Raw genomic sequence first — 116,009 nt, 5'->3', positions numbered from 1 at the left:
ACCCTCTGCCACTGCAAGGCCCAGCCTCAGACAGCCTTTGGGAGGGTCCCACACCCCTCACAGCTTTCTCCCTGGGCTGTACCAGCACCCCAAATCTCCCTCTCTCCCACATACACACAGACCCCACACGTCGATACTATCACGGCTGATATTCAGGAGGTGTTCATCGTACATCTGACTGCATATTACATACTGAACTAGGTCTGTATTGGTTTTTTTTAAAGAACTTTTATGGAGATATAATTGACATACAATAAACTGCATATATTTAAAGTGTACAATTTGATATTTTTTCTTATTAGTAATGTATATATGGCAATCCCAATCTCCCAAGGTCTGTAATTGTTGACAACAGGTGCTGCCCCAAGCCCTTGAGTGCCCCCCTGCACCCTGGCCACCATAGCAGGATGACGTCCAGACCCTGCTCTGCTCTCTTGGTCAACGTCCATTCTGACTGGTTGTTGACACTGGACACACACAGCTCACACAATGGCCCACAGGGACACGCAGCATTTGGAAATCCCACCATAGACAGAGATCCCAGCCTATGGTATGTGTCAAATACCCGCTCTCCTGGCCAAAGCTTACAGGAGGAGCCTCTTGGTAGTGGAGGGGGTGGTGGAGGGGTAGAGTGTGAAGACGGGCCTGGCCAAGCGGGAGCAGTGTCACGCAGACTCAGATTCCTGCTCCAGGGTAGGCAGCTAGAGCAGGACATGCTCAGTACGGAACACACACACTGGGAGGAAAGTGGGGGCAGGAAAGACAGGAACCAACACTCCCTGGACCACCGAAACGGAAACCTGGGTAGGAATTGTTGCTGATAGGTCTGCACGTAGCACGGACTGAGAGGTTACCTGTAAGACCCTTCTACCGCTGTTGACCACAGAAACTTGTTTCCCACCTGCATAGGGGTGGTGTAGGATTAAGTCTGGCTGTGAGAGACTAAAAAGCCAAAAAAAAAACCAAAAAAACAAAACAAAACAAAAACAGTGGCTTAAGCAAATAGAAGTTAATTTCTCTCACACACAGACCTATGTAGTAGCTAACTTCCTGCTTCTTTTATATTGTACTCTGCCATCTTTATCAGTTTCTACCCCAAGGTGCAAATAGCTACTGCAATTCCAGCCATCATGTCTCTTCTCAGCCCACAGAGAGGGGAAAGGGTACTCTCCTGCGTCTGATGATGCTTCCCGTAAGATGTACACACTGTTTACAACCCGTTAGCTAAAGTGTAGTCTCCTGGCCATGCTCGTGCAGAAACACTTGGAAATATTACTTTATCTGGTTGGCCACGTGCTAAGCTGAAAATTAGTTCACTTAGTGTTGGAAGAGAGTGGATATGGGCGACATCTAAATCTCTGCCCTAAATGGGAAGCCCCTCTTACACTCAAGTGGCAGAGCTCAGCTAAGCTTCTCCTCAGTGACCCTCCCCTCCCAGGCTTCCACTCATATGATAAGGAATCACAAAGGTTAAGCCTGAGCAACGTGCCAGAACATCACACACAAAGAGAGACCTAATTCCCCACTTTACGGACGTGGAAACTGTGGCCCAGTCTCTGGGAACCACCCTGAAAAAGAAGGGTGGGCCCCTCAAGGCCTATCTATGGCATGTGACCTCGCTGCCCTGGCCACTGCTGATTGGCCAGAAGATTCTTCTCTGGATTTTTCAAATTGGAAACAAGGAACCAGAGGCAGTTCTTCTCTGGCAGTGAAGCTGTAAAATATGCCAAGTGGGGACTGCTAGCAGCCATGTTTCCTACCTTGTGGAAGAAGCAAGATTGAGTGATGTTGACATGCAAAGAGATACAGAGAGAAATTTCAGGCAGTATTTGTGTTCCTGAAGCCCAACTGCCCTTGAACTTCCCAAAGTTACATGAGATAACATCCTACCAACAAATTTTCTATTTCGACAATCTCTTTGGAATAGATTTCTGGCATTTTCAACTAAAAGAGTCCTGACTACCAGATGAACAGACAATGGGGGTGGGGGTGGGGTGGAATCCTTCGAACTCTGTGAGGCTGAAGGACGTTTATGGGATCACAGAGCCCCATTTGTTCCCCTGCAGCAGGACTGATTATGTTCTGGGGAAGTGAGCAACTGAGGAGTATGCTTTCCCTGTTCATAGGCAGAGATGCCCTGTAGATGCGCAGATCTGTGTGAGTGGGCTGTCACTACCCAGCACATCTGCTGGGCAGCCCACCCTTAAATAAGACAATGGCTATTGGATGCTGTAAATCCCAGCACTGACGGAGATTCAGAGGGTGAGTGCAGCAGTGGATATTTCACTATTAATGTGTGCGGTCAACATTCATTCATTCCCCAAATATTTATTGAGCATCTAATATAAACCAGACAATGTGCTTGAAATACACTGTTAACAAAACAAAGAAGTTCCTTCACCCAAGGAACTCACAGTCTAGCATAAAGGCAAATACTAATCAAATAATCCCACAAATAAATCATCACAGACCATGGTAAATGCTGTTAACGTAAAAAGTCATGACAAGCTGTGAGAGGATATCACTTGTGGCTTGATGTTCTCAGACAGTAGTAGGTGAGGTTTCTCCATGGAAGAGACATTTATATTCTGAAGGATGAACAGGAGTCACCTAGGACAGGGGAAGGAGTAAGGGAAGGATGGCATGGAGTTGTCCAAGCAGAGGAATAGCATATGCAAAGACCCCAGGGCGGGAAAGGGCACAGAGCACCTGAGGACCTGAAATAGACCAGAGTGGCTGACAGCACAGAGCAAACAGGAGAGTGGCCTGAGATGAGGAGGGAGCAGGGTAAGAACCTTGGCCTTTATCCCAAGAGAAATGGGGGCCACTGAGGTTCTCAAGCAGGGGACTGCGATGATGGGATGTGCACTTCATGGTCACTCAGCCGCTCTGTGCGGAATGAACTGGAGAGGACCAGAGGGGAAGGTCAGAGGCCAACACGGGAGATAAATAGAAGGGAAAGAGAGAAAACGAGAGGGTGAGCAACCCACGTCAGCTGGGAGGCAGATCGGTAGAGATTAAGAACATGGGCTCGGAATCAAGCTGCCTAGTTTGTGTCCTGGCTTTGTCACTTACTCTATGATCTTGAGCAAATTACCTAAGCTCACCTCTAAAACAGGGATAGTATCTGTCTACCTCCTAGACTGTGTGAGGATTAAATGACTAATACACCTCAAGAACTTAGAATGGTATTTGGCCGATAGGAATCTGCTGTGGCCCAAGGCCACATAGCTACTACACATAAACAGACAAATACTGAACTGCTCTGAATAAAGTTGGGGGTGGGCTGGCCGGACCCTGAGCCTCATCCACTTGTCTACCCCTACTACCACTCTGTCTTAGGTCCCACTTATGCAGCCCTAAATTTGTGGGATTTCACTGACTCCCTCTCTGCCAAATAAGGTTGGTTTCAGAGATGCCTGCTGGGAGCCTGTCTCCTGCGCACTGTGTGAAAAAATGGGGTGACAGCAGCTGACCTGTTTAAGAGTTCTAGCACGCAGGGCCACTCTTGACTTTATAACATAACTAGACTAGAACCTCAGAAGGCTTTTGCTTCCCATACTTCATCTACCAAAAAGAAAAAAAAAGTCTAAAGACTCTTCTGCTTGCTAACGTGTATATAAACTGTTTTATTTTTTAAATAACAATGAAGGGCAATAGGGCCACAAAACAGACAGAAAAAGCCTCTAAGGAAATACAGATCTCAGAAGGGTACAGTTAACAGAAATGCCTTTGAAGGAACTCCTGAGAAGTTTACGGCGGCCTCACTACCTGCCTGCTTTATTCACACTGTCTCCCCTCTCTGCCCCTCCTAAGCCATGGTTCTGACCCGGTTTTGAGCACAAACTTAGTCAACTCTGGGTTCTAACCTCCTAGAGATCTGCTTGGGGACAAGGAAGTCCATGTATCAACCACAGGCCCCACTCTAGGAATGACGCCAAGACTTCACGGCCTGTGGCTGCTGAGGGTCACTGGGGGGTGAAGACAGGGTGTACGAACCTACAACCCAGCCAGCTGTTCCAGAATTAGGTCACACGAGAGACACTTGGACCTCCTGTGTGCCTGTACCTGTTCTGAGCCATTCCCAACCTTCCTGACCAGACACAGCCTCCTGGTGATTCTGGTTTACAAAGATGGGACTATGAGATCACAAGGGCTAAAGGGCCTCACGTATCTGAAGACAGGATGGCCAACAAACTTGAACTACCCCAGGACAAATGACAGCTCTGACCATCCCAAAGTAAGCACCCAAAAGTCAACAAAGCTACGAAGAGATGGACATGGGAGGCCCTCTTCAGACAAGGTGGGCTGCTGGACAGCATAGATATACAGAGACAGAATGAGAAACTGACAGGAGCACTAAAGATTGTACAGACAATAGTTGTTGACGGAGAGCAGGTGTAAGAGAAGGAAAACGGGCAATCGGCCAGTTGTCCCCGGCAGCCCCGGAGAAAGTGTGTAACTTCAGTTCCAGAGAGGGCAGAGCTGGTGGAGCTGTTCTTCAGGGCAGCACAGCCTTCTGCGCCTCACCTCAGTCAGCCAGGGCCAAGTTTGTGGACTGCAGTCGCTCCGTCTCCTGGCAGATGTTCTGCTCCACTGTGTCACACTCAGCTAGGAACGCCTAAAAGATAAATGCAGAGCAGTGAGGGCCCACTCAGGGCCAGCCAACCCCTGCCAACCCTAGACACAAAAGGCTCTTTGCCCAGTCACTCTGGGGAAGCCCTGGGTGACTGACTCAGGTTGAAACAGGCATGCAGGGATGGAGATGGCCTGGGCTCCAGACTCAGGAGACGGAGGTACAGGAGGCAGAGGACCAGGTTTTCTGACAGTGCTCTAAGCCAACAACCCCCAAAGGGTGCTGAGGACAGGAAGCCAGGCCACTGCAACTGCATGATTTCAGGGGGCCCTGTCCATAGGAACGGTGCCTCCTGGAGCTGTGTAACATGTCAGCCCTATCTGCTCTCCAGCAATCTCCCTTCCCAATTAGTTTAAATCCAAACTTAATTACAGGGACATGAAAGGAGCTCTTCTCTTATGTCCTGGGTTCATGCTGAGAAATAACAACTGAAGAGAGCTCACGCCACACCTGTACTCTACCCTACTTTGAACAGATACAGGCACCAACACATTATACTTTGTGATGCCCTACCACACCAACTTACCTGAATCCTTTTCACCAAACCCTTCCTTTTCATTCTACTGTCTTTGAAATTTTCTGGCAGAATCTGGAAGAATAGGTTGACATACAAATAATCCTCAGTGAAAAATGACATAACAACATGTCGGAAATACCCACAGTACACCAAACAGGTCACAGGTCACCAATGTGAATGACTTGCATTTTCAGGAATCACTTCCCTGGATCTGTACCCTACACGGCCCTTCCCATGGCTCTCACCCCTGCAAAAGCTCCTTTGTTCTCGGTGTCTGGGTCATAAATCTATAACATGGCCTTTGTCCTTTCACTGTTTCCTGTGCCTAGATACTGTATCAGGCACAGGACCTGGACCATGAGCTCACTGTGGCAGGAAAAGCACAGTGCTTTTCTGCTTCTTCTTTACCACCCTCCTCACCACCCTCCCCCAAGAATCCCAAGCAGAGTAGTTCAGGCTAGAGATATCATTACTGTGTCATCTCTAAGAGGGAACGTGTCATCAGTGATTCCCAACAGCCTCACAAGAGCTGGGTCTGACTGAATTCTGTACAGGCGACAGGCTCAGTGGACTGTTAGGCATGTGAGAGTTAGGAAAGTGGAGCCCTATGTGTCTCTGACCACGAGACCACGGACCGTTTGGGTCCCAGCTTCGTGAGGATTAGATGTTACTAGCATACATAAATAAAAATGACAAAGATTTCCCTGCGGGTCCAGTGATTAAGACTGCATTCCCAACGCAGGGGTCATGGGTTCAATCTCTGGTCGGAGAACTAAGATCTCGCGTACCTTGGTATGCATGCATGCATGCATAAATAAATAAATAAAATAAGACAAAAGCCCTATGTTGGTGGAACAGGAGTCTTTCTGTGTATTCACCAAAGACCTAGCAGTGTCTGGTACACAGTAGGTGCTCAATACTCGCAGGCAGTGAGTGCAATACTGAAGGAGTGAAACTGACTGAAAAAACAGCCAAAGGATTCTTCTCAGATGAATATTTACTTACTAGTGTGTCAATCTCTTCCAAGATCTTCATAAACTGCTCAATTGTCGCTTTTACTCTCCTATTGAGTTTGCAGAGAGCTTCAGCTTGCAAATCCTTGGCCAGAAAACCCTGTGGAAGAATGATGCATTACTGCAAGGATTCCCTGAGGCTGACTGAAAACTCCAAGCCAAGGAGGCACTGATGAAGCAGCCATATTCCCCAACAGGCCGGGCCAGATCGCAGGCCCACAACTTCACCTCTTGGGAAAAACGGAAAAGCTGGCCCTGGGCCACCCCAAGCACTGTAATAGGCTGCAGGCCATTCTATCTCATGTGACCCACTGGGGTCACAAATGCCTGCAGAAGCCTGGCTCTGGCAAAGCCCCCAGTCACCAGTGTGTACCCGCACACAAGAGGCAGACCTTAAGAGCACAGGGTTTAGAGTCTGATAGGCCTGGGCATCAATGCTGACTGCTCTGTACTGGCCTGTGATCTTGAGCAAGTTCCTTAACCTACTTATGCCTCGGTGTCCTCATTTTTAAAATGGAGATCATGATACCCACACCCCAGACGGTTACCGTGAGGATAAAGGGAAATATGTGCAGACCTTTAATATAATTACTGACACAGATGTATATATGCTAACAAACAGCAGCATTTACATTACTTTTATCAAATTGTCTCTCTGTTTATTCACATTGCTTGGCCTAATGACCAGTTAACTGGTGACAACAGGTGGACAGTAGGGATGTCTGAGGATATTTTTATCAAAGCCAAAAGCGACAGATGCAGATTTAACAACATGTAGTAAACATTAGCTAGCAATTCCAATTCAAAGGACATTCAAAGTAGCATTACTCATAATAGTAAAATAATGTTAGGTGACGAATAATAGAGAATTGGTTAGGTAAACCATGATCCATTCATATGATGAAATATTATGCAAGTTTTGAAAAGTATGACCATTTTTTTTTCAGTCAAGACTTTTTTCTTTAAGTATAGTTGATTTACAATATTGTGTTAGCTTCCGGTAGACAGCAAAGTGATTTGGTTAAGTTTGATCATTTTTAATGACATGGGAAAATGCTCAATTTTTTAAACCAATACAAGAATAATTTACAAAGTGTACCTAACATTATATTAATTTTTTTAAGATGAAAAAACAGATTCTAGTTTTTAGTAATGGTTATCTTTGAGTTGGGGGGGGTCTTATAGGTGATTATTATTTTCCATATTAGTGCCCATGTGTTTTCTTTAAAGTTATATACAATTAGCATATATTACTTTTGTAATTAAAACACAAACATACATCCCTTAATGTTATAAAATGAAGGGATCAAAATAAACATGTGGTTTGGGGCTGTTCCTAATCCTTATTTGGTTCCAATATCCACCTCTAATACTATAAGGAATTGAACAGAATGACCCCTACCCCCCACCCCAAGGTCATGCTCAACTTGAACCTTCTATGAATCAACACAATGTTCTTTGCCTTGCCAAATACATTATAACTGTATTTATAGATTGTAGACTGAGAGAGGCTACTCATTCTATTTCAGACAATACATGATCCTAGCACGGCAGGTGTCCTCCTAGGAGCACAAATGGATGCTGGCTGGGGTTTAGAAATAACAATGATGATAACACCTACAAAGCACTTAGTATGTGTCAGGCTCAAACTATGTAATTTAATCCTCACAACAGCCCTAAGAGAGAGGCACCATCATCACTCCCATTTTACAGATGAGGAACTTGATACAAAGGCAAACTCGCCCACAGGAACAGAAAGGGTAGAGCGGGGGTCTGAACCCAGGGAGTCTGACAACGAAGTCTGCCCTCCTAGCCACACGTTTGTATCTCCAGGGAATTCTCATAGAAGGCAGAAAGTCAAAGTCCATGGAGAGAGTTACCTGCTGGATTCCAGTAAGCTCTTTATTCAACTCTTCCAGTTGGTCAGCTATCTTCTCCACAGACTTCTCCAAATCTTTCAGCTTCTTTAGTTCAGCCTCTTCCTCTGGACTGTTCTAAAATGTTTAAGAATAAAATGAAATCAATAATCACCAAGAATAGTAGCTTGTCAGGAAAAAAAAAATCTGACCACAAGTGGGTTAAGCCACTTACCTAGAAAAAAATCGCCTTAACTCTGCTGCTTCTTAGAAAGCAAGCTGGAAGGTTATACACTAAGGTTTTCTATCTACAAAGACTCTAGACTAGATAGAGAGAAGGTATTCAGGTACACATTCTGGTGCGAGAGCCCTGACGGCTTGGGTTCAGAGAACAAAGCCAATTCATGAGCCAGATTCAATCTCAGCCCGAGGCTGATCACCAACAGACTCCAACCTGAAGCCTGGAGTGTTAACAAATTACAGCCACCACCTGTGAGGAGTGCAGAATGGTGAGACAGGTGGAATTCTACCCTTCCTTTTTTTTAAATAAATTTATTTTTTGGCTGTGTTGGGTCTTCACTGCTGCGCACGGGCTTTCTGTGGTTGCGGAGAGTGGGGGCTACTCTTCGTTGTGGTACATGGACTTCTCATTGAGGTGGCTGCTCTTGCTGCAGAGCACGGGCTCCAGGCGCTTGGGCTTCGGTAGTTGTGGCACGTGGGCTCAGTTGTTGTGGCACACGAGCTTAGTTGCTCCGCGGCACGTGGGATCTTCCAGGCCCAGGGATCGAACCTGCGTCCCCTCCACTGGCAGGCAGATTCTTAACCACTGCACCAACAGGGAAGCCCTCTACCCTTCCTTTAAATGGAATTCCTGAGCTCTCTCATTCAATATGACGACCATGATGAATCTTTTACTGAGCATCCCCTCTATGCCAGGAATCATCCTAAGCACTTTACCTGTATTACTGTTTAAGCCTTACCACAATCCCGTGAAGGAGGTACTGTTTCAGATGATGAAACTGAGGTTACTATAAAGTAATCTAAGGTCACATAGCCCAGAAGTGGTAGAAGAGACTTGAACTGGACTTGGCTCCACACACCCCAGCACAGCTTCCACTGAGGGTCCTAAGGCTTTTTCAAACTCAACCCTTGGGTTTTGCTCATTGCCCAGCACCATCCTCCCTGACCCTTGAGCAAGAAATCTAGACTATTTCCCCCTCTCTCGCCTTAATTGGTAGCCAGCAGCTTCCTGCTTTTACACTATCCCAAATTATTCACATTCTTCATTGTGGCCAAATCCTGAGTGCCAGTCTCCTGGCAGTTCCAAGTCTGGACTAAACTTTCCTTGCCTCCACTTTGCTAATCTCTGCCCTCTCTGCACTCTGAATCAGCCTCCTCGCTTGAAGTAAGGAAACTTCACGTGACCAATAATTCCACTGTGTCAATGCAGGGCTGGCCATGGCCCTCTCTCATCACCCCAGGGTCTACTGTCGTCAATCCTTTTTCTCCCTGACTGGCTTTTTCTCCCTCAATTCTTTAGTCTGAATCTTTCTTTCTAGCCAAAGAGGGTTTACCCTTGTCGGAGATTCTTGTAAAAAGAATGGTTAAAGGAAGAGAGGCTCCTGAAGTTTGCAGAGTACTTATTTTTAAAATCTACAGGTTTATTTTAACAAAATGCTCTCTTGCAAATCCCCCTCCAAGTGAGCAGGGACTGCCTCAGGCACTATTTTAAACAGACCAAAGATTCCACCACCAACACAAAAGCCACATTATTGAGGTGGCATAACCATTCCTAAATCCTAGAGTGAAAGCCCTAACCAGTGGAGCTGGAGGGTATGGGAACAACAAGACTGGTAACCCCATGCAACGAACAGAGACTACATTTGTTTAGAGAGCGCTATCTCACCAATGCCAAACCTGGGTCCCCAATTTGGCCTGCTAAACAGAAACACACATAAAAGACCTTGGTCATTTGATTCTGAGGTATTCTGATGGAAAGCAATTTACCTTCTTCCCAATTAACATGACCCGGCAACCATTTTGTATTCCAAGTGCTGACAATGGTGTCTCCATTTCCTTTAGAGATTTTCCTGAAAAAAGAAAGTGATGTCAAGTTGCAACAATTGCACAACAGTGACAATAGATTTCAGCAAGAGTATAGGAAATAGTGTGTTCACTAATGAGAAGAGGATGAATTGGTATAACCTTTTTAGAAGGCTTCTTGAGCCAGTAACTTCACTTTAGATATTTACCCTAACAAATGACTGGACATGTGCCAGCACAATAACTGTTAGACAGTAATTATTATTCATAATAGTGAGAAACTGGAAAGAGCCAAAAATTCAGGAATAGGGGAATGATTAACCATACATCAGTACAACAGAAGACTTTGTAGGCATTAAAGCTCATTTTTTCAGGAAACTTCAATGCCACAATACATGTTGACGACCCAGTGTTATAAGATCACTAGAAATGATCCTAGTTTTGTCAACTAAAAAACAAAAAAGCCACAAATGAGAATCCACACTTTGGGATGCCAGGACAAACAAAGAGGCTAGACATAAATATACTGAACTGTTATGAGGGGTTTTATCCAGGAGAACATTTTCTTTTTTGTGCTTTCCTCTATTTTGAAACATGGATTTCTATTGCCTCTATAATGCTAAAATGAAATGTTTTTAAAAAGAAAAGACAAGGATATCCACTATGAAGTATAAATATAAATGCTTCCCATCACTAAATTCTTTACAACTGGCACTAAATGGGATAAGTTTAGCCTCATCAGATACCACAATAATAGGCTCCCATGGGAATGGGAAGACTAGAGAATGGGGGTGGGAGTGGGTGTGTCCTGGAAGAAATTAGCATCATCCACTGGGACGCGCCTCCAGGCCCTGGTAAATTTGCGTACCGCCTTCTCTGTGTCAGCACTGTGCTGAGCACTGGACACACGGCAGTATCTCTGCCCTCCCGGAGTTTGTTATTGTATCAGAGAAATCACATGTTTGGTGACTATGACACCAATTACTTAATAGTAATTTCAATACGAGTTATGCAGAAGTGGTAGGGAGTGCCATATGAAACCACAATGGGAAGAGGATCTAACTTGGTCAGGGAGGACCAACCATGTGCTTTAACAAAAATGGTAAGATTTCTGCCACCCTCATGTGACTTCAACCCGAATACCGGTCCAAATGTTCACAAGTGTCCAACAGATAGTAGGTCCTCAATATATATATATTTGTTGAAGGAATGAATGAATTAGCAAGCAAATGAGAATTGTCCTGATTTGAAAACTGAGAGTTACTATTAGGTAAGGTTAAGCAGTTTTAAATAGGCTTTTTAGCCATGAGGGCTCTAAGCTGGAATAGAAATGCCTACCCTTAAATATGAGTTTCTGAAAAGGCAGCGGGACCCCTGTGGCCTCTTCAACAACCTGGGCCAGGTCTTGGACAATTGGTTCACTACAGCCCTCTTGTGGGATAACTTGAAGGTCATGCTTCTCATTGCCTGGGGAGAGAGAAAAGTATTGATGAAAACTCTTTCACACAAAACAGAATAGGCTGACACTTTATTTACACAGCCTTCAAGGCCTCCTCAAGGATTTTTGTTTCCTTTATTACAGTAACTAACAACACCAGTGATATCAGCTAACATTTTAAGCACTTCACATGCTTAAGGGGCTAGGCTCATTTCATGCATAATCATTTAATGAATTCTCAGAACCCACTGAAGTAGGTATTACCTATTATTCCCCATTTCACAGATGAGCAATTGTGAGTTCAGTCCAATTAAGACCTGCCTAATGAGACCCAACTCTAGAATCAGAACTTGATTCTGATTCCAAAGTCTGTGCTTTTTTTCACAAGCCATCTACATCCTTTGGCCTGACGGTCCTCTACTCTGTGTTGTAGTAGGCAAGGAACTATTTTTGTCTCCTTTGCTGTAATGGGCAAGGTACTGTTTTTCCTCCAGGTCTCTCCCACTGGGCACAACTGGGCACATACATGGTTGGTGCCCAGTAAACACATGAATGAATAAACTCAAACAGCAGAAATTTCTTTTTGGAGCAGAGGTGCCAATTCTTTTCTGGGTATGTGGACAGTACGGAGGTAGCCTGTGTCCCCTGTATCATGCCAAGCCTTAATTAAGCCTACTCAACAACCACATGAAATCAGCGGGACAGCTGTTACCAACTCTACTTCACATAGAAGAAACCAGCTGGTAGAAAGGAGATATCCCAAGGTCACTCAAATCTGCAGAATCTAGAATCCTGGTCTCCAGATTCTGAGGCCCTGGGGTCTCCCCTACTTGGTCCTGAGGAAACCTCATGGATTCAGCTCTCTGGAGAACTCCAGAGAGCTAGACGCAGAACTTTGTCTAGCTCTGCGACAGCTCCAACAGTAAGCAGACCCAAAGGGTGCCCAGAGTGTACGCTTGAACCCACGGCTCACTCAAACATCAGACATGAGTTCAGACTCTCACACACACGTAGAGGCCCGACTCTCACACACACGTAGGGGCCCAGACACACAGCAGTTGTATACACATGGCTAAAAAGATCCAGGCACAAAGATCCACAATAACTACGCAGGGACACACTAACATATGACCAGGACCACGATGTGAAGCACCGACATCGAGGACCTAACAGATGGCCTGAGACAAAACACACCAGCCACATGGAAACGTGTGCTGACAAAAGATCCGCACAAAAGCCGCCCCACGTAAACAAACAAGATCCCACGCTTCCGGACGCCAGACCAACACAAGCACACACGCTTCGAGAGGGCACGTGGCCAAACCCGCAGACCCCGCCGGACTTCCGCAGCCCCGCACGGAGCCCACCCGGCAGCCCGCGCTCACTGTGGGTGACGGTCACGCTGAGCCCGGCTGCCGCCATTTCCTCGCTCGGGGCCACCTCTTCCCTCAGGGCCACCTCTTCGCTTCCGACCACCTCTTCGCTCCGAGACCCCTCTTCGCCCCGGGTCACCTCTTCGCTCCCGGTCACTTCTTCGCTCCGGGCCGAGCGAGGCCGTGCTTTCTTCTTCACCCGCGGCCTGCGAGCGCAGGCGGCGGCGCCCCTGGTGGATCCGGCATGCCCTCTGGTCACACTCCGGACGGCCGATCGCTGGGAGGAAGGCGGACCGCGCTCGGCTGGGGGCACCGATTGGCGCGGCTCCCGGCCCGGCCGAGGGGCGCGCCGCCGGGGGCCCAGCCGCTCCCGGTCGCCTCGCGATCTCCGCTCGGCACCGCGCTCCGCCAGACCCGCGCTTGTTGCCGGCTCAGCGGTGGGAGCTGAGCGCGGAGCCCTACAACCCCGCGCAGCTACTTCCCCGCCCTTCTCGGGCCTGCCCAGGGCCCCGCCCCTCGGAGCAGCGCCGCTCCCGCGGGGCTCTATTCCGCTAAAGCAGCTCCCGGGCCCCACCCACTCAGCTGAGACCCCGCCTGGCTTTTCTGTGGCCACGCCCACGCCCGCCACCGAGGTCACGCCCCCTGCTGACTCGCGCTCCCTCGCCTCCAACCTCCTGGAGCTCTCCTTCCCCGGAAGACCGAGCTGAAAATCCGGAAAAAGGATCGGGAAACGCCAATAGGCACATTGCGCTTGCGCTTGGAGGGCCGGAAGTCAAGTCGGAGGCGGAGGTGGCTCTGCTTCCGTTTCTGGTTTTGCTCCAGTGTTTGGGTGTTCTTCGCGGCCGCCCAAGATGAACCGATTCTTCGGGAAAGCGAAACCCAAGGCTCCGCCGCCCAGCTTGACTGACTGCATTGGCACGGTGGGCACTCATAACTAGGCTCAGGGACCCCGACACCCCCGACCCCGCCCACCCCCGGTTTCGGCGCCTACTCCTTGGTCCCGGGCCCATTACATCTCAGCTCTCTCCACCCCACTTTCGTTCCTGTTACCCAAGTCATTGCTGATTACACAATCCAGGGACCTCTGACCCGTCACTGTCTCACCCTACCTGCGCCGCGTCCACTCGCTGTTTCCTTATCCCCTCACCAGCCATAGGCCCACACACCCTTCCCACCTCGTCCAGCCTGACCCCTAACTTCTCTTCCGTCCCTCATCCCTCTCCCACGTCAGTTCTCTCGGCTTGATATCCTAGCTCAACATATCTGTACCCCAATCCTGGATCTCAGTACCACAAAATTCAGAACTCTGGTCGCTGACATTAAGCCACCACCTTCTATCCAAGCGAATAGCGTCAGATCTAACAGCCCTAGCCGGGGTCCACTGGGCACTACTAACCCATTTCACACACCTGGTTGCGCCCGCAGCCTGACAAGTCTCTGATTCTATGGAAATCTCAATTCAGCCCAGTGAGTCTCAAATTCTTTTTCTGCTCAAACATCCTTGAGGGCAATCCTGAATATTTAGGGAGTGGAGTATAGTTTATAAAAGCTGTCCCGTGTTTCCGAGACCCTTCCCCCCCCAGTTAGGTTCACTGTTTTCCACCTTTCACCATATGCTCTTCTTTATTTTTCCTTTCTTCCTCTATCTTAATTCCTCTCCTGCCACTTTTTCTGTAAATGTATTGCAATAACTACTACTGCATTTGATGTTTTTCCCCTCAAGGTGGACAGCCGGGCAGAATCCATCGACAAGAAGATTTCTCGGCTGGATGCTGAACTAGTGAAATATAAGGATCAGATCAAGAAGATGAGAGAGGGTCCTGCAAAGGTAAGGTTGGCAGCACCTGAAGAAGGTGCTGTGACAGCCTAACTTGAGCACCTGTGGAAGTAGGGCCTGGTAGTAGGGGCTGGTGAGAAATACAGAAGAGATGCTCACGGTCTAGTAAAGAGAAAACATATGTGGGGGTGTATCCTTCAGGGAGAAGTGTTTGCAGCCAGTTATGAAAGGAAAGCTGAGAGAAAAGATGCTGGGCACATGTCCAGATGCATATATGTGGGAATTAGCATATTTTATTGAGAAGGTGGCACTCTGGAGAGGCTGGGCCTGCTCCGGAGTAATGAGTTGCCAGGCTAGTCAGGTTAGGTAAGTATAATAGACCGGTTAAGGAGTGGCATGTTGGGAAAAAGTACCAGTGTTCTATTAATAATATCATCACTTCCTACTAGCTGTGACCTTTGTAAAGTCACTTAATGTCTTATTTTCCTCTTCTGTTAGGTAGAAGCATAGAGTTGTGTATTTAAGCACATGGACTTGAATGTAGAACTGCCATCTTTTTTCCCATCCCTGTAACTTATTAGGCATTTGAGCTACTTAGCATCAGTGAGCCTCAGTTTTCCCATCTGTAAAATAGAGATGATATCTGCTTTATAGTGTGAGATTAAATGAGGTAATTCATGTGACCTACATAGCACTGTGTCTAGTACATAGAAACATTGAGTAAATGGTAGGTATTATTATCATCTGTGAGGTAATAATACCTGCTTTTCCTTCTTCATTGGAGGAGACACAATGATTTGTGAAACAGTATAGAAAGGGAAGTGACAAGAGGATTTTCTCTGCCATCTTAGTTGGATGGCATAGAATGAAGAGCAACTAGAGGCAGGAAAGCCCACCTAGACTTGAGGAGATGAAAGCCTAAACCATGATGGTAGTCGTGAGAATGACATGAGAAGAATTAATTTGAAAGTGAGTTCTGAAAATCTAACAAGATGACAGGGCATGAAGAGACAGTAGAGAGAGGAAAGGTAAGGTTTGTGTAATGATTCTCAACCTAGAGAACTGAGAGACTGGTGGGGCCATTGTTAGTCATTTCCAAGGTGAGAGCAGGTTGAGGAGTTTGGGTGTGTTGAGTTTGAGTGGATAGCAGACTGTGCAAATTGGGAATCTCCCTAAGGCACCTGGATATACAAAATTGGCCCTCTTGGAGCTGGGAGTAGAGATAATGTGCACTAGGAGAAGGAAATGTACTTCAGTACACTGAGATGTGGGATGCAAAGACTGAGACAAGCTGGGGCTTAAAGCCTGCATGGGAGGGGAACAGTCCAGGAGCCACTGTGTCTACTGCTTTGAAGATGGGAGGAAATAGGTATGTGAGGACATGGGAGATTGTTTTTACCAGGTGTATATTTTCTACTTCCTTTCATTAAAATCTGTTTTTCTCTCTAGAATATGGTCAAGCAGAAAGCCTTGCGGGTTTTAAAGCAAAAGCGGATGTAAGTTATAAGCATAATCTCCTTTCCTCTATCAGGTTTAACCAAAAAGGAAATGGTCTTCCGATCCTTTAGATTTTCATACCACTTTATAAGCATTCTTGAGTTAATTGCAAATTTCATTTACACATGCAGTTAGCTGGGTTTTTCTCTCCCTGCATGTTCAGCAATATCTGTTACAGCACTGTCCACTTGAATAGAACTTTTTGTTGTGATGGGAGATGTTTTGTATCTATGCTGTTCAGCATAGTAGCTATTAGCCATGTGTGGCTGTTGAGCACTTGAAATGTGGCTAGTGTTGCTAAGGAACTCAAGTTTTAATTTTATTTAATTTTAACAATTTAAGTAGCCATACGTGGCTAGTGGCTTCTGTATTGGAGTGCCCAGATCTATAGAGTTTGATTCTCCCATTTATTTAATTAGAGTGTGCCTTTTTAATTTTTATTTGTTTGTCTCTAAAATTGTTCACTCCCATCAGAAAATTTAACGGTCCTTAATTTGTTTTAGGTGACTATGTCCCAATGTTTGAGCAGAAGCCCAAGAGTATCTTTGGTGCTTACCCTTGTGGGCTGTCCAGCTGATGAGACCCTCTGCAGGGTTATAGAGGTCAGATGTAATCAGCTAATAAAGAACCAGAAAGATTGTTGATATCTCTATTCCTATTTATAAACTAACTTTTTATAAAACATCAGACACCGTCTTTCTCCTTTTAGATTAGACAGAATTGGAAAAAGAAATTCTAATGTCTAGAGTGGTGAGAGAGTATGGTAAAACTGTTACCTCTTTAATTGGTAGCACTGCAATTTTTAGGTAACTTTTTTTTAATGAAAGGATACCTGTTCATTGTAGAAATTTGGAAAGTACATAAACATGAGTAAAAAAAGAGAAAATCTACCTAGATTACTACTACCAGAAATAACCACCTTTAAAATGCTAATTTCTTAGTTTCTCTCTCTACTTGTGCACACATGGTATGTGTGCATGTAATTTTTTAGAAGATAACAAATGACATATGTATAGGTTATCTTTTTCCACTTAACGTTCTATCATGAGTATTTTTGTCCTTCTAAATATTCTTTGCAAACATTATACTTTTTAATGGGGTAATAATATTTGCCTGCATCATGGGCTGTTTTTCTTCTGGTTGGATGGTTAGATGGTTTCCAAATATTGTATAAAGACTATAGTGATGTAAGTCCTTGAGGCAGTATTATAAGTTGATATAAAACTTTATTTTTTTTTAAAAAAACATGGTGGGAGTGCCAGGCATTATATTAGGTTGGATAGAGTGCCTATTTATAGATATGAGATTAATAAAATATAATAGCTGGCCTCAAGGAGTTCAATCTACTGGAAAAACAGTTTTACTATATGTATGAAGAGCCTTAAAAATAGTCTTGCCCTTTCGCCCAAGAATTCGATTTCTGGGAATTTAGCATAGGAAATAATCTAAAACATTATAAAGACATATATTAAGACTTAGCAACGTAGAAAACAGCAGTAATAATAATAACGTTAAGTGGAAAATAGTGTTGTAACTAAAATACATACAAAGGAAAAAGACTGGAGGGGCATCAAATGACGTTTGTGTTTGATTAAATTTTTTCCCAATTTTTCTGTGTATTTAATTTTTTAAGGTTTATTGTCATTTTTAAGAAAATTCTCTTATTTAATGTTAGAGATACTTTCTTCCTGAGGATTTCTATCTGGCTCACATTTATTGTTCTCAATTGACCCTAAAAAGGTATGAGCAGCAGCGGGACAATCTCGCCCAACAGTCATTTAACATGGAACAAGCCAATTACACCATCCAGTCATTGAAGGACACCAAGACCACGGTACTCCCAAAGCACCTTTCACCATGGTTTTATTTTATTTTTGTACTCTTGTGCTGTTTTCCCGTGGTTTTTATTTTTATTTTTTAATATATTTATTTATTGGCTGCATTGGGTCTTTGTTGCTGCATGGGCTTTCTCTAGCTGCAGAGAGTGAGGGCTACTCTTCGCTGCAGTGTGCCGGCTTCTCTTTGTGGTGGCTTCTCTTGTTGCTGAGCATGGGCTCTAGGGGTGTGGGCTTCAGCAGTTCTGGCACACGGGCTCGGTAGTTGTGGCTCATAGGCTTTAGAGCACAGGCTCAGTAGTTGTGGCGCACGGGCTTAGTTGCTCTGCGGCATGTGGGATCTTCCTGGACCAGGGATCGAACCCATGTCACCTGCATTGGAAGGCAGATTCTCAGTCACTGCGCCATCAGGGAAGTCCCTTCCCATGGTTTTTAAAAGACAGTTTAACCAACATGGCTTCTTAAGACATGCTGTTTTCTCTTTCCTTTTTTTAGGTTGATGCTATGAAACTGGGTGTAAAGGAAATGAAGAAAGCATACAAGCAAGTGAAAATCGACCAGATTGAGGTGAGATGTGTACTGATTTCTCCAAGAACATACACTGGTTTCTGAAAGAATCATAATGAATGTGTATGTGGTGGGAAGAGCACAGGAGAGGGATTGAATCTTGAGTTTTGCCATTTACTAATAGAGTAACTTTGGGAAAGGGTACCAAAGGTCTCACTTTCCTCATTAACCTAAGGATCCTAATACCACATACAGTTATGAGGATGAAATAAATAAGCTGGTGTATCTAAACGCACAATGCCTGGCACATACTAAGCACCCAATAAATAAGCACCCAGTTTCCTTTTACTTCTAACACAATGATTTTTAGTCAGTTGCCTCAATGTAAAGTAGTGATGTTGCTTCTCATCTCCCAAGATTGTCCCGTAAAATGAGGACGTATCCATAAAGTGCTTAGCACGGTTCCTGGTGTAGAAATGGTTCCCTTTTCTAGTAATTCTCTTTAGATTTTTTCCCCCTAGTTTTATTGAGATACACTTGACATATAACATTGTGTAAGTTGAAGGTGTACAACATTATGATTTTGTATGTGTGTGTGTGTGTGTGTGTGTATTTTTTTTATATATAGTGAAATGGTTACCACAGTGAAGTTAGTTAACACCTCCATCACCTTACATAATTACCATTTTTTTGTGGTAAGAATATTTAAGGTTTACTTTCCTAGCAACTTTCAAGTATTGTTAAATATAGCCACCATGCTGTACTTTAGATCGCCAGAACTTAGTCATCTTTTTTTAAAGGTTGTATTCCGTTTACAGTTATTATAAAATATTGACTGTATTTCCTATTGTACAATATATCCTTATAACTTATGTATTCTATACATTGTAGTTTGTGCTTCTTGATCCCCTATCTCCATCTATTTAGGTTGTTTTAAAAATATTTATTTATTTACTTTGGCTGCACTGGGTCTTAGTTGGGGGCACATGGGATCTTCGTTGCAGCATGCAGCTTCTTAGTTACTGCATGCGGGCTTCTTAGTTGTGGCATGTGGACTCTTAGTTGCAGCATTCAAGCTCTTAGCTGCGGCATGCAGACTCTTAGTTGTGGCAGGTGGGATCTAGTTCCCCAACCAGGGATTGAACCCTGGCCCCCTTCATTGGGAGCGCAGAGTCTTACCCACTAGACCACCAGGGAAGGCCCTAGATTTTTAATAATAATGTCATTAGGTCCTTAAAATTAGCATTTCTTTTTGAGATAATGTTTTGGCTGGGGCAGTGAACCCTAAGAGTTTGGCTTCTCTCACCTCTCTCAGTTGAATAGCCCAGATGGCAAGCAGGGTTAGTGGAGGGAATGGTGACTAGCCTGAGGAAAAAGCTTCCTTTCTGCATATATGATAGTGCTCTTTCCCTCTACTCTCTGAGCAGAATGTCTCTTTCTAAGAGGGCATGGACTCAGTTTTGTTCACTGTTGTATCCCCAGTGGCCCCAAACAATGCCTGGCCATAGCTGGTGCTCAGATAGTGTTTTACGGTTGATGAACAGATGAACGAGAGGCCATTCATGGAGATAAAGCAGTTCTGCCCAGTTGAGGCATTATTTGTTGGTTGAATATTTACTATGTCCCCAGCATTTTACTGCTTCTGCAGACCTTTTCTCTGGTAGTTCTGGTCTTTAGTACGTGAAGGCGTTCCTCCCATCTTGCTCTTTTCCAGCGCCCCTCCTTACACTGCCCGGGACTCTCTCTCTAGTCCTCCACAAGAATTTAGGCTTAGTGATATCTTCCAGGAGATTCACTAAGAAAAATGTTCTGAGTATGCTTGTCTTATTTGTATAATATTATTTTGTTAATAAAATACAATGAAACTGAATTTTATTTTCTGCTTTTAGGGTTCCTTGTGTTTTAATTAGTGCTATGCAATGAACAAAATAGAAATTTTGATCTTTCTGGGGTTTTGTATGTTTTTTCATCTTTCACCTGTGGTTGTCTGGCTGTCTCCCCATGTAATTATCCTTCTCTTGTCACCTCATAGATTTGCCTGCGTGACAGGTGGAAAGCCCCTTTTGTTCTAACTTTTTGATGTGTATGGGTGTGTGTCTTTGGCTGGGCTAAGTATTTTGAATTCCATTTGTTTTCCTAAAATACTTTGCTTGTAAAACATTGTCACTGTTTTTTAGTGCTCATTTAAAAAATTTGCCTTTATGTATGTATGTTCCCATTTCTGTCTTTTTTATTTGCCAGTTTCCACACATCAAGTCTAGTGCTTATATTTGTTTTATATTGCTTTTGTTTGTTTTTCCAGGGCTGAACCTGCTAATTCTTTGTGATGATTTTTTCTTTTCTGTGTCTATGCCAGAGTCTATTGCTAGGAATCCTATCCATAGGTGATTTTGGCAGACTTGTCTTGATATGTAAAAGCATAATATAAGTTCAACTTGACTGATGTATGTTATTTTCACTCTCTTTTAATTATCGCTTCAGCCAGTGCTTCTCTGTTACATATGTATGGTAGTTTGGCACTTGGAAATGCAGAAAAGCAAAGCATTTTCTTTTGAAAAAAAATGTTTTTCTCCACTTTATTTTCTACCCTTTATGTGGAAGAACAAACCTAATCTGGGGGCCAGGAAGGAATTTTTAAGTGTTTTGTGTTGCTCTAGAAACTCCGAAGGAGAAGTGGTGCTTCTTTGGACCCTCTGCATTATCAACACTAGTCCATTCCCCTCTATGTGGAATTTTCAATATGTGAAAAACATATTGTTCTGCACAGCCTTAACACAATAGAAGATATATAGTATTAAGTGCTTAGTGTTTGACATGTATTGTGACATATATTATTGCAATAAATCCTTATAATAATCCTATGAAGAATGACTATTAATAATCCTATTTTACAGGTGAGTAATGGCCAAATTTTAGCTTGGATATGTTTGACTCCAGAGTCTGCTTTTCTAACCATTACACTGAGTCCCCTTTATTGTGCTATACCACTTCTCAGATTGGTTTTACATTCTTTCTGGCCTTGTAGTAGTCTCCCAGTTAAGTACAGAGAGATCATTCCCAGATGAATTATGCCCTCGGTCAATTTTTTTCACCAGGCTGGTCTCACGTATCAAGCCTATTCTGATTCCATTTCTGTTTTCCCAGCCAGAGTGGGCCCAGTACAACTTTTTGTACTACCCAATAGTTTCCACTACTGCTTCCTTTCTCTGTACGGTGTAGTCAGTTTATGGCTGACTCAAGAAGAGTAACTTGCTTGTCTCAATTACCTCCTTTTCTCTTTTAACTAGTTAATTTTTGAGAGTGTAAATGTTGCTTAATTTCATGTTTCAAGCTAACTTTCTGTAATGAGATAGCTGATTGGGCATCTGTTCTTGCAGTAGCAGTTTGGATTTCCATGAAGCACCTTAAATTCAAATGCAAGATTACCACTTGTATTTTTTGTTTTTAAGTTTACACTTTTACAACCAAAAATGGGAGGAAGATTATGTGGGCCATTGCTCATTTCTAAGATTCAGGGGAGAGAGTAGGGATGGGGTAGTTAGAGAAGAATGGTAAGAAATGAATAAAAATCCTGTCATATATTTTTGTAGGATCTACAAGACCAGCTAGAGGATATGATGGAAGATGCAAATGAAATCCAAGAAGCATTGAGTCGTAGTTATGGCACCCCAGAATTAGATGAAGATGATCTAGAAGCAGGTAAGTTATAGGAAAAGCAATGTATCAATGTATGTAGCTTTAGTGTCTGAAAGGAGTGACTGCCTGGGACCTTTTCTCCCAAATGTTAGAGAAAATTTCTGCAACGGTTCCTTGAGAGTTTATGGTACAGTCTCTGGGCAAGGAGCTTGAGAGGCAGCCATATCAGACTTGCATACCCCACCAACTCTGGGACGGACAAGCTCTGAAGGAAGGTCTGGGCAAGGCCCCTGCTGACCTGGTGCATGGTGTCCAAACACTGCATTCTCTGCCATTTTCCTTTTGATTTTTTCCTCTTTATTTTCCTGCTTGATTCCTCTCCCTCAGAACAGCAAAGCAGATCAAGAAGCAGTAGTTGGCAAATACTTACTGTGCACCTACTATATGCCAGGCACTGTATTAGATGCTGGGGGTTCAGCATTGAAGAAAATAAACACAATCCCTGCATTTGTGAAGCTTCTCCTCTAGCAGGGGTAAGAAACTGCTTGTTTCAAGTAATTCATTAATTATAAGAACACAATCTGTTGGGAAGGAGAAGTATGGGGTACCATAGGAGCACATAGTCAGGGAATATCTAACCTAGTTGGGAGTTGCTGACAAGCATAGCTCATCTGAAGGATGAGCAGAGGTTAGCAAGACAGAATGGAAGGGGTTGTTAAGTGGCCTCACAGAGAGTTGTTTAGAAACTGTTGCTGTAGTCCATTTAAGAAATTGGGGTGGCTGAGACTAAGGTGGTGGTAGCAAGAATAGAGCTAAGTGGACAAATTGTAGAAATTTTAGGAGGTTGAATGGACAAGACCTAATGATTGATTGGATGTGGAGAGAGAGGGAGGTGTCAAAGATGTTTGTCAGTTTCTAGCATGAGTAACTGGGTAGGTGGCAGGACCACTCCACACTGGGTTTTCTGTTGGATGATTCCCCTGTCACATTACTACTTTTTCTTTCTCTCCATGTTCTGTTTTGCCTGAAACCTTTTTGCCCCTGTTTATTTCTTTATTTTCTTATTTCTCATCTTGAGTTTCCTCTGGAGTCTCAACGTGCTCTTGCCATTTCCCCTGGTCACTTCCAACTCACTTTGCCATAGACTTATTTTTAAAGCCTGATCTCATGTAATGGTCACTCACTTTACAACAGTCTCATGCCTCCTTTCACTGCCTGCTTTCAAGTTCTTCAGTAAATGGGAGAGGGTTTTTTACATTTGTTATTGTCAGGATTTTCTAATTAGAATTGGCCAACCAATAAATATAGAGTCTTCTCATGAAGACTAGGGCCTCATAAACCTGTGGGAATTGGTTTTGTTTGTTTTAATTTTTGTTTTTCATGCATTTTTTACCAAATCAGTTCCCTTGAAAATTTCTTATACTGGCCGTCTTTTATTTTGAAGGTAGAAATTAATAATCGCTTCTCTTTGTTTTTAAGTTTTCATCTTATTGCAAATAATTTGGCTAACTTTCTTAACATTAGCTGCCAGTTTTCTTGCTTACATTTTTTTGAAATGTTGACTATTTCAATCTCAGAGTTGGATGCACTGGGCGACGAGCTTCTGGCTGATGAAGACAGTTCATATTTGGATGAAGCAGCAGCTGCACCTGCAATTCCAGAAGGTGTTCCCACTGACACAAAGAATAAGGTGAAAGCTTTTTCTGTTTTTATTTCCTATGCAAAAATGGGAAGGGTTTTATGCTTGATCATGAATCTGGGAACCTAAAAGGTATTCTTAAGTAAGAACTAGGAAAGACACTGTCATTATTTTGGGAACCCTTGAAAGCCCAGTTTTCCCAAATTGGATTGTGGATAGGCTACATAAATAGTGTCATTGAGGCCCAGGGATGGTTTTGTACAGTGACAATTTGTATAATATACATAACCACTCTTGTTGTGAGCTTGGACAGGGTGCCATTTACAGGTTTTAGATAGTTCCTGGGAAAGCAGTAGCAACATATGCATGAACCATGCTGGGTGGCAGTGTAAAATAAAGGTCCACTCCAGACACAATGGTTAATAATAGGGTGGATTTTTTTTTAAATTAGGGATTCATAATTTAAGTATAAAACTTAATGTAGAAAGATTCTAATTCACAAGGAAAAAGAATCCAGACACCTGGGTTTAATAAGCCTGAGACTGAAACCACTAACTGTGAGACCTTGGCAAATCACTTAGCTGTTTTGAACTTTTCTGTTCCTTGCATCTATAAAATGCGTATAACTGTAATTATCTCATATAATTGTTGTATAGATCAAATTAGATCGTGTATGTAAAAGGACTTTGTGAACTTAAAGCCCTGTTCAAATCTACATGCTTGTCATTATAAATAGATAAAATTTTGCTGCTTATAAAATCCTGTTCACCCCGTCTGAGTTTCTGGTATAACATGTCATTTTTTCTGTTTCCACTGGCCATTTTACAGCCCTGGTGTTTACCTACCCCTAATGTGCACATTGAGGTGCACAGTGTAGTTGACAGAATCCTAGAGTGGGAGCCAGTCTCAGCTCTGCAATTACTCACTGTGTGACTTTGAGCAAATTAGAAATTCATATCTCCTCTTTGAATCTCATGTTTTTTCCCACCGGTACAATGTGGGGAACAAAAGGTGGGAAGTAGGTAATTTCTCAGGTCCCTTATAACTGATTTTGACAAATGTGTGTCTTCCCCTACTTTACCATCCCTTTTCTTCCTTGAGCCTGGAATTGTCTTACCTTTCTCTACTGCCCATGCCACCCCCCACCTCTCTGACCACTTCAAGCTGCCTGGTACATAGGTTGCTTTTTCTCAGCATACCTAAAATAATTTTTATTAACACTACCATAGCCCATCTTTTCAAATTCTTGGTAACAAGTCCCTGAAGGCTGTGTGTTATTTCCACTTTTAAAAAGTTACAGATTCCTGACCTAAATGGGCTGTTGAGGTGTGGTTTCTGGATTAATAGTGGTGTCACTGCCTTTAAGTTTGTAGTAACGTGTGATATGGAAGTGACTGCCTATTCTAGGGCACTGCTCCTTCAAGGATTGATGAGGCTACAAAAGGTATTGGTTCACTTTAGGGGTCAGAGTGAAAGTGGGAATCTGAAGGCAGGCACTCGCTCCTCTGCCTTCACGCCTGGACACTCCCAGCCCCATTTTCCCCTTTCTAGGTTTAGTCTTAAGTTTCTCTTTCTCTACTCTTCCCTTACTCTGCAGAGTCATCCCTTTTGATACCTTCTACTTCTTTTCCCAGTTTACCACTTCCCCTTTAGCTTTCATAAAAAAGCTTATTCTTATCAGTGCGGTTTTTGTTTTTATTGATTAAACGCTTGGAAATGAGTTTTGACTACTGAGTTTTGACTATTTGTAATCATTTTTTTTTATCAGTTGAAAATAGTGGCACTAAACATTTCTTCCTTCTCACAGGATGGAGTCCTGGTGGATGAATTTGGATTGCCACAGATCCCTGCTTCATAGACTTGCATCATTCAAGTACATCATGTAAAATAAACACATATTCTGGGACTAGGAAATATTTATCTTCCCAAGTTTTCCATAACAGATTTAGGTTTATTTCCTTTCTTTGGAGAAAAAGTTAATTACATTTTTTTTTTTTCCGTTAAGAGACTCATTGCTTGAAGAAAGTTTTCTTCATACTAAATTTTTATTCCTCTTCTCTTATGAAAGACTAACTTACTTAAAATTATCACTGGATATGTATGAGTTAATTCCTTAAAAATAATTTTGAAATAAAACCAAGGAAATGGGAATCTAAGTCCTATGACAGCATGTCTCCACAATTTCAAATTGACCTGATAAATTGATGACAAAGATGAGATTAGTGGGACTGTCCATATTATTCAAAACCATTTTCTCTTGTGGTATTATAGGTTGGTTAAAGTGATGGCCTCTTTTGGTGAGTTTTGTTGTGTCTAGTGAGTAAATCATTGCTGTGTCCAATATTGGAATGGAATGATCACTACTGTATCGTGGGTGGCTATTTTGATTCTGTGGTTCCTTCAGTATTACAGTGGACTTGTAATCAATAATGAATATTTCTTGATATTTAATGTATAGGACATTTATTTATACTCAATAAATATTTTTCAAAAGGATATAATTTTAATAGTATTACCTCAGCCTGAAACTTCAACTACAGAAACCAAATTTAATATAATTTTAATGTCAACTCAGCCTAAAAATTCTACTACAGAAATCAAATTTCACTGGCAGCATTGTGGTATAGTGGAAAGAACAAGGAAAAACCAGGCTTGGGCCCTGGGTCTGCATCTAATAACTACTAAGCCTACTCACACCTCTAAACTTCTATTTCCTTACTAGTAAAATCATGCTTACCTCACAAGACTTTTGTGAGGAATAATGGAGGTAATTGTCTTAAGTACTTTGTTAAATGCCATGTCTCATATGAGGGATCATTAACAGTTAAAACACAGGGGTTGGGAGTTCCCTGGCGGTCCAGTGGTTAGCACTCGGGGCTTTCACTGCCATGGCGCCAGGTTTAAGCCCTGGTCAGGGAAATAAGATCCCGCATGCTGCACAGTGCAACCAAAAAAAACAAACCAAAAACAAACGGGCTTTATTCCTTTCTTGGGAGGTGCCTGGAGTGCTACAGCAAGTCCAAATTCCTGCCAGACTCCAGGGTCTTTAATGATCCATCCTCCCTCTGCCAGCCTTGCTGGGTGCCTCACAGTGTCACATGCACCAGCCTTTTGTGTGTCAGCAGATCAATCCAATAAACATGTACTGAACACCAGCCCTGTAGAGCCCCTGTACCATCCCACAGGATACCAAGAACAATCACAGCTCCTCTCTTCAAAACTTCACTGTCTAGTTATGGGTGAGGATGAGACAGGTTGTAACCCTCTCCCACCCCCACTAACTTCACACTTGAAGAAGCCTTCCAGTGGAGCAAACATTACAGTGCTCGTCATTGCCTTCTTGAAACCTTCCTTGGCTTCTTTACAAGTTTTCACTCAGCCCTTTAAATATTTCTTCCATTATAATTCCAATCTTGGATGACTTCTTACCCTTCATACTTTCCTTGAGATAACTCACACCCATGATTTAAACTATTACCTATGAACTAATGATTCAAAATAACTCACTAACCTAGACCTCTTTCCTTACTCTTATTTTCAATTCTGGGTATTCCCAATTAAATGCCCCACCACTACATAAAATCTAACATCCAAATTAAGCTCATTACCCTGAGCTTCACACTCAGCCAACATTCCTGCTTTCTTTCTTATCTTGCCAGTGTTGAATCAGTGACTCATATTGCCAGTTTTAATGGGTAATATTTAGCCCTCCAGCCGGACCTCTTTAGTATATTGGATACCAGTGAACAATCATTCTACCAAGATCTCTCTTCCCTTGGTTTGTGTTTAATATATAAATTTATTTATTTATTTATTGGCTGCATTGGGTCTTTGTTGCTGCATGTGGGTTTTCTCTAGTTGTGGGGAGCGGGAGCTAGTCTTCATTGCGGAGCGAGGGCTTCTCATTGCAGTGGCTTCTCTTGTTGCAGAGCTCAGTCTCTAGGGGTGTGGGCTTCAACAGTTGTGGCATGTGGCCTCAATAGTTGTGGCTCTCTCAGGCTTGAACCCATGTCCCCTGCATTGGCAGGGGATTCTTAGCCACTGTGTCACCAGGGAAGCCATTCCCTTGGCTTTTGTGATGGCACTCTCTGCTTCTCCTACTCTTCTGACTATCCCCTCCAAGTCTTCTTTCTCAGATCCTCATCTCTCCAACCCTATAATGTTGGTGTTCCTCGGGAGTCTAGCCTTTGTCCACCATACTTCTTTCTCTGCTCACTTATATTTCATAATCTCAGCTATGCTTATGGCTTCAACCGCTGACTTCTAAATCCATACTTGTACTCCTGGTCTTGCTCCTGAGTTTCAGAATCCTGTTTATATTCACTTGTTGCCTAACAGTTATTTCACATTCAAATGACCAAGATAACCATTATCTCTCCCCCAGACATGAATCTCCTGTTTTCCCCTCCTCAGCTAATGGAACCATTATCCTCCATCATTCAAAACAGAAAGTTCTTGCATTGTCCTTGATGCCTACATTTTGCTTCATCCTACACATTCAGTTAATCATTAAACCCTGTTTTTAACCCCTGTGTGTTTCTCAGATCGAACCCCTCCTTTTCTCTTTCCACTCTCTTTGGCTTGGACATCCCTTACAGAGTCTTTCTGAATAAATGACCTTTCTTTTCTTGCATAATTTCACTTCCTTAAGTCCATTCATCACACAGAGCTATAGTGATCTTTCTAGAATAAAGATCTAAATAATAAATAGATAATAGATATAGATAATAAAATCTGACCATATCATTCTCTTACTTAAAGTTGTGGTTCCCTGACACCTCCAGCAGCGCTTAAAAAGCTGCTTGTGAGTTGGCCCCTGCTTCTCTGTAATGGTTTATTGCTTAGTCTTTTCAGAACAGCATTCTCTTTCATTTAGAGAACTGCCTTCCTGATTCTAAACCTATGATTATTGGAAAAATCCCAATTAGAGTAGCCCTACCTTTACTTTTCCACTATGGGAGTGGGCTTTTAACCAGGCTGTGCCTATTGAAGTTCATCCCTCAGATTTTCTAAGGGGAAATGCTTTCCTTCTTTTCTTTCCCCCACTCTTTATCAGTCTAAGTTTGAGATGTTGAGTCAAGAGAGCAGCCAAGAGGCAGAATGAAAGAGCAACCTGAGTCTGTATGTTAACAATGTTATTGACAATGGCAATTTTAGTCATTTGACTCTGGTTGATTAGTATTCACTTAGCACAGGATTGAGGTCAGAGGCGACAAGAAAGGGAATAAAGTTTTGGGTAGAGAGGTTAATCATAAACTCAGTAAGGGAACTCAGTTTTAGGGAGACTCAGCTTCAGAGCTTCCTTAAGACCGTTGCCATTTTGCTAATTCTTGCTGCACTGGGAAAAGACCAAACGCCAGGCCCTGTTCTTTGTCAATCCCAGTGAATTTAAGGAAAGTGGAGAGGATAAATCCTGTGGTAGAGGGCCCTCTAGTGATCACTGCTGTTGCTACCACCAGTTAGCACCACTGGTCAGTTAACCATTAGAAGCTGAGTTGAGTGCAGGTGGCCTCCTTAGGTTGTAATCTAGCAGCCCCAGGAGATTAACAAGGGTGGAGGAGATTGGAAAGATCCAACAGAAGAAGTTTGGCACTTCTACCTCTATTATCCATATCCCTTAGCTTTCCTTTTATACATTCTTATATCACCTAGGGAGTTTGTTTGTTTGTTTGCTACCTGAGTCCTACCCCCATAGATTCTTACGTAATATACCTAGAAACAGTGTGGGCACTTGAATCTTTTAAAAGCTCCCCAGGTAGTTCTTATGAGTAGCCAAAGTTAAGAACCACTGCCTGAGGGTGCCTGATCAGGCCAAACCTGTTTTCATGGACAAGCAGTCTGACTGTTGCTGTAAATTTCTGCAGCGAGAGATAGGCAATGATTGCCCTAAGGCAGAGTTGTCATCCAGAGAATGAGTTGGAAAGTATTACTTTCTCCTCTGTTTTTTGGAAGGGTTTTTGAAGGATTGGTGTCAATTTTTTGAACATTTGGTAGAATTCACCAGTGAAGCCACCTGGGCCTGGCTTTGTGGGAAGCTTTTTTTTGTTACCAATTCAATCTCTACTTGTTATAGGTCTATTCAGATTTTCTGTTTATTCTTAAGCCCGTTTTAATTTTTTTTTTTCCCCGAGCCACATGGCTTATGGGATCTTAGTTCCCCAACCAGGGATTGAACCCAGCCAGGCCCCCTGCAGTGGAAGTGCAGAGTCCTAACCACTGGACCACCAGGGAATTCCGAGTCCCTTTTGATAGTTTGTGTATTTCTAGGAATTTTTCCATTTCATCTAGGTGATCTGATTTGCTAGCATACATTTGTTCATAGTATTACCTATGATCCTTTTTATTTTTATAAGGTTGGGAGTAATGTCCCCTCTTTCATTCCTAATTTTAGTAATTTGAATTTTTCTCTTGTTTTTCTTGGTCACTAGCTAAAAGCTGATCAGTTTTGATGTTTTTGGTTAATGAGTCAACTTTGTTCTGTTAATTTTTTTCTATTTTTCTGTTTTTTATTTCATAAATTCCTGCTCTAACTTTTATTATTTCTTTCCTTCTACTTGTTTTGGTTGAGTTTCCTGTTCTTTTTCTAGTTCCTTAAGGTAGAAAGTTAGGCTGCTGATTTGAGATCTATCTTCTTTATTAATAAATCTTTTTAAGGAGACTTCCCAGGCCATCTAGTGGTTAAGACTCCATACTTCCACTGCAGGGGGTACGGGTTTGATCCCTGGTAAGGGAACTAAGATCCCACATGCCGAGTAGTACAGCCAAAAAATTAAAAACAAAACAAATAGATCTTTTTAGAGCAGTTTGGTTCACAGCAGAACTGAGCAGGAAGTACAGAGAATTCCCATATATGCCGTGTCCCCACACATGTACAACCTTCCCCACTACAGATATCCTGCACCAGAGTGCTGTACTTGTTGCCATCCATGAACCCACACTGACTCAGCATCACCCCAAATCCATGGTTTACATTAGAGTTTACTTTTGGTGTTGTACATTCTATTGGTTTTGACAATGAACCCACTATTACAGTATTGTATCATACAGAATTGTTTCACTTCCCTAGACATCCTCTGTGCTCTGCCTATTCATCCCTTGTGCTCTGCCTATTCATCCCTTCCTTCTCTCTAATCCCTGGAAACCACTGATTTTTTTTTTACTGTCTCTACAGTTTTGCCTTTTCCAGAATGTCATATACTATAGTTGGAAACATACAGTGTGTAGCTTTTTCACATTGGCTTCTTTCACTTAGTATTTGCATTTAAGTTTCCTCCACGTGTTTTTCATGGCTTGATAGCTCATTTCTATTTAGTGCTGAATAATATCCCATTGTTTGATTTCTTTTTTAACGTAAAGATTTATAGCTATAAATTCCCATTTCAGCACTGTTTTTGTTGCTTGTCATAACTTTTGGTGTGTCGTGTGAAGCACTGTTTGTATAGGAAAGGCAGGATAAATGCTTGTTCACTTCCATTTATTTACAAGTTTTGGAAATAATGAGTGGGTTCCCTAGTATACCAGTTATGAATTACAGACTTTCAGTTCCAAATTTATCCTTTTTGCCTGTTCTGTGAAATAGATTTGGGCCCTTTAAATACTTATCCTTTACCAGGTGGCAGGTATTTAGCTTTGTCAGTAGAGGGCAACAGAGAGAGAGTGCAGGAAGAAAGGGTTTTGTTTCCTGTTTCTAGTGTTTGGGTTGGGCAGGTTTTTGTGCTGTGGGCGTCTGGTTCCTGTGCTTCAGCACTTGGTTACTTTAGTGTAGGGTGGCCAGCAGCCAGAAAATTCTCCTGGCACCGCCCCCCTCAAGTGGTTTGTAGTAGGGGGCCTCTTGTGAGACACCTCCCCGTGAATGGCTTTCCCCAGCATTATATAAGGTAGATTTCTGGCAACTTCCACCAGTGCAGCACCACAGCAGCTCCCCTATCTAGTGAGCCACAGGCATATCCCCTCAAACAAAGTCTGCATCTCAGCTCTGGCGTGATCTTCACTGGACACTTTATCTCAGCCCTAGAGGAAGTGGCTGTTCCTTATATTGCTATATTCTTTTAGAGTTCCCTTTTACTTCTTTACTAGCCAATCCCTTATTACTCTAATCCCTTGTTGTAGTTAATAAGTCTTTATAATAAATAAAACCTTCCCCGTTCAAATTAATGTGTGCTTCCTCTCTCCTGACTGGACTCAGACTGATACAACTGGTAATTTCTAAAGGGGACGATAAAGTTTTTTGTTTAATGAACTCATAAAATTAATGGACATAACAGAAGACAATTGAAATGTCTAAAACTGACAAGATATACAAGGCTTGTATATCTACAATATACAAGAAACCATCAGCAAGAAAAACTGAGCAACCCCAACAGAAAAATGGGCAAAGAATATGAATAAGCAATCTAAAAAGAGAAACTCAAAAGGTCACTAAGAAATGTTCAGACTCAGTAATCAGAGAAATTCAAATTAACATAACAATGAGATATCACATCACACCTTTTGGTTTAGAAAACATTTGGAAGCTGGATAATGGTTATATCTCAAATATACCTTAGGTCTGCCCTCTTCTCTCCATCACATTTGCTGTCTCTCTAAGTCCAAGTCCACCATCATCTTCTGTATTAACATGTTACAAAAATGTAACTTTTTTGCCCACTTACATGGTTGCTTCCCCACAATTCACTCTTTCCCTGGGAGCATGAGAAATCTTTAAGGGTAATTAAGATACTGAAACTGAGTGCCCCTAAAACCAAGTTCCCTTGCTGAGTTTATGATTAATCTATCCAAAATTTTATTCCCTTTCTTGTTTTCCCTCTGACCTCAACCCTGTGCTAACTGAACATTAATCAGCCAGAATCAGATGATGAAAATTGCTCTTATCAGTAACATTGTTAATGTACTGAAATTGCTATTATAGAGCTTATTAACATACCAACAAACTCAGGACAAGATGAGCTCCCAAACCAGGCCAGAGACTTGCAAACCAGAGACATTCTGACTCCTGAAACTATGATTAAGAAATGTCATGGGCTTCCTAGGTGGCACAGTGGTTAAGAATCTGCCTGCCAATGCAGGGGACACGGGTTCGAGCCCTGCTCCAGGAAGATCCCACATGCCGCAGAGCAACTAAGCCCGTGCGCCACAACTATTGAGCCTGCGCTTTAGAGCCCATGAGCCACAACTATTGAGCCCATGTGCTGCAACTACTGAAGCCCACTTGCCTAGAGCCCATGCTCCACAAGAGAAGCCACAGCAATGAGGATCCCGTGCACCACAACGAAGAGTAGCCCCCACTCATCGCAGCTAAAAGAAAGCCTGCTCACAGCAAAAAAGACCCAACACAGCTAATAAAATAATAACTAAATTTATTTTTTTAAAAAAGTGTCACAAGATGATTAATCCCAGCTTCTTTTATCTTCCCTTTTAAAAAACAAAAAACAAAACAAAAACTCTAACTCAAAAACCAAGTTGGAGTGGATCTAAGGCTTGTCTCTCACCCTTTTGCTTGGCACCCTGCAATAAGCACTGTATTTTTCTTCACCAAAACCTGGTGTCAGTAGATTGGCTTTGCTTCGCGTTGGGTGAGCAGATTCATGTTCGGTTAGGTAACAATACCACTTTGCTTAGAACCTTTCAACTTCCTGTTGCTCTTAATAAAATCCATTATCATGGCCTGCAGGTGAGTCACGTGATTTCCTTACCTACCTCTCCAATTTCATACTGTGCACTCTCCTTGCTCACTGCTCTCCAGCAAATATTTCAAATAACTTGAACACTTCAAGCTTTCCTTCCTCCATAGCTTTTGCACATGCTATTCCCTCTGAATCTTCACAGTTTACCCTTCTCACCGGTCCTACTCAAAAAAGGCTGGCCACTTTTTCTGGAGCAGATCCTAGTCAGTCTCTATCACTGCTACCCTGCTTATTTCTTTCATAATGCAAATTATTAGTCTGTAAATATAAATTACTTAGTTTTAACTTCCCCTACTAGACAATGCACTTCACTGAGGGCAGGGACCATGTTTGTCTCTTTCACCATTACCCTCCAGCACTTAAAGCAATGCCTAAGACAAAATACACATTAGAATGTGTATGAATGAATGACTCTATTTTGTGTTCTTGGGGAAGCCTGGACCGGTGAATTACTTTACAAATGCAGATGCTTCACACGTAAATGTTGTGTCCTAGTTAGTAACGCAACAACAAAACACACAAACAAAAGAACGCCACACAGTAACTCAAAACATTTAAAAATTATCAGTGCCTCCAAACTTTCCCCCCTCACGTTGTCTCCATCTGTATCTGTTTCATTATTGTCTGCCTGTTCAAGTCCTTTATCACTTCTAGTAAATGATTTTTCGTTTTCTAAACTGATGTATAAGGGCTCTTTGTATATTAGCCTTTGATCGTTTGTTTTGCAGATATTTTTTCCCAGACCGCCTTTTGACTACTTAGTTTTTGTTTTAATCCTAAACCTGAACAACTCTAGTAAGGAGGTGCTGTCTGAGCTGACTCCAGAAAACCAGGTGAAGCTAGTTGGGTGGAAGGGCGAATGGCATGGTAGCAGGAGAGCACAGTGACTCACAAGAGGAAAACAACGGTTGATTACGCAACTGGGCCAGCCTACCCTCCCGGGATCCTAGCCACCTACAGCCACCACCACCCTCCTTCAGCCCGGCGCCTGGCGCGTCTGTCTGACGTCATGGACGCACCGCACTGTTGACGCAGGCCGCGCAAACTCAGTGGCCGTCTACCCGGCACGCAGAAGCGAATATTCTTGCGGCGCCGGAAGTCCAAGGCACGTGACCGGGTGACAGCGCTCGCTAGGCTGCAGGGCTCGCTTTAGCTGTTGCGGCACGGGATGGCGGAGGCGCCTCCTGTCTCAGGTACTGTCCTGGCCCGCGCGGGACCGGGCCCCTCTCGGGGAGCGGAAATTGAGTCAGCGACGAGTCCTAGGGCACCGGCCATTGGTATCGCGAGAGTGGCGCGTGCTAGAGTTGGGGATAGTGGCTCGGAAGGGCCAAGCCACGCGCGTCGTGCCAACCGAGATGTTAACCATCCTTGACTGGGTGATGAAGCCCGGCAGCTGGGTCTCCAAGGAGAGTGGGCCTGTCCCGCTGAGTCGATGTGCGTGTCCCGCCGTCTCCAGGGCTCATCCCGGCCTTCCCAGGGCAGTGATCGCCGACAGGCGGGCGTCGGCCGGGTCACCGCCCGTGACGGTGGCGGGCTCTCGACGCGCGGCGGGTTTGCTTGCCGCGCCTAAGGGGTATTTGTGCGTCCTGGGGCAGCGGCGCGGGCGCGAGCCGAACACCAGTGGTTTCCAGTGTTAGCCTGCCACCAGCTCGCAGTGGGAAGTCTCATTTTCCTCATCTGTGAATTGGGAGTAAATAAGTCAGTTATTGTGAGGGTTCCCGCCGCTGCTGTACCTGTTACACAAATGTTAGCTTGCTTCCCCTCCCGGAGTTGCCTGTGTGTGTAGAGACAGCCTCATTTGGCTGTTAAGGTAACATAATGTAACTTCCATTTCCACTTCCTTCAGGATACCTTAGATCTTTGTTTTCCCAACTCTTTAGACAGTGACCGAAAAGGAACATTTTACATGATGACCTCAGTGCACAGACATAAATATAGAAGCGAACCAGAAATTTGAGGAAGCATTGGTTTTCCTTCCTATCTGCAGTACACTCTACTACATATTTCACTTGAAAAAATACTTGTCACAACTCACTACATGATTTGATTTCATGACTCACTTTTCCTGAAAAACAGGTCAGCAATTTGCAGCATGAGGTTTGTGAATAGTCATTAGAGTCTTCTGTTATCTACCAGCTGTTAGAGCACCAAGAGTATATATGTATTTGTGTACTTGGTGACAAGTAAAATGTATTTATTACTTTGGGTCTTGGTCAAAAAAGTTGGATAACACACTGCATTGGTGTACCTTAGTCTTGATTTAGGTATTGATTCATCTTGGAGAGTAAGGACCTTGTTAGGTTCGTGTTTTGTTCTTCTCCCACCCATTCTTTTCCCAGATCCTCTAAATTGGATCCATTGGTCTTCCTATGCTTAGGGTCACTTCTGGCCCATTTCTATGCCGTTCAGTGTTTGAAGCAGAATTGAGTAGGGCTAGTTGTGAGTCGTAGTTGTGGGCCATGATGTTGTGCCCCAGGTTACAACCTCTGCCCCGCCTACTGAGGCAAGGTCCGCTAATCCAAAGACCTTCCTGCTCCGTCTCCCATGCCTTTGTTTTTGTCTTAGTTCCTATTCCATGTTCTTATTTCAGCATCATCTCTAGTCCACACCTCCATCCCCTCTTAAGGTTTAATTCTGTTACCTGCTGTTGTCTTGGAACACCAGCTCAGTCCAAGGGGTATCTTTGGGCAGACTCTCCAGTGCCAGCTTTGTCTCTGGACTCTGTATTCTACAGTTGAATTTTCCCTTACTCTGCTTCACCCACCTACAGTGGTATTTTCACCTACAGTGGTATTCTCTTGAATCTAGGGTACCACTCGCACTATAGCCAAGCCTTGGGGATGAGATATCCTATTTATTGAGTAACTTCCAGCTGCTCAAAATAGTGAAAAAATAAAGATGTCTCACAGCTTTGTGTCCAGTTTCCTATGCCCTTTTCCCCTTTCTCATGTCTCTTAAGCATCTTTCTGAGAGCTTTGCCCCCTACCTCAAGTCTGGTGGTCTCACGTAATTTATATGAATAACTGCTGCCCTGTCTAGATTCTCAAGGTGCATCAACCCTTTGCTGCTTAACATGGAAACACCCTCTTCCCATCCTTTACCATGCTATTCTGGACAACATTACTGATCTTTTTTCTGCCCCTCTTACAACCTTGCTTCTTCAAGCAGGAGAAAACTACACAATACCCCCTTGGTCTAATCTACCCATTCCCCCCTCTAAGTTCTCTCTTATGTTTCTGGAACACTTTCTCTGCCAATTTCAGAATTTGTCTAATCCTCTTGTCATTTTGTAAGGCCCTCCACCCCATCCCCAGAATTCTGCCTGTGTGAAAGCTTTCAGGACAAATCCTGGATTGAGCGAGAGGTTACCCTATGACCTTTATGATCTTGCTCAGTTCTTAAGTGTATGTTTCTATGGTACCTGCTACCCAGCCTCTGACAGTAGAGCGTAAAGTAAGCGTGGTCTCTAGGGTCGCATAGCCTGAGGTGTAATCCTGAATCTGCTTTGGAATACTCCTGTGGCCTTTGGCAAGTTACTCTCTAGTGTCTCAGTTTTCTCATCAAGAATGTAAGGATTGAATGAGTTAACATATGCAAAGTGCTTAGAATAGTGCTTGGGACTTGTTAAGTACCTAATAAATGTTAGGGCTTATTATTAAACCTGAAACCCCCGCAGCCCGTGTGCCGCACCCATTTGTGGTCAGGTCTGTGTTTCAGATAGTCTGTAGTCCTAACAGCAATAACAAAGCACTGTTTTAACCACTTTATACATGTTACTAACCTTGGTTTAATCTTCATAGCAACTCTTTGATGTAGGAATTCTTACTATTCCATTACTGAGATTAAGTAACTTGCATAAAGACACAAGTGATGGTCAGGGATTTAAATGTATCTTCCAGGCCCTATTGATTCATAGAATATTCTGTATGCTACATATAGTTCTGACTTTGCTACTAACTGGTTTTGTATCTGTAGGCAAATCATTTCATCTTTGGAATTCAGGGATTGAGTTGACTACAAAGAAGCATGTTAGGGGGAAAAATGAGTAGATTGAAGGGGCATATGCTTAATTTTTGAGACTCTGGAATTCTGGATCATATTATAGAGGTTATGTATGGAAAACCTAAAATATATTCCTGGGGGGGAAGAGATGGGATGTAGTCATCCTACTAAGTTCTATTTGTGTGAAGTCTTACTGAAATTTCACAATGGCCCTTTGAAATACTATTATCAACTTTTTTTATGTATGAGGAAAGTAAGGCTAAAAGCAATCCAGTGATACCCCTCAGCTCATACTGTAAGTTGGAGGGCCAGACTTTAAACTGATTTTGGCTGACTCCGAAGCCTGTTTACTTAATGCTACCTTAGAGTTTTGAAAGACCACATTAACCTGCTGATGTCTCACCCTTGAACTGTTTGCTGACCTTACATTTGTCGATAGAATAAACACATTTATAAATAATAACTGATAGCCCAGATGAGCAGTTTTACTTAGCAGTTCAGCAGTGGCTAGTGGTGAGGCTGCTGGACATGGGATGATCAGTCTTCCACAAGCACGCTGAGCCCACCACCTTCACAGGAAACATAGGCCTTGTGTAGAGACTGTATACTACAAAGTCCTTAGGAAAATAACCTTTAGGTATGGCTTACAGTCTTTGGGCTTCATGAATGACCAATTAATTTCTTTACTTGCATGTCTGTTTCTTATGTCCTAGGTACTTTTAAATTCAATACGGACGCTGCTGAGTTCGTTCCGCAGGAGAGAAAAAATTCTGGTCTAAACTCTGGAAGTCAAAGGAGACTAGATTCTAATAGAATTGGTAGAGGAAATTATAGTTCGCCACCTCCCTGTCACCTTTCCAGGCAAGTCCCTTATGATGACATCTCTGCTGTTCATCAGCACAGTTATCATCCTTCAGGAAGCAAACCTAAGAGTCAACCGACTTCTTTCCAACCCTCTGCTACTAATAAATCACTCAAGAGCCATAGCCTTCAGAATCAACCTTGGCAGAAATTGAGGAGTGAAAAACAGCTTATCAGAGTCAAGAGAGCACAGGGTCTCACTGACCAGACCTCATATGTAGCTGGCTTAGAAAGTGTGGCCAAGTCGGAGAGTGGGACAAACCTCAGAGAGCACAGCCCTTCTGAGAGTGAAAAGGAAATTGTCGGTGCAGATCCCAGGGGAGCAAAACCCAAAAAAGCAAGCCAGTTTGTATACAGCTATGGCAGAGGACCAAAAGTCAAGGGGAGACTCAAAAGTGAGTGGGGTCACAGAATGACTCCCAAACCTGAGGAGGCGGGACCTGAAAACACCAAACCCATGGGGGTCATCCACCCTGATTCTTCGGATGCATCCTCTAGAAAAGGAGTAGCGGATGGGTATGGGGCCAGACGCAGCGAGCAAAGAAGATACCCACAGAAGAGGCCTCCCTGGGAAGTAGAGGGGGCCAGGCCACGACCAGGCAGAAATCCACCAAAACAGGAGGGTCAACGACATACAAACGCAGGATCCAGAAACAACATGGCCTCCGTTCCAAAGGAAAATCTTAATGAAAGACCAGCAAAATCTTCCTGTAACAGTGGGAACTTGGCAGTCATCAGCAAGTCTTCCAGAAGGGTTGACCCAGAGAAATGTGCTGTAAGGAGGCAGGATCCTCAGGTGGCCTCTTTCCCCCGAGGCAAACAGGACCACATGCTAAAGAATGTGGAAACACACACAGGTAAATCTACCTAAATGGGTGGAAATGTTTTCTTTTTGTTTTTTAATTTTAATTTCTGAATAGGTAGTATATTCATACAATTCAGAAACCAGAAAATATAAAAGAGTACACAGTAAAAAGCCTCCTTCTATCCTTGTTCGTCATCTGCTTGGGTCCTGCCACCACCTGCTCCCCTCCCCAATAGATAACCACTTACTTAGTTTTTATATAGCATAAGCAAATACAAATAAGGAATTTAAAAAGTGCAGGTATAGGTGGTATAGATTTTGGTTACAAGATTTTTTTTGAATTCTGAAAGCACAGGTAAGGCGTGGTAACATCTCCACTGCCTTGCCTGGTTCCAGCCTGCGTCATCCCTTGTCGACTCATCTGCAAGTGTTCCTAACTAATCTTGTCATCTCCAGTTTCTCTCTTTCAGTTCACTCTTACATCAGCATCGAAAAGTGATCTTTCTAAAACACCTACTGACCCTGGTCACTCCCCTGCTTAATTCTGTTCACTTTTTCTCGTTACCTAGAGATTCTGGCTTCTGCCTTCTGCCTTACGCAACAGCCTCATCTTCTACTGCCTCAGTCCCCACCACATTTTACTCCCTGGACTCTGTACTGTCATCTTTCTGTGCTGTTGCATATGTGACTCCTTCTGTCTACACTGTCTACTACTCAGCTCACTGGTGAATTCTTACTCATTTTTCAAAAGCTATAGTTTAGTCCAGAAAACCTTTTTTCATCTCCACAGATAGCATTAATCTTTTTCAGCCCTGTGATATACATATACATGCTTCTTTATAGCACTTACCACTGGAAACTATCATTTGTTTGTGTGTCAGTGCGCTCCACTAGTTTATATGCCCCTTAAAAGCAGAAACTATGTTTTTCCTTTCATTTTTATATCTCCGTTGCCTAACACAGCCCTTAGAACACAGTTGATACTCAGCTCTGACTGTTAGAAAGTTTTTTCTTACATTAAACTGAAAACTTCTTTCTTGTAAATACTTCCAATCCCCTGGTTCAAATTCTGTCTTCTGGAGCTACGCAGCAACTAGTCTCTCTCCTCACAGCTTCCCTCCCACTCATTGCACATCAGTTCTTTGCAGTACTTGAAGACACTTATTTTGCCCTGAGTATATATTTTATCCAGGCTAAATAGCTTTTAGCTATTCCGCCAGCTTTTCCTCATGGACTTTCACTCTTCTGGTCTCCCTCCAGTTTAATGTGATATACAGCCTAACACATGGAGCCGCCACCTGCCCAGGCCTGTTTTTACACAGGCCTGTGGTTCTAGTTCTCAATAGCTTCACCAGGCAGTCCTTCTTGGGACTCGTGTGTAAACAAAGGCAATGTTATACCAGAGTTGTCCTTGAATTCTCAAGGCTGATTAATAGTTTCCTATTGCTTCATAATAAAATACCACAAATGTAGTGACTTAAGATAACACAGCTTTACTATGTCACAGTTTTTGTGGATGAGGAGTCTGGGTACAGGTTAGCTGAGCTTTCTACTCAGGGTCTCACAGGACTGAAATTTAGCAAGGGATGCAATCTCATCTGAGGTGTGGGGTCCCCTTTGATGCTCACAGGTTGTTGATAGAATTTAGTTCCTTACGGGTATAGGATTGAGGTCCCCATTTTCTTATTGGTTGGGGGTCACTCTCAGCTCCAAGGGGCCACCTGCAATTCCTTACCATGTGGCGCTCTTCACAGCATGGTAGTTAGCTTCTTCAAAGCCTACGGGAAAGAATATGCTGCAGATTCTTTACATCTCTCTGACTTCTGTCTCTTATCACTAGGCTCTTTTAAAAGGGATCAAGTCCGTGCATACTCTAGGGGAGATTATTCAGGGCATGCGTACCAGGAGCTGGGAATCTTGGAGGCAATCTTAGAGTTCTGCCTAGCAAATCTCTCTTGGGCCTCATATCCCAGAGTTTTCTTGAGATTTCTTTATTCATATATATTGTGTAAATGCTATGTGCCAAGCACTGTTTTAGGTACTGGGAATACAGCACTAATGGGATTTACATTCTGGTAGTGAAGACAGGCAGAAAGCACTTAAATATTTAATATGTCAGGTGATGATAAGAGCTAAAATATAAAGCAGGTTAAGAGGACTAAGCAACAGGGGCGCCAGTTTACATAGGTTGGTCTCTGATGAGACATTTGAACAGAAACCAGAAGGAAGTGCAGAAATGCACCACGTGGCTCTCTGGAGAAGAGCATTTCAGGCAGAGAGGGAAGCAAGTGTAGATTGGGGCGGGGGACACGTTGTGAACAGTGAAGAGGTGGGTAGAAGAGGAGGTCAGAGAAATCACAGGTGAGGCTCTTTGATTTGATTCTGAGTAGGAAGATGAGAAGCAGCTGGGAGGTTTTGGGGGCAGGGATGGCATGATCTTAGAAGCATTTTAAAATGATCACTTAGCATGCTGTATAGGGAATAGGCCGTTAGGAAGCAAGGGAACAAGTTAGGAGGCTGTTGTGTAATTCAGGTACTTGATGGAGACTTGGATGATGGAAGAGGTAAGAATTGGTTAGACTCTGGGTGTATTTGGAAGGTAAAACTGACAATTTACAGATAGACTGGATGTTGGATGCAGGAGAATGAGAGGGGCCCAGGATGAAGCCAGGGTATTGTGCCTGAGCAATATGGAAGGCGAGAATTGCCACGCAGGGCAGCGGTAACGCGTGGGAGGGGAAGGTGGTGTTCGCGTTTTAAACTTTTTAGTTTGGGATAGTTTTAGATTTATAGAAAGTTTGCAAAGATATTACAGAGAATTCCCATCCATCCTTCGCCCAGCTTCCTCTAACGTTAACATTTTCTTTGTCAAAACTAAGAAATTAACACTGGTACCATGGTATTAACTAAACTTCAGACTTTTTTTTTTTTTTGGCCGCGCCAAGAGGGTTGCAGCAAGTCTTGTGGGGTCTTAGTTCCCCAACCAGAGATTGAACCCAGGCCCTGGTCAGTGAAAGCACAGAATCCTAACCACTGGACTGCCCCAGACTTTAGTTGGATTACACCAGTTTTTCCACTAATATCCTTTTTCCGCTCCAATCCAATCCAGGATGCCACATTGCATTTAATCAGCATGTGTCCTTAGTCTCCTCCAAACTGTGACACTTTCTTAGTCTTCCCTTGTTGGAAAAGGTGTTTTTGCTTATGTTTTGCTTTGTCTCCTCCTTGTTCAGGAAAGATAAAGAATTTGCTTAAATTTATTAGATTTGAGTTGTCTACTAGACTACCAAATAGATATGTTAAGTAGAGAGTTGGATATAAAATTCAGGAGAGTGATCTGGACTAGAGGTTTAAATTTGGGCATTGTCAGTGTAGAGATGGTGTTTATTGGCCTGGAGGAGGTCACCTAAGGTGTGAGTGTAATTAAAGAGAAGAAGAGTGAGGATAGAGCCCACCTAGGCCTGGCTGGGACATGAGCATCTAGTAAAGGAAATGGAGAAAGAGTAAACTGAAGTGAGATGGAAGGAAGTGGGATGTTCTAAACACCAAATAAAGAAATTCAAGGATGAGGGAGTGATCAGTTGTGGTAAATGCTGTTGATCGATACAGAAGGATAGCTGCACATTGACTGTTGGACTTGGCAATGTGAAGGTTACTGGTCTTGCTAAGAGCAGTTTTAGTGGAGTAGTGGAGATGAAAGCTTGATTGGAATGGAAAGAGAGGCTCACCCCAAATGTAAGTCTACACGGCTATTTGAGAGTGGGCTTTGCTTACTCTCGCTCTGTACTGAGACAACCTAGCGCTGCCCAGTCCTCCCAGCCTGCTTGGATCCCTCATTCTGTAGTAGCAGAATCCCTTATAACCTTAATTTGTTTTGGCTCTGCTTCTGCTCTTAATTGACCTTTGACATTCTCTCGGGTCACCAGTTTCCTTACAGCCTCTCAGGGCTTGCTCTTTCCCCTTATCCCACTTACCTTAGTTTCTGGAAGATGGGAAGAGCATGTCATTTATAAACTATTATTCTTCTACCTTTGTATCAGAATCCCTGCTCCTTTGAAGCAAATGCTGCATGACCTTTTCTCTCCATCACCTTCCATGTCTCCTTATCTTTGTCATCTATTAGCCTCCATATCTCCCAGCCCGATCCTCATTTATTAATGCATCTAGCCTGTATCTTTTCTCTACCCCAGTGATTCTCAAAGTATAGTCCCAGATCAGCAGCCGTCACAACACCTGGGAACTTGTTAGAAATGCACATTCTTGGGCCTCAGCTCTGATTTAGTAAACAGAAATTCTGGGTGTAGGGCCCAGCAGTCTCTTCTTTTAACAAGCCTGCAGGTGATTCTCATGCACATCCAAGTTTGAGAACTACTGATTTACCATAAATCTTGCTATTGTTCTGGGTGACTTCAATGATCATATAGGTTGTACCATCCTCAGGTTCTCTGATCTTGTCAACTGCAGTGACCTTCACATGCATTCCACCTCCATACCCACTACTAGGGAAATGACCCTTGGGGATGCCCCGTCTCTGAAATCCTAAAGTCCTGCATTCTGCTTTCTGACCATGACCTCCTGTCCTTTGGGCTCTCCCAGTCTCTTCCACCCACTACCAGTTCAGTCGCCATCTTTCTTCATCCCCTCTTCAGGCTAGGCCTTATTTATTGTAGGTCATTTGAAGTATTATCCTTCTGCTAAGACAGTTGGCAGAATCCCAGCCCTGGATGGATACTGCAGTCTGGCTTTTCTGCCCTATCTGGATAACAGAATGCCATTCCAGGAAATCGTATTACAGTACAGATTTGGCGCTGCTGCAATTCACTCACCCTCTGAGGGAAGCCTTCCTGATCACCCTGTTTAAAACTATAATAGTCCCCCCCGCTGCCAGCAATCACTATTCTCTTCTCCTGGCTTATTTTTTTCCATAGCAGTTATCACTACTTGATGATAATACTTATTTTCATTATTTATTTGTTTATTGGCTACCTTCTGCCACAAGATGGTATACTTCATAAGCCCAGAAGATTTTTGTCTGTTTTGTTCTCTGTATGTCCTTAGTGTCTAAAGAGTGTCTGGTACGTAGTCAGTTCCCAGTAAATATTTTTGAATAGTAGCCTCCAGCTCAGTTGGCTTTCAGCACTGCCTTTTGTCCCTTATATGACCTTGGGCAGCTGTCCCTCCCATTTTCATCTAAGACTGCTCCAAACCTTTTCTACTCTTATTCAAACCTTCCTAACATTGATCTCTCAACCTCAGCAGACCTCCTTGCCTCTTACTTCACTGAGAAAGGAGAGATCATCACTGAGAAAATGCATAATTTTTGCAACTTTTTACTCTCTCTAAGCAAGCTCAGAGACATCTGTGCCTGTTCTCCCTTTTCTTTCATTCTGAGATCTCCTTTATTTTCTTTTATCAGCCTTTTCACATATACGACTCCAATTTCTCAGTCTGAAGCTCTTCCCGAGTCTGTCCTGCCCTCTAAAAGAAAAACTTCCCCCATATGTGATCTCCCACTAGTGTTTCTTTCCTTCCATTCAGTCTAATCAAGAGTCATCCACTCTGTGTCCTTTTTCCTATTTTGATTCATGTCTCAGTCCTCTGCCATCATCACCACTTGACTCAGAGCTGCTGGTAAGGTCATGAATGGCTCAGTAGTTGTTGTCCTGGACTTCCCTTTGAGTTTGACACAAAGAGTCTTTTCTGAAATGTAACTTCCTTGACTCCTTCCTTGATACCCCACACTTCTGGTCCTCACAATTCTGATATCCACACTTCTTGTTCTCCTTTACTGTTCATACTTATGTCCTTCATGCTTCTCTTCCTCCACCTCTTTCCTAAATGTTGGCATTTCCCACAGCTTTATCTCAGCCCTCTCTTCTTACTTGATAAGGCTTCTTACAACTAGTTCTATGCTTTCGACCACTGCCTCTGTGCTGTACTGACTTCTAAACCTTTACCTCCAGCCCCTAAGCTCTGCCATAAGCCTGACTCATGTAAGTAAACGTGATGTTTGACATATGCTTCAGACTCAGCAAGAGCATGTTGAGCACATTGATCATGCTTACATTGTATTAGCTTTTTAAAAACAGCTGCCTTACCTTAAATAAGATAGCTTACTAAAGTTGATAGGTAAGTAATTTACTTTTATTCCCACCATCCAGATATAATCAGCTTTAACCTTTTATTCTGTTTCTTGAAAGAATTTTTCAGTGCTGTTTTACATAGTTGAAATCATATAGTAAAAATAATTTTTATCCTTTTTTGCTTGTTATAATGTAATACTTTCTACTCCTTAAGAAATCTTTGTAAACCTTATTTTAAATGAATATATAATATGCCATAAGTAGATATGCATTAAACAATCTCCCCCCACCCCCCACCCCCTGCTTTTTTTGCTAATATATTTTAAAGTAAATTTCAGATATCACGTATTTCACCTTCATATACTTTTAGGTTACATCTATTTAAAAAATATGGCCGTTTTCTTACATAATCACAGTGCCATTATTGTGCTTAACAAAATTAGTGATAATTCCTTGAAATCATCTAATACCTGGTCCACAATTGAATTTCCCTGTTTACCTCAAAAATGTCTTTTTACACTTGGATTTTTCAAGTTAGGACTGTTTTAGGTTTTTGTGTTGTTGTTTTTTTAGGACAGTTATTTATTGGAGTATCTGAATAGTTTGTAGTCCATTCTCCAGAAAGGTCTCTGTTCTTCTGGTTGTTTAAGTGGGTTGTCACCCTCTTTACTGACATACTATCAAAGTAAAAGTATAGAATAGACACAGTCATGACTGGGAAATGATGGAGAAGCCCTAGTGGAAGAGGGCCTAGGATTGAAGAAGGGCCAGTGGTCAGGATAGGGCTGCATCCAGCATGGACAAGAGTCTTGCACCTGAACTGTGATAGTTCACTACCACAGAGCTATTCCAGGATAGTACCCTGTTTTACATATGTTGTGCACTTTGATAAAACTGAAATGTTGGTGAAAGAATTATACTGTTTCTAGTATCTTTCTAGAACCTTTTACTATAATTTTATTTATTATTTTCATTCATACAACAAGTATTATTGAGTGCCTTCTATGTTTAGAGTTAGGAAATAAGCAAAGTAAAATAAGTAAAATATATACTAGGTAGACTTAAGTGGTGTGAAGAAAGATAAGAGAGATAGGGAATGTTGAGGGAGTGGGTTACAGTTTTCAAAATGTGGCCAGAGACTGCCTCATTGAGAAGACCACATTTTGAGTAAACACCTGAAGGGGCTGAGGGACTGAGCTCTGCAAATATCTGGGGGAAAGTATTCTAGGCAGGGGGAGTAGCAAGTTGTAAAGACCTTCCCGCAGGGATCTGCCTGCCAGTTTAGGGCTGGGGAAGAAGCAGTATCATCTCAGAGTGGTGCCCTAGGGAAAGAGGAATCACAGATAAAGACAGGGAGGTGATGAAGGCCATTGTAAGGACTTTGGCTTTGACAGGCATGTGATACAGGAACCACTGGCAAGTTCCGAGCAGAGGAGTGTATCATCTATTAATAATTTGCATTTTGACTGGCTCCCTCTGGCTGCTGTAGTGAGAATAGACTAAAGTAGGAAGAGGAGTTAGGAGGCCATTGTAATAATCCAGGTGAGTGGATAGTGGCTTAGACCAGAGTGTTAGCAGCAGAGGTTGGATTCTGGATATATTTTGAAGGTAGAGCCAGGAGTGTTTGCCGACATATTGAACATGGAATGAAAGAGACAGCCTTTAGAAAGGCTGCAATTTGTAGGCTATTCAAAGTTGACAGCTTTGTAAAAGCAGTCATTTGTAGGCTATTCAAAGTTGGTAGTTGCCACCATGTAACTAAATGTGTGTGCATCCTAGTGGTCAGATTTCACTGTGACTGGACTTAGAAATGTCACAATAGTTATTTATTAACGAGCAGTAAACAGTGAATAAAAGAAACAGTCAAATAAAAAGACAGTCTTCAGGGTAGAAATTGTAGTGTTCTCAGGTGTGTTCCATACTTCACCTACCTTTCTGTGTCCTTTAATTCTAACTCAGTTCTGTTCTGGGAAATGATCAATAGGCATTTTCCAGGGGCTTCTTAGGTGGCACAGTGGTTGAGAATCGACCTGCCAATGCAGGGGACACAGGTTTGAACCCTGCTCCAGGAATATCCCACATGCCACGGAGCAACTAAGCCCGTGTCCCACAACTATTGAGCCTGCGCTTTAGAGCCCGTGAGCCACAACTGTTGAGCCTATGTGCCGCAACTACTGAAGTCCACTCGCCTAGAACCTGTGCTCTGCAACAAGAGAAGCCACGGCAATGAGGAGCCCGCACACCACAACAAAGAGTAGCCCCTGCTCGCCGCAACTAGAGAAAGCCCATGTGCAGCAATGAAGACCCAACACAGCCAATAAATAAATAAACAAATTTATTTTAAAAAAATAGACGTTTTCTATAAAATTCACCACAAGTATAATTCTCACAGACTATTCCTCTGAGCCTTTGAGCCTCATATATAGATGGCTCAAACTTAATCTCACTCTTTAATGAGCTCTCTCTTACCTAACTTACTGCTCCAGAATCTTCAACATGTAGCATGCTAACTGGTAGGAAATGTAATTGACTTTGTTATTCAGAAATGTTAACCTGTGCAAGGTAGGACATCCCTTCTTTTAAGAAAGAATCTAATTCCTCAATTTTTATAATAGAATTCAATTTTGTGATGTGTTCATCTGTATCTAAAGCAGGTAGATTTACCTTTAACCAGTCACTCGAAGTATATTTATTCCAGGCTTTCTCCAGAGGGAAAGAGCTATCCCAGAAACTTTATTAAAGCCTAAAACTTTCAAAGGAGAGAGGTTATGGAACAGACTAGATGATACTCATTTATTCTTTCACCCATTCATTTGATAAATACTACTGAGCACTTTGTACATGCCAGGCATTAGATATACAACAGTGAGCAAGGCAGACAAGGCCCTGGTCCTGCCTCCCAGAGCTTACAGTCTTGATGTTCTGTATTTCTTTTGACATTGAACTGGACAAGCAGAAAGTAATTTTAGGAAGCTAATATTATGGAATGATTAAAATGTGAGCTTTTGAGTCAACTAGCAATGAGTTTGAATTTTGGTTTTTAAATTTCTAGTTATATGACCTTAGGTAAGTGATTTAACCACTTTTCATCTATAAAATGGTACCTCTGTTATATCCTTGTTAAGAGAATTAAATATGTGTAAAGTGCTTTAGCATAACACTTTGCATGGTGTATTTAAGGGTAGTTGTTTTATTCTTATAACTTACTTGGACCTGATAACAAATAAAATAGTATTGTGAAATAAATGCTGAAAATATGGACTCAAAAAAAAAAAAGAAGAAGAAGATACACACATACATACTCCTCTCAGGTCTGGCTATACTTGGGATTTAGAAAGACTGCCGAGATTGTGTTTGAGGGAGAAGTTGTCTGGAAGTGGGTGAAGGTATTGAGGAGTAAATCTGGGAGGATTCTTATGATGTTATACCCTGGTCTTTCTCATATATGCTGAGCTTCTAGAGCCAGAGACAGTGTATCCTTCAGTCTAGTAACCCTAACATGGGGTTTGTGGTAGGCGCCAAGCCTGTCTTTCTTTTCTTTTTTATTTTTTTTTATTTTTTGGGGGGGTATACCAAGTTCAATCATCTGTTAAGCCTGTCTTTCTTGTGTGAACAACTGAAGACTTTCAGGGCATCTGCTAGAACCATCTCACCACCATGGGTTGTTGGAACCTGTCTAGGCTTAAGTTTCTTGCACCTGACCACTGCAGCTTGACGGGCCCCTCCCTAACCTGAATGCATGGATGTGGTAGATTCAGAGCTTCCCAGATTCAGAGAGGGTGAGGCAAGGTGCTGTAGCACGTTTCTTCTGTGAATACTCAAGCCATGTGTTATGAGGGGCATTTGGCTCTTCTGGTAGGATCCTGGGCAGTTTGCTGGGAATGTTTCCTCAACTGTGGGAATCCCTACCTGAATGTATGCTTCCTAAGCATATAACCTCAGCATATTCCTGCCCATTCCTGGCCTCAAACTGTGAACAACCACCTTGCTCAGAATCAGACATCCCTTAAAATCTCTACGTTTGAATTCTTCTCTCAGATGCCTCGCTGATCCTTGATTGACTAAGGAATGTTTTTCTGTGTTTGAGTTTATCTGTTTTGTATTTTAAACAGGTTCTTTAATTGAACAGCTAACCACAGAAAAATATGAGTGCATGGTGTGCTGTGAATTGGTTCGTGTCGCAGCCCCAGTGTGGAGTTGTCAAAGCTGTTACCATGTGTTTCATTTAAACTGCATAAAGAAATGGGCAAGGTCTCCAGCATCTCAAGCAGGTCAGTCATTTCTTTCTTCTGAGTAGTTATTCTCACCCATTTGATATGTTCAGGTTTTAAACCTAGCTTTAAAAATACTATTTAATTCCTCTTGAGTGTTTTATCTGTAGGGAGGGTATGTTGCCCTGATCACATATTTTGGATGACCATTATTAAGCTACAAAATCTTAAACCAGCTAAACTTAACAAATTAAAATATACTTAAGGTACAACAAAATCAGTCACTTTTACTGAAAATGGTAGCTTTTATCCAAGCAGTAACTGTAGAGAATAATTTTTTTTAATTGAGGAATAGTTAATGTGCAATGTTATGTAAGTTTCAGGTGTACAATATAGTGATTCACAATTTTTAAAGGTTATATTCCATTTATAGCTGTTATAAATTATTAGCTATATTCCCTGTGTTGTACTATACATCCTTATAGCTTATTCTTTAGAAAACATTTCTTATATAGTTTGCTTTAGAAAATTTATAAAAATCAATGTTTAACTTACCTTTAGGATTTTGAAGTTGCTTTGCCTTTAACAGATCTTCTCCATAGTATTTTGTGGGCTTTTCCCAAAGTATACTAGTATTTAGGGATAATGCAGATGTTATTAATAATATGCTTTCTGAACTTTGGCTCTTCTAATTTAAGACATTTGGGTTTTCTTGCATGTAGTCAAGTATTTTATCCTACCTTTTTTTTTTTTTCAAACCAAGATTCAGATATCTAGATGATCATTCAGATGATATTAAAAATAATGGAACATTCTCCCACAAAATGAAATGTTAATTTTATGAAGTGATTGGAGGTATTAACTAAGACTGTGGTGATAATCATATTGTAATATATAAATGTATCAAATCAATATGTCGTATGCCTTAAACTTACACAGTGTTATATGTTAATTATATCTCACTTTTAAAAAATAGAATGAAATGGATACCCACTTTATTCACAGTATCTGAAGTCCTTATAAATGTAAGCCTAAATGCAGTATTTAAGCAAAGCATTCAATAATGTGAATTTGTTTCTTAAATGTTTGCTATCCTTAACATGGAAATTACTACCACTGCTTCAATAATATGGCTTCCTATAAGTTTAAAATTTTTTAAATTACATATGCTTTTGTAAAGAAATTCTTCTGATTTCTTCTCATTTTTCTTGACAGATGGCCAGAGTGGTTGGAGGTGCCCTGCATGCCAGAATGTTTCTGCGCATGTTCCTAATACCTATACTTGTTTCTGTGGTGAGTTTTTTTGTATACCCTGGAGTCTCTTCCACTTTGTTCATTGTACCTCAGTTCCCAGCCCAGGAGAAGCAGTGTGCTGGGTGTGTTTTAGAGGTTACTAATAAGACTTTAAAGCTACAGGAGTCTGTAAGACATCACATGCATGTGGTCTGTCACAGAGCTAGAGCCACAGGCCTTTGTGCTCTTGGCAGACTGTTCTGGAGATGGGCCTTCTCATCATGCCCAGCAGGTCTCCTTGATCTTAGTTTAGATCAGAGCTGACCAGATGGCAGGGCTGGGTACAGATATGGGCTTTTTCTCACCTCTGACTGTAACAGCTTTGAAATTCTGGATTTGAGCAACGTGAGTAAGGAGTAGTGGTGAAATGTACTTTATTTTAATCCAAGAAATCAGTCATTAGTCTTTATAATAGAGGTTTTCTGTAAACCAGCAAACTCTGTCCTTGTGCCCTCCCTCTTTATGGAATACTTCTTCCTGTTTTTGAATAGCTCAGTTCTTCCATATGTTAGGAAAAAAACTTTCCGTGATCCAAATGCTCACATCTGTTGCTAACCTATTTCCTGCATGTCTTTTTTTTTTTTTTCCCTCTTTCCTGCCTGTTTTTTTTTTTTTTTAAGAATTTTATTTATTTATTTATTTATTTTGTTGTTGTTGGCTGCATCCGGTCTTTGCTGCTTGCTGCGTGCGGGCCCCCTCTAGTTGCAGTGAGCAGGGGCCACTCCTCACTGTAGTGCGTGGGCCTCTCAGTGTGGTGGCCTTGCCTGCTGCGGTGCACGGGCTGCAGGCACATGGACCTCAGTAGTTGTGGCGCACGGGCTCAGTTGCTCTGTGGCATGTGGGATCTTCCGGGACCAGGGACCAAAGCCGTGTCCCCTGCATTGGCAGGCAGACTCCCAACCACTGCACCACCAGGGAAGTCTCTCCCGCCTGTCTTTTAATGGCTAACCTTCACCATCTGGCTGTTGATTTTTCAGATTTTATTTCTTAACCATTTGTCTCCCTCCTTGAACCATTGCATTTTTACTTCTGTCTTCATTGCCTCAGTGAATCTGTGTTCAGAAGTCATTAATGACATCTTCCTGACCAAATCCAGGGCTGATTTGTAAATTCTTAACCTTTTTGTCCACACAACAGCCCTGTAATGCTTTTGACCATTCACTTCTTGAAGTGACTAGCTCTTTCTGTTTCTCTTCTAACTGCTCTCCTTATTTTTCTAACTAATTTGGTCATATTTCTCCTTTCCTGTTACTTAACTGCCAGCTTTCAGCAAGAGTCACTGACCATCAACACTTCTAGACTCAATCTCTTTGTGAACTCAACTATCTACAATGTTATTCCCCTTCTTTTCTTTAAATCTTCATCCACTGTATCATTCGAGATCTGACCCAAACTGTCCTCTTCCAGAGGGAGCTTCCTCTTTCTTATCTCCTGTCCCACTTCGGCCACTCTTATCCAGAATCTGCTGGTCTTATATGTTCTGTTGCCAAAATCTGAGCCTTAGTAGATACTGAATTAGTATTAGTTCAAGGAATGAATATTGGAAAGGCAGCATGAAACTGGAAGCAAGAGATCAATCGAAAATTGGACAAATAAAACCAATACCAAGGCTTAATTACCTAATTTTAAAGGATTTTTAAACATGAAGCACCATAATGAAATTTAAAATCTTGTTAAAGCCTTCACTGACAAATTGGATATGAGACCCTGAGAAGGTAGAAGAATGTGGGGGTGAAGGCTGAGATGATCTGAGTGAGGTAGAATGGTGTGGGAATGCAAATAATGGCCTTATTTTACCTGAGGACTTTGCCCCACTCTGCTCTTCAAGGAGATCGTTGGTTGGGACTTCCCGGGCGGTCCAGTGGTTAGGACTCCTTGATTTCACTGCTGAGGGCCTGGGTTCAGTCCCTGGTTGGGGAACTAAGATCTCACATCCTGCAAGCCACGTGGTGTGGCTGAATAAAAAAAAAGGAGACCATCGTTTTAATATGCTTTATTGAGAACTTATTAATGTAACAGGCACTCTGAAGAAACAGAGAGGAATGAGAGTATTTATTGACTTCCCAGGGCTTACAGTCTAAGATTTAGGACACAATTAACTTGCTTTCTACTTACAAAGTCTGTAGGAGATCTCTGGGGTGAGTATGACTTCTGGCTGGAGGATTAAGGGAAGCCTTCATGAAGGAGGTAGAATTGTGTTGGGCCTGAAAACTAACACCAAGAAGGCTTAGGATCTTTTGGGAGAAGAGGGAGTCATCCAGTTTTGGAACCAGGGTCTATGAAGATGGAGGAGTGGAAGATGACTGGAAAGGCAGGGCTGACTTCATGCCAGGCCTAGATGTTGGGACTTCATTTGTCAGATGGTGGGAAGCCACTGAGGGCATCAGTGTGATTTTTTTGTTTGTTTTTTTGGCCACGCTGAGGCATGCGGGATCTTAGTTCCCCAACCAGGGATCAAACCCGGGCCCCCTACAGTGGAAACGGAGAGTCCTAACCACTGGACCACCAGGGAATTCCCTGATTCTTTATGAAGATTAGTCTGGTGGCAGTGAGTACAGTATTTTGGGACCTAAACAGTTTGGGGACTCATAATAACGCAGGTGAAGAGTAGTAAACGTCTGTAATGGGTTTTTGAGTGGGACAAAAGGCAGGGGCATAAGATTTCAAAGGTAAATGGGAATTAGCAGCAGTAGGAAAGGGGGGAACCCAAATGCGGCTCCTAGGTTTCATGCTTTTGGAAATGGTGATACCAAGAACAGAAAAGGGCAGGTCGAGAGAACGAGGTTTGGTGGAGACAGTGGGTTCAGTTTAGAAATGTTGAGTTGGAGGAGTAAGACATCCAGTGAGGTGTTCTACAGGGAGTTAGGAATATTTGAAGAAAGATCAGGATTTAGGGATGGTAGTCACAGTTGAGAGCAATAGATGAGACGCTAGTAGGTGAAGGGGTAAGTGAGTGAAAAGGAGTCTAATGCAGAACCCTAGCAGCTGAAGGGGAGAAAACATCATTTAGAGTTAGGGAAAAGAGGTGGGGCCATTGAAAGATAGTAGGAGAAAACCTGGGCACCATATTGGAGCAAGAAAGCACAGAGGCAGGGAAGCTTTTCTTACAGTCTAGTGATGAGTTTCTGGCCAGTAGAGAGGAAGAGCAGGAGTAGAGGGGGAGGTGAGGTGTGAGATACACTATGTAGGAAAACTGACAAGATTTGGTGATTAACTAGAATTTAGAAAGAAAAAGGAGGATGACTCTAGTTTTCAAGTTTGTGCAACTCTGACAGTGGTGGTGTCACTAACAGAAATAGGGAACCCTGGAGCAGGCAGGATCTAAAAAGGAAGATGCCAGCTTTGACTGTAGATACATAGGCAATTTGAAGTGACTGTGAAACCCCAAGCACAGATGTTCAGCAGACGGTTGGACATGTAGGACTGAAACTGAGGATTTAGGGCAAGGCAGAAAATGCAGATTTGGGACTCATTGGCCTTTAGGCGTATTGAACTGCGCAGCATGAATAAGATTTCTGGAGGAGACAGGCAAGAGAGAAAAGCAGAGGCCAAGCACAGGGAACAGGCTTCATTTAGGGTATAAATTGCCCAAGTGAGGATGAATTCCTTTAGAGCAAGGAGGAGTCCCCCACCTCGATTTTGCTTGTCCTGCTCCTGCACTAAGTTTGTGGAAGAGGCTTACTAAAGATTTGTGGAGTGACATTGATTATAAAATTCTAACCCTTTTATGCCTATATTTTAACTTTAAAATAGTGGAATTCCTACTCTACAGGGGGACTTACATCCTTTCCATCTCTTACTGCCTCTCCCCACCGCATTGCTCTCTTCTCTTGTTCCCTCTTTCTGATCCTTACAGTAGATATTCCCATATCAATTCAAAGACCCATTTACAGAAAGCTTACCTTGTAGGTTTTATTTAAATCTTAGATTGTGTCCGTTAGTCAAAGTGGCATTTGCATAAGTAAAAGTGACTATTTGTCTTTTCCAGCTAATCCAGAATTTGTCATACTCAGTGAAGCTTTTGATGAGTGGTATTACGTTCAACTTTTTATTTTAGGATAATGTATTTGCTGAACTAATGAAAACCACACTGATGTTTCGTGCTGTCTGGCCATATTGTATTATTTCATCAAAGTGTAGGATGCGGCTGAAGTTTTTACCATTGACTCTCTGATTTGATCTGTCTTAGGCAAGGTAAAGAATCCTGAATGGAGCAGAAATGAAATTCCGCATAGTTGTGGTGAGGTCTGTAGAAAGAAACAGCCTGGCCAGGACTGCCCACATTCCTGTAACCTGTAAGTTGGAACACTAGACTCCTGGGGATTCCTGGTGAACATGCTTTGCTTGTGGCTCTCAGTACACATATCTAGTTAGCATGTAACAGGACCGGGTGAAGGACAGTGTGGTATCATTTACTGAGCACTTGTTTTGTGCCAGGTACTCTGCACAAGTTGACTCATTGAATCCTTGTAACAGCCCAGCGATCTGTAGATATTTATCATCTCCATTTTACAGTTGAGGAGTGAAATGCACAATAATAAAGTTGATCAATTATAAATAAATTTCTCCAGGCTTTGACTTCAGACAAAGGTTTAATCCTGGGTTCCTCTCTTAACGGTTACGTGATGTTGGACAAATTACTTCTCTGAGCCTCAGTTTCTGGACCAGTAAGGTAATAATGATGTGATCAAAAATAGTTACAAAGTTCTATGAATATTAATTAACACACTAAAGAGACTTGGTACAGAGCCTGGCACATGGTAAGTGGTTAAGAAATGATAACACTTGCTTTTATTACCCAAATCTAAGAGTAAAACAGACATCAGAGCATTACACTTGCTTCTACTGTTACCCAGCTTCTATTGCATGGAGCAAGGGTCGGATCAGAGGTCTCGTGATCAAGATGTAGGGACGGTGCTGGGGAGTATCAGTGGGGGGAGAGCTATTCAGACTGAGCTAAACAGCACGATCTGCCATCTGCTAGGCAGTCAGTCCCTCCTCTTCTTTTGACTGCTTCCATAGGTCAGAACTCAGGGACTCATCTATTCCTTCCCTTAATTGGCATTTTAGTAAGTTCAGCAACAAGAAATTTATCCTCCACATGAATTATCTTTATGAAGCCTTCAGCAGAAATGAGCCCCTGTCATGACTATCAAAGAACACCAGCTGTGATGCAGATCAGGTGGTCAGTCATTTAAGGAGCATTTTAAAACAGCAGTGTCCAATCTCTACCTCAGAGTAATTGAATCAGAATCTCCTGGGGTGGGTCTGAGTGTTGTAGTTTTAAAAGCTTTCCAGGTGATTCTAACATGTAGCCAGTGTTGTGAACCACTGCTAAAAAGGTTATGAGGACCTAGGGTTAAGTCCAGGTCTCAGGGATATTTGAAATAACCTGGAATCATCCACACCTGACCAGTAGTTTGTCTATCAGTCTAAAGTTATTTAAACATCCAGCCATGAGAATAATTGCACCTGAGTGGGTTGAGGCATGTCACGTGGAATATAACTACTGAATAATGATGCTTGTCCTTAAGCGTGCTTAATTTTGTGTCTCTTGTGGGTTCTGTCTGTCAAAATGGGTCATCTTAGGAGATTGGGCACATGTTCCTGGATTGTTTTCAGTGCTTAAAGCTCATTTAAGAATTATAACTGATTTAGGAGTGACATAAAAAATCCAATCAGACCACTTTATAGGCACATCTGATTTTTATAGCAAATTCTGTTACCCACTTGATTAATTAGACTTGGCTCTGATTGGCTTTTAATTCCCAAAGCATTGTGATTTGCCATCATATAGATGTCCCCCCCCACCAAAAAAAAAGTTCCCCAAATGTTTTAAGTAGTGATATTTCTGTATGGGTATGAAATTTACCAGGGGTGTCTACTCTGAAGAGGGCAGTATGTATTTGAATATATAATTCCATTTCATTAATTTTTCTTTGGTCTCTTTATATCATAGGTCCTATAAAAAGCATTCTATTCAGAGGCCTGATTCTGACCTATAGCATATCATTAAGCATAGTTTTTTCCATGAGTCCCTTTCCTCTTTGTTACTTACCAGCATGCCTCCCCTCACCCCAAGCAACCTTCTTTTCACTGTTCCGGTTGTTCAGCCCATCACCTGGTTATCACTTTACTAGCTGATGAGAAAATGTCTGTACTTCTCATGGACCTCGTGGATTTGAGCTCTGTTACTCTGTTCTGATCTTCTAAAGGACTCTATTGGCCCCATCCTGCGTGGCAAACTCTCTTTATCCCTACACACTGCACTAAGTGGGCCAAGACCATATTTAGAAATGTTATCTTTGACTACACAAATAAGACCAATATTTTAACTTGGGCTTTACTTTTCTGATTAAATATTCTAAGATGATACTGCTGGTGATTCTTTCTTTATGAAAATATTGTTGGTATCTTTGTTTAAATAGTTTAATCAACTTCAGACAAATACTAAAACATTTCATAGTAAGTTTACTTGTTGCCATATTCACAGTAGGGCCCAGTTGGGGCAGCTTTGTTCAAGTTCAGATACATGCATATGATTTATTCATCAAAGCCTTTCTTTTTTCAGTCTCTGCCATCCTGGACCTTGTCCACCCTGCCCTGCCTTTATGACTAAAACATGTGAATGTGGACGCACCAGGTAAAGTTAGAATTATACTCCAAAGAAGATTTCAGTTTCCACATTCATGGATTATGTATGAATTTCTAAAATAAAAGATTAGTAGGTAGGTGCAAATAGTATTTATTTACTACTATTGATAAATGGTAGGTATAAATAGTACTTTTCTGTAAATAGTAATTTCCTGTGCTACCTTAATCCTGTTTTGCACTCTAATAAGTGATTAAGAAGTTATAAAGTAGTGGGATTACCCATTTCAGGTGTAATGCCAAGGTGACAGGGACTTTTTACTTAACCTCTCTAGTGGGTGAAAGAACCAGGAATTGAACCCAGGCCTACTAAGGTCCAGGAGGCAAGGATCATTTATCTGTGCCTAGCATAGTATCTGGTGTCTAGAGGTTTTCAGTGAATGTTTTTGAATGAAAGAATAAGTAGCCCCAGAGCCTGCTCTCTTTTCATTACAATGCAAGTTCTCTTGCTCTATTAGTGCAAGGATCACCGATAGCTGCAGAGTGCCTCTGAGGCCAGTTAAGACCATAAAATGATTTCTGAACCAGAAGACGAGATGGGATAGTACAGATTTTCAGTGATAAGCATTTTTTAAATGTTTACTGAATTTACGAGGGTAGCAGTGTGGTCTTGCAGAGAGTCACATGCAAGGGGCTATGGGTCAGAAAGACCAGGTCAGATTTGGGCTTTGCCACTAACTAGTTGTTGACCTGGGCAAGTTGCTTCCCCTTGCTGAGCCTCATTTTTCTCATAGTATGGTAGAAATAATAGTGTCTTCCTCAAGGGGTTGATGTTAGCTGTGATGCTGAGCATTGGAAACTGATTATCTATGTATGTAACAGTGACTTTTTAAAACAAAATATGTAGTTGAAGTAGGAGTAGGGGAGTAGAATAAAACTTTTTGTGGGAGAGTAAACTCCAAGCTCTAAACAATTACCCTGGAAAGAAACCTGAAGACAGTTGACTAAGAGCAGTGACCTCATATCCTTCTCTAGTGGATAAGTTGGCAAAATCAGGATGTTCATTAGAACACAGCCAGAATGATTTTCCCATCTTGAATCAAAGTCACATACAGTATGTTCTTAAATGTTATAACTGCCTAAAGGGCTGGAGTGCCAGGTCCCAGGAGAATGCCATTGTGCTTTCAATCCAAGAATGTTCATTATAACTACATCTCCTAAGCTCCCTACCCGCATCTGTAAGATACTGTGGGAGCTCCAGGCTCTTTCCCCTCCTGCATTCTGCTTCAGCTCAGAGAAGAAATCACATAGTAACAAATACTTAGGCCCTCAGTTCCTCACTGGTGAGAAATAGGGGAGAGAAAAAGGCAGAATAGGAAATAAGGAAAGCAAAGGGAGAAAAAGAAGAAAGAGTGGAGAAGGGAAGAGTAATTGAGGAATGATTGGAAGAGGGAAACAGAAAAAATAGGGGAAATGGGGCCAAGAGGAAAGATTTAGTAGGTTTTGGGGGAAGGTTAGTTTAGCTGTCTAACAGGACCTCAGTGTCCAACGGTAGTAGACTAATGCTGTCTTTACATCTACTGTTTTTACAGGCATACAGTTCGCTGTGGTCAGGCCATCTCAGTCCACTGTTCTAACCCTTGTGAGAATGTTTTGAATTGTGGTCAGCACCACTGTGCTGAACTGTGCCATGGGGGTCCATGCCAGCCTTGTCGAATCATATTGAACCAAGGTAAGTGGTGAGCACACCAGTCAGCAGCACTTGGGTACTTTTCTGGAACTTTATTTATGATTGTCTTGCTGACACGGATTTGTCTCAAGCCTGTAGTCACAAAGACTGTATTAGGTGTGGTACCTTGGGTAGAGAGAACTGGAGATGTGTGAATGATTAGATGGGTTTTTTGTTTGTTTTGCCACACCTCATGGCATGCAGGATCTTAGTTCCCCCCCCAGGGATCACACCCACACCCCCTGCAGTGGAAGCTCGGAGTCTTAACCACTGGACCACCAGGGAATTCCCTAGAAGCTTTTTATTATTTTGGTTACATTATACCAGTATAGGTCATTGTCTTGTGGAATTCGAATAGTAGATTTCTTTAATACAGTTTAAAAGTAACTGCTTGGGAAATTTTTTTGCAGTAACTATTTGAAAAGGACCCAGAAAGACCAAAGTAATCTTGATAAAGAACAGTTAAAAGACCTCATTTTAAGACTTATAAAGTTACAGTGTGTGACATTGTGGTTTTTGGTGTAAAGGTAGGCTAGTAGATCAATGGAAGCCAATAGAGTCCAGAAATAGACCTCAATATATACAGTCAGTTGATTTTCAGCCTAGATATTAAGTTAATTCAATGGAAAAGGGAGTCTTTTTACAAATGGTCCTAGAACAGCTGGATGTATATATGGGAAAAAAGTGACCCTCAACCCGTCTCACTCTTTACACAAAAATTAATTCTATATGGGTCATGGACTTAAATGTAAAACCCATAAACATAGTTTCCAGACGAAACTATAAGAGAATATTTTCATGATTTTGGGATCAGGCAAAGATTTCATAGAGCAACAAAAGTACTCACCGTAGAAGAAAAAGTTGATAAATTGAATTTTATCACATTAAGAAATTTCTATTCAGCAAAAGACAACATTAAGAAAATGCAGAGATAAATCACAGATTGTATCCAGAATATTTAAAGTACTTCTACCAAAGAAAAACAGAAAGTACTGCTAGAAATCAACAAGAAAAGATGAACAACTCACACAGACAGGTACTTCACAAAAGAAAATATGTAAGTGGCCAGTAAACACATGAAAGGTGCTTAACACCTTTAAACACTAGGAAAATGTACATTAAAACTACAATAAGAGGGCTTCCCTGGTGACACAGTGGTTAAGAATCCTCCTGCCAATGCAGGGGATGTGGGTTCGAGCCCTGGTCCAGGAAGATCCCACATGCCACAGAGCAACTAAGCCCATGTACCACAACTACTGAGCCTGTGCTCTAGAGCCCGTGAGCCACAACTGCTGAAGCCCACATGCCTAGAGCCCATGCTCTGCAGCAAGAGAAGCCACCTCAATGAGAAACCCACGCACAGCAACGAAAAGTAGCCCCTGCTCGCCACAACTAGAGAAAGCCCGTGTGCAGCAACTAAGACCCAACACAGCCAAAAATAAAATAATAAAGAAAAATAAATTTATAAAAAAAACAAAAACAAAAAACACAATGAGTAGAAAGTATAACCACTTTAGAAAACAGTCTAGGGCTCTAGCACACAGGCTTCAGTAGTTGCAGTGTGTGGGCTCAGTAGTTGTGGCACATGGGCTTAGTTGCTCTGTGGCATGTGGGATCTTCCCGGCCCAGGGCTTGAACCCATGTCCGCTGCATTGGCAGGAAGCTGGTATAACTGACCCAGTGTTTGTCTTATAGTGTATACTTTTTAGCTATGATTCATCCTATGTCTTTATCATCATTTTTCTTTTCCTTTTAATTTATGTTCTCTAGATATATCTCATATATCCTTATATGCTGCCTCAAATCCATTTTGAGATAAGGCAGGAGTTAAGTATATATTGACAGTTTGGTTTTAGCAGTATAGATTGTAGTGTAGGAGAGCCCCTTTGATTTGGACCATTTTTAGCTCTTGGTACATATTGGGCTGAATCACACTTTTCTGTCACATTTGTATGGATCCCAGTCTCTTCCTTTCTGTTTTTGTATGTGTAGCTGATTTTTCAAACCCAGCTGAAGGCTTTTTGCTTGTCCATATTAAATATCTAGCAAGTATTTTGGCCATCAGTGTAGTTTATTTATCTTCTTGAATTGTAATTTTCCTAAGATCGCTTTCAGCTTTATCTCGCTATTCAATAAACATTCCTCTGGGTTGTCATTCATGTGTTGGTAAAAATGCTGAATAGGTTCAGGCTGGCAACAGAGACCTTTCTACAGACTCTTTGGTTCCTTAATACTCTTTAACCACCAGTGACTCTACCCAGCTCTTCTGTCACCAGCTAATATTTCTATCTCTTGTGCCTAAGCATAGAAGAGTTTTTTGTTTTTGTTTTTGTTTTTAATTTATTTATTTATTGGCTGTGTTGGGTCTTTGTTGCTGCACACGGGCTTCCTCTAGTTGTGGCAAGTGGGGGCTACTCTTCATTGTGGTGCCTGGGCTTCTCATTGTAGTGGCTTCTCTTGTGGTGGAACACGGGCTCTAGGCCCACAGACTTCAGTAGTTGCGGCACACAGCCTCAATAGTTGTGGCTCATGGGCTCTAGAGCACAGGCTCAATAGTTGTGGCACACAGGCTTAGTTGCTCCGAGGCATGTGGTATCTTCCTGGGGCAGGGATCAAACCCGTGTCCCCTGCACTGGCAGGCAGATTCTTAACCACTATGCCACTTAGGAAGTTCCAGAAGAGTTTTTTTAGTGTTGTACTCAGATTATTTCCTGATTGATCAGGGGGTCTACTTTTGTTTCTATTGTCACAGTTTTTTCTTTTCTTTCTTTTTTTTTCTTGAGATCTACATGCTTAAATTTTTTTTAATCTAAGTATAGTTGGTTTATTATGTTCTGTTCATTTCTGCTATAGAGCACAGTGACACAGTTATACATATATGTATACACATTCTTTTTCATATTCCTTTCCATTATGGTTTATTACAGGATGTTGAATATAGTTCCCAGTACTATACAGTAGGACCTTGTTGTTTGTCCATCCTATATATAATAGTTTACATCTGCTAATCCCAAACTCCCAGTCCATCCCTCCCCCACCACACTCTCCCTTGGCAACCACAAGTCTTTTCTCTATGTCCGTGAGTCTTTTTCTGTTTTGAAGATAAGTTCATTTGTGTCATATTTTAGATTCCACATATAAGTGATATCATATAGTATTTGTCTTTATTGTCTGACTTACTTCACTTAGTGTGATAGTCTCCGGATCTATCCATGTTGCTGCAAATGGCATTATTTCATTCTTTTTTATGGCTGAGTAGTATTCCATTGTATATATATACATCTTTATCCATTCATCTGTGGATGGACATTTAGGTTGTTTCCATGTCTTGGCTATTGTGAATAGTGCTGCTATGAACATAGGGGTGCATGTATCTTTTTTTTTTTCTAATTTTTAATTTTTTTACAATAAACTGCATATATTTAGAGCATACAATTTGGTATCCCAATCTCCCAATTCATTCCCCCCTCAACCCTCCCTGCTTTCCCCACTTGGTGTCCATATGTTTGTTCTCTACATCTATGTCTCTATTTCTGCCTTGCAAACTGGTTGATTTGTACCATTTTTCTATAGTCCACATATATGTGTTAATATATGATATTTGTTTTTCTCTTTCTGACTCGCTTCACTCTATATGACAGTCTCTAGGTCCATCCGTGTCTCTAAAAATGTCCCAGTTTCATTGCTTTTTACAGCTGAGTAATATTCCATTGTATATATGTAGGGGGTGCATGTATCTTTTTGAATTATAGTTTTGTCCAGATATATGCCCAGGAATGGGATTGCTGGATCATGTGGTAATTCTGTTTTTAGGTTTCTGAAGAACCTCCATACTGTTTTCCATAGTGGCTGTACCAATTTACATTGCCACCAACAGTATAAGAGGGTTCTCTTTTCTCTACACCCTCTCCAGCATTTGTTACTTGTAAACTTTTTGTCTCAAGGTATTTTTTAGTTTCCTTTTTGATTTCCTCATTGACCCATTGATTTTTTAGTTGTTTAGTCATCATGTAATCTTTTTTTTCTCATTTCTTTTCCTGTGGTTGATTTCTAGTTTCATGCCACTGTGGTCAGAGAAGATGTGTGAAATAATAGCTATACTCTTAAATTTGTTGAGGTTTGTTTTGTGCCCTAGTATGTATTCCATCCTAGAGAATGTTTCATGTGTACTAGAAAAGAATGTTATTGTCACAATTTTCTGACCCTTGATTCTTTGGTTCACGGCTGTCTTATACCTCTGAAAAAAATCCTCTGTCCTATTTGAGCAGAAACTAAGCAAAGAAAAGCCTGCTTGCAGAAGCTCCCAGTTGCTAGGGTTTGTTTAGCAATTTGTTGATTCCACTAATATTGATTGTATTTCCTGCACCTATATTAATTCATTTAATAAGTCTTTATTGAATGAGTTTTAAAATAGAGGACGAAACTGCACATGTATTTGCTGGAAGAGTAAATGTATATTTTAAAAATTAAGAATCTTGGTCAATGTCTTTATTAACAAAAAGTTTTCATTAGAAACTGAAAATGTAAAGTGGCCCTTCCTTATCAGAAAAATTATCAAAGTTGATGAAAATTAGTCCTTATCAGACCTTGGTACATATTAGTCAGAAACTTTTTTTTAGTTTGTTTTAGAAACTAACTCCTTAAATGTAACACCTATTTATTGCTGATCTCAAGAAATAAAGAAACCCATAGAAAAATCTATACATGTTAGACTGGATTTTCTATGTAGTAAATAAAAGTCTCAAGTTATTTGAAACACTTTTTACTTATTGCTCAAACATGATTGCTTCAAATTTAACAATAATAGAATATAAATTAATAAGGATTTTATATTGTGCCTATTTTAAAATTTCTTTTTAGCAGCAGAGACTTTTCCCAGGCATTTTATGTGAACCCCAAGATATGAAGTATTAAATCTATGCTGCTTGGTTAAGTGAGGATGGAATCCAGTCTTCAACTCCATAACTACCACCAGTTTAGCTTCCATCTCCTGCAACATCTCCACAGGACCCCAGGGAGCCTCAGAGTCCATGGTTTTCAACCATGACCTTATGGACCAGAGTAGTCTTTTACTTTAAAGGATTGCTTCACTTTAATGCTCATGTTGAGGTGTGCTGCAGGGACACTATGAGATATGGACAGAGTCTAGCAAGGCCTTTTTAATTTTTTTCCTATGGTAAAGCTCTTAGGTGGGGTTTAGAGCTGCTGTATAAGCCACATTTATTTCTGCATCAGATCTGATCAACACTAGTGAATAGCATTTTGTGATTTCTTATAGATTGTTTAGAATATTTTAAGCACCTGTTACAGACTACTAATCTTCTGTTTTTGAAATTATGCCCTCAAGTATGCTACTGTGGCAGCACCTCCCGAGATGTGTTATGTGGAACAGATGTAGGAAAGTCTGATGGATTTGGCGACTTTGGCTGTTTAAAGATATGTGGCAAGTAAGGTTTGATGTTTTTCTCAGTTAGAATAAGCTGTATTTTATGCAACAATTATGTAATAGTCTATTGTTTTTCTTCACAGGGACTTGAAATGTGGGAACCATATGTGTTCTCAAGTGTGCCACCCTCAGCCCTGCCAGCCATGCCCGCGGCTCCCCCAGCTGGTGCGCTGTTGCCCTTGTGGGCAAACTCCTCTCAGCCAATTGCTAGAACTTGGAAGTAGTGGTCGGAAAACATGCATGGATCCTGTCCCTTCATGTGGAAAAGTGTGCGGCAAGCCTCTGCCTTGTGGTTCTTTAGGTAACTAGTAGACATAAAGTTGTTTTTGAAAATATGAATGTAAATATTTGGCAGCAATGACTACTTAAACAAAATAGTATATAATTCCAGTTACAACATCAGAAGTTTTTCTAAATATTATGATCACATTTGTGTGGGCATTTTTCCTTTCCTCCTCAAAGTATACTTCTGAAAACTCATATTTGCCCAAACGATCTCTCTTTCTAATTTGGGTATTTTATTGCCAACTCAGGACAGTTGTGATTAGATACTATTTTGTGGGGGAGTGGGGGATGTGGGGTGTTTATGATTTCTCTTAGCAGCCTATACTAGTATCAATGCCAGGTATCCTTTTACTGATTTAGGGTTCAGCAAGTGTTAAGTAGCGTTTTCATATAATAGAAACATCTTAAAATAACTGGCTGAGGTGTTTAAGAACTGAAATTTTAAGTACACTTAAACTTCATTCATTTGAACCACTCAAGAAACATCTTTCTCTGCAGCTAGGTTTCCCATCTAGCTGAGGATAACACCTCCTGAGCATCATTTTGCATTTCCTTCTTCCTTTAAACAGAGGTTACTGAAGATAATTTCTTTCCCCTTATTTGACAAACAAAAAACCAATGGAAAATCTGGAGTTTTCCATTAATTAAAATTTAGAATTCACTAAAGGGACTCAACAGTAAGTTTGAGCTGGCAGAAGAAAGGATCAATAAACATGAAGATAGATCTATAGAGATTATATAATCCAAAGAACAGAGAGAAAATGAAGTAAATAAAAATGAACAGCACCTCAAGAGAAATGTGAGACATCTTTAAGCATACAAACATATGTAATGGGAACACCAAGAGAGGATAAAGGAGCAGACAAATATTCAAAGAAATAATGGTGGGAAACTTTTCAAATTTATTGAAAGACATTAATCTAAACTCAACAAACTCTAGTAGGGTAAATTCAAAGAGATCCACACCTAGGCATATAGTAAAAATGCTGAAAGCCAAAGACAGGAGAAAACCTTGAAAGCAGCAAGAGAAAAATGACACATTACATACTAGGGAACCACTGTAAGATTCACAGCTGACTTCTCAATGGAAACAGTGGAGAACACTACATCACAACAGAAAAGCAGTGAGATGACCTGTTCAAAGTGCTGAAAGAAAAAAATTACCAACCAAGAATCTTATATCCAGCAAAAGTCTTTCAAAAATGAGAAAAACAGAGTTCTCTGCTAGCAGATCTACTTTACAATAAATACTAAAGGGAGGAACTTCCTAGGTGGCGCAGTGGTTAAGAATCTGCCGGGGCTTCCCTGGTTGGCACAGTGGTTAAGAATCCGCCTGCTAATGCAGGGGACACAGGTTCGGTCCCTGCGCCAGGAAGATACCACATGCCGCGGAGCAACTAAGTCCATGTGCCACATCAATTGAGCCTGTGCTTTAGAGCCCGTGAGCCAGAACTGTTGAGCCCATGCACCACAACTACTGAAGCCCACACGCCTAGAGCCTGTGCTCCACAACAAGAGAAACCACAGCAATGAGGAGCCCGCGCACCACAACGAAGAGTAGCCCCCACTCACCACAACTAAAGAAAGCCTGCGCACAGCAAAAAAGACCCAACACAGCCAATAAATAAATAAATTAATTAAAAAAAAAAAAAAAAAAAAGAATCCACCTGCCACTGCAGGGGATGTGGTTTCAGTTCCTGCTCCAGGAAGATTCCACATGCTGCGGAGCAACTAAGCCTGTGCGCCACAACTATTGAGCCTGCACTCTAGAACCCGTGAGCCACAACTATTGAGCCTATGTGCTGCAACTGCTGAAGCCCACATGCCTAGAGCCAGTGCTTCACAACAGGAAGAGCCACTGCAGTGAGGAGCCTGTGCTCACTGCAACTAGAGAAAACCCGTGTGCATCATCGAAGACCCAACACAGCCAATAAATAAATGAATAAATGAATTAGAAGAAAATACTAAAGGGAGGTCTTCAGGTTGATACCAAGTTAACCCAGATGTAAATTTAAATCCACAAGAAAAAGCAAAGAGTAAAGGTAATTACATAATTATAAAGGAAAATATAAGTGCATATTTCTTCTTCTCTCAACCAATTTAAAAAGTGATTACATAAAACAATATGTATATAATTGTATTGTTAGGCCTGTAATATATGGAAATATGTCTGACAATAACAGCACAAAGGAGGTGGGTGGGATCAAAGTTGTACTGGAGTAAGGAAGTGATACCAAGTGGTAACTCAGGTCTGTAGGAACAAATGAAGAAAACCAGTAATGGTAAATAAGATAAATATAACAAATTATAAACATACAGTTGCTCTCCTTTCTTTTCTCAACTTCTTTAATAGGCATAACATTCTATAAAGCAATAATTTTAACACTGTATTGTTGAATTTGTAACACATATAGATGTAATATGTATAACAATAGCACAAAAGAGGAGAAGAGAAAATAGAGCTATATGGTGTAAGGGTGTAAGGCTTCTATATCTCCCTGGAATTAAGTTGCTACCAATCTGAAGTAGATTCTGATAAGATGCATATGGTAAGCCCTAGAGCAGCCATTAAGAAGATAACTCAAAATGTAGTAGAAAATGCCATTACCAGAGGAAAATGTTACAGTGGAAAATATTCACTTAATGAAAAAGAAAGCAATGAAGGAGGATTATACTAACAAAAAAGACATGAGACATAAAGAAAATTGAAATTAAAATGGCAGAGGTAAATCCAACTATATCAATAATAATGTTACTATGAGTGGAGTAAACAAAAAGCAGAGATTGTCAAAATGAATTTTTTAAAAAAGATCCAACTATATGCTATCTTCAGGAAACAGACTTTAGAGTCAAAGATGCAGTTAGGCTGAAAGTAAAAGGATGGAAAAAAAATACTTCATGTAAACAGCAGCCATAGAGAGAGACTATGGATGAACCCTGAGGGGGTCCTTGAAACAGGACTTAAAACCTAGCTTAGCAGAATGAATGGCAGGCCGCCTATCACCGAATGTTCACCAAACTTAGTGAGATTATGGATCGTGGTTTCTGATTATTTATGATCCCCAGATGATTTTCAGAGTCAAGAGTACTTCAGTAAGTCACCCATGGCTACAATTTTCATGAGATCAGAGTCTAACCTGGAGACTTGAGGTCTAAATAAAGAGTCAGAAGGTCTGTTCTTTGACTTAGGCAGAGCGTCTTGTGCTCCAAAGCATACTCCTGTGGCTATTGCTGGGGCCTGTCCCTTGCCAGATGAAGGGAAGATAGAGGAAGAGGCATTGATAGCATCCTTTTTCCCTCAACTCTGGTGATGGAGTTTCAGGGAACAGAGGTGGAAGACTGTTGTGGCTAGTTAATTTGGGAGTCTGAAAATGAGTAGTCACAATTTTCATTCCTAGCTCTTTTCATTTTTATTAAAGATTTCATTCATACCTGTGAAAAGCTCTGCCATGAAGGAGACTGTGGACCATGCTCTCGCACATCAGTTATTTCCTGCAGATGCTCTTTCAAAACAAAGGTAAATCCTACAGAATGCTAGAGTTGTTACCACCAGTGCCTTTTAAATTGGTGATTATGGGAGGGAAGGAATCAAAGTAACCTCAGGCTTATTCCTGTTATACTGTGTATGATTCATTCAGTCCAGCCAGTGTATACCAACACCTACTATGGACCAGTTGTAGGATAGGTATGAAGGGGTACAGCGTGCCAGGCCCAGAGGCTGTAATAGGCTTAGGACACATATGCAGGTAGCTCAACCAGATACAAATATGATAATGCTAGATGCCAAAAGAGAAGAACAGTAGCACCACTGCAAGCAATTAGCTCACTAAGAAGTTAGAGGGAACACAGCCCACAAGATCGCCCTCACTTCTGACACCCACTGCAGGAGTTTAGACAGTTGCTGAATTGGAACTATCCACATGACCACCCTCACCTCTGATACCAACTGCAATCCAGTGGTCCCCAAGGCTACCCTCAAGGTTTTTTATTCTCTAGAAGAGTTCACAGAACTCATTGAAAACTGTTATACTCTTGATTACAGTTTATTACAGGGAAAGAATACAGATTAAAATCAACCAAAGGAAGAAGCAACGTAAGGCAGAAGGCAAAAAAGTACCAAATACAAAGCTTCCAGTTGTCCTCTCCCCATGGAGTTGGAACAGCATTACTTTCTCAACACCAATATGTGACTGTATGCGTGGAGAACTGCCAACCAAGGAAGCTCACCCACCCAAGCATGGGTGTTCAGTTTTTATTGGGGCTCCATCGTGTAGGCATGGTTGACTGCCCATGTAGCTGACATCAGCCTCCAGTCCCTCCGGAAGTCTGCTAGCACTGTGTGACCCAAAGCCCACAGACTAAATCACATCATTGGTCTTTCAGTGTGGCCAGCCTGCACCCTAAATCATGTTAGACTATCTGATGACCCAAGGCTCCAGGCAAACGACACTGCTATCAGGCACAATATTCCAAGATTATCTCCCAGAAACCAATGGCAAAGGCCAGACCTCTCTTCAGATAATGTTAATTTTTCACTATACAACTGTTTTGTCAATTTCTACTTTTTGCCTGGAGCAAACTTCATTGGACTATATATTATAAAAAAGTCATCTTACCATTTTGGAATTAGTGCCCATCTCTATGTCTGTAACCAGAAGAGACAGGAAGCTTTCCTGTGGAAGTCTTTGGGTAATCCAACTTGGGAAATATATTGAGTGTTGATCTGTCCTGCTCTCTCACATACTTCTGGTCGTTTCAGTACATTTCAGCACCTGTCCCAGCAGAGCACAGGCTGGGGTAGAGACAGAATTCTGAGTAGTTGATTGTGTTTGTCAGATACAACCCAAGGTCTGGGTAGCAGCTCACTTGCAAGTGATTCTCAGGATATTGTCCATAAATTGGGAGCTAGCTTAATAGGTAAGCCTTCATAACTAAAGGAAAAAAATGTCAAAGTAGTGCAATTTATATGTGACCAAAGTTATGTGAGGATATATGTGGTTTTTTTTTCTAAATGAAATCACAGAATACATAGGGCAGTAAAAAAAAATTTGAATGTCAGGTTCAGGACCATTTTATGTTTTGTAAATACCAGCTTGAAGATTGTGAGATACTCTGATTTAGTAATCATAAATTTAGTAATGCCTAAAGGTGCTCTTTGTGACCAAGAATTACAAACAGGGTTGGGATACACGAGCTAGAGATGACTACTGTCAGTTTGCTCCTTTCTCCCCAACAATCCCTTTCTCTGTCTCTGTACTTTTTTGTTTCTCATTCACTCTCTGTCCTCACTCCCTCTAATAGTGGATATCCCATGGCAGTGAGTGTAATCTTGAAAAGCTATGTGTAAATTGAATTTTTGCAAATAAAAGTCTTGCTCCAAAATTGCTGGAGGAGCTCACTATCATTATGAATTCTGTTAAACAGTTTGACAACGTGAAAGAAATCTTTGAAACACTGATAAATCATCTCATTGCTCAGCCAGATTTTTCCTGAAATGTCTTTCGTAGTAGAATGGGCTTTTCCATGGAAGTGAATTTTCTAGACAAATACTTATTTCTTAAAGCTTCAAATATTCTTCTCTTGTAGTCACTTTGGTAGGAGTCTTTGAGAAATGTATGCTACATCATACTACCTCTTAACAAAGAATCCTGTATTTAAGTTTTTGTTGGTAATTCATATTTGTTATAGGGATTTATGGAAGTTCTGCCTTTCCCTGCAGGTGTAGATACCACTCCAGCATGTCCTTTCTTTCTTTCTCTCTTTTTTTTTTTTCTCAGCTCCAAACAGCCTCGTGTCGTGGGGCGGCTGGTGCCTGTCAGGGAGGGTGCCTTCCAGTTCGCTGGAATGAAATGAGCTCCAGCAGCTGCTGGGGAGTCAGGAAAGGGGCTGCCTCTGGCCAGGGTGGACCTGCCACGGGCACAGACTCCTGGGCTGTCTTCACCAAAATTGTTACCAAACACAAGTTCATGTGCCTGACACCCAGTGAGACCAAACAAATGAAACTTCAGAGTTTGGAGCAGAGAAAGGTTTATTGTAGGGCCTGGCCAGGAGCACAGTGGCTTGTGCCCCAAACTCCCAGCATGTAATTTCTTATGTACCATCCAGTGTTTGTATTAACTGGAGCACTCACTCAGGCAATTTCATAAGTTAGCTTTGCTTTATATCTCTAGAGAGCATATGGGGAATTTTTTCATATCATAGAACTTAGCCAACTCATTGATTTGCTGAGAACATTTTTCTAGCCAAGAAGCTTCACTTTCTTAGACATCTTGTCTATTATCAACTCCAGCAGCTGCCCCTTTTTTTCAGGGTCATTTTCACCGAGAAGAAATGTTTTTATCAGTTTGTTTATTTTTGAGTACATAGCAACCTCTCCATGACATCAAAGCCAAATTCGGATGTAGATGCTGGGCAGCCAGCCAGGCTCACTCTCTCCCAAGTGACTGACTCGCTCTTCACACAGCAGCCTTACTACACATGTTATCCAGGAACATGTATGAGCAAAATTACATGTGATAGACCTTTGAGGCCATTCACACATGACTGAAACCAGGGTAGTAAAACTTTGAGTGGCAAAGGACTTCTGTAGTCCACTTAGCTGCAGTTCAACAGCCTTGCCAGGGATACTGTTGAGTGTGTAGAGCTGTTTGCTCCTCCATCAAATGGTACTGTTACATATTTTCAATTCTTATATCTGCTTTTTATGGCTTTTCCTGTCTGTACCCTTGCCAGACAGTTATTTCTCTTTGCTTTGCGTACCTTTAGCAGTCAGTCCTTCTTTCCATTCAGATTTTATAATGTGTAATCTGCTGTGAGTTTGGAGGTCAGACCGCAAGGAATGTTATATTTACATGAAAAGCGGTTAGACCTGGGGCCCTGTTGTAAGTAAAGCCTACAGGGACTGGGCTGACCTCACTCCAGGTAGGTGAAGTTGGTGAAAAAGTCACTGCCAGAGAAGTGCTGGATATTTGAGATATATATGTTACATTTAGCATTACACTACAGTTGTGTTGTTTCATTTATTCCTAAAGTAGTTACTATTCCTTTTTCTTTTTCCACAGGAGCTTCCATGTACCAATCTCAAAAGCGAAGGTATGATTGGGAAGGGGCATGAGGGAACTTTCTAGGGTGAAGGTAATTTTTTACATCTTGACAGTGGGGGTGGGTTATGTGTTTGTGAGAATCCAGTGAAGGTACTTTGTGCATTTAATTGTATGTAACTTTTACCTCAAGAGAAAAAAAAAAAGAACCATAAATTGAATTCTAGTTAATGAAATGCTGTAAAATATAGGGGAAGTGTATTCATGTATGCAGCTTACTTTGGAAAGCATCCAAAATTAAGATAAACTGATAGTTGGATGGAAGAATAGAGAGTTATGAGAAAACGTACCTACTGGTAGAATCTGGGTAGTGGGCATATATAGGTGTTCACTATAAATTTGTGTCAACTTCTTTATGTGTTTGAAATTTTTCATAATAAAATGTGGTGTGGGAAGGGAAGGTAAACAATATCTAATGAAGCACACTTTGTAAAAACTGACTCTGGTGCTCCATCCCCTTTGGCTTGATAGGACCGTTGGATACCTAGAACAGGGGACTCAGCCGGCAGCCTTCTTAACCTTCAGGCCTAGAATATTGTTTCTTCCTTTGTCCTTGATCCTGATATTCCACTTTATTATGGTTCTATTCTTGTTTTACTAACCATCACATAGTCTTTGTTTAAATCACATTAAAACTGTTTCAGAAAAGTGATAGAAGATAAACGTATACAAAATTAAAGCTCTTATTCTGGTCAGGAAGAGAGTTGTATTGGTTAAGGTGCTTCTGGCTATAGGTATCAAAAAACCTAAGGAAAAATGACTTTAGCTCTAAGGAGGTTTACTGTCTCTCATAACAGGAAGTCTGGAGGCAGAACAAGTCCAAGGTTGGTTAATTACAAACCCAATGATTCTAGGACTTCAGTTCAGCTTCCTGTGGTTTTCTTGGTTTTCCCCTCACGGGTATAAGTTAGCTACAGCAATTTTGCACTTTGAGTCCTCTCCCAACAATATCTAAAGCAAAGAGAGAGAGATTCTTAACCTTCTCTTTCTTCTTTTTTTAAAATTTATTTTATTTATTTGTTTACTTGGCTGTGTTGGGTCTTCGTTGCTGCACACCGGCTTTCTCTAGTTGCAGTGGGCAGGGGCTACTCTTCGTTGTGGTGCATGGGCTCCTCATTGTGGTGGCCTCTCGTTGTGGAGCACAGGCTCTTGGCGCGTGGGCTTCAGTAGTTGTGGCATATGGGCTCAATAGTTGTGGCTCATGGGCTCGAAAGGGCAGGCTCAATAGTTGTGACGCACAGGCTTAGTTGCTCCGCGACATGTGGTATCATCCCGGGGCAGGGATCGAACCCATTTCCCCTGCATTGGCAGGCAGATTCCCAACCACTGTACCACATAGGAAGTTCCTTAACCTTCTCTTTCTTCTTGAGAACAAGAAAGATAGTCCTGAAAGACCCTCAGTATACTTTGTATCACATGTTCCTGCCTAAACCCTTCACTAACAAGGAGAATGGAATTACTGTGACAGGCTAGCCTATTCAGCATTCACTCCTGTAACAGAGGAACACACGGGTGCCTAATTTCTGAACAAAATTAAGAATCTGTTAGCCTGAGAAAGGTGGAGAATGGCTATACATTTGCCTGAAATATCTGAATATTTGATATAACCAGAAATATCTTCCTGAAAACCACAGTCAAAATTTTGGTAATTAAAAAATATAATTTGAAAACCTTGCTATATTGATACATATTTTTAATAGTTAAAAAATTAATGAAATAATATAAAGTAAAAAGTAGAAATACACCCTTACCCCATTTTCCCCTCCTAGTTCCATTCCCCTGATAAAACCACATCATTAGTTTGTCAGGTATGGGTCCAGATCTTGTTCTGCATTCATACAGATGTATACGTTTGCTAGTATGGTTTGTTCTTCCCCTAAACTTAGGTTCTTACTAAACATACTGTCTGAAACTTGTTTCTTTTTCCCTCAGTAACGTATCAAAGACAGTTTTCCATGTCAGTATATGGACATGTCACTGTATAATTCTCCCTCTTAAGAGCATTCTTTTTGTGGGTATGCCATAGTATAGTTCACCATTGCCCTTTTGGTGGTCATTTAGGTTGTCACCAATTTTTCCCCATTACAGATAATGCAGTAACCATGTTGTTACTTTTGAACTTTATGATGAAATTTTTCAATCATGTGAAAGTAGAGAGATTAGTATAGTGAATCCCTATGTGCCTATCACCAGTCATCAACAGTTATCAGCATTTTGCCCATCTTTTCATCCATCCCTCCATTTCCTATTTTTAATTCACTGAAGTACTTTGAAAACAAATCCCAAACGTTGTTTCACCCATAAACGCTTCAGCACCTTTATTGAGATAAAATTCACAGAACATACATGAAACATTTTAGAGTGTACAATTCAGGGACTTCCCTGGTGGTCCAGTGGTTAAGATTCCACACTCCCAATGCAGGGGGCCCAGGTTCGATCCCTGGTCAGGGAACTAGATCCCATGTCCTGCAACTTAAGACACAGCACAGCCAAATAAATAAATAAATATTAAAAAAATAATAACAAAGTGTACATTTCAATGGCATTCAGTACCTTCACAATGTTGTAAAACCATCTCCTCTCTCAATTCTAAAATGTGTTCATCATCCCAAAAGGAAATCCTTTGTTTATTGAGTTTTCACTCTCTACTCACCCCTCCACTTCAGCCCTTGGCAACTACTAATCTGCTTCCTGTCTCTGTGAATTTAATTATTCTGAGTATTTCATATAAATGAAATCATATAATATGTAACATTTGGCTCTGGCTTCCTTCATTTCACATGTTTTTAAGGCTCATCCACCTTGTAGCACATAGCAGTACTTCATTCTTCTTTATGACTGAATTATATTCTGTTCTATGCATTTGCCACAATCTGTTTATCCATTCATCTGTTGATGGACATTTGGTTTGCTTCCTTCTTTTGACTATTGCAACTAGTGCTGCTATGAACATTTGTACACAGGCTTTTATTTGAGTACCTGTTGTAAATTCTTTTGGTTATGCACCTAGGAGTGGAATTGCTGGATTATATGTTGGTTATAGGTAGAATTTTTCAAAGAATTGCCATATTGTTTTCTGTAGTAGCTACACTATTTTATAATCTCACCAGTAATGTATGAGGGTTTCAGTTTCTCCACATCCTCTCCAACACTTGTTATTTTCTGTTTTTTATTACTATCATTATTACTGTTACTGACATCCTAAGTGGGTATGAAATGGTAAATCATTGTGATGTTGATTTGCATTCCTTGGTAACTAATGATGTTGGACATTTTTTCATGTACTTGACCATTTGTATATCTTTTGGAAAAGTCTTTTCCTTTACCCATTTTTAAATTGGGTTGTCTTTTTGTTATTGAGTTGAAAGAGTTCTTCATATATTTTGGATCCTAGAGACTTATGAGATAACTGATTTGCAAATCTTTTCTCCCATTATGTTGTTGTCTTGATGGTGTCCTTTGATACACAAAAGCTTTTAATTTTCATCAAGTTTAATTTACTTTTCTTTTGTTGCTTGTGCTTTTGGTGTCCTAGCTTCTTTTGAAAGTACATCTGTAGGAAGGATTCCTTAAAATGAAATTACCACTTAAATTTTTGATAGACACATATGTACTCCAAAAGTTTATTCTCGCATCCACTAAGTGTGAGTATGCCTTTTTCTCCACATCTTCACCCGTTCCATACATTAATCAGTCTTCCTCTTTCCTTTTTTCTTCCAGTTTTGTTGAGATATAATTGACAGCACTGTATAAGCTTAAAGTGTACAGCATAATAATTTGACTGACATGAAATGATTATTACAATAAGTTTAGTGAACATTCATCATCTCATATAGATGCAAAATGAAAGAAATAGAAAAAAAATTTTGTCTGTGTTGAAAACTCTTAACTTACTTTACTCCCTTAACAACTTTCATATATAGTATACAGCAGTGTTAATTATATTTATCATTTTGTGCATTACAGCCCTAATACTTACTTATCTTATAACTGGAAGTTTGTATCTTTTGACTGCCTTCAGTTCCCCCCCTCACCTCCCACCTCTGATAACCATAAATATGATCTCTTTTTTATGAGTTAGTTTTAATATTTATTTATTTTATTTTGGCTGCACTGGGTCTTCATTGCTGCTCGCAGGCTTTCTCTAGTTGCGGCGAGCGGGGGCTATTCTTTGTTGTGGTGCACCGGCTTCTCATTGCAGTGGCTTCCCTTGTTGTGGAGCACAGGCCCTAGAGTGCACATGCTTCAGTAATTGCAGCACATGGGCTTAGTAGTTGTCGCTCCTGGCCTCAGTAGTTGTGACACATGGGCTTAGTTGCTCCTCGGCATGTGGGATCTTCCCAGACCAGGGCTTGAACCCGTGCCCCCTGCATTGGCAGGTGGATTCTTAACCACTGCGCCACCAGGGAAGTCCCTGTTTGTTTTTGAAGTATAATTGACTTACAACACGATGTTAGTTCCTATTACACCACATAGTGTTTCTTTCTATACATTTCAAAATGATCACCATAATAAGTCTAGTTATATTACGTGTCCATACAAAGATATTGCTTAGTGATTGACTGTATTCCCCACACTGTGCGTTTCACACCAGTGATCGTTGGTTTTGTAACTGAAAGTTTGTACCTCTTAATCTCCCTCATCTATTTCCTTTTTCCCCCACCCCCCTCTCCTCTGGCAACCATCTGTGTGCTCTGTAACTATACTGTTTCTGTTTTGTTATGTTTGTTCATTTGTTTTGTTTCTTAGATTCCTCATATAAGTGAACTCATACAGTATTTGTCTTTCTCCCCCTGTCTTATTTCACTTAGCATAATATCCTCTAGGGCCATCCATGTCGTCACAGATGGCAAGATTTCTTTTTTTTTTTTTTTTAATGACTGAGTAATATTCCGACCATCTGACAAGTGAAAAATGATATTTAAATAGTATGCATTTTCACCATAACTTATTTACATTATTACAGTTTGTATTTCTTCAGCCTGTAGTCACACAAATATTTGTCAAATGAATGTTCATATCCTTTGACTTTTTTTTCTTCTTAATTGTTCATAGCAGATGCTACATTTATGTGTGACAAGAGGTGCAACAAGAAACGGTTATGTGGACGGCATAAATGTAATGAGATATGCTGTGTGGTAAGTGGTCCTATCATTAGGCACAATCAGATTGTATTCATCTAGGGGCTGGGCTTCTGGAAGCCTCAGCTGTCTAGAATGCAGCCCAGATTTGGAAGTCACTGGGAGAGGCTCCTGAGCAGCAGTCAGAATGCTGCCCAGAGAGACAGGCTGGGCCGTTTTAGGCCTCAGCCAGATCAAGAAGTCAGCTGATGGCAACATGGAGGAAGGGAAAGAAGAAAGACAGGAGGCCTCAGGCCCCAGAGCCCAAGACCGCTGGTTGAGCATGTAGTCATCTGCAGGAGACTGAATGCTGCCCCAGCACACAGACTGGCCTGACCTTAGCAGCTCAGGCTTCAAGTTTTATATATTCCTTGGGTCAGATCAGTAGGCAAAATGAGTGTGCCATTTTTTAAAGGAACAAGTTTCAGTTATCTGAAATATTCACTTCTGTGGAACTAAATGAAGGAAGCACTACCCGGCAGTGGGTACTGTGTTTATCGTGTGTGTGTGTGTGTGTGTGTGTGTGTGAACAAGATAACACAGTACTAATAGTAAAGTAGTACATATAAACACACTCATGTGTATATATATAATACACAATTGTTATCTTTAGCATTTATATTAACAGTGTGAAGAGTGATGAAATTGTTCTGTATATCAAGACTTACTTATAAACCAGTGTTTGGAAGTTTAAACAGTTCCTCTTATTACTGAATATTTCAAACATATATATAAAAGCAGAGAGACTAGTATGAGTCTTATATGCCCAACATCTAGCTTCAGTAGTGATCAGCTCATGACTAATCTTATTTCATCCACATCCCCACCTACTCCTGCTCCCCTGATTATTTTGAAGCTCATTCCAGACATCATGTGATCTATAATTGTGGAGAGCTTCTTTATTAATCTAGTTTATGGAAAATGTAAAATGGAGATAATTTTGTAAACATATATAAATCTCTCTGAAATTCCCTGGCAGTCCAGTGGTTAGGACTCTGGGCTTCCACTGCAGGAGGCACAGGTTCAGGCCCTGGTTGGGGAACTAAGATAGTGCATGCAATAAGTAAATAAATAACTATGTATAAATCTCTCTTCCTAGGATAAGGAGCACAAGTGTCCTTTGATTTGCGGGAGGAAACTCCGTTGTGGCCTTCATAGATGTGAAGAACCTTGTCATCGTGGGAACTGCCAGACATGCTGGCAAGCTAGTGAGTGTGTTTACTATACTTCATTATATAGAGTTTGCTAGAAAGTCAGGCGTGATACATTCTGAGCGATTGATTTTCTTAAATTGGTATGGATCACTGAACTAATTAATAAGCCTTAGTATTTCAGATACATTGAGATTTTTTTTAAAAAAGGGTATTAAATTATTTATTGATTACACATGATAGTGGATGATACACAAATTTCATTCACATCTATAACTTCATCTGATACCATAATTCAATTTAGATATATTGCATAGGATGTGCCAACAATCATATTAATAACCAAAAAACTCCATGACTTTGCTTGGGTGACCCTTTTAATTGTGAACTCCAGGTCACAACATAGTAACTGTCAGTTCAGCTACACCAAGGTTTCTGAAGACAATGGCTTCTCCACCCAAGAGGGTTGTAAATAAATTTCGAATGCACCCTGGCATCACCCTGAAGGAATTCTAACCTCACAGTGTTGGGGTAGTTTACCAAAATGGCTTCAGAGTAGGCTAACTTTACACAGCACATTTTTTAAAAAGACACATTTATTCAGCATCATGATCAGACTATTACATTTAGCAATCAACAGCATGGGTGCAAGAAAAAATTTACATTAAAAGCCTTTGTTGGAATGCTTTACACTTTCCACAGAACAGAAACTAAAGTAACCTGTTATACAGTTAGTCACAGATACAGTCCTCGAGTTTTTTTGTACATACATGTGAGTATTGTCTAAAACATGTCTTCTCTGATGGGAGGGGATATGGGGATATATGTGTAAATACAGCTGATTCACTTTGTTGTACAGCAAAAACTGGCACAACAGTGTAAAGCAATTATATTCCAATAAAGAGCTTAAAAATTTTTTTTTAAATTCTAAAAAAATGATGTCAAAGTAAAATAAAATAAAATAAAGATATGGGATGAAAAATTTTTTAAATTAAAAAAATTAAAAATAAATAAAACATGTTCTTCTTTGTAGCAGCCAGGCCCTGCCACCACTGTGCTTGGCTGAGTTCACAAATCTGTTGTAACCTCTAGCTTCCCTGTCACTTCTCTGGCTCTCCTCTCCTGTTAAACTTTATTTCCTGGCAGTAATTAAAACCTTCTGCCACTGTCATAGCTACTGCTGCCGCTGGAACCGCCATAACCACCTTGGTTTCATGGTTTGGCAAAGTATTGGCCTCTACCACCATTGGGGCCAGAACTTCTGCCTCCAAAGTTTCCTCCTTCCTTTCATGGGTCCAAAATTTGAAGATTGATTGTTGTAATTGCCAACAACAATTTGGCATTGTAGCTTCCTCCACCCAGAAAATTGCTTCCATCATTACCAAATCTATTGTAGCCATCCCCAGTGCCACCATATCCACCACCACTGCGGCTGCCACCAAAGCCACCTCGACCACTGAAGTTTCTTCCACCACCAAAGTTGTCATTCCCACCAAAACCACCTCCACGACCAGCACCAAAGTTTCCAGAACCACTTGACCTCTTTGGCTGGATGAAGCACTAGCCATTTCTTGCTTAGATAGGGCTTTCCTCACTTCACAGCTGTGGCCATTCACAGTGTGGTATTTCTGAATGACAGTCTTGTCTGTGGAGCCATGGTCATCAAAGGTTACGAAAGCACAGCCTCTCTTTTTGCCACTGCCTCGGTCAGTCAAGATTTCAGTCACTTTGGTTTTCCCATAGTGTTCAAAGTAAGCTCTTAGGTGGTGTTCTTCAGTGTCTTCTTTAATGCCACCAACAAAAAGTCTTTTTCACAGTTAAGTGGGCACCAGGTCTTTGGGAGTCTTCTGTTGAGACGGCCCTCTTTGGTTCCACAACTCTTCCATCCCCCTTGTGTGGCCTTGCATTCATGGCCACATCCGCCTCCTCCACAGTGGCATAGGTGACACACGCGAAGCCTCTGGCGTGCCTGGTGTCTGCATCCCTCATTACCACACAGTCTGTGAGTGTTCCCCACTGCTCAGTGGCTCCTCAGACTCTCACTGGTTGTTTCAAAGCTCAAACCTCCGATGAAGAGCTACCACAGCTATTCGGGCTCTTTGGGAGACTCTGACTTAGACATGATGGCAGTAGAGCGGGGAGACTTCAACAATGCTTACTTGGCGGTGTCTGCTGGCAGAAAAGCTATTGAGACTTTTAAAAAAGTTATTCCTAGTGCTCTGTTGTCCCTGAATGTATGAAACTTGGGATGCAAGCAGTGATCCTAAGATGGGGTCTGCTTGTGTTATAATATTAAAAACTCACATTCATTAATATATTATCAATCTCATCAGACAAGTCTTGAAAATTAGGAAGTTGTCAAGCTCATAGTGGTAAATGCGTATTTTCCAAAATTCTGTTTTCACTTAAAAGCTTGAATGTTAGCATTGGCAACAAAGTCAGTTTTCTTGAAGTGACAGGCTCACTGTTAATTTTTGATAGACTGTCTGCCAAAATACCCAAGTCTGAATAATCATAGTTTGTCAGTCACTTTTTCAAGTAAAATGGTGTGTTATGAAAAAAGTTAATTCAGCTCACAACTCAGAAAAGTGCAATTCTTTGAAACGAGCAGAGGACAGACTGCCATTCATATCTGCGGGTTCCACGTCCATAGATTCTGTATCCATAGATTCGACCACCCGTGGGTTGAAAATGTTCAAGGGGAAAAAATTCTAGAAAGTTCCAAAAGCAAAACTTGAATTTGTTTTGTGCTGGCAACTATTTACATAACATTTACATTGTATTAGGCTTAATAAGTAACCTAGAGATGATTTAAAGTATACAGGAGGATGTGCATTGGTTGTATGCAAATACTGCATCATATTATATAAGGGACTTGAGGATTCTTGGATTTTGGTATCCATGGGGGTCCTGGAACCACCACCACCCCCACCTCTCCCAGGATACTGAGGGAAACTGTATTTTTGTGTGCAACAAAAGTCCTTTAAGCAGATACCCCATTTTGTTCCACAGAATATTAGAAAGACATGTATTTAAGGGTCAAGATTTTTTTTTACTTCTTCATCAAGGACTTTCGTAAGTGAAACTGTCATTTTTTTATCTACTCGTAAGTGCTTGGCAGTGAAAAATACAGTGGTTACAGTTTGGTGCTGCTGCCTTGATTTGCGCTAATGCCCTAGCAGTATTACCAGCTGCTGCATTTGCACTAGTGAAAAAAGTGAATAGTATCTAAGTATTATTATGAAAATAATTTTGACCTTGTGGACTCCCTGAAAGGATCTCAGGGGCTCCTAGGGGTCAACAGAGCACACTTTGAGAACTGCTACATTAAAAGATGAGCCTAGAGCAGGGTTTCCCAACATACTTTCTCTGGAATACTAGGCCTACCATATTTCAAAAAGGAGTTGAGTCAGTGTTTTGTTATAAATCACATACATGGAGTTCCATAAAAACAAGTTATGTAGCCTCTTACTCTTTACCTAGCTGTTTCACTATAAGCCCATCCCTACAATAAATTTTTTGAGTGGATAGGTAAAAGTTTGATATCCCCATTTGACCAAAAGGAAGAAATCTCAGAGTCGTTCAGTTACCTGCCCACAGTCACTGTGCAAGTGAGAAGTAGGTCCAGGAGTAGAAGCCTAAGTCTCCTGCTGTACTTACAGGGCTCTTTCTACCATGTTGTGTAGCCTTTGAAGGGTTTGCTGGAGAGTGCTGGGAGAAGAGCTGTGGGTGGAGGAATCCTGGAGGGCCTGGGCTTACTGACTCGTGATCCCTAGTTGAGAATCATGGCCAAAGACCCAGCCTCTACCAAGGACCAGAGCTTAAGAACTAGCTCCCCTTTGAGTGTAAGGGTTAGGAGAGCACTTGACAAAGTGGGCCGCTTGTTGGAGGTCCCATGTGAGTTCTCATTTTGAGTGGGCTTGTGAACTGTGCCTAGTGAGCTCAGATGTAGCTCTCAGTTTCATCTCAACTTCATATTTCTATCATGATAGATGTTGGTTATACTTATAAAAAACTGTTTTAATGGCTTCAGTGGCTCTGAGGTTTATATTCAAATGTATATTTTTCTGTGTTTGTTAACTACCTGTGGCTTTCATAATCTCTCCATTTTCCTGACCAAAAAGTTTAAAAAAGGGAGGAGGGATCTGTATCTTTAGTAAAAGTCTCCTGTTCTGTCAAAAGAGGTGGTCTGTAGATCTATTGTTTATAAGATACATGTAAAAATGTCTTGGATTACTCATGGACTTAAAGTTTATTGCAAGTAAAAATTGAACACTTTGCCAGCAGTTCAACTTTAATAAAATAAAAACCTTTTTTAAAAAAGCAGCCCCCCCAAATTCTCCTCTAAGTATAGAAGCCAAAAAAAAGCGTGTGTAATTATCTGTGTGCACATCTCAGATTCATGAAGGTTGTTTTATTTCACCTGCTGCCTCCCTAGGTTTTGACGAATTAACCTGCCACTGTGGCGCATCAGTGATCTACCCTCCAGTTCCCTGTGGCACCAGGCCCCCTGAGTGTACCCAGAGCTGCGCCAGAGTCCATGAGTGTGACCATCCAGGTGGGTCCCATCTCCTTGCCTCCACACCTCACAGCCTGCTCACACTGTGCCATTTAGGGTGTTGTGAGGTGGCTACTCTCACGTCACACTGTGATGGCCGCTCCTGTCCCCTGTGCTCAGGGCTGCTTCTGTGAAGATGGGTCTGTGATCCGGGCCACAGCTGGGAATCACAGTGCCTTCCATTGCTTTACTCTGGATATCAGACACACCCAAAAGGTTGGGAGAATCCCCAGCTGGTCTTGTCTTCTCTCTTTGTAGCCTCCACTTTTGGTGCATATTTCAAAGTTAAGCATCTTTTTTGTAAAGCTAAAAGTAACTTCAGTTTTGTTGTTGTAGATGCAATATGTGTTTTTTATATAAAAAGAAAGAAAATAAAGTCAAAAGATTGAAATTAAATCATCTCTTATGTCACCTTTTAGGAACTACACCCTAGTGTGTATTTTTCAGGGCCTTTCTCCATGGGCAAAAATATGTATTTTCATTTTTTTCCCTAAAATAGAAGTGGGATCCTATTGAACTTATTTTAACTAGATTTTTCCTCTCTTATTATTGTAATTTTAATCTACCTCCTTATCAGTGAATATTTTTCTCGGTAGTAGTGGGGTGTCCTGTTACATGGATGGGCCATAACTGATTCAGCCAGTTTCATGTTGCTGGACATCTGTTTCCAGTGTTTCTTTGATAGACTGCTGTAGACACCAGATCAGTAGCTACTTGACATCACCTGTTTTCTGTCCAGTCTAGTCATTGGCTGTGCTCTAGAACCATATTAGGCCTATCATTTCATTTTACTAAGTCCCAGAGGCAACCTGACATAACGTAAGTCACCAAATTTGATACTTACAGTAAGTCTGGCCATATGATTCAGACTGACAAATAGACAACCAGTTCTCAGTTTTTTTAAGTTAATAGAGTACAAAAGAATTAAGTAAATTCCTCATGAAGTAAAAAGTCCCTCCTTTCCTGGAGACCTTACCGCCCTGCCAGCTTAGTTTGCAAGCCCCTGCTGTGGTGTTCACACCAGCATGAAGTTACTGTCCAAGTAGATACTCACCCACTCACTTGCCCTCACTTCCTCTATAGTCACTTGCAAATGTTACACATGAAGTCCAAACCCTGCTGATTGATGTCCACAGTGAGAACTTAACCATTTGTGAGTTGTTTTGTTTTAGCCTGCTTTCAGTCAGCATTCACTTAACTTTTCTCACTGTTTGTTGTACATCCAACATGGTGTCAGGCATAGAGGGAGGTTCAGGGGAAGGGAAAAATAGCCCATGACCTTGAGGTTGTTCTGTTGTTTCTGCGACAAAGAAGATACATTTGACACAACCAGCCATTACATGGAGATGGGCCAGATAGCATGGCAGCAAGCCAGCTGCATAAGAACTAAGATCTGAGCAAAAGAACTCAGGGCAGGGTTTGGTCAGCCAAGGAAGGCTTTGTTGTAGGAGAGGAGTTTGAATGAACTTGCCTCTTCCAGGCAGTAAGGAAATTAAAAGGAGTCAGAGGAAGCATGTTAGATAAGTAACAAAGATGTCTGAACAAAAGGGAGCAGTTGCTGTGTAAAGTAGGACCAAAAGAATGACTGAGTAATGTGGACAAGCCATGTGGCAATGCCACAGGAGACAGGGTGTGAAAGCTGCCTCCTTCTCTGCTTCTTTGTCTCTCCCCACTCAGCTGAGCTTCTTTTTCTCGCTCATGCTCATCTTTGAACACTTTAGTATAAAGCCAATTACTTTTACTTTCCGGTGACCATTTTAAAAAGGACTCTCAGGGGACTTCCCTGGTGGCGCAGTGGTTAAGAATCCACCTGCCAATGCAAGGGACACGGCTTCGATCCCTGGCCTGGGAAGATCCCACATGCCATGGAGCAACTAAGCGCATGCGCCACAACTACTGAGCCTGCACTCTAGAGCCCGAGAGCCACAACTGCTGAAGCCCACATGCCTAGAGCCCATGCCGTGTCGCAAGAGAAGCCACCACAATGAGAAGCCCGTGTACTGCAACGAAGAGTAGCCCCCCGCCCCGCCCCCCCGCAACTAGAGAAAGCCCGAGCGCAGCAACAAAGACCTAACGCAGCCAATAAATAAATAAATAATTTATTTTTTAAAAATTACTCTCAGCTCCTAAATTTAAAAGTTCCGTGTCATGCCATTATAATATGTGTACTAGTCGATGTGGCTTTATTTATACATGATTCCTAATTTTACCTTCCTCTTTCTACAGTGTATCATTCTTGTCATAGTGAGGACAAGTGTCCCCCTTGTACTTTCCTAACTCAGAAATGGTGCATGGGCAGACATGAGGTAAGTTTTCTCTCTCGAGTGTTCATTGTTCCAACCAGAGATTTATGATTAGATTTCGTTAAGAGGGTTAGCCTCATTGTTTCTCAAAATAAATATACTCCAAGAAGCAGAGCTTTGCTCTTGCCACTTTTTCTTTTCTTTTCTTTTTCTTTTCATTAAGGTATAGTTTGCATAAAGTGAAATTTACCCTTTTGAGTGTACAAGTCTGTGAGTTTTGACAAAGCGTTTGTACAGTTGTGTAACCACCACTCCAGTTAAGATGTGGAACAGTTCATTCACCCCCAGACATTCCCCTGGGCCCCTTCATAGTTACCGTCCCCTTGCCTCCAGGCCCTGGCAACCAGTGATCTGTTGTCTGCCCCAATAGTTTTGCCTTTTCAGAATATCACATAAATGGAATCATACAATAGGTAGCATTCTGAGTCTGTTCTGCTCTCATTTTTAATCTGGTTACTATCAAATGAAATTCAGCCAGTTGGCCTTGAGAACATGAGCCATGTTCAGAGACAACGTCTAGCCAGCATGGGAAGGGATTGCTAGTCTGGGGAAAGGTGTTACAGTGCAAACGTTCCAAGAGTGAAGGTGGGCTCTCCACAAGTTGCCACCGTTCCTGCTCTCTACTCCCTGCACAGCTCGCCATCCTGACTGATGGGCCACACACCTTCTTACAGGCTAATGTACCCCTTCTCGCTGCCACTACCACGAAGGACTTTCATCCTTATTCTTAGTATCTAAGCTATGTTTGGCACTGCTGACTGTAGACCCTTTGAAACACTTAAAAAATTTTTTTGTTGTTTTAAAAATTGTAGACAATTAAGATAATACAGTTTTGCTACCCAAAAAGAAATACTTTTAACATTCTGGTGTATAGACGTCCAGGCATGTGTGATATACTCTCCCCCCTACTCTATGAAGATTATACTGTTTTGTAACCTGCTTTTTTTACTTCGTAACATGTTGGCCAACATTTCTTGAAACTCTTGACAGCTAGGACAACATGCTTTCAGTAGTCTTATCTTGATGGACATATTTTTCTCCACTTATTTCCTGTCAGTGACTCTCAAGTCATAATCCTTAGTATTTATTCTTCCTCTAAAAATCTCACTGCATCTGAGAGTAACCATTCTAAGATATCCATGTGTCATCTTTGTGTTGATGGACTTCAGTCAACAAATACTTAGTGCATACCTGCTACATGCTGGGGAATAGGCTAGGTTTGGGTGATTGAGAAATGAACAAGACAGGAGCCACCCCTGCCCTTGTGGAGCCTTCACTCTGGGGCAGGAAGCAGATGTGTAAACAGTCGATTATAAGTACAGTAGTGTGTGGGACTTCCCTGGTGGTCCAGTGGTTAAGACTCTGTGCTCCCAATGCAGGGGGCCTGGGTTTGATCCCTGGTCAGGGTACTAGATCCCGCATGCTGCAACTAAAAGATCCTGCAGGCTGCAACTAAGACCCAGTGCGGCCAAAAAAAAAAAAAAAAAAAAACTACAGTAGTGTGGGAAGTACAGAGTGCTGAAGGGGATAGAAGGGGCCCCTACCCAGGGAAGGTGTTTCTGGAGGAGGTAACATAAGTAACATCCTAAAGAACAGTGAGAAGATAGGCAAGTAATGTGGGGAGGGGACAACAGAGGTACAGCATGTACACAGATTACCCCAGTGGTGGAGTAGATGAGTGTTTAATGACTGGGAATTGCATTCTACCAAAATACTGATTCCAGAGTATGTACGTCCTAGACTTTGGGGGCCTCTGCAAGAGGACAAGTTATGTGTAACCAGAGTCGAAGTTTATTCCTCATTTTGAAGGTTCTTAAAAGAATTTTAGTGAATATGTAAGAGTAACCTTTGATTCCACAGGAATAAAATTTCAGCATCTTTTTCCTGGAGTTGAGGAATCCTGGGTGGAGACAGTTTCTCAAGAAAAAATGATTTGGCAGTTCCATGGCCTGTTGCCTCTTAATTTTTTTAATGACGGAGCTGTCTAAAACCATGGAGATCATGGGTTGGGAGATATGAGGAGAGTTGAGTAATTAATTGCATAAAACAGCCCTGCCAACAGTCTTGAAACCATGAGTCAAGGGTGCCCCCACCCCCAGGGTTTCTGTCAACTCAGTGCCCTGTTTGCAGAGGGAAAAGATCACCTGACCCTCCCAGTTAGTCATAGCATTTTCACACACTCCCTAGTTATTTGGTTTCACATGCTTGTTACCCACCTTGGGAAGTTTATGTTGCAAGTCATACTTGGCTGCTAAAACAAATCCTTTTAGATCATAACAGGCATTATTAAATAAGGTTCAAGTTTGTTTTCTTTTCAAACTAATCTTTCAGACTTTGAAAAACAGCCTGATTTTTTTTTCCGGATAAAAATAACTTTTTTTTAAAAAATGCTCCTTTTGAAAGCTCAGAAATGTTTAAGTAGGAAGTTAAAATCCACTCCACATCCTGCATGGAGTTGAGAATCTGGCTACTTCTGTCTCTCCTAGTTACGAAGCAACATCCCGTGTCACCTGGTTGATATCTCTTGCGGATTACCCTGCAGTGCTGTGCTACCATGTGGGATGCACAAGTGTCAGAGACTCTGTCACAAAGGAGAGTGTCTTGTGGACGAGGTCTGCAAGCAGCCCTGCACCACCGCCAGAGCTGACTGTGGCCACCCATGCATGGCACCTTGCCACCTCAGCTCACCCTGCCCCGCGACTGCTTGCAAAGCCAAGGTGCGTAATCCTGGCTCCAGGTGGGGCGTTGACTGTGGTTCTGGAGCTGCCGATGAGTCCAGAACTGCCTACAGTGGCACCTGGGCACACACCCTAATCAGGGATCATTGGTTGCAAGGAAATGCAGGTTAAGTTAACAAGAAAATGGTGGAGTAAATTGTACAGATTTCTGTCTGCCAAGCTTGAGATAGCCTCTTAATTCAGAAAGTACCCACTGCCACCTGACCAGTTTCTGTCTCCCTTGGATCAGATTCTCAAGTCTGATTGCCCACTCTTTTTATTCAACAAATAGATGTGTCTATTTTGTATAAGATGTTATGCTATGGTAGATGCTGGGGCACCACCAGTGAACAGGAAACACATGGTGCCTTTCATTAGATAGACAGATACTAACAAATTACTCAGGTAATTAACTGTGACTATGGAGTGTCGTAAAGGAGTAGGTACACCTTTGTAGGGAGTGCCACAAGAACAGGTGAGTGAGGGACTTACCTGGTTTGAGGGATTAAACAGGGTCTGGCCCCGAGGAGGTGAAAGCAAGGGATGAAGTGGAGTCGATTAGACCTTGGCTGGTCCTGGGTCAAGTGTCTACCTCTGGTTCAGTGGTTAAAAACTTCATTCAAGGCCTGCCTCTTCAGGCAGGATTAAGGACAGGAGTAATTCCCAGAAAGGGGCACTTTCGACTGGACATTTCCCTCCTAGGATGTCAACCACCATGTTGTCAGTTTGCATGTGTGGTTAGCTCCTCCAGCTTGGAGGGTAGCCACTCACTGTCCCTCTGTTCTCTGCCATGGTTTGATTTGAGAGAGGCTTTAAAAGTGTAACCTGCCCATTCACATGTTTTTGTGGGCTGAAAGTTGCTCCATGTTAATCTTATTTCAGGTAGAGCTGCAGTGTGAATGTGGGCGAAGAAAAGAAATCATGATTTGTTCTGAAGCATCCAGTACTTATCAAAGGTTAGTACTACTTAAATGTTAACAATTGGTTCATCTAGGTAAAGGGTATACAGGAGTTTATTGTAGGATCTCTGCAACTTTTAAGGAAGGTTTTTTAAATAAATTTTCTTGAGTCTAGTTTTTCTGGTTCAAAGAAAAAGTACTGCTTTATGTACCTCACCTTCCCTAACTTTAATTTGTAAAAGAACCTTTTTATTTCTTCTCCTCCTCCTTCTGCTCTCTCTCCCTTTGGGTCTTATTACGTCATGAGATTAGAAGGGAAGGTGTCCTGAAGTTGCATGAATAGCTTTAACGTCCCACCACTTGTGGCACAGCCAGGACCAGGTCCTGTGCTCCTGCCTTGGTGTGGGGGTCTCTGACTTTTCTGTGAGTTTTCTTTGCAGCCTCCTGAAATGTTGGGACCCTTGTGGTCACACAGGGATCTGAGTACAGAGGTAGAGGTGTTAGGGATGAATGGATGAATAGATGCAGAGATGCGCCATGGAGATGGGACTTTAGGAGTTTGCAGACATCAGATTGACTATGTTTGAATACCCACTGAGTGCCAGGCATTGGCCTAGATGCTCAAGGGGATACTGAGGAATGGATTAAGCAGTATGGAGCTGCTTAGAATCTAATTGAGGAGATACCACATTAATGTATGAGTAGTTCATAATAGACGGGCTCCGAAGGCCACACAGATTGTCAAGTGGTAGATTTGCCTTGAAAGAAGTGTTCTGTGTGCCTGGTATGAAGAGGTTCTTGTGAAACTGCAGTGCCTTTCTTCCCTTTCTTTTTTATACTTCAGAATAGCTGCTATTTCCATGGCCTCCAAAATAACAGACATGCAGCTTGGAGATTCAGTGGAGATCAGCAAGTTAATTACTAAGAAGGAAATTCACCAAGCCAGGTAATTTTTAAAATGTATAGCTATACCTTCTTTCTCTGATTACATTTAATTTCCAAAGGACGGGAACCATTCATTTGTGTCAGTCCCCAATAGTAAAGCCTTGCACACACAGTAGATGTTCAACAGATATCTGATATTGAGACCACACCCACTCCAATGCAGTGAATCCTACTCAGGATACAGCTAAGACCAGAGGAGGCTTTTCTAGGCCTCACTGCAGACTGTAGCCAGAGGAAGCAGAGACCTTGATGTGTCCATTCCAACCCACAGAAGAAGAGAACAGAATGGTGGCTGTGTCGAGAGAGGGAAGTGGGGCTGTCAGAGGGGCACTGGGAACGTTTTGGGGGCTGAGCAGCCAGGGGACACTCTGAAGCCCTTCTGAGGACTCCTAGGTTCCCATAACTCAGAGGCCTGTGCACCTGTCCTTGAGAGGGACCTCATCCAGCCATTGTTCTGGCCAGTCTGCTCTGTCTCCAGGTTGACCGTCTAAGAACTCATTGCTGAGTAGGAGCTGTGAAACTTGTACCCTGACTTAATTTTTTTTTCATTTGCTTCTCAAGGCTGGAGTGTGATGAGGAGTGTTCAGCCTTGGAAAGGAAAAAGTAAGTAGTTTCAACTGCTGTTTATCTAATTGTCCTTGAGCTCTGTGAAATTAGTAGGAGGGAGCAACCCTCCAAGCATTCATTCAGCACCTGCTTTGAGTCTTTTGCTGCTATTGGAGAGCAGGAGAAATTCAGTCGTCAAGAATTGAAGTGTCAGGGACTTCCCTGGTGGTGCAGTGGTTAAGAATCCGCCTGCCAATGCAGGGAATACGTGTTCAATCCCTGGCCTGGGAAAATCCCACATGACAGCAATGAAAACCCAATGCAGCCGGTAAATAGATGGATAGATATCTTGATAGATAGATAGGTAGATAGATAGATAGATAGATTTTTTTAAAAAAAGAAAGAAAGAATTGAAGTGTCTAAGGATAAACCAGTTATGTGATTTCAGCATATTTCTGAAACATGAGCTTGTGTGGTTTCAGGCAAGTATAAACATCACATGCCCCGAAGCATACTAATTCAGGGACTGGCAGACTTCCTGGTTCCAATGGAGATAAGTTGCTTAAAATTCTTTTAATGAACTTTTATGCTGAAGTATAACATACTTCGTTAGATCAGAACTATACTGATGAGTGAGTCATCACAAAGTGAATACAGTGGTGCAGTCAGCACCGAGGTCAAGAGATAGAAAGTTACCAGAACCCACGCTTACACTCCACTGAGATATAACCTCTCTCCTGACTTCTAACAGTTTAGGGTATTTTTGTCTGTATTTGGACTTTATGTAAATGATGAAATCATATCATTTGTATTATTTTTGTCTGGCTTCTTTCATTACATTTGTGACATTCATTCCTGTTGTTGCATGTGGCAGCATTTTGTTCACTTTCATTTCTGCATGATATTTTATTGTATCAATATATCATCATTTATCTATTTTATAGTTAATAGATATGTGTGTTGTTACCAGTGCTGGGCTATTACAAATAATGCTCTTTAAGAATATCCTTATACTTGCTTTGCTGTATATATGTACTCATTTCTGTTGGATATAAGCTCAGAATTGCTGATTCATAGGGTATGCATATTTTCATTGATTCTGCCAAGCAGTGTCCAAAATGGTTGTACCAGTTACACTCCCACGAGCGGGGCCATATTTCCCACTGCTCTCTGTTTGTGTCAGCACTTGGCATTGTCATTCTTTTTCATTTTAATCCATTTTTATAAATGTATAACTGGATGTCGTTCAGCTTTTAATTTATATTTATATTTCCCTGATGACTGGTGAGGTTGAGCACCTTTTCATATGCTTATTGGCCAACTGGATATCCTCTTTTGTGAAGTGCCTATTCAAGTCTTTGCTTATTTTTTAATTGTGTCATCTGTCTTTTTCATATTGATTACTAGGAATTCTTTACATATTTTGGATGAGTCCTTTGTTTTATATATTGTTTTTCCTCACACTCCGTGCCTTCACTTTTCTCTCTCTGCTATCTTGGTAAAGCGAAGTTTCTAATTTTAATATAATTCAGTTTATCAGTCTTTTCTTTAGTGAATAGTACTTTTTATGTCTTGTTTAAGAAATATTTGCCTATCCTGAGGTCATGAGGATATTCTCTGTTATTATCTAGGAGCCTTATTTTACCTTTCACATTTAGGTCTACAGTTGACCTGGACCGATATTATTTTTTCTAAGCATGGTGTAAGGAGGACTCATGATTCCATTTTTTCCCATACAAATATTCATTTGACCAGTATCATTTATCAAGAAATCCTTTTCCCAGTGCTCTGCAGTGCCACCTTTGTCTTAATCAAGTATTCATATTGTGTCTGGGTTATTTCTGAGCTCATTCTGTTCCATTGTGCTAGTATCACATGATCTTAATTACTGTACCTTTATAACTGGTAGCATATCTCTTCAGACATGGTCTTTCTTCAAGATCATCTTGGCTCTTCTTGGCCATTTGCATTTCCATTTAAATTTTAGAAATAGCTTATCAATGTTTGCAAAAAACAAAAAAACTACTGGGATTTTGATTGATCTGGTATTTAATTTATAGATCAGTTTGGAGAGTTTAACATCTTTATAATATTGAGGCCTCTAATCCATGAGCAAAGTATATCCTTCTATTTAGTCATGTTTTCTCTTAGTGATATTTTATAGTTTTCTTTATATAGATTTTGTACCTTTCAATAGATTTGTTCCTTGCTATTTGATGTTTTTTGATGCTATTATAAATGTTATTTTCTCTTGTATCACTTTTAAAATTTAATTTTCTGATTGCTTGTTGCTGGCTTATAGGAATACAACTGATATTTGTTGACCTGTATTCACAACCTTGCTATTTACTTATTTCTAATAATTTATCTGTAGCTTCTTTTAGATTTTGCACACACACAATCATGTCCTCTTCTAATTTCTAATTCTTAACTTTTTTCTTTTTCTCGCCTTATTGCACTGGCTAGGCCTCCAGTACAGTGTTGAATGGAAGGTGGTAATAATAAGTATTTCTAACTTATCCCCAATCTCATAGGGAAAATTTTAAACACCATTATATATGATGTTTGCTGTAAGTTATTTGAGTATACTCCTTGTCAGATTAAGGGGCATTTATTCAATGACTGGCAAACTTTCTGGTTCCAACGAAGATTAAAGGTAGAGCTCTGTGAAAATGTTAACATTTGGAGAATTTAGGTGAAGAGTATGTAGGAGTTCATTATAATATTTTTGTAACTTATCTTTCTTTGAAGAATTTTCAAGGTAGAAAGTTAAGCAGAAACAGACACAGACAAAGTACAGTCTTGTTTTACCTACAAGTTTGACTTTCAACAATTGTTAACAATACCCCTTTTAGATGGCTAAATGTATAGACGGTAATATGATGATTAATAGCACTGCCCAAATTTCCCTTGGTTTGACCCTCACGGTAACTTTGTAATAACTGCTATTCAAAAGTCTTGTCCTCAGACGTAGAGAACAAACATATGGACACCAAGTGGGGAAAGTGGGAAGGGTTGGGGGGGGGGTCAACTGGGAGATTGGGATTGCCATATATATATTACTAATAAGAAAAAAATATCAAATTGTACACTTTAAATATATGCAGTTTATTGTATGTCAATTGTATCTCAATAGAAGTTCTTACAGAAAAAAAAAAACCCAAAACTCTTGTCCTTTAAGAACTGTCACATTGTTCTCCAACCCAAAATGTGAACTAAGAATCCTGAGTATTCAGAAATGCTGTAGTGAATACTCAGAAGGCCTCAAAAACACAGAAATGAACCTTTGTGTGGTTGAGACACTATTGCATGGTAGGTAGAGCCAGCCAGAGCTCTAGACTTAGATTGCCCAGATTTGAATCCTAGCTTCACAAATCATTTAACATGTGACCTTGGGCAAATTATTTCTCCAAGCCTTACTTTTCTTAAATATCTGTGGAAATGGTGACAATAATAGTATCCACCTCCCTGAGTTGTTATGAGGATTATACGTTAAAACTAAGGAAGATATTTATAAAACTCTTGGCGCAAGCCTAAAACATAGTAGGTACTCAGCAAATCTCCATTTTTTATTAGAACTAGCTATTTTGGTTTTTTTTTTAATTTATTATTTATTTATTTTATTGGTTGTGTTGGGTCTTTTTGGCTGTGCATGGGTTTTCTTTTTAGTTTCGGTGAGTGGGGGCTACTCTTCGTTGTGGTGCGCAGGCTCCTCATTGCTGTGGCTTCTCTTGTTGCAGAGCACGGGCTCTAGGCATGTGGGCTTCTCTTGTTGCAGCACATGGGCTCAATAGTTGTGGCTCACGGGCTCTAAAGCGCAGGCTCAATAGTTGTGGCGCACAGGCTTAGTTGCTCCGCGGCATGTGGGATCTTCCTGGAGCAGGGATTGAACCCGTATCCCCTGCGTTGGCAGGTGGATTCTTAACCACTGCACCACCTAGGAAGCCCAGAACTAGCTATTTCTGAAAGCCTTTTGAATTTCTCCTCAGTCTTCGAATGATGACATATGACCCTTACTATATAAGGATTCTTTCTTAAATACTCACAGACCTAAGAAAAAAGAAATGCAGATTTGAAAAGGAAAATGCCATCTAAAGTTGCAAATAGGGTCTTCCCTGGTGGTCCAATGGTTAAGAATCCGCCTCCCAATGTAGGGGACATGGGTTCAATCCCTGGCTGGGGAACTAAGATCCCACAGGCTGCAGTACAACTAAACCCGAGAGCTGCGACTGGAGAGAAGCCTGCGTGCTCTGGAGCCCGTGCGCTGCAACTAGAGAGAAGCCCGCAACAAAGACCCAGGGCAGCCAAAATAAATAAATAAATAATAAAGTTGCAATGTATGCTCCATTGCAAAACTGAAAAACTGGCTGGCCAGATTCATCCCACAGGCATGTTTTATTGGTGCTTATGTTTGAATTAATGGCCAAACTAAGCAAAACATGGAAAGATCTCCCCTCTAGAAATTCTCTTAAAATTTTGAAAATTAAACCTATGTTAAAAAATTAGAAAATCTAGCAACAGTAAACCAAATTGTTATGGGCATGAAACATGTTAAGAGACCTATGTTTCTATGTAAAAGAAAACTGTACTAAGTGCTAAGCTGAATTTTATCTATCTTTTAAAAAAAAAAAAAAACCAACATAACTGGATGTTGGTGAGATGCCATGAAACTCATGCACTGCTGGGCAAAACACAAGCAGCATTGTGGAGCCCTTAGAACATGATGATCAAGGGTCTGATGTCCATACTATTTAATCCAGTTATCCCACACCTGGAAACATTTTCCAGAGAAATAATCTCAAAAGCTTTTTGCTCAGAGATATTGTGTTACTTATAATATTGAGAAACTAGAGAACTGTTAAAGAAACCTAAATGGGCTATAAAAAAAATCTTTTTAATAAATTTTTAAAAAATGAGAAAAAGAACATCCTGGAGCTTCTGGCTGACAGTGAGTATGCTGAGCTCTGTGAGACCGGGCCTGGCTCCTGCTGGTCCAGAAGCTCTGGTGGCAGAAACAATAGGTGTGCTGTGCTAGACTGGGACCCTCACAGACCCCTTCAGTAGGTTTTACTGTTGAATGACTTCTTAGACGAGCCTTTTCAAGCGGTTCACATATTCTTGTCTTTGAGCTGAGGTTGTTGGCAGCTGTCACTATTACTTTGCATTGTTAGGTATTGGCTGTATCAGGCCTCATACCCAGTTGAATGTACACCCAAGGAGAACACTATGAATCATCAGCATTTAGACTCTGTCTTGTCTTCAGGCCTAATTATCTCGGTTTTGATTCCTCTGTAAATATTTATGTATGGGTTTTGATACTATGACTCTTCCCTCTTATCTATCTGCTTAAAAAAAATGAAAAAAGACAAAAAATAAAACAAGAAACAAAGAAACATAAATGGGAAATGTTTAAATTGTCAGATATATATATATTTAGAAGATTATGCAGCTATTAATACAAGGAGTGTGAAAATCAAACAGTAATGTGAGAAATGCTAAACACAGAAGGTGAAAAAAAATTCAGTTTTATATACAGTGATTGCAACTACTTAAAATTACAGAGAAAAAATCTGAAAGGAAATGTATTAATATAACACAATCCCAAAAGAAACTTGTACCATAATGTTTATTGCAGCACTATTTACAATAGCCAGGACATGGAAGCAACCTAAATGCCCATCAACAAATGAATGGATAAAGAAGATGTGGCATATATATACAATGGAATATTACTCAGCTATAAAAAGGGATGAGATGGAGCTATATGTAATGAGGTGGATAGAACTACAGTCTGTCATACAGAGTGAAGTAAGTCAGAAAGAGAAAGACAAATATTGTATGCTAACTCACATATACGGAATCTAAAAATGGTACTGATGAACTCAGTGACAAGAACAAGGACGCAGATACAGAGAATGGATTGGAGAACTCGAGGTTTGGGAGGGGGCAGGGGGCGAAAGGGAAGCTGAGACGAAGCGAGAGAGTAGCACAGACATATATATACTACCAACTGTAAAATAGATAGTCAGTGGGAAGTTGTTGTATAACAAAGGGAGTCCAACTCGAGGATGGAAGATGCCTTAGAGGACCGGGGCGGGGAGGGTGGGGGGGACTCGAGGCGGGGAGTCAAGGAAGGGAGGGAATATGGGGATATGCGTATAAAAACAGATGATTGAACTTGGTGTACCCCCCAAAAAAATAATAATAATAATAATAATAAAAAAATAACACAGTGCTTATGTTGTTAATGAAACTTTATTTTCTAGACTTTCTGTAAAGTGATACTAATTTTTTGTCTTTAGATTAATTAATTAATTATTGGCTGTGTTGAGTCTTCATTGCTGCACGGGCTTTCTTTAGTTGCTGCAAGCGGGGGCTACTCTTCATTGCAGTGCATGAGCTTCTCATTGCGGTGGCTTCTCCTGTTGTGGAGAACGGTCTCTAGGCATGCGGGCTTCAGTAGTTGTGGTACGTGGGCTCAATAGTTGTGGCTCACGGGCTCTAGAGCACAGGCTCAGTAGTTGTGGTGCACAGGCTTAGTTGCTCCACGGCATGTGGGATCTTCCTGGAGCAGGGATTGAACCCGTGTCCCCTGCATTGGCAGGTGGATTCTTAACCAGTGCGCCACCAGGGAAATGCAAAGTGATATTAATTTTAACATCTGTCTACTTTATGTATCTGATGTTTAGGTGAAACCTCAGAGGAGGTCATCCCGCATTGACCATCCCTAGTGCTCTCCCTCCCTCAGCCTTCTCGTCACCAAAGTCCCCAGTATCAGCCTACAGCTTTACTCAGAACCATCTAGATCTGTCTTATTTATTTTGTTCTTTGAAGACAATTCGATATCTTGTCCCAAGTTGTTCTTATTCTCCTTAATAATCAGGTTTACTGAAATGAGATCAACGTAGAAAAAATTTAGGCACTCTGTTACTACGAGATAGTTTTCCTCCCCTTCCTTTCCTTTCATTTACTTACTTCTCTCTTACTTTCAGGCGGTTAGCAGAGGCATTTCATATCAGTGATGATTCTGATCCTTTTAATGTACGTTCTTCAGGGTCAAAATTCAGTGACAGTTTGAAAGAAGATGCTAGGTACGTAAGTTGTCACCTGCTCTCTTAATTGTGACTTATCAGAGTGTTTGATCTTTAAGATGTAGTAACTAATATGCAATACTCTGTGATTGACCAAGTTTATATATGTATTATAAGGGATTATATGATGTTTAATAAAAATCCTTCTCTTGGTCTCTCAAAACTGTCCTGGTAAAGAATTGAACTTGGGGAGAGAGAGAGAGTGTGTGTGTGTGTGTGTGTGTGTGTGTGTGTGTGTGTGTGTTAGGAGTTGGGGCCCCCCAAAGATTGGACCAGCCTGAATTGAAGGATCTCTGGCCGCATTCCACCTTTGTCTGCCCAGGTCTTAATCACATGGGTGGTCCTCACTTGGGTGATTTTCCTCTGGTCTCTGGCCTTCTGATGGCTAGTTCTCTTTCCATCTTCTCTTTTCTTATATTTGTTTTCTTACTTTCTTTCCCTTTGTTCCATCACATTCAACTTTCTGTTATCTGACAATTCCTGACCTCTGCAGTTTTTCTGCCCACATTGTCCATTGTCTGCACTTTAGAGGCAGTGGGTGGGTGGAAGGGATTCTCAGAAGGTCAGTTAAATGAAATTAACTGTGGTTATTTCTCATTTCAGGAAGGATTTAAAGTTTGTCAGCGACATTGAGAAGGAAATGGAAGCCCTTGTGGAGGCCGTGAATAAGGTTGAAGTCAAAACATCCAGCTGTACATGTCCCTAAGGCCAGCTTGATAAAAAAAAATCAAGTCCCAGAAACACTGTCAGTGTAAATAGTTATAGGAAAAAGTCACAGCTGCCTTGAGGATCCTTATCTTTCCCAAAAGCCCAGCCATTATAACATCTATGGAAGCCCTGTCCTAGTTCAGAAGACATATCTGCAATAATATTAAATGTAAATAAAAATCCTAGCTCCATGCCTAAGGGTGAGTGAAGAAACTCTGGATGAAGGGAATTCAGTAGGGTTACTTAGGAAAACATGCTAGGTCCTCAGATCTCTGAAGGGCTGTTGTATGACTGGACACACTGGTTCTTATTACCCCAAAGACAGGAAAGAAGCCATTGGGCAAAGATAAAAAGTTGAATGAGTAGAGCTGAGGAGTAGTGGCATAGATTCCTTCAAGAGAGTGAAGCCTGTCCTGGAGACAGCCAGGGATGTTGAGGAGGTAGCCTTAAGCAAAAAAGTCTCTAATGTAGTCAGAAGCTGCCAGCCTGGCGGTGACTCCCTCTTCATTCAGGGGGGCTATGGGTGAGGGTGAGATGGCTACTTTACCTCCACATCTTGTGAAGATGGGTTTCCTTCCCCCCATCTCTTCACCCCCTCCCTTCCTCTCTTCTGTTCCCGCTTCCCAGCAGGATACTAACACAAAGGAGAAAGTGGAATTGTTGTTCCCCTCCTGATTGGGAAACCTGAGCAAATGTATTTCTCTGCTTGTGTGTCTGTATGTGTACACTCATGATTTTTAGTGTAGAATGTACTTTTTATAGGAAGTGAGATTTTCTTGTTTATAAGTCTTCAAGTTATTTAGTCATTTCTTGGGAACATCACTCACTCCCCAGTTATGGGCCCTGCAGGAGGAACCATTGCACTGTCTGTGTAAGTCTCAGTTTACTTGCCCTCTGTCCCCCTAACCCTGGCCAGCTGCTACCATGTGGCTCACAGAGAAGGTGAAGGAATGCATCAGCCCCCATTCTCCCACACCCCTGGCTTGCTTGGCCGTCAGTGGAATGCTGTGTGCTGTGGGCTTCCAGAACTCAGCCACCATTTCACTGACCCAGGCTGTTCTGGGATGGTGGGAACGACCTCTGTAGGCATATCCTGTTTTCAAGATGATTTTTTATCAGTCAATCGTCTTTTCCCTCAACACAGGGAAAGAATAGTAAGAAGAGCCACTGCTTCCCTCCCATGAACAGAGACCACCGCCGGATCATCCACGACCTGGCCCAAGTATACGGCCTGGAGAGCGTGAGCTATGACAGTGAACCGAAGCGCAACGTCGTGGTTACTGCAGTCAGGTGGGTGAACCTTGCCATCGCAGGAGGAACTGCTTGGTGGAGCAAACGGCCTGGGAGGCAGGGCTGGTCGATATTTGCTTTCCTTCCTTCCTTCCTTGGGAGGTTAGGTGGACAGTGTGCCTCCAGGCCAGCCGTTCTGACTGATCTGCAGGCCTGAACCAGAAAGTAAAGCCCGTGTCTCAGTCGTCAGGGCAGACACACGTAACAGATACAATCCACGCCAGACCCTGAGGGCCTCGGGTGGGTACCTGCCCACCACATCTGTCCCCTTTCCCCTCGTGTCCGCCTGGCATGATGGAAACAGAAAGGATGCTGGCTCATGACTCAAGGCATCCTCTGTTAACAGTGTTTGCCATTTGAGGAAACCGAAGCAGTAGTGTGGGCCAGGAGGGGACAGCAGGACCTAAGATCACTGTCAGAACCTGGGGGAATCGGAAGAACCTCCCAACAAAGAAAACTCAAGAGTGAGATGAGAGGAAGCAGGTAGCAGGCCCAGCAGAGGTGGGTGAAAGGGATGAATGAGGGTTAAACAAAGGTGACCATGCCTGAGAGGAGATGGGTCATATCAGAAAGTACTCCTCAGTGTCACGGTGAAAGTCTCAGACTGGATTTCCAGCTCTCTGCCTCTCCTCACAAACAGTTCTTCGTCTTCATTACTTTCTGTTCTGACTTTTATCAGAGGGAAGTCTATTTGTCCTCCTACCACGCTGACAGGTGTACTTGAAAAGGAGATACAGTCACGGCCTCCACCACCGATTCCTCATCACAGACATCAGACAGACAAGTAAGGATTCCTCAGCTGCTTTCCAAAGGGCCCTGTCTATTCAGAGAAGCCACCAGGGGCTGACCTGCCCTGGGCTGCACCAGCCATCAGCGGCCTCCTTGGGCCCGGCCTTTGGGTGCGATGTTCAGATATATAAGGTTTGACTGGGATGTCGGACACGTTTGTTCATGCCAGGGGGGGTCCCAAGTTTGATGTTTGGAATGCCCATTTCCCCTCCAGGGGGCCGGCACTGGCCATAATTTCCATGGTGTAGGTGGTGACACCGGGAAATGGATTCAGTCTGTCACACCAGATGATTTAGGAATGTCACATTGTTCACAGCAGTTACTCTGGAGATGGAAGTGGGATTTTAAGGGGCAGTTGACAGTGAAGAAGGGAACTTTCATGTTTTACTCTGTCTGCTTATATATGGTTTGAATCACTTTTACAACAGAAACGTATGTTCATAGTTTAAAGAGAAGAGAAAACCACATGGGCACGCAGAAAGTCTGGCAGGTGTTTTCTCAGACAGGAGCAGAAAGGGGTCATCATCCCTCCTTCCTTTCCTCTCCCTTCCCAGGAGGGGACCAGCTGCCCTACTATGACAAGGCCACATTGCTGGAAGTTGCTGGGAAACCCAGCGGGATTGCTCCTCCTGTTCTGGCCTTCCAGAAAGAAGCCTAGCAGTACCTCCTACACAGAACCTCTGGGAGGGTGGGTAGGGAAGTTTACAAGGTCACCATGAGGGTCTTAGCCATGTGTGTTCCCCTGGAACTGGACAGGACGACTAGGTGTTGCCCATTGGACACAGCCTAAGGCAAGGAGGAGCGCCTGGGGCCAAGTAGCTCCCCAGGACCAGCCCCACTCTAGCCCTGGGAGGCAGGCAGCCTGGACTCCCATCCGCACACACTGCGTTTCCTGATGTTACTCCACAGCTGTGTCCGGTAACACCTGGGGGACGTAAAGTTACTGGCCTGTTTATGACATGCTGCCTTTTTTTTCTTTTGAAGACTTTATTGTGGAAAATTTTTAGACTAGAGAAAATGGTATTAATATAACATATTAATATAAACCCCTGTGTGCCCATCACAAAATTTCAAGAGTTACCAGCTCATGTGGACCCCACTGTCTTATCAAAGCTTCACACATGGTAACTCAGCTGGTCCTTAACTTTCCAAGACCTGAATCTATTTCCCCCAAACAAGAAAAGATTGATCTTTCTATGTTTGCTTTTCAGGAATCCTGGGAGCAGTAATTTACAGAAAATAGCCAAGGAGCCAGTAATTGACTACTTTGATGTCCAGGACTGAGGAGATGAAGGTGCACTTAGGAAAAAGAATGGTTAGGTGTGGTGGAGACGCGCTGGCCAGCAGATAGATCACGCTTGTTCCCAACTGCCTGGTGGACTCAGAGCTCACATACTGTCTTGAACTGATACATCCAAAGCATGAGTGTGTCAGAAATCCCCTTGTCCTCTCTTCTATCTGTATAAAGTGTTTCAGTATGGCCAGATCTCTGACTGGACAGTCACGAGTGATTCCGTCGCATTTGCAGAGGCTCCTGACACCACCACCATGATTGCTCTGAAGGTTGGGGGAACATTGGGCTTGATTCAGTCAAACCAGAATTTTAGCCTGAAAGTGTCACTGGGTCTCAATTGTCCCAGTTATCCTTCCTCCTCCTGAAAATGCCTACAGCATCAGATGCACCTCGCTTTCTTAATCCAAAAGTGATCACTGTCTCTGGAAAGACACAGGCTAACTTCTCAGTCCAAAATATCAAACATTGAATTGGTACTCCACGTCTGGAATCACATATGTGGTTAAACACAGTTATCTTAACTGAGTCTTTTGTCAAAAATTCTCATAGGTCTGCCTAGCTGAACTTACTTTAGTGCTCCTCAGTACCATCAGTTCCAGACCTAGGAGCAGGCTCGGGTGACTGTACAGAATTCCGTCCTCTGGAGTCTGGGGGAGGGCCTCTCATAGCACATCGCTGAGCCTGTGTGGTGACAGACACGTTAGCTCTGCATTGTGGTGGTGGAGGACATAGAGCAAGCTCCTCCTCCTACCAGGTGCACACTGCAGCCTCTGTGTACTGAGCAGTGCAGCCCTTCTCTCTGGTTGAGAAGAGTCTCCGGGACACTTACCTTTCCTGTGTTGCTTTCTCCCAGGCCTGCAGCAGCTGTATTGGCTTTCCCTGTCTCTGAGCTCTGGACCTCAGTTTGAATATTCAAAAAACTATGTGGACAGGCCAGCAGCCCACTGGAGGCATTCTTCAGGCTCCTTTTAAGGCACGTGTATCAATAGTTACATTAGTTGGGCTCTCTTTGCATTGGCGCCTCTCCACGTATGGAGGCCAGACTTCCAACAACTTCCTTCTGCTCCAGAACAAGCCACAAGCCCCAGAGCAACAGGAGGAGAATTGAGAAGTGACATCACAAACCTGGCACTTAATCTTACTAGGAAGTGCAGGGCTGCCCTCTGGTGCTGACCCAGACAATCTGCCTTGAAGGACATCAGGTACAGAGCGGGAACAGGTGATTGGAGGGAAGAGACAGAGAGCTACAAAACCACCTCTGTCTGAGTCCATTTAGCAGAGCGTCAGTGGCCCCACACCCAGCAGGAAGCTCATGAGCATCTGTTACTTCTTTCAAGCAGTGGGTTCAGTGGGTGAACTGTACATTGCGAGCATCTCAGAATCAACAGGAGGCAGGAGACCCAATCTCAGATTCCAGCTCTGCCACATAGCAACTGGCTATCACCTCTGTCACCAGGGTTGTGAGGATTAAATGAGATAATGTGAACAGAGGTGCCTGATCTGTAGAGGGTCAGCCGAGTAAAAGATTAGAAGGCTCAGCAGGCCACTTCTGGTGAATGCTTGCATCCTAGCCCTGCCAGCCTGTGCTAGGGCTGTGGGAAACAGACATGGCCTGTTCTTCTACAGTTAGTAATCCGGTGGGGGACACACACCTGAGCCAGTGTAATGAAATTGTTTGATCTGGCACAAGTAGGTCATTAGTCTGTTTATTAAAAGCTGAAGATCCGTACAAGGGGTTTTTTTGTGGTGTCTAGGAATGGGTTAGCCTTCATGTTTGGGGGGAGGGCACCTGGATGGGGAACAAAAACAGAAGGAAGCATTTGAACTGAGTCTTGAGAAGGTAGACTGCCATTTGGAGGAGAGAGGCATGCCAAGTGAAGATAAAAGGCCTGAGACAAGCCCAGGGCTGTGGTTTGCGGGAGGTTTGAGGAAGGATTAGTTGTCCAGAGTGGGCAGACTACTGGAGGGGCATGTGATGGAGCTGGAGAGGTAGACAGGGATCAGTTTGTAGAGGGCCACAGGGCGCCACTGAAGGAATCTAAGCAGAGAGCAACATGGCTGGATGATGACCGAGGGCAGGGGTCGGCAAAGGTTTTCTGTAAAGGGCCAGGTATTTTCGGCTTTGTGAGCCTTAGCGTTTCTGTGGCAGCATCCAGCTCTGCCACTGTAGTGTGAACGCAGCCCCAGACAGTGCGTAAGGGGATGAGTGTGACTGCTGTAAAAACATTTATGGACGCCAAGTCAAAGTTTCTTAGGATTTTTACATGTCATGAAATAATATTCTTTTTATATTTTTCCAACCATTTAGAAATGAAAACCATTCTTAGCTGGTGTGTTGTACAAAAACAGGCAGCAGGCTAGATTTGGTTGTGACCTTAGTTTGCTCACCCTGTTCCAGAGCTGTCACTCAGGCGGATTGAAGGGCTAACTTTGAGGCAAGAAACCCAACCAAGAGCTGCCAGAGTGATCCAAGCGAGAGGAAGAGGGTGGCAGGAGTTGGTGCTGCAAAGAGGGAAGAGATTCAGGAGACCTAGGAGGCAGGATAGGCTGCGAGGTTTCAGCAGGGAGCTAGCCCTCCTCAGATCACAAAGGGACCTCAGACCCCCTCAGCAAAGGGAAGTTGTTTGGTGGATTCTCCACTAAGCAGTGGCCTTAGACAAAATTTTACACATCCAAGTAAATTACATTTAGTGTGGGCTGAAGGGAAAGACACCTCCACCCCTTACATGGGGAGAGTCTGTGGGCATCAGGACCCCACGTTTGCTCCCTCAGAATCTGGTGGTATCTTCCTACTTCTCCAGCCCCGGTCTCCTTCAACAGGAGTTTCTTCATGGGTCCAGAGCTTTCCAGAGGCCAAGTTCTTAACTCTGGAATTCCCTCTGGCTTGTCTGGCAGGGCTGGCTCCTATCAACAGTGGTACCAGTCTGGTGTGCAATGGGAGGGTGCTTGCAGGATGGAGATGAAGCAGCCCTCCTGCTTGCAGGGTCTGTGTGAAGCCGCTCTGGGTCGTGTCCTGGACAGGGCCTGGCCAGGCTGGGGAGCAGACCAGGGGAAGGGAGGAAGGAATTTCAGTCTTGTGGGGGAGGTGTCCTCAGGTTTAGGTTTGGGGGAGTCCTTCCCGTCTGGTGCTGGCCTTGCTTCATGCCTGAGAGCCTGGAGACTTTGCTCTCTAAGGGAAACCTGCCACTGTGCCTCCTCTTCCAAAACTGGAGAGGGAGGCCCAGGCCAGAGCTCCTTCACCTTCACAGACCTGCCTTCCTTATCAGTCCGCTCACTCATGCACCTGCCACACCCATCAGGAAAGTTCTACCTCCCAAACTCCCCGCATGGCCTCAGCACAGATGTCCCGTATCATCTCCCGTGCCCTTTTAGAGCTCACAGATCCCCAGGGCATTCTCTAAGCCAGTCTAGAAAGGCCCAGCTTTTCTAGGGACAAGGCTCCAAGGGATGTGTGCCAGGCCAGGAGTCCAGGCCCTGGGTTCCCAACCTAGGCCAGGAGGGGGGCGGGGCTGAGTCCTCAGGAAAAGGGGAGCTGTCTTCCCCAAACAGAATTCCCTTGGAGTCCTTCCCAGTGGCTCAGGCTGCCCTCAACCCCAGGCTTCATGCACACAGTCTCCTGGGAGACCCGGCTGCAGAGAACCCGGCTGAACTGCTGGGACCCTCCATTGGCTGCCTCAACTGGCTCTGTGCCTGGGCAGCTTGCTTCCAGTGTTTGGGCATTGATTTTCCCACCTATCAGCTGGGTTCCTGCCTGTGTGCTGCCCTGAACCTCTGGGAGGGTAGTGGGTAGGGAGGGTCTGAGCGGTCAGGAGAGAGCGGCATCTCAGCTTGGTCAAGCCTTGAGCCTATCCCAGGACTGTCTCTCAGGGCGTAGGCAGGGGAGGAACAGAGCCGTCATGAAGCTGCTCTGGCAAGGGCTGGGGTTTTCAGTCACCTCCCCTTTTACACCCCTCCCCCACCCCACCTACCCCAAGCCTGGCCACATGGGTGGAGGAGTCAGGGGTCTTCACCTGCCCACACTTTGCCAAGAATCTCTTCTAATAGTAGAAGAATAGCTTCTAATAACTTGAGCACTTTTGATACACCAAGCAGTGTGCTCTTCTCTTTTACTCCTCAAAGCCCCATAAACTGTGTATCTTTATTTTCCTAGTTTTACCAATGAGGAAACTGAAGGTTGGAGAAGTTATTAGGTCACTTGCCCAAGATCACTCAGTGAATTGGGGATCTGAAATTCCTACTAGGTCTGACTTCAAAACCTGTGTCCTCTCCACTCCATGGGCCAAAGCAGTGGCAGCTCACGCAGCTCATCCTGGAGTCCCTGAGACTGTGTGGCCCAGCAGGTCAGGACAAGTGGGAGCAGTGTTTGTACCACGTACCAATGTAGAGAATAGCCCCAGAAGATGAAACCTTTTGCTGTGATGGCCACGAGGGGGCAGTGTGTATCCCCAAACCAGGAGCCTGGAGATGGGGTGGGGGAAGTGCTTATGCTTTGCCTCAGGAAAACATTCTCTAGAACTTTTTAGATGAGTTTATAACCAATATCTTTTATCACCTCTTAATTTCTTTTTTTAATACTGCTTTCTCTCTGCTTATTGATATACACAGTATAGGCACAGGAGGAATGCTGTGCAGATAACTGAAAGAAGACCATCCCAGGCAGAGGGAACAGCCATGGCAGATGCTCAGTGGTAGAAACATGCCATGTACCTTGAAGGAACAGAGAAGTCACCAGGCCGTAGGGGGATGAATAAAGGAGAGAAGAGCAGGGACCTTGAGGTCATGAAAGGCTTAGGGTAGAGGAGTGAATAAAAGCTGGCTCATTTTTGGAAAGGATCATCCCCGCTGCTGCGTTGAGACTAGACTGTAGGACTGAGTCAGAGCGAGGGGAAGAGGCTGGGGGAGCAGTCAGAAGACCACTGCTGAAATCCGAAAGCGAGGCGACAGTGGCTCAAACCTAGTAAGCTGAAAGGTGGTTGGATTCTAGGTACAATTTGCAGATAACACCTATATGATTTGCTGACAGCTGGGATGTGAGGTGTGGGAGAGAGGAGCAGAAATGACTTCAAAGTTTTGGGCCTGACCAATGGGAAGACTGAATTTGCCATTTACTAGGATAGGAAAGTGTGTGGGAGGAGCAGGCTTTGTAGGATGAAAATAAGTCCAGTAGGCGGTTGTCCATGGGAGTCTGAAGTCTGGAGACAGGATTGAGCTGGAGATCTAATTTGGGGAGCTGTTGGCATATAATGGTATTTAAAGGCTGGTGAAATCATTTTGGGAGAGAGGGTGAAAGAGAAGAGGTTCAAGGATTTTGCCCTGGGCATTCTGCCACCTGGAGGGCAGGAAGCTGAGGACAGGGCAGAAATCGGAGATTGCCAGAGCCAGAGCTGGGGCCTGAAGCTGCAGGACTCAGTGCTACAGGGAAGTCCTGTGGCGTGGGGGTCTCTGGGGCTTTTTTCCACATTTCCCAGGAGGGCATGAGCTTCCCTTACTTGCCCTGACCTGTCTGAACAGCCTGAGGGAAGGAACTGGCCCCAAGGCAGAAGTCAGTTTAAGACCCCACAGTATGCAGGTCCCTGGGGCCAAGGAAGATCATGGCCCTTGGCTGCCTCCTCCCCTTTAGCCTCTAAAACGTGGGTACGCGCCAGGGCTCCATCATTTCTCCCTGGGCCACCTCATCCAGCTGCAAGCCTTTAACTGCCACCCTGGGCTTAAAAGCTCTTTCCCTAGCTCAGGCCCATGCCTTTCCCTGGATGTCCCACAAGTACCACTAATTCAGCATGTCCAAACTCCACGCTATCCCCTGGTGTCTCCACCAGTCTCCCCCATCCAGTCTCCCCCTGCCCTGGCACTGGGCCTCCATTAGGAATTCACCTTCTCTCTAATGTCCCCTGACCTGGGGCCAGAGGCCAGGGCATAGGTAGAAGAATGTGGAGGGCAGTGAGGGCAGGAGCACATTCTTGCTGGCCCTGACAGGAACCCCCATCTGAGGAATCCTCTTTATCAGCCAGCAAGGGTTTTGTTGGGTCCCTGGAGGACTCAAAGGCTCAGCCCTAGATTTATAACCTCATCTGTGTGCCTGGGCCTACCTGGCTCTGAACTTTGTGTCTCCTCTCTCAGACTCTGAGCTCCATTACTCACCCAGGCCCCTAACTGGTCCTAGGGCATCCCCTGCACACACCCTCTGGCACCTGCCCCCCACCACCTTGGCTCCTGAACATAGACACTGTAGTAAACTCTACCCAGCCTTGCTCCATCATAGTGCAATGTTAACAGCAAAACTGAAACCTGGAGCACCTCATCCTCTGGGCCACGTGACCCCCATTTTGCAGATGAGGAAACTGAGGCCCAGAGAGTTTCAGTAACCTGCCAGAGGGACCTCCCTGGTGGTCTAATGGTTAAGACTTAACCTTACAATGCAGAGGGTGCTGGTTTAATCCCTGGTCGGGGAGCTAAGATTCCACATGCCTTATGGCCAAAAAACCAAAAACATAAAAGCAATATTGTAACAAATTCAATAAAGACTTTAAAAATGGTCCACATCAAAAAAAAAAAAAAAAAAAAAAAACTTAAAAAAAAAAGATGAAAGATGGCAGTGAAGTAGGACTTGGGATGAATCCCTCTCCACAGATACATCAGGAATACACCAAAAGATGCAATAATTCCCACAGAGAACCAGCTGAACACCAGCAAATGACCTTGGACAGCAGAAAGGACTACAAAGATCCCAACATAATTGGATAGGACAGAGGGGGAAGAGAAAAAGGAAGAGAAGAAAAGAACGGGTCCCACACCCTGGGGCAGGGGAATCTGAAACGGGAGATTGCCGAATTCAGGGAAACATCCCTTATCTGACGGGGAAACCCCTTCTCCAATGGGGAATTTCTCAGGGTCAGAAGGGAGGCATTTGGGACTGTTCAAAGAGGGTGAAGTGGCTTAGCTGTGGCAGACAGGAAAGAGTGAGAAACACACAGAGGGTCCACACCACAGTTCAGCGTGTCTGGACTGAGACGTCAGTTCACAGCTGAATAGGAGGTCTGGGAGCTAGAACGTGGAAACCGGAGAACTGGTTCAGGGTGAGAAACATTGTTGGCAGTGGGGAGACGAACTGAGAGGACAGGAGGGAAGAAATCCGCAATGGACAGTGCCTACCGCAGAAAGCTGGGTGGCCATGGCAGTGGCTCGATACTACTGACTCACAAGCATGGGGGAGAAGCCACGGGCATAGCCCCTCTCTCAGCGCCTGCGCTGGACAAAGGAAGGACCCCTCTGGGCCTGGCTAACACACTCAGGAATAACAAAGGCTCCTGGGCAGGGCTGGCCTAGAGTGCCTGCAGCCAAGAGCCAAAAGTCCACAGAGTGGCCCAGCTCTGGAGATATTCTGTTTATACCTGAGCCACCGGTGTCCCTCTGCAACAGGCACCACAACGGTCAACTGAGCTGCCATGACCCAGGCAGGGCACCCTGGCAGAGTCATAGCAGGGGGGAGGAGCTGCGGTTGGAGTCACTGTCTTGTCCTGAGCTGCCCAAGCCACCATGACCCAGGCACGGTGCCACTGCTCACTCATGGGAAGGAGCCACTTTTGTACCCCCTCTCTCCCCACACACTGGCACTTACACACAAACAATAAAGGAAGCTCTGCTGGTTGCAGAGTAATACAAAAAACTCAAGGCGTGTAGAAGAACACTTACAGCTGAGACCCCAAGGAAACAAAAATATTAGTATTAATTCTATTGATCTGGTCCATTCTGGGGTCAGTTCTAGTTTGTTGTTGTTTTATTAATTACGATCTTAGTCCTAAGGGATCTACACGTTTCATAACTTTTTTATTCTATTTTTATTTTTAGCCTTTTTATATATTTCTATTTCTAGCTAAGTTTTTTGTAGTGCTGACTGTATCTCTCCTGCCTTCTTTTCATCTCTATCTTTTATACATTTCTATTTCTTTCTTTTTCTTTTCATATTTCCAGTCACATTACACTCTTCTGTTGCCCTGCCTTCTATCCTTTTTTAGTTTATTTTATCTTAATATACTTATAAGCAATATTACCAGTCTGCTCTGTTTCCTTGCTTTATTCTCCAGATGACACACTGCTTTGGTTTTTATTATTAGGTTTTGTCTTTATCTTAGTTCTAAGTATAATTGTCTGATTTCATTCTGAGAATCTTCAGTCTGTCTGTTGGTACTCTTGCTCTTTATTATATTTGATCCTAGCTTTCAAAATCTCCTTGGATTTGTGTCTGTGTGTGTGTGGTTTTTGGTTTTTGTTTGTTTTGTTTTGGTTTGGTTTTGGTTTTGGTTTTGGTTTTGAATTTCTGTTGGTTTTCTCTTTGATTGTCTGATGGCATACTGGGGTTCTTCTGTCAGGTCTTTCTAGTGCCTTATGTTCTATTGGATTCAGTATTTGCATGTCTTATACATGTATGTGTTTCCTTGAGTTAGTATTTGTTTGACTCAACACTCTGACATTAATGTGGGGCTTGGGCAGTCTTCTTTAAACCCCTTTAAACAAGCAACCTCTGAAGTCTGGACTACTCCATCAGAAGTAAAGTAGGAGGTTCTGGGGAGGGAGCACTGAATCCAGGATGCTAGACTACTAGGGAGTCCTCAGACACAGGGAAGATTAATGGCAGAGAACTCTCACAGAGCCTAATATCAGAGTCTAAGACTTGTCTTCATCTGACTGTCTGCAACTGCCAGTGCTGGACACCTCACACCAAACTACAAACAAGACAGGAACACAAACCCACCCATCAGGGCACAGACTACCTAAAGCCATATTAACCTCACAGATACCCTAAAACACACCGCCTGACACAGCCCTGCTTGTCAGAGAGAAAAGGCACAGAGCCACACACCAGAAAGCAGACACCAGACCCCCCTGCCACCAGGAAGCCTACTCTAGACACTAGACAAACCCCACCACAGGGGGCAGAGGGCAGAAAGAAGAGGAATTACTACCAGGCAGCATAGGGAAAGGAGACAGCAAATCCTATAAATTAGACAAAATGAGAAAATAGGAAGACCATGCAGGCAAAGGAGCAGGAAAAAAACCCCACAAGGCCAAATAAATGAAGAGGAAATAGGAAAATTGCCTGAAAAAGAATTCAGAGTAATGATAGTAAAAATGATACAAAATCTCGATAACAAAATACAGAAAATACAAGAAGCAGTTAATAAGGACTCAGAAGAACTAAAGAGCAAACAAACAGTAATGGACAACAAAATAACTGAAATTAAAAACACTCTAGATGGTATAAACAGCAGAATAACTGAGGGAGAAGAACGAATAAGTGAGTTGGAAGATAGAATGGGGGAAATAGCTTCCACAGAGCAGCAAAGAGAAAAAAGAATGGAAGACAGTCTCAGAGACAATGGGGACAACATTAAGCACACCAACATTCGAATCATAGACATCCCAGAAGAAGAAAAAAAGAAAGGGTCTGAGAAAATATTTGAAGAGGTTATAGTGGAAAACTTCCCCACTATGAGAAAGGAAATAATTAATCAAGTCCAAGAAGTGCAGAGAGTCCCATACAGAATAAACCCAAGGAGAAATACACCAAGGCACATATTAATCAAACTAACAACAATTAAACACAAAGAAAAAATATTAAAAGCAGCAAGAGAAAAGCAACAAATAACATATAAGGGAAAACCCATAAGGAAAACAGCTGATCTTTCTGCAGAAACTCTGCAGGCCAGAAGGGAATGGCAGGATATACTGAAAGTCCTGAAAGAGAAACACCTACAACCAAGAATACTCTACCCAGCAAGAATCTCATTCAGATTCAACAGAGAAATCAAAAGCTTTCCAGACAAGCAAAAATTAAGAGAATTCAGCACCACCAAACCAGCCTTACAACAATTGCTAAAGGAACTTTTCTAAGCAGGAAACACAAGAGAAGGAAAAGACCTACAAAAACAAACTCAAAACAATTAAGAAAACGGTAATCAGAACACACATGTCAATAATCACTTTAAATGTAAATGGATTAAATGCTCCAACCAAAAGACACAGACTGGCTGAATGGATACAAAAACAAGACCCTTCTATATGCTGCCTACAAGATACCCACTTCAGACCAAGGGACACATATAAACTGAAAGTCAAGGGATGGAAAAAGATATTCCATGCAAATGGAAGTCAAAAGAAAGCTGGAGTAGCAATACTCATATCAGACAAATTATACCTTAAAGTAAAGACTATTACAAGAGACAAGGAAGGACACTACATAATGATCAAGGGATCCATTCAAGAAGAACATATCACAGTGGTAAATATCTATGCCCCCAATATAGGAGCACCTCAATACATAAGGCAAATGCTAACAGCCATAAAAGGGGACATCAACAGTAACACAATAATAGTAGGAGACTTTAACACCCCACTTACATCAATGAACAGATCATCCAAACAGAAAATAAATAAGGACACACAAGCTTTAAATGACACATTAGACTGTATTGACTTAATTGATATTTATAGGACATTCCATCCAAAAATGACAGAATACACTTTCTTCTCAAGTGCACATAGAACATTTCCCAGGATAGATCATATCTTGGGTCACAAATCAAGCCTCGGTAATTTCAAGAAAATTGAAATCACATCAAGCATCTTCTCTGACCACAATGCCATGAGACTAGATATCAATTACAGGAAAAAAAAAACTATAAAAAATACAACCACTTGGAGGCTAAACAATATGCTATTAAACAACCAAGAAATCACTAAAGAAATCAAAGAGGAAATAAATAAATACCTAGAAACAAATGACAACAGAAACACAGCAACCCCAAACCTATGGGATGCAGCAAAAGCAGTTCTAAGAGGGAAGTTTATAGCAATACAGTCCTACCTCAAAAAACAAGAAAAATATCAAATAACCTAACTTTATACCTAAAACAATTAGAGAAAGAAGAACAAAGAAACCCCAAAGTGAGCAGAAGGAAAGAAATCATAAAGATCAGAGCAGAATAAATGAAGAAGAAATTAAGGAAACAATAGCAAAGATCAATAAAACTAAAAACTAGTTCTTTGAGAAGGTAAACAAAATTGATAAACCATTAGCCAGACTCATCCAGAAAAAAAGGGAGAAGATGCAAATCAACAGAATTAGAAATGAAAAAGGAGAAGAAACAATGGACACCACAGAAATACAAAAGATCGTGAGAGACTGCTACAAGCAACTATATGCCAATAAATTGGATAACCTGCAAGAAATGGATAAATTCTTAGAAAAATACAATCTTCCAAGACTGAATCAGGAAGACATAGAAAATATGAATAGACAATCACAAGTACAGAAATTGAGGCTGTGATTAAAAATCTCCCAACAAACAAAAGCCCAGGGCCAGATGGATTCACAGGTGAATTCTATCAAACTTTTAGAGAAGAGCTAACACCCATCCTTCTCAAACTTTTCCAAAAAATTGCAGAGGAAGGAACAATCCCAAACTCATTTTATGAAGCCACCATCACCCTGATACCAAAACCAGACAAAGATACTACAAAAAAAGAAAACTACAGACCAATATCACTGATGAATTTAGATGCAAAAATCCTCAACAAAATACTAGCCAACAGAATCCAACAACACATTAAAAGGATCATACACCATGATCAAGTGGGGTTTATCCCTGGAATGCAAGGATTCTTCAATATATGCCAATCAATCAATATGATACACCATATTAACAAACTGAAGGATAAAAACCACATGATCTTCTCAATAGATGCAGAAAAAGCTTTTGACAAAATTCAACGCTCATTTATGATAAAAACTCTCCAGAAGGTGGGCATAGAGGGAACCTACCTCAACATAATAAAGGCCATATATGACAAACCCACAGCAAACATCATTCTCAATGGTGAAAAACTGCAAGATCAGGAACAAGACAAGGATGTCCACTCTCACCACTACTATTCAACATAGTTTGGAGGTCCTTGCCACAGCAATCAGAGAAGAAAAAGAAACAAGAGGAATCCAAATTGGAAAAGAAGAAGTAAAACTGTCACTGTTTGCAGATGACATGATACTATACATAGAAAATCCTAAAGATGCCACCAGAAAACTACTCGAGCTAATCAATGAATTTAGTAAAGTTGCAGAATACAAAATTAACACAGAGAAATCTCTTGCATTTCTATACACCAACAATGAAAGATCAGAAAGAGAAATTAAGGAAACAATCCCATTCACCACTGCAACAAAAAGAATAAAATACCTAAGAATAAACCTAACAAAGGAGGTAAAAGACCTGTACTCAGAAAACTATAATACACTAATGAAAGAAATCAAAGAAGACACAAACAGATGGAGGGACATACCATGTCCTCGGATTGGAAGAATCAACATTGTGAAAATGACACTATTACTGAAAGCAATTTACAGATTCAATGCAATCCCAATCAAATTACCAATGGCATTTTTCACAGAACTAGAACAAGAAATTTTATGATTTGTATGGAAACGCAAAAGACCCTGAATAGCCAAAGCAATCTTGAGAAGGAAAGATGGAGTTGGTGGGATCAGGCTTCCTGACTTCAAGCTATACTACAAGGCTACAGTGATCAAGACAGTATGGTACTGGCACAAAAACAAAAATATAGATCAATGGAACAGGATAGAAAGCCCAGAGATAAACTACAGTCAACTAATCTATGACAAAGGAGGCAAGGAGATACAATGGAGAAAAGGCAGCCTCTTCAATAAGTGGCGCTGGAAAACTGGACAGCTACATGTAAAAGAATGAAATTAGAACACTTCCTAAAACCATACACAAAAATAAACTCAAAATGGATAAAAGACCTAAATGTAAGGCCAGACAGTAGAAAACTCCTGGAGGAAAACATAGGAAGAACACTCTTTGACGTAAATAACAGCAAGATCTTTCTTGATCCACCCCCTAGAATAATGGAAATAAAAATAAATAAGTGGGACCTAATGAAACTTCAAAGCTTCTGCACAGCAAAAGAAACTATAAGCAAGACGAAAAGGCAACCCTCAGAATGGGAAAAAATATTTGCCAATGAATCAACAGACAATGGATTAATCTCCAAAATATATAAACAGTTCATCCAGCTCAATATCAAAAAAACAAACAACCCAATCAAAAAATGGGCAGAAGACCTAAATAGGCATTTCTCCAAAGAAGACATACGGATGGCCAAGAGGCACATGAAAAGCTGCTCAACATCACTAATTATTAGAGAAATGCAAATCAAAATGACAATGAGGTATCACCTCACACCAGTTAGGATGGGCATCATCAGAAAATCTACAAACAGTAAATGCTGGAGAGAGTGTGGAGAAAAAGGAACGCTCTTGCGTTGCTGGTGGGAATGTAAATTGATACAGCCACTATGGAAAACAGTATGGAGGTTCCTTGCAAAACTAAAAATAGAACTACCATATGACCCAGCAATCCCACTGCTGGGCATATACCCAGAGAACACCATAATTTAAAAAGACATGCACTCCAATGTTCATTGCAGCACTATTTACAATAGCCAGGACATGGAAGCAACCTAAATGTCCATCAACAGATGAATGGATAAAGAAGATGTGGTACATATTTACAATGGAATATTACTCATCTGTAAAAAGCAATGAAACTGGGATATTTTTAGAGACATGGATGGACCTAGAGACTGTCATACAGAGTGAAGTGAGTCAGAAAGAGAAAAACAAATATTGTATATTAACACATGTATGTGGACTATAGAAAAATCGTACAAATCAACCAGTTTGCAAGGCAGAAATAGAGACCCAGATGTAGAGAACAAACATGGACACCAAGTGGGAAAAGCGGGGAGGGTTGGGGGCGAATGAATTGAGAGACTGGGATACCAAATTGTACACTCTAAATATATGCAGTTTACTGTAAAAAATAAAAAAATAAAAAGTTAAAAAAAAATCTCCTGACAAACAAAAGCCCAGGGCCAGATGGATTCACAGGTGAATTCTATCAAACTTTTAGAGAAGAGCTAATGCCTATCCTTCTCAAACTCTTCCAAAATATAGCAGAAGGAGGAACACTCCCAAACTCATTCTACAAGGCCACCATCACCCTGATACCAGAACCAGGCAAAGATGTCACCAAAAAAAAAATTACAGACCAATATCACTGATGAATATAGATGCAAAAATCCTGAAAAAATACTAGATAACAGAATCCAACAGCACATTAAAAAGATCATACACCATGATCAAGTGGGGTGTTTCCCTGGAATGCAAGGTTTCTTCAATATATGCAAATCCATCAATGTGATACCTCATATCAACAAATTGAAGGATAAAAACCATACGATAATCTCAATAGATGCAGAAAAAGCTTTTGACAAAATTCAACATCCATTTATGATAAAAGCTCTCCAGAAAATGGGCATAGAAGGAAATTACCTCAACATAATAAAAGCCATATATGAGAAACCAAAAGCCAACATCCTTCAAAATGGTGAAAAACTGAAAGAATTCCCTCTAAGAACAGGAACAAGACAAGGGTGCCCACTCTCACCATTATTATTCAACATAGTTTTGGAAGTGTTAGCCACAGCAATCAGAGAAGAAAAAGAAATCAAAGGAATCCAAATTGGAAAAGAAGAAGTAAAATTGTCACTCTTTGCAGATGACATGATATTATCCATAGAAAACCCTAAAGACTCTACCAGAAAACTGCTAGCACTAAATTTAGTAAAGTAGCAGGATACAAAATTAATGCACAGAAATCTCTTGCA

The 116,009-nt window shown here is 42.0% G+C and overlaps 3 protein-coding genes and 1 pseudogene across 6 annotated transcripts; 2 read left to right on the top strand and 2 right to left on the bottom strand.

The window, feature by feature from the left end:
• Positions 1 to 3,605: 3,605 nt before the first annotated feature.
• On the bottom strand, positions 3,606 to 13,621 carry BAG1 (BAG cochaperone 1; the record flags this gene model as incomplete). The annotated part of the gene is made up of 7 exons (XM_057720653.1): positions 3,606 to 4,621; positions 5,163 to 5,225; positions 6,159 to 6,266; positions 8,047 to 8,160; positions 10,030 to 10,112; positions 11,404 to 11,532; positions 12,889 to 13,621. Coding segments are annotated over 7 exons (1,320 nt in total), but the record flags the coding sequence as incomplete, so codon positions are not given.
• On the top strand, positions 13,601 to 26,263 carry CHMP5 (charged multivesicular body protein 5). 2 transcript variants are annotated; one of them, XM_057720978.1, is made up of 9 exons: positions 13,601 to 13,796; positions 14,600 to 14,704; positions 16,103 to 16,149; positions 17,891 to 17,984; positions 18,481 to 18,552; positions 22,083 to 22,191; positions 22,516 to 22,661; positions 23,706 to 23,818; positions 25,575 to 26,263. In XM_057720978.1, the coding sequence occupies exons 1-9, from the start codon at positions 13,728 to 13,730 to the stop codon at positions 25,651 to 25,653; spliced, it is 834 nt and encodes a 277-aa protein (XP_057576961.1). In that variant the 5' UTR covers positions 13,601 to 13,727; the 3' UTR covers positions 25,654 to 26,263. The 2 variants fall into 2 exon arrangements, with proteins under 2 accessions (XP_057576961.1, XP_057576962.1); XM_057720979.1 differs by lacking the exon at positions 22,516 to 22,661 and having other exon boundaries at positions 13,614 to 13,796.
• An 8,255-nt stretch (positions 26,264 to 34,518) lies between these two features.
• Positions 34,519 to 101,587, top strand: NFX1 (nuclear transcription factor, X-box binding 1). Of its 3 annotated transcripts, none has more exons than XR_009051125.1 (24): positions 34,519 to 34,643; positions 38,166 to 39,170; positions 49,314 to 49,472; positions 50,628 to 50,705; positions 54,895 to 55,000; positions 57,277 to 57,348; positions 58,889 to 59,028; positions 64,373 to 64,472; positions 64,555 to 64,772; positions 68,176 to 68,273; positions 71,818 to 71,848; positions 76,912 to 76,994; positions 78,076 to 78,184; positions 82,566 to 82,685; positions 84,912 to 84,991; positions 87,475 to 87,705; positions 88,588 to 88,661; positions 89,449 to 89,550; positions 90,111 to 90,152; positions 97,088 to 97,186; positions 97,790 to 97,856; positions 99,039 to 99,184; positions 99,531 to 99,685; positions 99,864 to 99,968. XR_009051125.1 is itself a non-coding variant. In XM_057719971.1 (24 exons), exons 1-24 carry the CDS (start codon positions 34,619 to 34,621, stop codon positions 101,255 to 101,257), a joined length of 3,360 nt encoding a protein of 1,119 aa, XP_057575954.1. In that variant the 5' UTR covers positions 34,519 to 34,618; the 3' UTR covers positions 101,258 to 101,587. The 3 variants fall into 3 exon arrangements, 2 of the variants coding, with proteins under 2 accessions (XP_057575954.1, XP_057575953.1); XM_057719971.1 differs by lacking the exon at positions 99,531 to 99,685 and adding an exon at positions 101,185 to 101,587 and having other exon boundaries at positions 76,915 to 76,994; XM_057719970.1 differs by lacking the exon at positions 99,531 to 99,685 and adding an exon at positions 101,185 to 101,587.
• On the bottom strand, positions 79,277 to 80,116 carry LOC130844007 (heterogeneous nuclear ribonucleoprotein A1-like; annotated as a pseudogene).
• Positions 101,588 to 116,009: the final 14,422 nt, after the last annotated feature.

This window comes from Hippopotamus amphibius, chromosome 2 (genome assembly GCF_030028045.1).
Source record: "Hippopotamus amphibius kiboko isolate mHipAmp2 chromosome 2, mHipAmp2.hap2, whole genome shotgun sequence".
Lineage (NCBI taxonomy): Eukaryota > Metazoa > Chordata > Mammalia > Artiodactyla > Hippopotamidae > Hippopotamus > Hippopotamus amphibius.
This window is presented reverse-complemented; position numbering and strand designations above follow the sequence as displayed.

Excerpts from the sequence above, each read along its gene's own strand:
- CHMP5 (XM_057720978.1), top strand. The coding sequence starts at position 13,728 with ATGAACCGATTCTTCGGGAAAGCGAAACCCAAGGCTCCGCCGCCCAGC. Across the intron at positions 16,150-17,890 it reads GTTTTAAAGCAAAAGCGGAT|GTATGAGCAGCAGCGGGACA; the intron begins GTAAGTTATAAG and ends GACCCTAAAAAG. Across the intron at positions 17,985-18,480 it reads TGAAGGACACCAAGACCACG|GTTGATGCTATGAAACTGGG; the intron begins GTACTCCCAAAG and ends TCCTTTTTTTAG.
- NFX1 (XM_057719970.1), top strand. The coding sequence starts at position 34,619 with ATGGCGGAGGCGCCTCCTGTCTCAG. Across the intron at positions 64,473-64,554 it reads TGTTTAAAGATATGTGGCAA|GGACTTGAAATGTGGGAACC; the intron begins GTAAGGTTTGAT and ends TTTTCTTCACAG. Across the intron at positions 76,995-78,075 it reads GTAATGAGATATGCTGTGTG|GATAAGGAGCACAAGTGTCC; the intron begins GTAAGTGGTCCT and ends CTCTCTTCCTAG.